Here is a 144,179-nt window from a genome sequence, read left to right on the forward strand (position 1 = left end):
AAACAAAGATTGTTAAAAGGAGCCGAGGGCGCCGCGTTTCGCAAGCCAGTAGAGCCGATAGAACAGGGGGGGGGGCGCTTAAAGAGGCAGCGGTCACAGCAAGCAAGCCGACCACCCAGCTTCGTCCAGCGCCGTTTCAAATCACCTACCGCCTCCCCAGAATTAGAGTTACAGCTGCCAAGCACCTTCCAAGGCTCCTCACAGTCGACGGAGGGAACGAGGCCAAGAATGTAAGAAGAAGCCTCCAAAGACGGCGCCGCCAGCGCGCCGCCGCCACGATCCTGGTTTATGCCGCCGAACGTTGTCAGAAATGCTGCGGGCAATTTCCTTGTCAGAAATGCTGCGGGCAGTCTCCTGGCCCCAAGGCTGCTCAGTCGCGACGACTCTCCAAATAGACGATGGTTCAGGTACCCCAAATGTCGCTCTCCCGCTGGGGCTCCCTCCTGCATAATTTCGAGCCAGGTCGTTAGTGTTTTTTGGGTGTTTTCCGCTCACCCAGACAGGAGAGAAGAAGATAGCGGCCATTCGCCTCGCACATGCGCAGATTTTATTCATGTAGATTCAGATCTACATCAAGCCGCTGGGTGAGATCATACGCCGGCATGGGATTAAATATCATCAATATGCGGATGATACACAATTGTATCTGTCCACCCCGTGCCAACTCAGTGAAGCGGTAGAAGTGATGTGCCAGTGCCTGGAGGCTGTTAGCGTCTGGATGGGAACGAACAAGCTTGCGCTCAATCCCGACAAGACCGAGTGGCTATTGATGCTCCCTCCCAAAGATGGTCCAGCTATTCCATCTTTCAGCCTGGGGGGTTCACAATTTGGGAGTCCGCCTGGATCCGCAGCTGACTCTAGAACATCATCTGTCAGCTGTGACCAGGGGGGCCTTTGCCCAGGTTCACCTGGTGCACCAATTGAGACCCTACCTGGACCAGGAGGCCCTTCGGATAGTCACTCACGCCCTTGTCACCTTAAGACTGGACTACTGTAACGTGCTCTACATGGGGCTGCCCTTGAAGAGTGTTCAAAGACTTCAGCTTGTCCAGAATGCAGCCGCACGAGCGATTGTGGGTGCACCTCGGTACACCCATGTTACACCTATCCTCCGCGAGCTGCACTGGCTGCCCATTGGTCTCCGGACACGCTTCAAGGTGCTAGTCATTACTTTTAAAGCCCTACATGGTATCGGACCTGGTTACTTGAGAGACCGCCTCCTCCCAATCACCTCCCAAAGACCTATTAGATCCCACAGACTAGGCCTCCTCCGAATTCCATCTGCTGGCCAATGTCGGCTGGCAACTCCCCGTGGGAGGGCCTTCTCTGTAGCTGCTCCGGCCCTCTGGAATGATCTCCCCATTGAGATCCGGACCCTTACCACCCTTCCGGCCTTCCGCAAAGCAACTAAGACCTGGCTGTTCCGGCAGGCCTGGGGCTATTGAATTTTCCAGCCCCATCTGAGGTTACGACTGTTGTTGTATTTTAAATTGTTGTCTTTTATTTTTATTTTTGTACCCCTTCCCCTTCTGATTGTTAGCCACCCTGAGTCTTCTGGGAATAGGGCGGCATACAAACCAAATAAAACCTTTAAAACCTTCTAATCCAACCCCCTGCTTAGGAAGGAAACCCTTCAGACAAATAGTTATCCAACATCTTCTTAAAATTTGCAGTATTTGAGCACTCACAACTTCTGGAGGCAAGTTGAAATGGGATCCAACTGAAAAAGTGCCAATGTAACTCAATGTAGTGGATTCCTAGAAAGCACCCAAAACCAAATTGTTCTGTGGGAATTTCCGGCACCAATCATTCTGCTGGGTTGATTTCCAATTGTTTTTCTTTCATGCTATTATATGTGACTGGTTTATTTTATAAAGTTGTACTTTTGATGTGACGAAGTTACTGTTTCCTTCCTTACTGTGGACTTTTGAACATTATGATGCTGATGTTGCATTCCTTATTAGTCAGATCTTTAAATTTTAGAGTGGATTCTTTATTTTTATTGTGAGTTGCTGTGAATCTGTCTGGAATTGAATGCTTACAAATCAAATGGATGGCCAGATGTCTATCCATCCATCCATGTGACACATCCCTTTTTTAACTGGAAGAGTCAAAGAAAATGAGTTTCTAAGAAACTTCTCCCCTGATATATAACCTTAGATATCCCTGGTTCTTTCACACTGATCCAACAGTAGAAAAATCTATCTGTACCTCTCTGCTAAAATAAAAATCTGATGAGTAGCAGTTCACCCTTAGTGTTAAATATTTTGCTTTCATAAATATCTACTGACATCAAATAGAGGGTCATGAGGAAATGAAATGGGCATCATGATGTCACCATACAACTCCAGCCTTTTATAGGTACATCTCGAGATAAGTCCAGGGTTTTGCATAATGATATCATGAGAAACATTTTGTCAGTCTGCCCAATTGCTTCTCCCTCATATACTGTATCTCCAGGGGCAAAAGACAGAAGCAAGTGATGAAAGATACATCCTATGGATATAACACAAATGCCTCCCATATATTTTCATGGTGTTGACCTCTGTTCATTGCATGTTTTGTCATGCTGACATTATTGTGGATGGGAATGAACACCTTTGTCCTTATGGGATTCCAGAAATCTTGGGTGTGGTGCTCTATGAATGATGGATTATGGAGCAAATAGATAGACAATATGGATTTTGTGACCATATCAAGGAAAATAGAAATAGAAGAGGCACTGAAAAATGAAAAAAAAAAATAGACACTGGAAATATTTTAGACATTTGCAGGGCTCTTGGTGTCCAAGGAAACCCAAAATTATGAATTTTGACTGTCCCTAGAAATGGTTTCACCCAGGAAGGGAGATTCCAAGAAAACCTCATCCTTTACAAATACCATATATATCTACACATTTGGCATGAAAGGGTTACTTGGTGTATCTAAAGAAATGGAGAATTTCCTTTCCTTCCCTTCCCTGTCCTTCCCTTCTTTCCTGTAACTTTATCCTCTTTCATTCACTCCATCCAAAGTTTCACTCTAACAGTGAATCTGATGGAAGAAGGATCTGCTTTATGGTAAATACTATCTTGCTCTTTTGAAATACTGAAAAATGCACCAAATTTTCTGTGGATCACCATTCAAACATCAACTGAAGTGACAGTATAGCTAAGATTTAATCTCTGCTATCAAAAAACTGTGGGGATCATTCTAGTTTCCCTTGCCTTGTTTCTATTTTTGGGAACAGACTTAATCTTGGGAATCGTTTAATTCCCAGAACCTCACTTACTGAAATCCAACAGGCAGGATCTCTCCTACTTTATCTATTTATGTATGTATTTATCCATCAAATTTATACGCTGCTCAGCTCATGATGCGAGGTGATACTGAACAGTTTACACATACATCCGCTTCCCTCCTGCTTTCCTTCTTGACCTCATTTCTACTCATTTCACAGCCATGGGGAGTCACTTGCCTTCTCCAACCAACAGCATTTAGCCAACATCTTCTCAGTAGCTATTCCTATTGCCATGGCTAAAATGGTTCTGGTGTTTTAGCATTGTTGGCTGAAAAACCAAGGAATAGTGTAGACAGGGAGGAGTTTGGCCAATTGTATCATCCTTTCTTATTCTGTTGTCTTATTCTGTTATTCTATTCTGCAACATCTGCGTAGGCACTTCTCTCCTGTTCTTTAAGTAAGACAGGTACTCACAATCTAGAGATATTATGCTAGAATGTAATGAAGGCTCTATTGCTGGGATGGCAAACCTATGGCACGCTTGCCACAGGTGGTCCGTGAAGCCATCTCTGTGGGCACATGAGCCATTGCCCTATGCCAGTTACAGCCTGCATTCCTGCACTGGCCAGCTGATTTTTGGGCTCTTCAGAGGACTGGGGAAGACCGTTTTCGCCCTTCCCAGGCTCCAGGAAAGCCTCTTGGGAAGGCAAAAAAACTGGGCCCACTGGGCCTACTAGAAGTTCAGAAATGGATCATTTCCAGCTTCCCAGTCTCTGGAGCCTGGGGAGGGCAAAAAACGGGCCTACTGGAAATTCAGAAATGGATTGTTTCCAGCTTCCTGAGAGCTTCTGGGGGGCTGGGGAGGGCAAATAGGCCTTCCTCCACCTCCCAGACTAAATATCATGCTCAGATTGGCAGTGAGCAGTGCACCGGCAGTGTGGTGCATGGGTGTGTGTGTGATGTGGTGGTGGTTGTGCGCATATGCGTCATGTGGGGGGGCATTGAATTAGGGGTGCCAGCACACATTTTTGGCACCCAACAACAAAAAGGTTAGCCATGACTGCTCTATTGGCATATTCTATCTTTGCCTTGATTACATGGGCTTCCTGGTTCTTTCTCTGGCCAGAAATCTACCTAAAAACCTTTCAACAAATTCTCTTAGGGGAAAAAAAGCCAAACCAAATCCATTTTAAATATGCCAGTATTAACGATCCTTCTAAACATCACCCTTGATTCTTGTTTTTCTAAAAAAAAATTGTTGGAAAGCTTTGGGGCCAAATTCTCCCTTTTCCCTCATTGTCCCACCTTCAAAGTTTGGAATGGCATCGCAGAGTTCTCCCTTTGGTCACCTGCTCGTGGAGGATTCAGAAAAGTGAAGGTTCTCTTCCTTTCAATTATTCAAATCACAGTCATTTATTTGCTGACTTTATGTTAATTCCCTTGGGATGTTTCAGAAAACTTTCAGAAAACATGTCTTGATGTCAGTATCAGGCTTGGCGTCAATGTTAGGTGGAATCTGGATTCAGAAGTGCTGGATTCATCAGCGATTCTACAGACAGAAAGAGAATTGGGGAAGGTGATTTTAAGACAAGCAGGGGCTCTATTTGTTTCAGATGGGTAGACTATGTATGAATCTGAAGCTCCTGTCTTAGAAGAGATTTTGAATTCTGATACCTCTTCATGTAATGAAGTACCTAAAAAGCAGGTACCGAAGAGAAGGCTCAGACAGAAGCACAAATCACATTGCTGAATTGTTTAAGAAAAGCAGCAGCTGAGTTTTTCTCCCATAGATGTTCTGTGTGAAACTATTGACATCTCATTGTTGAAGAGATGTAAGATTTTTTGATCCTGGTTCAAAAGCAGATGTCACAGAGGAGCTTCTATTTGGAGCACAAGTCATGTTTCTGAGGATCCTATTTATGCTTCTTTTGTTGCCACAGAGAGTCTATGGGATGCCCAAAGCCAAATGCCTCCTGGCTCTGGGACAGGGGGAAGTAGACCCACAGGTTCATTACAAGCCAGGAGATTATTCCATTAGTGGCATAGTCTCTGCGATGAAGGCAAGATGGGAATCACTGAGCTTTGATAGAAGCCCTTCAACAAAATTCACACGGTAAAACAATTTCCCTGCATTGAATTTGACCCCCTCTCTTTCCAATGAATGTCTACGGTTCCACCCCCCTGAGAAAACAAGGAGCTCTCCCCTTGATCTGCTTCTATTCTTAATTTACTTTCTGATTCTAGTTTAAGGTCCCTATTTACATCCAGAATAAACAAATGCTGGTAGTAAACAGCTTTTCTTTAACTATCTGATAATCACCCACCCTTATTAAGACAGAGGGAATAGTCTAGCAGAAGAAGGATGAAATAGTTTTAGTGCTGTAATATTTTTTTACCATTTTTATTTTCAAATTTCAAATTTAAATTGTAATTTATGCTTAATTGTTAGCGCCCAGAGATGTGTGGCTATAGAAATTGAATAAACAATTAAACAAAGAAACAAATAATTATTTCAAGATCAATGCATGAAATAGAAGCCATGTTAGTGTAAAAAACTAGAAGCGTACCTTTTAAAAATGAAATATCCAAATTTTCCTATTTTTTATTTTTTTAAATAATTTGGAATGTTCTAAACTGTTTGGAAGAATAATTTTGATCAATGATTAAAATTATTATTGTGGAAGAAAAGATAAATATTATATACACTGATATGTTTCTACTTGCAGCAAAGCATCCAAATTTTATTGGAAATTCGTACCCTTCATTTTTACCATGAAGGACATCAACCAGAACAGCTATCTCTTACCCAACATCACCCTGGGTTATAATATCTATGAAAACTTCTTCAAGTCAGAAATGACTTCAGAGATTTTACTGGACTTGCTTTCAAACGGAGAGGCCAATGTTCCCAACTACAGGTGTGGAAGGCAGAGAAACACAGTGGCTGTTCTGGAAGAGGCTGAGACTGGCATCTCCATCCAGATTTCAACCATGTTGGGCACCTACAAAATCCCACAGGTATGTCCCTTTCTTGGGGAGACATTTTTCATATATATCATGCCTCTGTGTGTGTGTGTGTGTGTGTGTGTGTGTGTGTGTGTGTGTGTGCGCGCGCGCATGCACGCACACACATTCCACCATAACTCTGGAATGCCTTGAGCAATGTCAACCAAACTTGGTACACAGATGACTTACTCTCTGGAAACAAATATTGTGGGGGTAAGACATGCCTAACACCCCTAAACATATGTGTTCTGTTACGATACCTTCGTACATATGTTGTGCCTTCAAATGGCTTCTACTGCACTGCCCTAAAATGGATTCTACAGTGCAGCGCAGTGGAGTTGCTATGGTAAAGGTTTCTCCCTCTGGTAAGGGGGAAAATCCAACATTAGAAGTTATGTTTGGTCTGGATATTTCCCCCTATAAATAAATACCTGGGTAACTCCATGTTATCAGCACTAATTAAAAATAAAATCCACCATCTCCCATTCCTTTCAGATCAGTCATAGTTTTGCTTCTAAGATCCTGAGAGACAAAACTCAGTTTCCTTTCTTCAACCCAATGCTCCCGGCTGAAGGATTCCAGTATCCAGGAATGGTCAAGCTGCTCCTCCATTTCAGGTGGACCTTCGTTGCTTTGGTTGCTCCCGACAGTGACCAGGGGGAGAGGTTCATGAGGACAATGTCTTCTTTGATGTTAAGGGATGGCATTTTTGCAATTCAATATCCACGTTTTTCACTGAGTCCATATCACGTGATTTCAAAATTCAAACTGTATTACAAGTGGAGAAAAATCAATGTCTGTGTTTATGGTTCAGAGACTAGTTCGTTCCAGTTAGGAATCAAGATTGTACAAGCACTACTTCAACAAATTCAGGGACCTATTATTGAAAAGGTCTGGATTACCACAGCTCAATGGGATCTCAGTCTTGAATTCATGCATAGTTTAATTTCCACTAAATACATTGGGACCATTTTTTCATTTCTGATACAAAAATGGAAATGGGCAAAATGTGATGCATTTAATCACTTTTATTCAGTCTTACATACTTTTGTAGAGAAAACCTTTACATGTTCATCCACTAAGGATGATATTTCAGTGAAAGTCTGGAGAAGGTGCAGACAGAGAGAAGAACTGATGCCTCTGAAGAAAGAGGAGATTGACTGGAGCCTGGCTATGAACAGTTATCTCATTGACAGCATCATCTGGGCTCTGGCAAGGGCCTTAAATTCAGCTTATAAAAACACACACAAGAGATCAGCAAGGGGCAGAGTTATGAAGATGGAAGCTCCAAAGCTGAATGCTTGGCAGGTATTTCTTTTCTATGAAACATACTTCCACTGCCAATTAGAATCAGTTTCATAAGGTGATAAGTTGGTTACTTCTTCTGAAAAATTAAATTATCCTGTAACTTAAACCCAATGTAATTTAATTCCGCTCATTTTCATTCCCATTCTCTCTGATCCTTATTTTCTTTTATTAGTTGGAAATTTAAAATGTAATTTGTTTTTTGAGCACAGAGAGAAAAATGTTCACATCCCGCCAGGACAGACCAAGGAGTCTTTTCAAAGAATGTCTGATGTCCTTATTAATTCTTCCTTTCCTTCCTAGCTTCACCCTTTCCTTCAAAGTTCTCAGTTTCATAATAATTCCGTAGAAGGAATATATTTGGATGAGAAAGGAGATTTGACAGCTGATCTGGACATCGTGAATTGGGTCCTTTTCCCCAACAAATCGTTCAAGATGCTGAAATCTGGGAGTCTAGGAAAACGGGCATTCCAAGATTTTAAAATTACCATTAACCAAAAGACTATCACCCAGCTGGAAATGCTGAAAAAGGTGATATTCATATTTATCTTAATTCCACTGATGGTGTCAAAATGAGACTGGGTAGTCGTTTGCTTTCAATGCCTTTAAGTTTTCATATCAGTTTATTAGGCTCTCAAAAGAGTGTAAATTCTTTATTTCCTGTTCAGATGGCCTTGAAAACTATCATCTTCAATGTTCATAAACAGTATTCATGGAGTCAATGCAAAGTGAGGTAGACAGAGGCAATCATGCAAATAATGTGGTTTATTTATTCAAAGGGAAGAGTCCATCCTTTTCCCTGATAAATTTAAGTATTTAAATGAATTCTGTATAAAATGAAAAAGAAATACAATATCCAAATGTAAAAGGAAAGTTAAAACTGTAATGTATTTTAAACCTAAAAAGGGAAGAGAAATAGAGATAAGCACTTCAATCTGTTTGATGAACTTCACATTTCATATCACAGATCTTGAATTGAGATAGCAATAGAACTTCGACTTATATACCGCTCCATAGTGCATTACAGCCCTCTCTAAGTGGTTTACAGAGTCAGCATATTGCCCCCCAACAATCTGGGTCCTCGTTTCATTGACTTTGGAAGGATAAAAAGTTGAGTCAACTTTGAGATGATCAGGCTTGAATCCCTGGCTGTGGAGCCTGCAATATTGCATTCTAACCACTGTGTCACCTTGGCTCCTAAAATCTTTTCTTTCCCATTTTTTGAAGATGAATTCATTTTTTAAAAATAAAATAAATTCATGTTCTGGGCATTTTCTCCTCAGCCCCTGCCTCCTTCCAGGTGTGTGGAAAGCTGCCACCCTGGATTCATGAAGGTAGCTCAGGAAGGGGAGGCTGTCTGCTGCTACGACTGTCGTCCTTGTGCAGAAGGAACCATCTCAACCATGGAAGGTGGGTGGCAGTAGAGAAAACTGGCAGACTTTTGGAAAGACCACAGAGGCTGACAATTTTAATAAAATAGCATTTTGATGGGCATTTTTAAGATTTGGTTTAAAAAAAAATACAATACTTTTTAATAGGGTTAATTGATTTCCAGGGAGTGATAGTAATTTTGAAGGTTTAATGGGGACCAGTATATCAAACCACAGAGAGTCAATGATAACTTGGCTTTCAAAAGCAGATGGAATTTTTTTATTCTTCACCTTTACTGTTGAATATCTGGCTTATTTCTTGATGTCCCTATATGAATTGAAAACTTCTGATGCTTCCTGTCCCTTCCACTTCCTTGACTAATACATGACTGGAATTCTTCATTTACAGATAAAGCAACACCATTGGAGATTCCCTCCCTCCATCCCTTCCTCCCTTCCTTCCACCCTTCCTTCCTTCCTTCCTTCCTTCCTTCCTTCCTTCCTTCCTTATGATAAAAGAGGGAGTTTGCTTTTATTAAGAGGATGAGACTGAGAAGCATTTTATCTTCTAGATGGAATAATAGAAAGGACTGTAAAACTGAACCTTTGGTTTCCCCCTCTACATCCTTAAAAATGATGCCCAAGGAAATACTTGGTGCCTGTTGCATAGGTGGGAAGATTAAAAAAGGGGAATCCACCAGCCAGGGAAACATCTGCCCAGAAAGACCTCACTATTTATTTGGTGCAGGTTAAGATGGTGCATTGATAATTGCAAAGAGGATTTTAATAATAAAACTTCCCTAAAAGCCAATTTAAAGACCAAAATCTATATCTTCCTTCCATAATATAACTAGTGCAGTAAAGGGTCACTGAGTCCTCCAATCCAACCTTCTATCCCTTCCTGTTCTTGAAATAATCCAGTACAAGAGGTCATACCTTCATGGGTCATTAATGGAAGAGCTGCAGAGTCATCTCAATTTCATCCCTAAAACATGGTTCCTGCAATTTGGGATACAAATAATACAACCTATAAAGCCAGACAGAGCTCTCCTGGGAAGTTGTTGCAGAGATTCACACTTTCCTTTAGTACTCTCTCTGTTACACTGCTTAAAATTAGTGACTGTTACTGCATATTACCTTTCTCCAAACATATTCATCCAGATCACCACTTTTGTCACTCCAACTATGCATCTGATGGAAGATCATGCATTCTGGTAGATGTTAATCTTGTTTTTCAGATGCTGAAAAATGTACCAAATGTCCAGAGGATCAACATCCAAACTTCAAAAGAGATGAATGTATATCAAAGATTGAAACTTTCCTATCCTATCCAGAAAATCTGGGGATCATCCTAGCTTCCCTTGCCTTGTTTCTGTCATTAGTAACAGGCTTTGTCTTGGGAATCTTCATTAAATTCCGAGAAACTCCCATAGTCAAAGCAAACAATCGGGATCTCTCCTATATCCTCCTCATCTCCCTTCTGTTCTCCTTCTTGACCTCCTTCCTATTCATTGGCCAGCCAAGGAGAGTCACTTGCCTTCTCCGACAAACAGCCTTCAGCATCATCTTCTCAGTTGCCATTTCTACTGTCTTGGCCAAAACATTCATGGTGGTGTTAGCCTTCTTAGCCACAAAACCAGGGAATAAATTTCAGAGATGGCTAGGAAATAGCTTGTCCAATTCTGTCATCCTTTCTTGCTCTGGTGTCCAAATTGTTCTCTGCAGCATCTGGTTGGGCACTTCTCCCCCATTCCCTGACTCTGATATGCACTCACAATCTGGAGTGATTATTCTGCAATGCAATGAAGGCAGTGTCACCATGTTTTACATTGCCCTGGGCTACATGGGCTTCCTAGCTGCCATCTGCTTCACGGTGGCTTTCTTGGCCAGGAATCTGCCTGCAGCCTTCAATGAAGCCAAGCTCATCACCTTCAGCATGCTGGTCTTCTGCAGCGTTTGGGTGTCCTTTGTTCCTGCCTACCTGAGTACTAAGGGGAAGTACATGGTGGCCGTGCAGGTCTTCTCCATTTTGGCTTCCAGTACTAGCCTATTGGGATTCATTTTCTTCTCCAAATGTTACATTATTTTCCTAAGGCCAGACCTGAATACAAAAAAACATTTGTTGTCAAAGTGAATTTTGAAATGACTTTTGGTAGATGTTTCTCCAAAATTCCATTTAACAATATCAAAATTATATATTCTATTTTTATTTCTTTTTTGTTTCCAATTTGAGAATAGAGAAATGTGTGCAATATGGGCGATGTGTTTATGAATGTAGGACAATTTTGCCACTGGTATACTTGAATCAAACCAAATCACATTAAAAAGCAAATTGGTTCATAGGGTGAGACAAAGTTTCAACTAAGAGTTTCAGGGGCTGAGCACAGTGGCAATATACATTCCCTCTTTAAATAGTTATGTAGACTCCATATTTTTCAAACCTCCTACTGGTACTACAGCTTTATAATGTTTGTGTCAAGCTTCAAAGGGCGCTTTTGCTGTTGCAATTATTATTGCTTCTCAGCTTGCCAATGAGGGGGGAGGGAAGGGATAAACAGAATATAGGTTCCAGACATGAAGATGCCAGCTTGATGTCATCTGTGAGTTCAAGTCCATTCTTTGTCATGAGGGTCAGCTGGTTGACCATGGGTCAGTCAATCTCTCTCAGTCCAATCCACTTCAAAGGGTTGTTGTTTTGGGGAAAATAGGTGTAAATAGGACCATTCGACATGATCACTGCTTTGATTTGTTTCTAAAAATAATAAAGACAGGAGAAGCCGGAAGCATTCAGACAAAACCAGTTGGAAAATAGTGGAGCTCTGATGAGTTCTGTGAAAACTCAGCTGGACAAACCACTGCCTGGGGACCTTTACATTCATTACCATTCTGAAGGAATGGGGTAAAAGGAGGAACATCTTGTATAGCCAAGAAGAACCACAGTTCCTTCACAGGTTGGTGATAAAGTCCTCCAAACTGACTGTGGGGGCAGGAGCCATATTTAAATGACCACTTCAAAGTTGGGGCAACTGGACCAAGCTGTTTGAATAGGAGCAGTGTTCGAGCAGAGCGTTGGACTTGGGTGAGAGAGTGACCAACCCAAAGGTAAAGAAATTTTAAATTTGAACTCAAAAAGAGACCCGGAGTGTAGCTAGCAGCTAATTAGTAAGCCTGAAATTCAAATGGAAGAAAAAGGACAAAGTGGAGACTAAAACAGAAAGCCCTAAAAGATTTTCGTTCCCAAAATTGGAATTGGAAACATTTAAAACAACCAGAAAATTTGGGAGGAGAATTCCTTTTCTTCTTTTTCTACCTTTTTTCCTATTTTTTGAGAATTGAAGTTGACTTTGACAGCTTCTGACAGCCACCTGATCAGACTGTACTCTGGAGAGGGGGACATTTAGCAGTGAGTGGAGAATACTACAAGACTTAATAGAGGAATAACAGAGAAAAGAACAGCTGCAGATTTTGACCTTGGTTATAGTAACCGATAACTGGAAGATCCTTTGAATCAGTGGGAACCATCAAGGAGGATTTGTTTTTGCAACAGTGTTGTGAATTTGACTTACTATTGGAAAATACTGAAAAGTGGACTGGGTTGGACTAAAATTGGAACTGTACTTTTTAAGTTGGAAGTAAAAAAGGCAAAAAAAGTTAATGGATTTAAAGTTTAAATAAAGGTGATATAACAGAAAAATCTTTAACAATTTGTTAAATGAGCCAAGCAGGCATTATGGAATGGTGAGTGTATGATGAATTACTTGACATGTCAAAAATGCACTGGAAACACTAAAGGGTAAAGAAAAAATAGAAATTCAGAAGGAGCACCTAGATCAGTGTGGAGGAGAAAAGGAGATAGAACAAATGAAGAACAAGAAGATACTACAGAAGAAAGAGGGGCTGAAAAAGAAATATATATAGATGATTGCACTGAGATGTATAGTGGCACACTAAAAGTTGATGAGGGGGAAATGGCCCTCCAAAAAAGAAAATTAAACAGTAAAGGTGGTAATAGTGGGGAAAGATTGGGAAAAAAATCCTGGGAAAAGTTATCAGAACAATAAAACTAAAAGGGAGAAAAAAGAGCGGGAAGAAAAAAATTTAGAAATCATAAAAAGAAGAAAAAGAAAAAGCTAGGTGAATAGGTGGAATCAAGATAATATAAAAGAAGTGACATTTCAGAGAAATCAAAAGACAATGGTTAGGAAAGGAGGAAAGAAGGGAAAGGATTTACCAGTAGAATAAAATGAAATATGTTAATATTGTTAATGGCATACAGTTAATATGATGTGAGGGAAATAGATTAATACTGTTAATTGTGGATAATTAACTAAGTGAAATGTTTATAACAAAATTAAATCTAAAGATATATGTTATCTATAGTGAAGCAGAATTAAAGATGGAAATGGTATATTAAATTTGTTTAATTTAAAGAGGCAAATAATGTTATTGTTTATTAAGAAGAAATTAAACCTAAGATGGAAAATATGGAAAGAAAATTACTGGCTGAAATTGGAAATAGAAATATGATGTAAAATGAATTATGCATAAGGGGGAAAACCCGGGCAACACTCTGTTTGTAAAAGAAGTTAAATATGTAACAAAAAATATAAAAAAACTTTGTTTCACAAAATAAAATAAAGACAGGACACTAAATAAATAAATAAATAAATAAATAAATAAATAAATAAATAAATAAATAAATAAATAAATAAATAAGTAAGTAAGTAAGTAAGTAAGTAAGTAAGTAAGTAAGTAAGTAAGTAAGTAAGTAAATAAATAAATAAATAAATAAATAAATAAATAAATAAATAAATAAATAAAATGTTTCCTCTATCTGCTCAGACTGTCCACACTGTCTCCCTGACAGTGTATGAAAAACTCTTGCCTAGGATTTGGGAAGGGGGCTCAGAAGGGGAAAAGTATCTGCTGATGTGGCTACCTTCCTTGTGCAGAAAGGACCATTTTCACCATGGATGACTCCAAGGGGAACAGACATTGAGAAATATAATATACCTTGACACTTTCTACAAAAAGGGTGTTTTGGTAGGCATAGCATGGCCTTTCCTTAACCCACTATTGCCAATCTGGGCATTTTATAATCCAAGGACCACATTTGACTGTTTGATTCTCCTGTTCCATCCCACGGTGGCAGTGGCAATAGTGATAGTGGACAGTGCAGAGGTGGCATTCAGCAGGTTCTGACCAGTTCTTGAAAACCCACAGTGGAAATTTTGAGTAGTTTAAAGAATTGGTAAATACTACCTTTGACTGGCCCCGCCCCCATCTATTCTCTGCCTCCCGAGTCCCAGCAGATCAGGAGGAAATGGGGATTTTGTAGTATCCTTCCCCTGGAGTGGAGGGAATGGAGATTTTACAGTATCCTTCCCCTGCCACACCCACCAAGCCACACCCACCAAGCCATGCCCACAGAACCAGTAGTAAAATATTTTGAATCCCACCACTGGGACAGTGGCAGAGGCATCAGCCTCAATAACAGTTCCAGCTTCCAATGTAGTCCCTTGGAAAAATAAATTGCCCACCCCTACACTAATGTTTGTGTAAAAGGTTGGTGTTGTTTGGCTTACAACCTACATCCTCCCCCTATCTCTCCTGCTTTTTTTCTTGTCCTCATTCCTCATTGGACCACCATGGAAAGTAACCTGTCTTCTTCAACAAACAGCATTCAGCAACACCTTCTCAGTTGTCATTCCTACTGTTTTGACTAAAGCAGTTAAGGTATGTTAGCCCTGTTGGCAAGAAGAAGAAAAAAGGGAATAAAGTCTAGGAATGGTTAAGGAAGAGCCTGCTCAATTCTGCTATTCTTTCTTGTTCTTATGTCCAGGTTATCTTCTACAGCATCTGGTTAGGGACTTCTTCCCCATTCCCTGAGTTGGACATGTACTCACAATATGGAGATGTCATGCTAGAACATAATGAAGGCTCTATTCATATGTTTTATATTGCCCTTGGCAACATGGGCTTGCTGGCTCTCCTCTATATCATGGTAGCTTTCCTAGCCAGAAATCAACCTAAACCCTATCAGCAAATTCCTCTAAAAAGCCTAGCAAAAACTGTCTTAAATATGCCACTATTCATGGCCTTTCAAACAATTGAGTTTTTAAAAAGAAATATTGAAAAGATTTGTGGCTAAATTCTCCAGGGGTCCCATTGAACCTTCTTCAAAGTTTCGAACCATATCTGCAAATTTTCTTGATTCAATGTCATGAAGGTTATCTTTTTTGCAGTTATTCAAATCATAGTAATTTATTTCCTGCTTTTAAACATCCCTTGAGATGTTTCTGAAAACTTTCAGAAAACATGGCAGAAACTATTTTGATGTCAAGATCTACCCCCCCCCCCCCAAAAAAAATAACCAGATTGGGTGGAGTTTGATTCAGAAATGCTAGGTGCATAAATGGCTCTAGAGACCAAAAAAACCTATTTGGGGGTAATTTTAGAACAAGCAGGGACTGGGTTGTGGTCCTGTGGCTGAACAATATCTGGACCAGAAGCTTCTATCTTGGAAGATGCTTTGGTTTCTCCTCGTCTAATTCTTCATGCCACACAGAAGATTCAACCAGGGGCACAAGTCATGTTATTGGTGCTTCTGTTAGTTCTGCTTTTATGGCAAGTCTGTGGGATGCCCAAAGCCAAATGCCTCCTGAATCTGGAACAGGGGGAAGTAGACCCACAGATTCGTTACAAGCCAGGAGATTATTCCATTAGTGGCATAGTCTCTTCAATGAAGGCAACGTGGCAATCATTGGGCTTTGACAGAAGTCCTTCAACAAAAATAACACGGTAAGTCAATCTTTCTGCATTGAATTAGAGTCCCTCTTTTTCCAATGAATGTCTATGGTTAGGGTTCGGTTAAGGAACTCTCCCCTTGATTTGCTTCCTTTCCTAACTTACTTTCTGATTCTACCTTGGGGTCCCTATTGCACATCTAGGATAAACATATGCCAATAATCCATAGTTTCTTAAGCTATATGGGTAAATCACCCACCCTTATTAAGACAGAGGAAACAGTCCAGCAGATGTGGGACACAATTGTTTTAATGCTCTAATGCTTTTACAGTTTGTATTGTTTTTTAATTTTTAATTGGAATATATTTTAAATTGTGAGATGCCCAGGACTGTTTGCTGAGATGTGTGATTATAGAAATGGTATAGATAAAAAAAAATGTGCACCTCACTACACTTTGCACAACACCATCTCTAGGGCATACAAGCAGTTCAGCAGAGACTAAAATCCAGGAAAAAGCTTCCTTTGGTCAATGGAAGACTAGGAAGAATTTGAAAGTATATTTTACTCATGTACATTTACTTCTAATTCTTATATTTATTATCTAACCATCGATAAAATGATTCCCATATAGGATAATATTCAGTTTGTTCTTTCTTTTTAATTGCCGGTGTCAATCTATTCATTTCTGCACATTCTAATATTTCCCTAAATCATGTTCTCCTCTGTAGGAATATTTTCACTTCTCCAGTTTTGTGAAAATACATTTCTAGCTGCTGTTATTACATGGATATATATATATATATATATATATATATATATATATATATATATATATATATATATATATATATATATATATATATATATATATATATATATATATATATATATATATATATATATATATATATATATATATATATATATATATATATATATATATATATATATATATATATATATATATATATATATATATATATATATATATATATATATATATTGCTATAAGTTTCTGGTAAAATCCCCAACAGGAATATTTCAGGTTTCAAGTCAATATGTTGTTATATCATTTTTCCCAGCCAATATAGAAAATGCATTAACAGAGTCCATAGAGTTAATAGAGTTAAATAAATCAAGAAGAGGAGTTTTATAGTATTAAGCATTTAAGGTATTGGTATTAAGCTAGGAATAGACTAAATAATGAATATGACTGTAAATTTTAACTGTTATTAAGACTGTTATTGCACAAAATATTTCTACCCACATGGCACATTGTTTAATGAAAGACAGATTGTTTACATTAAGATAAAATAAAAATTAAAAAAAATAATTTGAAAGTAGAGTGGATTTATGGAAAGCTACAGAGAACCAACACCTCGGTTTGACAAAAGCTGGAAACTATGGAAATTATTCAATAAATCTAGAGATTTAAGTTTGGATGCTATTTGGAACCCTGACAATTTTTATGCCATATAGTATGCCTTATTTTAATTGTGATGCTTCTGACCTAAAGAAATGCTTTGAAGACCAAAACATGAAGCAGAAGCAATGTTTGTGTAACCAACTAGGACAGTGACTTTTAAAAAGTGAATGGTCCAAATTTTCCTATTGTTTTTCTTATTTTTTTACAGTAATATTTTAGAGTACTGTAATCTGTCTGAAAGAATAATTGTGATTGAGTTGATTAGAAGTATAATGGTAGAAGAAAAACTGAACATTATAGTCACTGATATGTTTATACCTGCAGCAAAGCATCCAAATTTTATTGGAAATTCGTACCCTTCATTTTTACCATGAAGGACATCAACCAGAACAGCTATCTCTTACCCAACATCACTCTGGGATATAATATCTATGAAAACTTCTTCAAGGTAGAAATGACTTCAGAATCTCTACTGGACTTGCTTTCAGATGGGGAAGCCAATGTCCCCAATTACAGGTGTGGAAGGCAGAGAAACACAGTGGCTGTTCTGGAAGAGGCTGAGACGGGCATCTCCATCCAGATATCAACGATGTTGAGCACCTACAAAATCCCACAGGTGTGTTCCTTTCTTGGGGAGACATTTTTCAGTCATGCAAGCTTGAAACAGTGGTTCCCTGCTGCAAATAAAAAGCAGAGTTTCATCATAGAAATTAGAGCAAATGCATTTTGCTTGTTAAAAATAAAATTCCACCATCTCCCATTCCTTTCAGATCAGTCACAGTTTTGGTTCTATGATCGTGAGAGATAAAACTCAGTTTCCTTTCTTCAACCCGATGCTCCCGGCTGAAGGACTCCAGTATCCAGGAATGGTTAAGCTGCTCCTCCATTTCAGGTGGACCTTGGTTGCTTTAGTTGCTCCCGACAGTGACCAGGGGGAGAGGTTCATCAGGACAATGTCTTCTTTGATGTTAAGGAGTGACATTTGTGCCATTGAACTTCCACGTTTTTCACTAAGTTCATATCGCATGGGTTTAAAGTTGAAATCAAATTCCAAGTGGAGAAAAATCAATGTCTATGTTTACGGTTCAGAGATTAGTTCGTTCCAGGTAGGAATGAAGGTTATACAAGCATTCCACCAACATATTCGGGGACCTATTGTTGAAAAGGTCTGGATCACCACAGCTCAATGGGATCTCAGTCTTGAATTCATGCATAGTTTAATTTCCTCTAAATACATTGGGACCATTTTTTCATTTCTGATACAAAAATGGAAATGGGCAAAATGTGATGCATTTAATCACTTTTATTCAGTCTTACATACTTTTGTAGAGAAAACCTTTACATGTTCATCTACTAAGGATGATATTTCAGTGAAAGTCTGGAGAAGGTTTAGACAGCGAGAAGAACTGATGCCTCTGAAGAAAGAGGAGATTGACTGGAGCCTGGCTATGAACAGTTATCTCATTGACAGCACCATCTGGGCTCTGGCAAGGGCCTTAAATTCAGCTTATAAAAACACACACAAGAGATCAGCAAGGGGCAGAGTTATGAAGATGGAAGCTCCAAAGCTGAATGCTTGGCAGGTATTTCTTTTCTATGAAACATACTTTCAATGCCAGTTAGAATCAGTTTCGTAAGGGGATGCCTTGGTTACTTCTGAAAAATTAAATTATCTTGTAATTCAAATCCAATGCAATTTCATTCCCTTAATTCAATGTAGAGAAAAGTAAAGTCTTACACTTAGGCAAGAAAAAAACAAAAGTACAGATATAGACTGGGTGAAACCAGGCTTAATATTTCTATTTCTATTTCTTAAATTTATAGGCCGCCCAATCCCGAAGGACTCCGGGCGGCTTACAGAAATAAAAATATTAAGAAAAGATTAAAAGCAAATAAAATGCAGCAGATTAAAAGAAACACAACATGCACCCAATCTAAGTGGGGCTGGACCTCAATCAAGAGGTCAACAGCCCCAGGCCTGCCGGAATAGCCAGGTTTTGATAGCTTTTCCAAAGTGGTTTCGGTGGAGTAACCAGGCCTGAAACCAGACTGAAAAGGGTCTAGATAATCTGCTTCATCCAAGGTCCGTCGGAGTTGAGGGCCACCACCTTCTCTACAACCTTCCCTAAAAAAGGGAGGTTGGAGACTGGACGATAGTTTTTAAGAATAGCTGGGTCCAGAGAAGGCTTCTTGAGGAGGGGTCTTACCACTGCCACCTTCAGAGGCTGTGGAAAAGATCCCTCCCGCAAGGAAGCGTTCGTAATTCTCTGGAGCCAGCCTTGTGTTACCTCTCTGCTGGTCGAAACCAGCCAGGAGGAACACGGATCCAGTAAACAGGTGAATATCAGTGACTGTAGTGGGGATCTTGGATTCTTAGTGGACAACCAATTCAATATGTGCCAAAAGTGTCCAGTGGCAGCCAAAAAAGCCAATGCAATGCTAAATTACATTAACAAAGGGATATAATCAAGAGGCTTTCAGGAAGAAATTGGACTACCATAAATGGTGCAGGGTCTCCTGCTTGGGTGGGGTTTGGACTAGATGACCTACAAGGTCCTGTCCAACCCTATTTCATCTGTTAATCTGTTAATCTGATCCTTTTTCTTTTATTATTTTTTCAGACAGTTCTTTTACTGTATTGTTCAGCCATCCTTTGATCTCATTCTTTCCAATATCTACTAATAACTGCTTTCTTGACAAGACATTATACTGTGTACGTGTCTCCTTCTTGGACTCTTTTCAATGCAGCCCCTTTGCCCAGAGCTTCTCTCCAATTCTTGGCTATCACCACCATTATTCTTTTGGCAAAACTCTCATATCGCAGTAGGGTGGGAGAGATTGACTCTTTGCAACAAGAACAACATGGCTAGCCTTCTCTGGGCTGGGGAGCTAAGAAGCTTGAAGCTTGTATGTTAATTAAAATTGTATTTTAATAATAAACCTGCTGACCAGATACTGTGTAGTTGGCAGTTTGGAGGCAAGGCATCCTAAAGAATATTTGTTGCTGCTAAGGAAAAAAAGAAAGGAAAAGTCTTAATTGTCTATGAGAATTTGATATGTGGCTCAGGAAGGACAGGAAGAGGAAAACCAACAACAGCATCAATACTTTGGAGCCTTCCTATAAAAGCAAAGAGAGAGAGAGAAATTCCCATGAAGCAGCATTCATACAGACACACATCACACATCTATAATGACTCTCCCAATATTTAAGGGAGTTGGTAGGACCTTAGAAGAGCCCTCTTCTCTGCTATCAGCTTTATGACTGGTGGACTTGAGAAGAGGGTTAAAGTGGGGCTAACAACCCAGGAAATCAACTTGGGTGACACATTAGGCTGTGACGGACATGGAAGTAACATGCTCAACCAAAGAAAGGAATAAGTATTAGGAAAGAGAGAGCTTTTGTGGACTAATATTAGATCATGGATGTCAAACTCACCTCATCACGTTGCCATCATATGACATTTCATGATGCTTTTCCCATTCAGTGAGCTGGTGTGGGTGTGGCCTGCATGTGACACATTCGGCCTATAGGCCGCCAGTTTGACACCCCTGGTTTGGATCAGAAGGATTACTTCCTGTACTAAGTCACTAGTCTTTGCCACTGGAGAATAACGTAGGAAAGTAAGAAGTATAAAGCTAGTTACCTCAATAGAGCAATAAATGATGCAACAAGGAATGAAAGAATGAACAAAGAATGAAAGAAAAACTAAAAGGCTGAAATTTGGTTTTTTTTTAAAGTTTAATATATTTAATGTGAATAAAACATCAATGGAAAAATAATTGCTTGTTTGCTTTTGCAGAAGTTATATAATAGCATTGCTGAGAGAAACCAGTGGGAAGTAGTACATGACCAGCTGTTCCAATTCCTTTACAATCATTGTTTTAATCTACAGCTGTTATTATTCATTTCTTTATCAATACCTTCCTATCCAAGTTAGAAATTTAAAACAGAAGATGTTTTATGAGCACACACAGACCAAGGAGTCTTTTCAAAGAATGTCTGAAGTACTTTCCGAACTCTTCTTTTCCTTTCATTTCTAGCTTCACCCTTTTCTTCAAAGCTCTCAGTTTCACAATAATTCCATAGAAGGGGTATATTTGGATGAGAAAGGAGATTTGACAGCTGATCTGGACATCGTGAATTGGGTCCTTTTCCCCAACAAATCTTTCAAGAGACTGAAATCTGGGAGTCTAGAAAAACTGACATCCAAGGATTTGAAAATTGCCATTGACCCAAAGAGTATCACCCAGCTGGAAATGCTGAAAATGCTGAAAAAGGTGAGACTAATATTTATTTTAGTTTCACCGAAGGTGCCAAAATGAGACTGGGTGGGGGTTTGTTTTCAATGCCTTTAAGGTTTCATATCAGTTTATTAGGCTCTCAAGAATGTAAACTTCTTTATTTCCTGTTCAGATGGTCTTGAAAACTATCAGCTTCAAAGTTTATACACACTATTCAATGCAATGTGAGGTAGACCGAGGCAGTCATGCAAATAATGTGGTTTATTTATTCAAAGGAAAGAATCCAGAGGTGCTATTCAGCAGGTTCTGACCAGTTCTGGAGAATGAGTAGTGGAAATTTTGTGTAGTTCAGAGAACCAGTAAATACCACCTCCGACTGGCCCTGCCCCCATCTATTGTCTGCCTCCCGAGTCCCAGCTCTTTGGGAGGGAATGGAGATTTTACAGTATCCTTCCCCTGCTACGTCTACCAAGCCACACCCACAGAACTGGTACTAAAAATTTTTGAATCCCACCACTGGAAGAATCCATCCCTTTCCCTGATAAATTTAAGTTCCGTATGTTTCGGTTTATAAGACGCACCCCCCCCCCCCAAAAAAAGTGGGTGGAAATGTCTGTGTGTCCTATAGAGCAAATGTTGCCAAAGTCCCACCCAACTGGCAGCCCCCACTCTTCAGCTTCTGCCTTCCAGCAATTTGCCTCCTTGCAGCAAAAAGAAAACAGCCTGGTCAGCTTCAGCACAGCTTGATTTAGCACAAGAGCTGATTGGTGGTTGGATTGGCCTCCTGGAATACCACTGATCAGCTTCTCCAAGCTGTGGGGATTGCTCCGCCCATTGCCCCTACCCCCGATCACTGCCTCCACACACCCCAAACAGCAAGGGCAGCAATAGGCATTCTCTGCCACCTGGAACAGGCCAAAAACAGGATGCAAGGAGGCAAAAATGGTGCATGTGGAGGCCAAAAAATAGGGCACCCGGAGGCAGCAATAGGCGTCGATGGGAGGCAATAGTGGCAATGGATGCAGTGATCCTCGCAGCCTGGAACAGCTGAATGGCGGTATTCTGATCTAACTGCCAAGTAGCTGCTTGTGCTAAATCAGGCTGTGCTGAAGTTGACCAGGCTTTGCTGTTTGCTGTAAGGAGGCAAATTGCTGGGAGGCAGACACAGATTTCCTTGTTTTCCTCCCCAAAAGCTAGGTGCGTCTTATAGACCAGAGCATCTTATAGTGCAGAAAATAGGTATTTAAATGAATTCTGTATTAAATTAAAAAGAAATACAATATCCAAATGTAAAAGAAATGCTAAAACTGTAATGTGTTTTAAACCTAAAAAGGGAGGAGGAAATAGAGATAAGCAGTTCAATGTGTTTGATGAACTTCAAATTTTACATCACAGATCTTAAAGATAGCAATAGCAATAGAACTTAAATTTATATACTGCTCCATAGTGCTATACAGCCCTTTCTAAGCGGTTCACAGAGTCAGCGTATTGCGCTAAAACAACCTGGGTCCTTATTTCATTGACCTTGGAAGGATAAAAGTCTGTCAACTTTGAGCTGGTCAGGATCAAATTCCTGGCTATGGAACCTGCAATATTGCATTCTAATCACTGTGCCACCTTGCCTCCTAAAATCCTTCTTTCTTCCCCATTAAAAAAAAAGATAAATTCATTTTTATAAAAAATATATATTTTCTGGGCATTTTTTCTTCAGCCCCTGCCTCCTTCCAGGTGTGTGGAAAGCTGCCGCCCTGGATTCATGAAGGTAGCTCAGGAAGGGGAGGCTGTCTGCTGCTATGGCTGTCGTCCTTGTGCAGAAGGAACCATCTCGACCATGGAAGGTGGGTGGTAATAGAGAAAACTGGCAGACTTTTGGAAAGGCCACAGAGGCTGACAATTTTAATAAAATAGCATTTTGATGGGCATTTTTAAGCTTTGCTTTTTAAAAAATGTAATAGTTTTTAATAGGGTTAATTGATTTCCAGGGAGTGATAGTAATTTTGGAGGTTGAATGGGGACCAGTATATCAAACCACAGAGAGTCAATGATGACTTGGCTTTAGAATGCAGGTGGAATTATTTACTCTTCACCTTTACTGTTGAATATCTGGCTTATTTCTTGATGTCTCTATACAAATTGAAAACTTCTGATGCTTTCCTTCTCTTCCATTTCCTTGACAAATACATGACTGGAATTCTTCATTTAGAGATAAAGCAACACCACTGGAAACTCACTCCCTCACTCCCTCACTCCCTCCCTCCCTCCCATCCATCCATCCATCCTTCCAGTGACATGCAGTGAGGTTTATGACTGGTGAGGCACTGGCACAGGGGTTTCAAATTTTTTTAGACTTGTGGACTTCAACTCCCAGAATTCCACAGCCAGGCATGCTCAGTTCCGATTTAAAGCGACAGCATTTGTTTTTCTCCTTTGTGAAAAAGTTTTCCTTCATTCTTTTTCTTCTCCCTCCCCCTCCTTCCTCCCTCTCTCCCTTCCTCCCCCCTCTCTCAAACAGACACAGGCACACAGAGAAGTTGGATCCCTCTCTCACTCACTCACTCTCAAACAAAAACAAAAACAGAAGTTGGATTGGATATATTTTCCAAAGGCTTGAAAGCAGCTCCTCTGCCACACACCCACATTCCCCTGCTGCCTTCTGATCCGAGCCTTTGATTGCAGGTGGAGCCACGTTGCCTTTTCAAACTTGTAATCAGTGAAGCTGGGCTTATATACTTTTATTCAGCTGTGTGTGTGTGTGTGTGTGTGTGTGTGTGTGTGTGTGTGTGTGTGTGTGAGAGAGAGAGAGAGAGAGAGAGAGAGAAGGCAACATAGCTCTGCATGCAATCAAACTACACATGAGAAGGGATCTATACTTGAGGATGAAGTTTGAATTCCTCTCCCTCCCTCCGACCCACACACGTACCTTTTCCAGCTGTTTCAGGGAGGATTTCAACTCTGCTCTTGCCTGCCATCATGAAAAGAAAAAAAATGTAACAGGAAAAAGGCAAGAGCTGAGGTCAGGCTGAGCTAGTTGCTGTCAGAGTCACCGTGTGGATGACTCTGCTTAACTGTTTAAAAAAGCCTCTAAAAAAGCACCTTCTACAGGAGGAGGCGGGAGAACAACGTGCCTCATCTACGTCAGGAATTTTTCGGCTTTTAACCCTTGCTTAACTCTGCTCGAGTGATCATAACACACCACACTAGATGAGGCACGTCGTTCTCCCGCCTCCTCCTATAGAGGGCACGTTTTTAAGAGGCTTTTTTAAACAGTTAAGCACTAAGCAGAGTCATCCACTGTGACTCTGGCAGCAACTAGCTCAGCCTTTTTCCTTCTACATTTTTTTCTTTTCATGATGACAGTGGTGAGGCCCTGCCTCCCCTGCCTCCCTTGCCTCCCCTGACTGCATGTCCTTCCTTCCTTCCTTCCTTCCTTCCTTCCTTCCTTCCTTCCTCATGATAAACATGGGAGTTTGCGTTTATTAAGAGGATGAGACTGAGAAGCATTTTGCTTTCCAGATGGAATAACAGAAAGGACTGTAAAACTGAAGTTTCATTTTTTTCATACATCCTTAAAAATCATCCCCAAGGAAGTACTTAGTGCCTGTTACATGGGTAGAATATTAAAAACAGGGGAATCCACCAGCCAGGGGAACATCTGCCCAGAAAGATCTCACTTATATGGTCCAGGTTAAGAATTGATATTTGCAAAGAAGATTTTAATAATAAAACCTCCCTAAAAGCCAATTTACATATGAAGACCAGCACTTATAATATATCTTCCTTCCACAAAATAACTAAATAAAACCAGTGCTGTAAAGAGTCACTGAGTCTTCCAATCCAACCTTCTACCCCTATCTGTTCTTGAACTAATCCAGTATAGGAGGTTGTATCTCCATGGGTCATTAATGAAAGAGCTGCAGAGTCATTTGGATTTTATTCCTAAAACATGGTTCCAGAAATCTGGGATGCAAATAATACAACCTATAAGGCCAGACAGAGCTGTCCTGGGAAGTTACACTGCTTAAAATTACTGACTGTTACTGCATATTACCTTTCTCCAAACATATTCATTCAGATCACTGCTTTTTTCACTCCAACTATGCATCTGATGGAAGATCATGCATTCTGGTAGATGTTAATCTTGTTTTTCAGATGCTGAAAAATGTACCAAATGTCCAGAGGATCAACATCCAAACTTCAAAAGAGATGAATGTATATCAAAGATTGAAACTTTCCTATCCTATCCAGAAAATCTGGGGATCATCCTAGCTTCCCTTGCCTTGTTCCTGTCTTTAGTAACAGGCTTTGTCTTGGGAATCTTCATTAAATTCCGAGAAACTCCCATAGTCAAAGCAAACAATCGGAATCTCTCCTATATCCTCCTCATCTCCCTTCTGTTCTCCTTCTTGACCTCCTTCCTATTCATTGGCCAGCCAAGGAGAGTCACTTGCCTTCTCCGACAAACAGCCTTCAGCATCATCTTCTCAGTTGCCATTTCTACTGTCTTGGCCAAAACATTCATGGTGGTGTTAGCCTTCTTAGCCACAAAACCAGGGAATAAATTTCAGAGATGGCTAGGGAATAGCCTGTCCAATTCTGTCATCCTTTCTTGCTCTGGTGTCCAAATTGTTCTCTGCAGCATCTGGTTGGGCACTTCTCCCCCATTCCCTGACTCTGATATGCACTCACAATCTGGAGTGATCATTCTGCAATGCAATGAAGGTAGTGTCACCATGTTTTACATTGCCCTGGGCTACATGGGCTTCCTAGCTGCCATCTGCTTCACAGTGGCTTTCTTGGCCAGGAATCTGCCTGCAGCCTTCAATGAAGCCAAGCTCATCACCTTCAGCATGCTGGTTTTCTGCAGCGTTTGGGTGTCCTTTGTGCCCACCTACCTGAGTACTAAGGGGAAGTACATGGTGGCCGTGCAGCTCTTCTCCATTTTGGCTTCCTGTGTTAGTCTGCTGGCATTCATTTTCTTCTCCAAATGTTATATTATTTTCCTAAGGCCAGACCTGAATACAAAAGAACATGTGATGTCAAAATAAAATATAAAGTGATTTTTTGTAGGTTTTATTCTTACATTCCACTTATTTCAATATACTGTTTTATATTTTAATGTTTCTAAAATAGCAAACAGGCCTATCCTGTTTTTATTTTTCCCTTTTGGGGTCCTATTTCAGAATACAGGAAAGTGTGAATTGGTAATTTGTAGTATCCATCAAAACACTTTCCTAGTGCCTTCCTAGTACAACCACACGCAAAGACCCCATTAACTCTTTCTTTTAATCCCTCCTGCTCCCATCAAATACTCCATTCCATAAACATTCCATAAACATTCCATAAAAACTAAATTAGTACAACTTAATGGAGAGCTGAGTAGCAATAGGGTTGGTGGGCTGCCATCTCCTCCCCCAGAATTCCACATAACATTCTGGAGTAAAATATTTTCTTTGTGTGTGTGTGTGTCAAAATTCATCATAGTTAACACAGACAGCACAATTAGACTGGTGAATATAAGCCATTCTGGTTAAAATTTTTGTCCCTTCAGGGAGATCATTTGTCCAGAGTGGTATAGGGTATCCTGCTTGAAAAGACGGGTGGACTAGAAGACCTCCAAGGTATTTTCCAATTCTGTTACTCTATTTTGTTATTCTCTTTTAAAAAAACCAGGGAGGAAAACACTTCCAATAAATCAAGAGAAGGGGGCAATTTGAGAACGCCAGACACCAAAAAGAAAAATAATTCCCATTGCAAATATTTGTCCTGCCACTTCCATGTGATAAGGGGAATTGAGGTTCATGAGCATGCTTCTTCATTGTGGGGCCCTGCACTTTGAAATGCAACCAACAGTGGATGCTTTCCTGTGTTTCAGTTGTTGTAAGAAAACTGCTTACTGTCAGCGTTCCAAATATCATGCAGAATTAAATCAGAGTCCAAGGCAAAACTATCCTTAAAGTTTCAATTTAATAAGTCAGACATGTTGGCAACGACTGTGGAATCCCAAATCTGAAAACTTCCTGGGATTCCACCCAGTTGAAAGTTCATGATCTTATCCCCACAGTCATAAATCCATCACATGGTCCAATCTTCTTCTTCCATGCTGGCATCTCCACCCAGCTGCTTCCAGTCAGGTGCAGAGGTGCGGAGACAAAAGATGACCTTGGCTTCTAGAAAGGAATGACAACAACACATTCCACCATTCCACTCCTTTCTATTCCCCCCTCCCAATTACTACACTAATGAAACAGCATAGTGAAATAATAGAAAGTGTGGCAGGCCAAAGATCCTAAAAGAACTTAACTACAGGCCTGACACTTACTTAATTTAGAAACCAAAGCATTTGGATAATGGCAACAAAGGACAGTTTATTGAAATACATTTCCAACAATTATTAGGTTCTTCTCAGCATGGGAGAGAATCTGAGTGCAATATTTCAACACCTTCTATGTTTGGTCAATTACCGTATTTCTCAGAGTATAAGATGCACCTTTTTTCCTCAAAAAAGAGGCTGAAAATCTGGGTGCCTCTTATACGTACATCAAATACAGCATCTACCCCTTTATTTACCTACCTACTTTTTTTAAAAAAATTGCCTTGCCACCAAAAACCTTGGTGCGTCTTATACTCCAGTGTGTCTTATACTCCAAAAATACGGTATATTTAAAATAACTTAAAGAACTCCTCTGAAACATATTTAAAATGCTGAAAGCTACTGTGGTTAAATCAACCAACAAATCAATATGTCCCTTCACTAAGCTAGTTATTTTCTTTCTTTTTGCTGGTCAACAGATATTTTATTTACTTTCAATAAATTTGCCAAAGTTAGTTAGGAAAAAAATCAAAGGAATATATGTTTGAAATTGATCAAAGTTCAAAATAAAGCCTAATACCCATGAAGGTTTCTTTGTTTGTTGGACACATCATAGCGAAAGAAATCTGTACATGCTTCATTGCAACACCCATCTTTCCTAACAACAGGCTATTTTGCTGAGTCAACTCATTCTTCTAGAGCAGGGCTGTCAAACTTCCAACCCGCAGCCGGATGCATCATGTGTTGGTCACGCCCATGCCTGGTTTAGCAAAGGGGTAAAAATCTTGATAAGTCACGTGATGCCACCGTGACATGAGTTTGACACTCCTGTTCTAGAGCTTTTAAGTTGCCATTGTAATGCAAATACCATATTTTTTGGAATATAAGATGCACCAAGATTTTGAAGAGGCAAATTTTAAAAAAAAGTTTTGCACTCTGCAGACCTCCCTTTTTTTTGTCAAAAAAGCCTTTAGGAGGATTATAGAGTGCTTCTGGGATCTGGAGGGCAAAATGAGCAAGAAACAGACCATTATTCGCTCATTTCTGATCTCCCCAGCCTCCAGGAGCACTCTGGAAGCCTCCTAAAGGCTACGCATGACCATTTTTGCAAAGGGGGCAAGGTTTCAGGAGGCTGCAAATGCTGTATTCAGTGTATAGGGCACACCCAGATTTTCACTCTCTTTTTTGAAGGAAAAAGGTGCATCTTATACTCCGAAAAATATGGTACATCTTTTCAACTTTTATTGTCAGGCTTGAACGCTCAGTTCAAATATGGTGCACTTAAAGGAAAGAAATGCTGATGTCTGAATATTGTTTGTTGACTTTAGTTTGGCATTTAATACAATTATCTGCATTTATTAGGCACACTTTTAGGCTTTAATACTTCTTTGTGCAACTGGTTTCTTGATTTTCTCACTGATAAGCCCTAGTATGTGTGAGCTGGTGAGTAATATTTCTATCACTTTTTTCTTGAGCACAGGTTCTCCTCAGTGCCATGTCCTAAGTCCAATGTTGTTCAACCTGTTGACCCATGGTTATTGTGCAAGGTTTGCTACCAACAATACTATGAAGTATGTAGATGATACAAAAGTGGTGGGCCTCATTCAGGATGACAGTGCTGAGATAGAGCAGTCAAACAGTCCTTCTGTCATTACAACTTTCTATAGAAGGACAATTGAGATCATCCTGTCATATTGTACTACTGTTTGGTTTGAAAATATTATTGCTTCGGACAGAAGGGAAATATAGAGATTGGTGAAGATGGTGGAAAAGATTACTGGAAGTTTACTTCCATCAATTCAGGACATGGCATATGAGTGCTGCTTGACTGGGGGTGAGTAGTAGTGTCAAGGTCTTTATACATCATCTCCATTATCAGTTTTCATTGTTGCCTTCTGAATCAGTTTTTGTGGCATATGAAGCAGAACACCTAGATCAGGGGTGTCAAACTGGCAGCTCGCAGGCCAGATGCATCACGCACAGGGCATGCCCACCACAGCTGCGTGAATGGGAAAAAGGTCATGAAACATCATGTGACAGCAATGTAATGCTGTGGTTTGCCACCCATAAATTGGATTGTATAACAGCTTTATTCCATATAGCACCAACCTTGTTACCTTTCAGAACTTTTTTCCACTATGTATTCAAAATGGATTGTGATTAATATACACTTTTGTGTAATTTTTGTATAAGTTAAAATTTTTGGTGTTCCTGCTATTTCTATATTATTATTGTTATCCTCGGGATGGTGACATTGTTCAGTTGGTGACATTCCTTCCTTCAAGAGTGGAGCATCAGAATTTCATTTTAACATATGCCATTGTGCATACAGGAGCATACCAGTAAATGACAATAAAGGTTATCTTAACTTATAACAAATGTGTTAATGTCTATGAGAGAAAAAGGTAAAAATCTGGATTATTTGGGTAAATTAGATGAGGTTATTTGAGGAACCTGATAGACTCCATCTTGAATATCTGATCAGCAAGTAAGCTTTTCTGGAAAATCACAAGTTGGAGCAGAATCGGAAAGTTATGGTGACCTGATCAGAAAATAGGCTGATCCCTCCCTTTGTAACAGGGAGTAACAGGACATGTTCTTCAGGAAGCCGGTAATGACCTTATTGTTTAGTTCTGGGAAAGCGAGGTCCTTTGGGGCTTTTGGACACGTATGCTTTCAGAACATTTGAGGAATTTCCATGTACTTTGCACTTGTGTTTTTTGCACGCAATTGTATTTTTTGTATCCAAGTTATAATGCATATGATATGACATTTTGTGTATTTAAGGTGTACCTTGTAGGGATTCTCATTTGCTTGGGATTCTACCTGCAGGTGTAATAAATTAGCTGCTTTCTGTTGCCATAGCCTCTTTGCCTTTTTGGGGGTATGAAGAAATTATAACAGTCATGTTATCAGAAAAACTTAAGTTTTAGGATTCATTTCCACTGCATAGCCCCACAGTTTCATTTCTTAGGTCTCAACTAGGGCAAAGGGCTTGAGGCTTCTGCAGGAAAACCAGTAGAGACAACCTCAAAAGATTTTCAAAAGAGGCAAAGATTGACTTACACTGGAGTTTATCCTTCATTGGTGAGCATAATTCATAATTCAAAAGAAAGGAAGGAAAATTCCACAGAACACAAAATAAGTTTACTTCTATGCTATTTTGTCATATTTAAAATAAACTAGTTACAAAAGTAGAGAAAAAAACTAGGAGGCCTCTTTAATTTTCATCATTAGTTGCTCCTTTGTGTTCAGGTCAGATCTCAGCATAATAATATAGCATTTGGGGATAAATATGCAGCCCAGCAAACCCAAGCTGGAAGCCAGGATGGAGAAAATCTGCACAGCCACCATGTATTTCCCTTTGGTGCTCAGGTATGTGGGGACAAATGAGACCCAAACACTGCAGAAGACTAACATGCTGAAGGTGATCCACTTGGCTTCATTGAAAGTCCCTGGCAGCTTTCTGGCCAAGAAAGCCACCAAGAAACAAATGCCAGCCAGGAAGCCCATGTAGCCAAGGGCAATGTAGAACATGGTGACTGAGCCTTCATTGCATTGCAAAAGGATCTGTCCTGGTTGGGAATGCAGGTCAGAATCTGGAAATGGGGGAGAGATTCCAAGCCACATGAAGCAGATGCCCACCTGAACACCAGAGCAGGAAAATACAATAAAGTTGGTCAGACTCTTCCCGAGCCACTTCCTCATCCTGCTCCCTGGCTTTGTAGCCAAGAAAGCCACCACCACCATAACAGTCTTGGCCAGCAAGGAGGACACAGCAACAGAAAAAACAATGCTGAATGTGGCTTGTCGAAGAAAACAGGTCACTTGGTTGGGCTGACCGATGAATAGAAGGGAGGTCAAAAAGGAAAGGAGGAGGGAAACCAGGAGAATGTAGGTGAGGTCCCGGTTGTTGGCTTTGACTATGGGAGTTTCTCGGTATTTAATGAAGATTCCCAGAACAAAGGCAGTGGTTAGGGACAAAGCAAAGACAAAGGAAGCCAGGAGGAGTCCCAACATTTCTTTGTAAGACAAGAAGCTTATAGTTTTGAGGACACACTGATCTCGCTTTTTATTTGAATACTGGTCATCTGGACACCTGCTGCAATGCGCTGCATCTGAAAAACAGTGGTTAGCATGTATCCGTTTCTGCAGTCTAGGATCATGACAAATGCAACTCAAATATATTACTATTACAATATACAGCTTTAAGACTTTAAGGTTTAGATAGGATTCTTATAGGTGGGCGGTGAGCCAGCCAATCAGTGAGCGATGGGTGGGGCAAGTATGGTGTGGACGGGCAAGGGGAGGGAGCTGGAACCAGTTCTAAATGGCACAGTAGATTTGTGGAACCTCTTCTATAGAAGAGGTTAGAACTGGCAGGAACCCACCCCTGTCCTGAAGGTATGGGTTGAAGTTCTATTAATTTGAATTATTCACATGTAATGCAAGTTAAAAAATGTTTGTCAGTTGCCCACCATGGGGACTCACATAATGACGATGCTCGCATGCCCAAGGAATAGTTCAATATTTCTACCCAGAGATATTCATAAGATCCAGCATTAATTAGGAATAATGATAATTTGTTTAAATCCTGAAAACCAATGAGCTCATGAACTCTCACAAGACTTGCTTCTTGTGGAGCCCTGGTGGCACAGTGGTTATAATGCAGTATTGCAAGCTGAGGCTGCCTACTGCCAGGAGGTTGATTCTGACCGGTTCAAGGTTGATTCAGATTTCCATCTTTCCGAGGTTAGTAAAATGAGGAGCCAGATTGTTTGGGGTAATATGCTTACTCTGAAAACCCTTTGTGCTGTAAAGCACGATGAAGCCATATATAAATCTAAGTGCTATTGCTTCCTTCCTGAAACCAGTCAATGATATAATGATTCAAGAGATTTCCACAACTTTAATTATTCATTTTAAGGGCCATATCATCATGTATCATTAGTTGATTGAACCCAATCATTGCATTTTTTGTGGAACCCTTCAAGAAATTCAGTGTTCCTGTTTTACGGCACTATGAAGAAATTACTAGCATGAAAGAAAACATCTATAACAAATATTTGCCAGAAAAGCAGGAGTTGATTGCATCCTGAATTCTTTTCTTTTCCAGAGATGCCCACCTTCTTGCATAGAGATTGTTCCTTCCATGCACAGAGAACAGTCGTAGCAGCAAACAGGTGCTCCCTCTCTTATGAGCTTGACATATCCTGGGGGACAACTTTTTGTACATCTAGATGAAGGCACTGTCTATGCATAAAAATAAAGATCAGCTAGAGTGACACATGAATTGAACATTTATTTTCAATGAACTAAATATTGCAGATACAACCAAGAAGTAATGTCATAGTAGTTACTGATGCGGACTGCCATCTTCCTTTCTAACTTCTGGAAGTCTAACATGGACCATTATGAAAAATGACTTTGCTCACCAGTGGGAAATTAAAGGAGTTCTCTTTATCAATCTCTAACGTCAGTCCCAAAACATTCCCTTGGTTTTATTCTGCATCCTAAAGTAAAGTGATTCCGTTGCAAAAGGTGTTTCTCCTTAGGGCATGGACAGGTATGCTATATTTGGTATTATTATCTCCTCCTTAGCTTGGGCAGGGAACCTCCAAAACCTGTTTTTTTTGTGTGTGGCTGCTAAGGTCCCTAAATTTCTGTTTGATATATCAAGTAAGTGACATCTTTTAATCACTCTATTTTCCCTATCCTCGACCAGGATGCTACCAACCTAGCAGTTTGAAAATATGGAAACGTGAGTAGGTAAATATGTAGTTACCACATTGCTGGGAAGGTAACAGCACTCAGTGACATGCTGGCCACATGACTGAAGAAATGTCTTTGGATAGTGTTGGCTCAATGACCTCTAAACAGAGATGAGTATCACTCTCTGTAGAGGGCAGGGACTAGCAGAGTAAAATCTGCAGGGACTTCTTTACTCCCTTCCCTCACATTCTCAAGTTGACACCTATTCCAGTAACATATTTCTGTTTTATAATGTAGGTTGCACAAGATGCAACACAATTGGCAGTGTAGCAAGTCTAAAGAAACATGACATCAAATGAATAAATGAGTCTTTGGGTTCTCTTATTTGGAGGTTATATTAATTGTCTTCAATTATCATTATTATTTTTATTTATATAATAATGTTAGTAACCTGTTGTGGCCCAGTAGGAACAGTTGGAGCTGCAAACAGACTCCGATGGACCCTATGAGTCGGCTCTGGAACATGTGGAGGACCCTGGACAGGGTTCAGACTCCGAGCATGGACCAGAGAGACTGGTTGGCCACCAGGAGGTGCCTGAGGCATGGAGCAGCGGTGAAAGCCAAAGGGAGTTGGTCCCTGATGTCAGGCCCTGGAGCAGTGGGGAGGAGCTAAGGGAGTTGGTCCTGGACGCCAGGCAAAGATGGGCAGATAAGCACCACCAACAACTATGGAGCAATGTTCCCTCTAATTTTTTTTCAGTGTGAGCAGAAAAGTATAGTGTTTGAGCGGTGCACATTTTCATGCCTGAGCACCTGAATTTTTTTCACAGATGTCACCTAAGACAACAACGAAATCAGTATTATTTGAAACTCAAAGTTATGTTTATTCAAGGTACCCACTTAATTAAAAGTGTTATATAATATCAGTATCACTTAACAACGCTCCTGCTTAGCAACCAAAATGTTGGCTCAGAAAGTCTGGCATTTGAAGCACGCAAGTCTTAAAGCATTGTTACAAGATCCTTGCACCCCTAAACCTTTAGAAAAAAAACCCAGGGGTCTTCAAACCTGACAGCTTTAAGACTTGTGGACTTCAACTCCCAGAATTCCTCCTCCAGTCATGTTGGCTCAGAAACTCTGGCAGTGAAGCATGCACGTCTTAAAGCTGTCAAGTTACAAGAACCTTGCACCCATAACCCTTTAGGGAAAAAAAACCCAGGGGTCTTCAAACCTGACAGATTTAAGATTTGTGGACTTCAACTCCCAGAATTCCTCCTCCAGTCATGTTGCGGTGACATCATCTGCATGGATCTGCTCCATCTTTGGGTTTTTTCACAGGGGGCAGGGCTGCCGCTGAAGATGCCAATGAACCCCCGCCACCACTAGAATAACTGCTGCCGCCGCCGCCTCCTCCTCCTCCAACAGCACCACCACATTTGCTGCCCGGCGCTGCAGCTGAGGTGAAGCCACCAAAGCTCCCGCTGGTGCCCCCGTCCATGGCAGCAGCGGTGGTGCCTCCCCCTCTGCTCGGAGCACCTGAGCTGGGCTCCACGTTACCCCTGCCGCCGCCTTCACATCTGCTGTGCTTTTGAGAAGCCATGAGGCCTTTTTTCCTGCTCCTGCCCCCTCCGCCGCCTTCCTACTGGCTCCCACGGCCTCATGGCTCTTCAAAAGCATGGCGGAGGAGGAAGGGGGAGGGATAATGCAGGGCCCAGCTCAGGTGCTCCGCGTGGAGGGGGAGGCACCACTGCCATGGGCGGGGGTGCCGGCGGGAGCTTTGGCGGCTTCACCTCAGCTGCAGCATCGGGCGGCAAATCCGGCAGTGCTGTTGGAGGAGGAGGAGGCGGCAGCAGATATTCTGGTGGCAGCGGGGGCTTTGGGGGTTCATTTCAGCTGCAGCGCTGGGCACAAGCGTCTAGGATTGGCCGCCCACAAAGGACCTCCCTGGGCTTGCTTTGCTGAACACGGGGTGACTGATGCTAGTTTGAGCGGCTGCGGCCAGCACAAACTACCATCAGTCGCTCCGTGCTCATCAAGACTTGCTTTGCTGAACATGGGGCGACTGATGGTAATGAGCGGCACAGCCAGCGCCTAACAGGTCCTATGAGACCGGCTGTGCTGTGTAAACTCCTGCCACCATCCCCGCGCCCGTGCTAACCCTAGATTTTCTGAGGCCCCTCAGCTTCCGGAGCCTGTGACAGAAATCACTGCGTGGCAGTTAGAAACTGCTGCGTGGTGTTTTCTTGCCACGTGCGCGGCCGCGCAGCCGCGCACCTTAGAGGAAACAGTGCTACGGAGATATAGAAAATAATTGGGGCCAGGTAGTTCTGATTAGGCTCCTCCCAAGAGAGTATATAAGAAGCGACTTTGGGAAGAGGCTGTTTGCAGGACTCAACTATTATACTAAAGCTGGGGAAGCTCTGGTGTGTATTTTTTATTTGTGGAAGTCTGGGTTGCTGCCAAAATCTTGTTGGTGTGTTAATTTACTGTGAATAAATTGTCTAGCAGTAATCTTGTGTCGGCGTGACTCACTGTACGGAGGCGGGTCAGAACAGTAACCTTCCCAGGATACTAAACAAAAAAAAAGTGAAAACACAGAAAATATGAGAAAGAAAAAAGAGAGAAGGAAGAGTAGGCTAGGCTAACAGGGAAAAAAATAAAAGATATTGACTTCCGACTCTTCACAACACAGTAAATAAGCCACATTTCCCCCTTTTACATACTAATATAAACTAGCCATTTCTATAAGAACAATCTTATCTGATTAGCGAATAATTAAATAATAATTATTTCTGAGCACAGATGTTTGCATAAGTAGAGGTAAATAAAAGAGCAAAACCAAAAAAGCATCAGCTACCTTGTTAAATGATCTTGGCCATATGATGCCACTCGGACTGATGGAGACCTTGACTTTGGAGATGACTTGTCTTTCTGCACTCCCAACTCTCACCCCAGTGGAGGACTTGTTGGGAAACATTCTCCAGTGCATGATATCAAAGTCAGCAAAGGGAACCCCATTTTCATCCAAATAAACTCCATCCCTGGAAAGATTTTGAAGCTGGAAGTTTCTCATGAACTGGTGAAGCTGCAAACATATAGAACACTATACATGCAGCTTACACATTACCATTTGAGTCTTGATTTTACTTTTTATTGGTTATTATTCTCATTGGAAGTGCTCTGAATAATTCAGCCTCTTCAGCTCAGCACTTCTGTTTGATAGATGACGATTTAATATTTATGGGAAGCTTCTCTCCCTCCTTCTCTAGAAAACATCAGATATTCTTCAGATATGCTTTCCACTTCCTTGAATGAATCACTATGTTGTCCTACCAATCCTTAGTTCAGCATTATGATTTTGAAAAATGAAAATAAAGCTGAAATTTCAAATGCAAGTTTTTCCCTGTGATAACTGAATGAGACTTTCTTAATTTCTAATGTCTTTCTTAAAAGAAAAATCCTGGTTTTGTACGTACTATTCAGAAAACATGAACTCATACTCCTTTTCCAAGTGCCTGAAAAGGTTCTTTTCTGGGTAATCCAACCCAACTGTGAAAGGGTTAGTGGGTTGCAAATACCCCATTGTTGCTGTCCTTTAGATAGCATAGCTATTAACACCAGAGCACCACCATCTGGATGTGCAGGGTGAAGAGAGAATAATTACATGGAAGCTATAGAATGTGGACATTGTAACCAGTAGACTAGTCACGACACTCAAGAGAAGAGACCCATAGAATTGCTAGTGGTTGAGGTCAGATATCTCTGCATCACCTTCAAGTGGTCTGACCAACTAGAGTCCAACTCTGAGTGAAGCTAACTGACTTTATCTGACAGCTGCCAAGAATATCTCACAGCAACCCTGCTATGTGTCTACCAATTCCTCTTTTTCCAGGGAAGACCCGGTTACTCAAAACAGAGCAGAGAAGTAATTATCATTCACCACTTTTATCACCACAAGGAAGGGCCTAATGTAGGCTCTTACTAGCGTTTATTGGCTTTGTTCGTTGTCTTTCTCCAGTGTCCCTCTAAGCATCTCTTATGTTGCTCTATGCGATCCACACACAGAGAGTCTACAAAGGTGCTATTTGGTCCATGGCCCTCATTGCCTGCTCATTCCAAGCTGCAACAAGAGCCTCTGTGTAACAGCATTTTGGAAAAACTCCAAAATGGAAAAGATCAAGTTAGAAAGGCTTAGCTTTGGACTACGAATGGGAGAAAGGTTGCATTATAAAGTTCAAAGATTATCTCCCGAGGTATCAGAACGAGTTCAGGAGATGCATGGATGAGCTGTTTATTAGCCCAGAAGGTGCTTTGGATAGAACAGAATGTCAAGACTAACTCCTTAGGTTGAAAACAAGGCAAAACCAACGTTTCATCATAAAATGTGTGATCGACAAATCCGCGCCAATGAAACCGCGCCGACGAAACCGCGCCTGCCATCAACAAACAACATAATGGGACGCGAAAACAACGTTATAACCTTAACCCTAACCTTAACCCTTTATAATGTTGTTTTCATGTCCCACTAAGTTGTTTGTTGATGGCGGGCGCAGTTTTGTCGGCGCGGATTTGTCGATCGCGCATTTGACGGGTCACGAAAATGAACATGTGTTACTACAGGGGAGGACTGAGAATGGCTGGAGAATGATGCTTATTTAATTTACAAATGGGGAAAATCCCGTTGTCACTATACAGCTGTTTATAGTGAGCACTCCAATCCAGTATAAACATGGGAGGTTTATCCTCATAATCTCTCACACACTCACTCTCAAACACTACAGACTGTGTAGGAGATAACCAAGATGAGCCTGAGGGATGGGTCAAATGCATCATCAGTCTCAAGTCCATTCATGCCCACAAGAAACCTAAGTCCAGCCCATCTTGAATTCCTTTGACTCTTGTCTACCACCAATTTACTTAGACTATTTGCCGTAGTTCATTTTCTTATACAGAGCATAAGCTTGCAATAAATCTTTATACCCATTTGAGTTGCCTTGATTTTTAGAGTTCTCTTCAGCTTGACAAATTGAGCTGTTTGGAATATCTCAAACAGATATGGTAAGGAATTCTCCTTACAACTAACTTAATGTTGAGGAATCAAAAGGGGACCATCCGTGGAACCCAGAAGGAGAAGCCTCACCTGCCATAGTTGTACAACCTGAGGTGACTGATGGCCTCTAACCTGCTTCCATCTCTTACTCACTTGGGGGGAAGAAGCAGCACTGAGGATCCAGGCCACAGCTTGGATTACTTCAGAAATACCGGAGCCATCATTCAACAGGTATCTTTTAACCATAGCATGGGGCAGGTTTTCCTGGATCTCATTTTCTGTGCATCTTTCCCAAACTTTCTTAGACAACACAGGCCTTGAAAGGGAACACTCGAATGCTTTCTTTACAAACTGTTTGTCAGTAGAAGAATATAAATTAAAATAATAGTACTGTGTCCTTCTCTTTGTCTTGGTGAGGAAGGAAAACAAAGCATGTTTATTTTGGAGATCAAGCACGCGGTAAAAGAGCCTGATACTGAAATCAGAGAAGATTGTTGCAATCCACACTTTCCCCCCAATGAAGTTGTTATTCTTTTCATTAATATATATTAGTGAAAATAGTATGGTTGTGGCATGAAAATCCAGTTGACAAACTATAATTTTCACTTGATTATTCATTAAAAAAACGACTATTTTGCTTTCATCTTGCTTAGACATTTGTCCAAGATTTAAATCTATATTCGATGCAGAGATGCTCTCTGAGAGGACAATGCAAACCTCACTTTTTACAGCGAGTGTTTCCAAGCTTCTTTTAAAGATTTCTCCTCTGTCATTGTGTTGAGAAAGGAGGCCGATCCAGGTCCATTGGAAGTGCACGAGCAGCTTGACAATTGCTGAATAAGGTGGATCTTGGGTTGGGGTCATCCGGTAGAAAAAAGGGAAATGATTATTTTGCCGAGAAATGTGGCTGAGAACACCATAGCTGATCTAAGAAGAAAGAGAGAGGCAGTTTGTGACACTTTTAATGATAAAAAGTCAGTGCCTTTCCACACTACATAGCCTTTTACTGAGGCATTTGAGCAGAATACCGAATAACAGAATTGGAAGGGACCTTGGAGGTCTTCTAGTCCATCCCCCACAATCAGGAGACCATATACCTGTCAGATCCATGTATCTGCCATTCTTTGGTGGACAAAGAGGGGGAAGGTTAGATATGATGCAGAGGTGGGTTTCAGAGGGTACGGTCTGGTTCATGAGAACCATTACTGGGCAACGTGTGGGGAGAGGAGGCTGGAACAGCTCCACTCTGAATGGAGGGAGAGGAATGGTGGTGGGAATCCACATTGGGAGGGGTTCCTAAGTACCTTTATCATGGATTGTATCAGTGACGTGCAGTCAGCTTCATGGCCGGTGAGGCAAGCGCAAAAGCCCCGCCGAAGCCCCGGCGCCGTGTCCGCCATAGAGCGGGACTCTCACCGGCCATGAAGCTCACCGCACGTCACTCGTCAGTTCAAACTCTGCTCTGCAGCCCAAACTTTCTCCTCCCAGCAACTTGGCCTATTGGACACAGTGGTGGCGGGGGGAGGAATGGGCTGGGTAGGCTGGCTGGCTGGGGAGGGGGGAGCCCTTTAAAGCCCTGCTGCCGCATCTTCCCAGCAAGACTTCCTTTCGGCTCACGGTTTCCCTTGCCTGCCTTAACCAAAACTTGGCGCCCTGCCTCTGCTTTCGCGCTCTCCGTCCCTCAGCTGTGCAGCAGCGTTGGTGGCAGCTCTTGGCCTATGGCGCCAGCGTCGCACAGGCTATGGAAGGAGGAGGGAACCAAGAGAGGCTTTTACCGGGCGTGCGCCCCACAGCCAGGACCGTCATTGTGCCTCAAGCCGCGTTTCTTCCTGCAAAGCCCTTCGGGCATCAGGCGGAGCTCTCGGGTTGCCCGAAGGGCTTTCCAGGAAGAAACGCGGCTTGAGGCGCAATTACGGTCCTGGCTGTGGGGCGCACGCCCGGTAAAAGCCTCCCTTGGTTCCCTCCTCCTCCTCCTCCTTCCACAGCTTGTGCGACGCTGCCGCCGTAGGCCGAGAGTTGCCGCCGACGCTGCTGCACAGCTGAGGGATGGAGAGCGTGAAAGCAGAGGCAGGGCGCCAAGCTTTGGTTAAGGCAGGCAAGGGAAACCGCGAGCCAAAAGGAAGTCTTGCTGGGAAGGTGTGGCAGCAGGGCTTTAAAGGGCTCCCCCCTCCCCAGCCAGCCAGCCCACCCAGCCCATTCCTCCCTGCCACCACTGTGTCCAACAGGCCAGGCGTCTCGCGTTTATGGCGGACATAAACACGAGCCACCTGGCCTGTTGGGACACAGCGGCGAGAACGTCCCTGCCGCCTCCACGCTCCGCCGCCTCGCCCTCCTCCGACCCCACCGCTGTGAAGAAAGAAAAACTCTCTCTCTCTCACACACACACACACACACACACACACACACACACACCTCACAATAAAAAAATTACAAATTAAATTACAATAAATTTGAATCCCCCCCTCCCTCTGTCCGATCCACCTTTTCCAGCTGTGGAAACTCTCTCAACTCTCCTCTTATCCACCCAACGTAAGCGTGCTCAACATAAGCGTGCTCATAAGGCATGATTCGCTGCTCCCCGATCAGGAGGCGGGAGAATCAGTGCCTCTTTTGCATATGAAAGTTTTTGGTTTTTAACTCCTCCTTAACTTTTAAAAGGCGAAAAATTCCTTAAGCAAAAGAGGCCCAGAGTTCTCTGGCCTCCTCCCATAGTTAACACTGAGAGCAGACACGAAGCCACTGTGACTTTGAATCTGGTAGCAACTACCCTGGCTTTAATTATTAAAAAAAAATATTTAAAATTCTTCCTTTCCCTCAGGAGACTGGTGAGGCCCTGCCTCCCCTGCCTCTAGTGACTGCACGTCCCTGGATTGTATAGCCTGAGGGTCCCAGAGCCTGCTTTGAATGTTGATTTGCTTTCACCCCATTTTAAATAGAAAAGATTCCTTTTGAAATACGAGGTTTTCAAGAGTCTACACTTTTTTGAAAGGGGGGGGGGGGCGAGGCAGGTCCTTACAATACCATTCTGAATAAATGTCTGTTCAATCTCTTCTTACAAATTTCCAGCATTGAAGCACCCACAATTTCCGAAGGTGTCTTCTAATAGCATGGGAGAGAAATTTTGGCTATGAGATTGAGGTGGGATTATTAAACTCACGATATCTACAGCGTTTAAAGAAAATATATACAAGATGGTTTATAGATGGCACTTTCCCCCAACAAGGTTAGCCAGAATGTTTCCTGGGTTATCCCCACTGTGTTGGAAATGTGGAAGAAGGGATGGCACATTCTACCATATTTGGTGGTCCTGTATTGAGGCCATAAAATACGGAGAAGGATTCAAAACTGGCTAAAAGAGGTTACCGTGGCAAGCATGGAATGGAAACCCGAGACTTTTTTACTAAGCATAAAACCAGAAAACATGAGTAAATTTATATGGCATTTGAGCCTACATGTAATTGTGGCCACAAGAATAACCTATGCGCAATTTTGGAAATCTACTACTATACCATTGGAAGATGCCATAATTAAAAAGATTTATGAGTGTGCAGAAATGGACAGAATGACGGGTTGGCTGAGGGAGAAAGGAGAAATGGAACATTATCTTAGCTGGAACCTATGGTATATGTGGGCGACAAGGAGAACAGCAGGGACTTAAAAAAGGGAAAGTTAAATAGCAGTTGTTAACAATGGGAACTAAAAGTGAACATGGGTATTGTAATAGATCCCTGAATTTTGTAACGAGAAGATGCTGGTTAGAGACTAAACAATGAGGAAGAAAAAAAATGTTGGGCTGTGAATGACTGTCACCGGGGAGTGGGGAGGGTTTGTATGTTTAAAGCTGTATTTGTATGTCTTATTTAAAAAAAACGTATAACCAATAAAGATTATTTTAAAAAAAAATTCTGAAGGTGTGTCATTCCACTAATTAATTGTTCTCACATGATTTACATTCAGATTCTTGACAACTGACTCACATTTATGATGGTTGCAGTGTCCTGGGGTCATGGAATCACCTTTTGCAACCTTGTGACAAGTAAAGTCAATGAGGAGACCAGGTTCACTTAACAAATGTGGCAAGAAAATTTGGAAAATGGGGCAAAACTCACTTAACAAAGTTGTCATTTGACAACATAAAATTTGGGCTCAATTGTTGCCGTAAGTTGAGGACTACCTGTACTTTACAGAAAGTAAATTACTTCAGGTCTTTTAATATCAAAACTCTGTGTCCAGATTTATTTGGAGAGATTTATAGCATGGAAATAAAAAATGATTTTAACTTTATACCTGTGGAATTTTGTAGATGCCCAGGAAAGTTGAAATATGATCAAAAAGTTCAGATTCTGTCTCTTCAAGAACTGCCAGCAGGTTCTTTTGCCTTCCACATCTGTAGTTTGGCACATTCTCCTGGCCTGTAGACAGGAAGTCCATCATGGCCTCATAGGTTATTCTTGCATTGAAGAAGTTCTCATAGATGTTGTAGCCCAGCGTGATGTTGGGTAAGAGTCTTGGGCTCTGGTTGATCTCACGAACAGCCAAGAAGAAGGGCAGGATATGGCAAAACATTGTCACAGAACTGCAAATTTGTTCAATGATTCTAGGTGGCTCATAAGCACTCAGAAAGCACACTATATTATTTCTCCCCACTGCAAGATCAACCACTTTGACAGATCAACCACCCAGCCTAGACCAATGCATGTGGGCCATATGGGCCATATGGGTATTCACAGCCCTCGAGAATGCTAAAAAAATAGCATGTTACCAGGTGTGCATGCAGTATGTATTGCAATTATATCATATTATTTCTTGCTATTAGTCCCCTCAGGTAGTGACAAATGGCTTTACTCAAGTGCAAGATTCACTCTTGACCAGGTGGAGATGATCCACTCCTCAAAAATCCATCAGTAGACCCAGAGATTATTTTGCTGCAGACTATTGGTGGCTTTGGAGTGAGTGCCCTATATTCAAAAATCTTTAATGTGATCGTGTCTGTCTGTCTGTCTGTCTGTCTGTCTGTCTGTCTGTCTGTCTGTCTGTCTGTCTGTCTATCTATCTATCTATCTATCTATCTATCTATCTATCTATCTATCTATCTATCTATCTATCTATCTATCTATCTATCTATCTATCTATCTATCTAGTCAAACATGTATAAGATAACATAGATAAGTATAAACATGATTATGAATACAGGAAATGGATAAGAATAAGTGGGGACAGTTGGGTTAGGGTTAGGGTTGGTGCACTTATGCACGTCCCTTACAGACCTCTTATGAATGGGGTGAGGTTAACAGTAGACAGTTTAAGGTTGAAGTTTTGGGGATTTGGGGATGAAACCACAGTGTCTGGTGGAGCATTTGAGGCAGTGAACACTCTGTTGCTGAAGTTGTATTTTCTGCAATCGAGTTTGGAGCGAATGACCTTAAGTTTGTATCTATTGTGTGCTCAAGTATTGTTGCGGTTGAAGCTGAAGTAGTCATTGACAGGTAGGACATTGTAGCAGATAATTTTGTGTACTACGCCCAGATCAGACCGAAGGTGGCATAGTTTAAATTGTCTAAGGTCAAAATTTCAAGCCTGACGGCATAAGGTGTTCTGTTGCGAGCAGAGGAGTGGAGGACTCTTGTCGTGAAATATCTTTGGACTCGCTCAATTGTATTAATGTCCAATATGCAGTGCAGGTTCCAGACAGATGAGCTGTATTCAAGAATTGGTCTAGCAAATGATTACACCATTAACTTATCACATAAGGCCTTTATTCTCTTTGGATTTGTTTTTTTTAAAAAGGATTTCCTTTTATTTAAACCACAAGTAACATGGAAGCCTAAAAAGTATACAAACTAGATCAAAGACATTGGTTGGAAAGAAAGTAAAGAGAGGGGGGAAGAAAGGAAGGATACAGTGCAATGTTGGAAAGGAGAAGAGAAGGTAGAAGCTAACTCAAGAAGTTCCAGTTTGCTCAAAAAGTATTGAGTCACTTGATTGTGAGATGGGGCTAAATATAAAAGTAGTTTCACAACCACATCACAATTGAACCAAAATTGTTGATTGCTAACCAAGAGAGTTGTTAAATTTAATTTTGCCCTGTTTTATGACCTTCCTTGCCAAAATTGCTAAATGAATCACTGCAGAAAGTGACACAGATGTTCAGTGAATCTGCCTTCCCCCTTGACTTGCTTGTCAGAAGGTCGCAAAAGGTAATTGCATGACCCCAGGACACTGGAGCCATCATGGTTACATGCCAGTTGTCAATTTTGGTCACTTGACCACAGGGATTCTGCAACAGTCACAGGTGTGAAAACCAGCCAAAAGTAACTTTTTTTTCAGTTGTCAATTACTTTTGTAACTTCAAACAGTCATTAAATGATGTTATCTAGTTTGTGTCAGTGTTCCAAGAACCATGTAGAATTAAATCAGAGTCCAAGGCAACACTTTCCTTAAAGTTCCAATTTAATAAATCAGACATCTTAGCACATTGCTATGGACTCTGATTTAATTCTACATGATACTTGGAATGCTAACATTCTGGAAATTACATCAGAATCCGACCCAGTTAAAAGTTAATGATTTTGTCCCCACACCCACAGTCCATCACATGGTCCAATCTTCTTCTTCCATGCTAGCACCTACGCTCAGCTGCTTCCAGTCAGGTGCAAAGGTGCGGAGACAAAAGATGACCTTGAGCTTCTAGAAAGGATTTTTTTATTTTGAAAACAACACATTCTGCCCCTTGCTATTCCCCACCCCGCTTAAATGAGAGTGTGGCAGGCCAAAGATTCTTAAAGGAACCGCTGCAGGCCTGACAGTTTGGATAATGAAATGTCTGCAAGAAAACTAGCAAGCTCAAAGACCACCCAAGCACCCCTCAGTCCCTATTAAACTGTAGTAAGTCAAGGAATATCTGTAACTATAACTTAAAAGGTAAAGATTCCCCTCACACATATGTGCCAGTTGTTCCCAACTCTAGGGGGTGGTGCTCATCTTTGTTACAAAGCTGAAGAGCCAGCAGAATTTGGAACAAGTAATGGGGAGCTCACTCCATTATGCAGTGCTAGGGATTCAAATCATCCAACTGCTGACTTTTCTGATTGACAAGCTCCGTGTCTTAGCCACTGAGCCATCATGTCCCTTTTAACTATAACTTATAAGTAAATAAATAAAAATAAATCTTTGCGGACCGAGCCAAAGGAATCATTTTGAGAACAGCAGAATCCCACCCTGCAGGAGTCCGTCTTACAAGAGTGCTGCCGAATCTGCCCAGTGTTGAGGCTGACCCTTGAGGGAGAACTTTAAAAAAAACTTTGCATGTTGGGCTTTTCCTGAAGAAAATTGGTTGAAGCAATTATGACCTCCTTGTCTACAAGGTGAGGAATTGGAAAGAAGAAATCTGTCCTAGGGAGAAAACATTGAGGCAGGTAAAAACCAATCATGAGAATCGTGTATAGGACAATAGTTACCTTCTCAGTCTATGAGTTGGAGGCTTGGAAAGAACATAGGGATAACTTCGAGAAAATATTCTAGACGTTATTCCAGTAATCAGGTAGTCTCCTGGCTTGTAATAATTAAACTCCTTCTCTTCTTCTATTGTCGCTTTCAACATTTCATTTGCACTGTGATGCAGGGAAACAGGGACAGAAGCAGAAGCAGAAAGAGCAGTTTTTGATGAAGCATCCGTCGTCATATATAGATGGAGATCCTTCCTATAGTTCTTCCTCTGGGAGAGAGCGTGCAGCTTCCAAAACACAACTGTAGTGAAGATGGGCCAGTTTGGCTCCAGATCTGGAAGACAAACCTGCAATGGCACAGCTAGCACAACCCTCATATGCTTCTACCCCTTCTGTCAGTAGTGCTGGAGGTTGTTACACTCAGATTTTCAGTTCTTGCAGATCCCATCTTGTTGTCTGATTGCACTAAAACTAATGGTGGTGGTGATGGTGGAAATATACCATTAGGCTTTGTTCAAAATAAAATAAGTCACCATCATTTGAATAATTAAAAAGGGAATTGGGAATCAATGGTGCCACAGAGGCATGCAACAGGGAAAATAGGTTGCATAACTCAGGGGCATAGTTCTAATTTAAGAGTAAGGAAGAGAACAATTCAGGGATGTTTGACTGCTTTTTACTCTAGAAAGTTTTTCTTGAGCTCCTAAAGACTGTCATGTGTTAAAACAGTTCAACACTTTTTTATTTTTTTTTATTTTTAGACAGACAAAGACAAACAATACATAGAACATAAAATCATCATCAATTACATATACATATAGCATGTCATTTGGTTACAAGTCATTTGTGCATCACCACTTTCAATTATATATAGGGTCACAAATTGTCCATCAGGTATACATAGATACATTATTGTCATTGTAAATCATGGTTCACCAAGAAATGCGTGCATAACAAAAGCATGCCGACAAAACCGCGGCGAGAAAACCGCGATGTCAAAATCGCGCCCACATAGGCGCGCTGACAAAAGAGCGCCGACAGAAGCACGGCATCAACAAACAACACAAAAACAATGTAAAAACCCTAACCCTAACCCTAACCCTAACCCCAACCCCAACCCCAACCCCAACCCCAACCCTAACCCTAACCCTAACCCTAACCCTAACCCTAACCCTAACTCTAACCCTAACCCTTACCCTTACCCTTACCCTTACCCTTACCCTAACCCTTACCTTAACCCTAATCGCATTTCTGTTGGCGCTCTTTTGTTGGTGCAGTTTTGTTGGCGCGCTGTTGTCGGGCGCGCATTTGTCGGGTCACGGTAAATTATATTCAATTACAATTGTTATGCCTTCATTTTAAAACGAATGTTCTAAAGATTAGATTCATGTATATACCAACATTCCATTGCATCATTATTAGTCTATTTAGTAATAATATGTCTTTCTAGAATCACCTATTTCATTCTATTCATATTCTAGAATATGAAAGAATACTTATGCATCACCATTTTCAGTTGTATATAAAATCGCAGATTGTCCATCAAGTATACATAGATACGTGTTCTGCCCCCCCCCACCGGGGTCCGGTAATGAACGCAGACACAGGCTTAGCTGTTTGCCACTCTTTATTCACAGCAATTATAATCCTGTTGACTGAAAGCCCACACACGACTCACTGGCAAGCAGCAACCCAGACTCCAACAGACATGGGAACACAAGGCAGATCAGACAAGGAGTTCTCCAGATTAGTACGAACGGTTGTGTCCTGCAAAAGGACTCCTCCCCAAGTCTCTTCTTATATACTCTTTTGGGAGGGGCCAAGCCACAACCACCTGGGCTTGATTATCTCTTATGAGTCTGTCTCCGTAACAGCTGCCTCCGTTTCTCCGCCCTCCATTGCCTGGCATCAGGGACAAACTCCCTTTGATCTTCCCCACTGCTCCATGCCTCAGGCGCCTCCTGGTGGCCAACCAGCCTCTCTGGTCCCTGCTCTGAGTCTGAACCCTGCCCAGGGTCCTCCATATCTTCCATAGCAGACTCATAGGGTTCCTCACTATTGGAGTCCATTGGCAGCTCCAACGGCTCCTGCTGGGCCACAACAGATACGTCGTTATCATTGTACATCATATGTTCAACTACAGTTGTTATTCCTTCATTTTAAGCAAAATATTCTAAATATTCGATTCATATATACCAATATTCCATTACATCATTATAAAGCTATTTAATAATAATTTGTCCTTATGATATCACCTTTCTCAACACTTTTTCACTACCCAGTGGGGACAATACAATTTCTTATTATTATGCTTGGTATGGTCACGGCCACCTCCTTCCATACAGATCAGATACTCCAGAATGGATACTTCCAGATAATGATGTATCCTGAACATTTTTTGAAAAAAAAAACTTTTCTGAATACTGCCCTTGTTGGGCATAGAAACTGATAGATTATAAGCTGTCACATGGCTATTAATATCTAGTGATGTCTTAAACCTTCTCGGTGATGATCTCTCTGCAATTTGGCCCTTCATGTAGTTCAAAACAAAACAAAACAAAACTCTTCCAATTGCTATCTGCTAAAGTTGTCACCTCACCTCTGTCCAAGTGCTTGCTGGCAGCATTAAAGGTAGGGGAGCAGGCAACAGAAGAATGGAATTGTGGTCTCATAAGAAGAGTCACTCTATTTAAACTGCAGTTCCTTCCATGAAAATCTGACCCATGCCTATTACAATGTCCATTAAAGTCAGAAGCTGTCAGACCTGGAAACCATCTTTTACTGTTTGGACTGCAGGTCTGCCACATTTTCTACTGTGGGAAAATGGGAGAGGGGATTATACAGGGTGTGGGTGATATGTAGCCATGATAACATTCTTTCTCAGAGAGTCAAGGCCACCGTGCTCTTCAGCTGCAATGATGTGAATGTGAGGCATCTCCTGTTTTAGATGGTGCCTGATTGGATCGTGTGTTGGTCATATGGGTGTTGGGCAGGTTCTTGAACTTTCTTTTGGATGGGGAAAACCTGGAAACTTTCAGATTCAGGTTTTCCCAGTTGTGCCAATATGGCATCTCTAATAAAATTAAACTTTGAGGAAACTCAAGCCTCAGAGCCTTCTTTTGTTGGGGGTGTTACTTGGAACCCTGACGTTAACCTGAATCTCGACAGAGGCAGGGCATTACCCCAATAACTGATTTATTGCTCAGACAAAAATGAATACTTATGGAGACCACCATCCCATTCAACACATCAATATTTCTCATCAAGAAGCCAGCAAGTAATGGACGTAAACTTGATCTTTAGTTCCTTTCCCTTGAAATACCTTGGTGTCTTTTTTTCTTTTCTAATACAGAAAATGAAATGGGAAAATTATGATACTTTTAATATATTCCTCAAATCAAATCTGGACAGAATTATAAACGTTAGAAAGAAAACATTTCCATGTTTATCCAGTAGGAATATGTTTTGGTGAAAGTGTGGAAGAACTGGTGGCTCTCAGGAAAGAAAACATTAATTGGATCTTGGCTTAGGATAACTATCTCATACAAGAGCACTGGTGGCACAGTGGTTAGAATGCAGTATCGCAGGCTAATTCTGCTGATTGCTGGTTGCCAGCAGTTCGATCCTGATGGGCTCAAGGTTTATTCATCCTTTCATCCTTCTGAGATCAGTAAAAGAGGACCCAGACTGTTGAGGGCAATATGTTGATTCTCAAAACCACTTCGAGAGTTCTGTAAAGCATTGTGAAGCAGTATATAAGTCCATGTGCTATTGCTACATATGAGCTTTAGGCATGAGCGCATAGCAGGAACGTGTGCAAAAGGAAGAGAGTATGCAGATCAAAACTGTGCCTTCTGTGCAAAGGATTAACAATGCACCTCAGCAAGAGCTCAGGAGGAAGTGATGTCAATGTGTAACTAAGCAACTGAAACTGAAAAAAGTGAGATGTCCAGATGCCTTTTTGTTTTTGTAGGCTCATGAAATTAGTGCAGGTATAGAACTAAAGGTACTGAGAATCTTGCAGTCTGCCAGCTGTATCACTTTATGGTTGAAGGATGTGCAATTTAAGATTGCTATGTATGTATGCATGTTGTATTATTTATTTATTTATTTATTTATTTATTTATTTTCAATACATCTATTTCTATAGTTACCCATCTCAGTCAGTGTTTCTGGGCAGCTTATCAAGTTTGTATCTTGTTGGAAAACGGTATCAAAACCCTGTTGATTCGAGAGCTGTTGTGCTTGAGGTAGAAAATATGTCCCCTATAAGGAAGAGAAGGATGAGGAAGACATGATAGTAGTCTTCCAAAATCTAAGGAAGAGTCACGGAGTAGTGTTCAACCTATTCCCCCAAGCACCTGAAAGCAGGACAATAAATGATAGATGGAAATTTATCAAGGAGAGCTTAGAATTAAGGATAAATTTTCCTGATATTGGGAACAGCTCATCAATGGTGCAACTTGCTTCCAAAATTCATAGGTGCTCCATCATTGAAGAGATTAGACAGCTATTTCTCTGGAAAGGTATAGGGTCTCTTGCTTGAGTAAGGGGTTGTTTCTAGAAGACCTCCAAGGTCGCGTCCAACACTGTTATTCTGTATTTAAAATAGCATACTACATAAGTGAACAAGTGACCCTTGGATTAATAAAAAAGAGATTACACCTTTTGTGCTGCAGTGCTTTTTCTCCTATTTTTGTTTGAAATTTAGGCAGCAGGATTTTGACATGGAGCTGTTAAAACCTTTCCCCCTGAATTTGCAAGAGAAAAATGCTTTCATGTTTTGCAAAAGTAGTATTTTTATTCTACCCAAGAAGGACCACAAACAAAGTGAAATGTATTTTTTTTGAGGGGTGAGTGGGTGTCATTTATTTTGATAAAGTACAAAACAAATGGTACAAACATTTGGTATATGTTATACATCAGAAAGCAACTAATAAAAGAATAAAATACATTGACTACATGTAAGAATTGAACAATAGAAAATATTCAAGAAGGGGAAAATTAATGCATCACATCACACCCTTTCCTAGCTGGGTAAGTGTCTTACTTAAAATTTGCAATTGTACTGAAGAACTTTCAAAATACACTGTCTTTGGTTTAGTGACTGAAAAGGTTAGTTCTCATATATGAAAAGAAATGGTCTTGGCTCAGAAGAAAAATGTCCTTTCCTAAAATAAGAAAAGAGACCTACACTGCTGTGCTAAATTGTTAAAATATCCTTACTTAAAGACTAATAAGGAATCCTAAAATGCCAAGTAATAGTTATCAGACATAGAAAGATAAAAAAAGATTGGAATTGGGCATAAACAGAAGATCACTTTAAAAAGAAAAGCCAAAAATAGAGTTTTCCACTGAAAAGTACCTAATGATGAATTAAAATGTTGGGTGGAAACATCCCAAATTATCTGGGGTAACTCCAGAACATCTATCAGAACCACTTTTCTACTTCACTTTTCAACACTAGTTGCTGCTTTGTATTTATATCTGGCCTCAGAACAATGCTGTAACACTTTTTGTGTATGCACTTTTTAAGGAACATTAAGATAGCATATAACAATCCTGATCTTTGGGAGATAGACATACCCCCAAAAAAGTTTCTAGTTTATTTTGACATCACATGTTCTTTAGTATTTAGATCAGGTCTTAAAAAAATAATGTAGCACTTGGGGATGAAGATGCAGCCCAGAAGCCCAGTACTAGATGCCAAGATGGAGAAGACTTGCACAGCCACCATGTACTTCCCCCTGGTGCTCAGGTAGGTGGGCACAAAAGTGACCCAGACACTGCAGAAGACCAGCATGCTGAAAGTAATCAGCTTGGCTTCATTGAAGGCCCCAGGTAGATTCCTGGCCAGGAAAGCCAGCGTGAAGCAAATGGTAGCCAGAAAGCCCATATAACCAAGGCCAGAGTAAAACATGGTGACAGACCCTTCATTGCATTGCAAAATAATATTTCCATACTGGGAATGCATGTCAGAGTCAGGGAATGGGGGAGAAGTACCCAACCAGATGCTGCAGAGGACAACTTGGACAGCAGAGCAAGAAAAGATGATAGAATTGGTCAAACTTTTACCCAGCCACCTCTGAATATTATTCCCTGGTTTAGTGGCCAAGAAGGCTAACACTACTGTGATCGTTTTGGCCAAGATTGAAGAAATGGCAACTGAGAAGATGATGCTGAAGGCTGTTTGTCGGAGAAGGCAGGTTTGTTTGTTTGGCCGACCAATGAAGAGGAGGGAGGTCAAAAAGGAAAGTAGGAGGGAGATGAGGAGGATGAAGGAGAGGTCCCGATTGTTGGCTTTGATGATTGGAGTTTCCAGGAATTTAATGAAGATTCCCACAACAAAGCCTGTGATTAAAAACATGAATAAGGCAATAGAAGCCAGGATGATTGCCAGAGTTTCTTTATAAGAAAGGTAGCTACTGGTCTTGGGAATACAGTGAACTTGTTTAATATTGGGATATTGATCTTCTTGACATATGGTGCATTTTTGTGCATCTGAAAAGAACAAGAGTAAAATTTCCCCATTAAGTATGTATGTCAATGAAATCCATTGATTGAGTCAAATTATTGATGTTGCTGATTGTGTGTGGATGAAATTAATATACTTCATTTCACTCCACTGAGAAGAGAAACATTAATTTCCTCTTCATTTTTTAATTTAACTCAATTTTTCTCTTTTTCTTTTTTAATTTCACCCTTTTATTAATGAACTTGTAGGGAGGAAGGAGGGAAGGGAGGAAGAAAGGAAAGAAGGAAGGAAGGGAGGGAGGGATGGAGGCATCATGTTATCATTCCACTGCTGAACCTTTCAAAAGTAAATAAAAAATCATACTGTAAGACACTCATAGTTGCCTTGAATTGCAAGATGGGTGGCAAATAAATCTGATAATTAAAAAAAGGTCCATTTATGATTATTACAGGGAACCAATGAAGCTGTGTCTACAAAGAAATGAATACAATTGAAGAACCACAATACATTATGTACTAATCATAGCATACAAATGCTATGCTGAGAGTATCTCCATGTAGAGCACATTGCAATATTCAAAAAATGAGATAACCAGAGCATGACTGATTGTGCACTGGATTGAAGACGTCTTGCATTTTCAGCAATAGCAAAAGGGCCATCTTCCCATGGATGCAAGGAGAAAGTTTGGTTTACCATTGATTCATTTTTTTTCTCTCCTCTCCTCTCCCCTCCCCCTATCCGATGCCACCCACCTTCCATGCTAGAGATGGTTCCTTCTGCACAAGGATGACAGTCATAACAGCAGATGGGTTTCCCTTCCTGAGCCACCTTCATGAATCCAGGATGGCAGCTTTCCACACACCTGGAAGGAGGCAGGGGCTAAACAGACACAACATCCAGAAAACAAGTTATGAATTAAGATTAAGAATGGGGGGGAAAGAGCAAGGCGTTTGAAATGTCTAGTTTTAATTTTACCAAATTTTGGGGGGCTCATCAAATGATTTGGCTGAATGTTGCTTCTGTCTTTATCTCCCTTTTCAGTATTTATGCACTGATTTGGTTTAAGATCTAAATTTAATTACTAAATTATTGAAAAGAAGGTCAGATGGATTCTCTAGTTGGAGAAATGAATTATGTTGCTCCCATGGATCAAGTCTATATCACTTTGTATGGGGGTAGTTTTCTCTCTCCCTCCCTTCAGATTTGTACAGCCTCTCAGCTTATTATCCACAAAATGGATGGCTCACAACAACAGTAAAAACAAGGGATGGGGGAGATCAGCTGTGTCTTCCTTGAATAATGAAGGACACAATTCTTTTTGAACATCTATCTAACCAAATAAGCTTCTGCCTATCTTAGAAGATTGAAGTGACATCTCAAACCTATCCCTGCCTCAACACTGCAATTCTCTTGGTAAGAGCTTCAGGAAGAATGAAATGTTGTCTTTTCCCCACCTTGTTCAATACTTCCATCTCTTCAATAGATTTCTGGTTGATTATAAAATTGAAATCCAGGGATCCCTGTTTTTCTAGATGCCCACATTTCACTTTGCTTACAGATATATTGGAGAAAATTGCCCAGTTCACAATGTCCAGGTCTGCTATCAGCTCTCCATTTTCATTCAGGTGCACCCCTTCTATGGAATCATTGTAGAACTGAGGGTTTTGAAGGGAAGAATGAATCTGGATGGAAAACAAAGTAAGTTTAAATGGGACTTTAAAAACTCTACAGTAAGATCCCTTAGTTTGTGCTGTGGACTGTGAACTGGCATACAAAGTGAAAGTTTCAGATTTATTTCTGAAGGAGCCCTTGTGGCACAGTGGTTAGAATGCAGTATTGCAAGCAAACTCTGCCCTCATCCTGGAGTTCAATCCTGATGGGGCTCAAGGTTGACTCAGCCTTCCTTTTAAGAAGAAATTGGACATCCATTTGTCTAAAATGTTATAGATTTTTCTACTTGCACAGGGGGGTGGAGTAGAAGACATCCAAGGTCCCTTCCAACTATGTTATTCTTAATTCTGTTCTTCTGTTATTTCATCTTTCTGAGGTCAGTAAAAGGAGGATCCGAATTTTTGGGAGTGATACACTGACATTGTAAACTGCCCCGAGAGTGTTGTAAAGCACTTTGGGGTGATATATAAGTCTAAGTGCTATTGCTATTGCTATTTCCCAAGTCATTTGTAGACAATCTATAAACATTTACATTCTAATATTTAGCAATGTCCAGTGCAGTTGACTATGGAGATTCTCAGTCATCCAGGTCATGGTTGTCCCAAAGGTGCTTTTTCAAGAGGCAACTGGACTTTCTGGTTTTTCTTTTGAAGACATTTCACTTCTCATTTAAGAAGCTTCTTCAGCTCTGACTGGATGGTGGAGAATGGAAGGATTTATAATCCTTGCAAACAGCTTGACATTTACATTTTACAAAAAAATATTTACAAAATATTTTTTAAACACAAATAATAAAAATAGTACACATCCAATTGAATAAAAAAAAGACAAAAGAAAAAGGGAAAAACACATATTATAGTGCACTCCCACCACTTGGAGACTCCCCCCCTCTATATTTCTTAGATACACAATATATTCCAATTGTGCCCTTATCCCAGTGGTGGGTTTCAAATTTTTTAGAACCTCTTCTGTAGGTGTGGCTTGCTTTGTGGGAGTGGCTTGTTGGCCATGTGACTGGGTGGGAGTGGCTAACTTATAAAATGTGGTGTAACTCACTTAACAATGCTCTTGCTTAGCAACCAAAATGTTGGTTCAGAAACTCTGGCATTTGAAGCACGCAAGTCTTAAAGTTGTCAAGTTACAAGACCCTTGCACCCCTAACCCTTTAGAAAAAAACCCCCAGGGCTGTTCAAACTGGACAGCTTTAAGACTTGTGGACTTCAACTCCCAGAATTTGTCCTCTCACTCTTCATCTTGATGATGTACGGACAGGCAGGGGGAGAGAGCTGGAACCGGTTCTAAATGGCACAGTAGATTTGTGGAACCTCTTCTATAGAAGAGGTTAGAACTGGAAGGAACCCACCCCTGCCTTATCCCTTCCAAAACAACATATATTCTTGAGTAGGTTTATTCCATTTGCCTTCCACCAACACTGATTTTATACAAAAAACCGTATTTCATTATAATTATTAACTTTAATCATCCCTTTTTAAAGTTTCTTTTCTGTTGTTAATTTATCATTTGTTTCCATACTCCAAATTTCATTTCTCTCATTTCTTTGAATATCCCAATTTCATCCCCAATGTTAGCCATCACTAATCTAGCTGCCATTATCAAATTTACAACCAATTCTTTTTTTGTTTCATTTATATATCATTTTTCCACCAGTAACAATAATGCAATCCGTGACATATTTAGATTTACATTCAACAGTGCTCTAATTTCTCTAAACACCATATCCCATATTTTTTGTGTACTATCATAATCCCACCACATGTTTATATGATCCAACCTCTTTCTTGCACCTCCAACAAATATTTCTATATTTACCATCTATTTGATTTCATTTAGATAGTATTAAACATTTACATTCTTTTAGTGAGAATTTGTGTTATGTTTTTCTAAAAGAATGCAAATGTCCAGCTATCTGCAAGGAGTATAAATCCTTTCATTCTCCACCATCCAGTCAGAGCTGAAGAAGCCTCTTGGATGAGAAGGGAAACATCTTCAAAAGAAAGATCAGAAAGTCCAGTTGCCTCTTGAAAAAACACCTTTGGGATGTATAGTATAGTTACATGTGAACTGAAGAAAGATCAAGAAAGAGAGACTCATTTGGTCAACCTTTCAAGATGCTGTTCATATGCTTTATAAAGTAGTATTTCTGGAATCACTGCTGATTCTTGCCTGTCTTCCCTCTAAAGGGTTAGCTGCACTCTTGAAAGCTTCTCCAAGTTTTGCTCTCCCCTAACATGCTAAAAGAAAATCAAGAGTAAAGATATTAAAATATTTTATTTGAAAAGCAATTTAAACAGAAAACAAGTTGCCAGTTAAGGGGAAGAAGTGGTGGTAATGCAAAGGGGGGGAAAAGAACAGAACATTTGTATTCAATTTTCCTTTTGTATCAAGAATGGTTAGAATATTCATGACCGGGAGAGACATGGCAACAAGGTCAGCTAATGAATAGGCACAGCAACTAAATCAGCCAATGGGAGCTTAAACAGGCCGGAGTCTGGGCTGAGAATTGAAACTGAAACAAGACTGATCTCTGTCTGTGCTGAACTCTGAAATGAAACTAACTGTTCTCTCCTGCTTGTGTTCCAGAGGTGGGTTCCTACCGGTTTGGACCAGTAGGTAGTAACTTGGCCTGCCAAGCCCCCGAACTACTTTCCTCGATGGTCCCCATGGCACCGCCATCTTGTTTTTTTCTTCTACGCATCAAGTGTGCATCAAGCGCGCATGCACAATGCATCCCTAAGCGAACCGGCAGAAGCAGCAGCCGGAACCCACCCGGATTGTGTTCTGCTTGTAACTTTTATCATGTTGAAATAATCTCCTATTGGTATTGTACATTTATTCATCTCTTATTATGTATGTAAAGAAGTTAATGAATCCAGCTGAATCAGTTATCTGTGTGTGCTTTCTGGATTTTTGATTTTTCTGCAACAAACTCTGATAAGAATCAGCTAACTTTTCAGAATAGTTTTCAGTTCTGACAATTATGAAACGGATTCATATCTGCAAGGCAGCCATGCACAAAGTAAATTAAAAAATAAATACCTGCCAAGCCTTCAGCCTTGGAGATTCCCTGTTCTTATCATCTTTATTCCTTGTCCTCTTAGAGCTGGATATCATGACTGTATGTAAAGCCTTCGCCACAGCCCAGATTGTGTTGTAAGTGAAATAGTTGTCTATTGACAAGATATGATCCATTGCCTCTTGGGGCAGAGTCTCCAGTTCTTCTTTTTGTCTGCATCGTTTCCAGAGTTTCATTGAAAAAGGATCCTTGGGGTAAGAACATGTAAAGGATCTTTCTGAGAAATGTTGCATTGCAGAATAAAAATGACGAGACATCACATAGTTTGCTGTTTGCCTTGTTTTCATAAGAAAGGAAAACATGCTATGGAGGTTGTCAGTCTTGTCCAGACTTAGTTCAGTGAGAGTAGCAACCTCCATTAAATATAGTTGTAAGTCCCACAGGACAGTTGTCATCAGGACCTTGCCTGTAACAGGTTTCTTAAAACACTCAACAGCTTTGTGTATAATTAACATCCCAATGGCTATTGTATCCATGTCAGCTGCATAGAGGAAGACATTAACCTGTCTCCAATTGCTGTAAGTATCAGAAAGACTGAACAGTTTGTGGCCAGCTCTGGAAAAGGTTTGTGATAAAACTGGACAGATGCCATTCTTTATCAACATGGAGGTCATCGTCCTCACATATTTCTGCCCCTGATCAGTGTCTGGAGCAAGCAGCCCAACCAAAATCCACTTGAAATGGAGGAGTAACTTGACCATCCCTGAATACTGGAATCCTTCAGAGGGGAGCATCGGGTAGAAGAAAGGAAAATAGCTTTTATCATTCAGAACCTGCAAAACAAAACTGTAACTGATCTGAAAAGAAAAAAAAGGTGGCACTTTAGTTGACAGTCCAAATATTCAGAATTCAAAATAACCATACTAGCCTTAATAAAGACATTGTCCACTCTCTAAAATGAAAGTGTCAGCGTTCCAAGTATCATGTAGAATTAAATCAGAGTTCAAGGCAAAACGATCCTTAAAGTTCCAATTTAATAAATCAGACATCTTAGCACATCTGTGAAATCCCAATTCTGGAAGTTACATCGGCTTCCCACCCAGTTGAAAGTTCATGATCTTGTCCCCACACCCACAAATCCATCACAGAAGGCTCATTTCACATATTGTTTCTCCATTTGCTTCTTTAGTGAAGAATCTATCAAACTCCCAAAATTAGAAGATCTCACACTCTGGGTTAGAACGTTGATGAGAGAGATTTATGGTGTAATCTCTATTCCATTCCTTCTCTCCCATTGGATATCCTGAACTATTTTTTGAACTATTAGCCTCTGGCAGCCGGTACAGGACATTAAAGACGAGGACAAATAGGCTGAACAATAGCTTCTATCCCAGCAGTAACTATATTGAATATCAAGGGTTTTCAATTCAATTGCATAGAATGTGAAGGATGTGTGCTTGTGTTTTATTTTTATAGTTTTCTTATGTATAATGTACACTGAAGATGGCATTTAATTTATTTGTATGAGGTGCAATGACAATAAAGTATTACTACTGAAATTTCATTTTTAGTGCCTATCCTGTCCATGATCAAACTTTGCTCTCCATTTACAGGAGAAGACCTCTGAAAAAGTTGTGCATAACTACAACTTTTCTCGCTGGCAGACCTGTGGGATTTTGTAGGTGCCCAACATGGTTGAAATCTGGATGGAGATGCCAGTCTCAGATCCTTCCAGAACAGCCACTGTGTTTCTCTGCCTTCCACAGCTGTAGTTGGGAACATTGGCCTCCCCATCAGAAAGCAGATCCAGCAAAGCATCTGAAGTCATTCGTGGATGGAAATAATTTTCATAGACATTGTAGCCCAGGGTGATGTTGGGTAAGAGATGAGAATCTTGGTTGATCTCCTGGATGGCAAAAAGATAGGACAGCACTTTCCAGTATTCTGGCTTTGCTTTCCTAGAAATATACGTAAATGTATTAGAATGCAATCAATTTAAATAGTATTTTATTTAACCTCTGTTTACAAAAATACTTCTAATCCGACTAGGCTCGAGTGAGCCTCTGAATGGATTGTCACATTGGTAAAAATATTAAAATAAAACAAAACAGTAAACCATACCAGTAAATATTTTTTCAGATTGGTTCTGAAGGGACACAGCTCCAGTTTGTGGCAAAAAATAATTTTCTGCAGTTCTTAATATTTAGAAATTTGGCTTATTCTTCTATATGAAGACAAAATCATTTAATCATAAAGTTGGAAAGGGCCACCAAGTTCACTAACCTACTGTATATACAAATATAACATACAATGAACATCTGGGACTATTAATGAATCCCATACAGTATGTTACTCATGTCTGTTATGTTTAGAATAGATTTAGAAGCCTTCTGAGTGGAGATTTAGCTTACATTAAAATAATTATAAGATGATTTTCTTCTTCTTTGCAATTGTGTCCAATTTTTCAAAAGTGATTTCCCTTTATTTCCTTCATTAGGTTCAGTGAAAGTGACTTGCTCAAGGTCATCCAGCTAGCTTTGTGCCATGGTATCACAGTGGTTAGAATGCAGTATTGCAGGCTAACTCTGCCCATTGTCAGGAGTTCGACCCTGATCAGCTCAAAGTTGAATCAGCATTCCATCCTTCTGAGTAAAATGAGAAGCCAGATTGCTGAGGGCAATATGATGACTCTGTAAACTGTTTAGAGATGGCTGTAAAGCACTGTGAGGAGGTATATAAGTCTAGGTACTATTGCTAGTGGCAAGGTAGGACTAGAATCACTACCTCCTGGCTTCTATCTGATGCCTTTCTTACCACTATTGTAAACTGGCTCTCAGGTTTATGAGAACTGCCATCAATTCAAAATGGGACTGAAAGACATACAGAAAGTAAGTGTCTAAACAAATCCCTGTATACAATTCCTTCATATTATAGTGGATTTGAGTCCTGAATAAAGAATTATTTTCAAACATTTATTGTCAGTACAGCATGTGTACAATGAGATTGGCTGAGCCTCAGTTCGTGAACACTCCCTCCCCAACATAATACAACTCTCAGTGAAAGACAAAAAATCCCTAGCCCACTGAATCCTACTAACAAACACCCAGTCCTATTGCATCCTGTGAACTTATTGCATGTCACGTCGGCCCAGCAAGTCAATCGTACTATGTTTTGATATTTTTCAGTCTTTAGGAGCTCAAGAAAAACTTTCTAGAATAAAAGTTATTTTTCATTCAGGAGTCAGACAGCCCACAGATAAAAACTGTTCTTCTTCTACACTTTCTATGTAGAGAAAAAATATACCACTCCTGCAGGAGCAGATAAGAGTCACTTCCTTCCTTTTTCCCATCCATACTCTAGCTCTACTCAAAGGATGTTAAGGAAATTGAGAAGTGAACAATATATAGCAAAAGTTGGCAGCTGAAATGCATTCCTGGAAATGTCACTCACCGGGATGGCTCAGTTGAAGGAGTTGTGTTGAAGCTTAACAATTGAAACTTAGCCCTGGTTGCAGAGATTATGCCGCCAATAAAAAGCTCTCCTGGCCTGTAATGATTGTGTGGGTTCATCCCCTCCCTAGACTGAGTTAGGAGACATTTGATTTGGAGTGTCCCACAAACACCCTGGGGCCAAAAGAGCAGCACAAGAAGGAGCGAACACAGCAGCATGATTTGTATTTCCAACTGAGCTTCCTCCATTGTGCTCACCTTGAACAACAGTCTAGAGGAAGAGATGGGGGAAAAAACCAAAGGCTTTTTCTGAGAACAAAACCTTTAACACAAACATGGTCCCGGCATGTTTCACATCTCAAAGAGAGGGTACTAAACACAGCTCCTGTGTGCTCTAAAAGACCCCCAAGCTCTCTCTTTCTCTAGACCCATTTATGCACCATGTTGTTCCAATGCCACAAGTGCAGTCCATGAACCTTTAGTGTATGGTATTGAGATGAAAACATGTTATTGACATCTCGCTGTCAAATCTTCTGAAAGTGTACAGAAAAATCTCTGGAGATTTTTTTCAGCAAGACAACAAGTAAATCACTATGATTTGAAGAAGGGCAAATCGACTTCAGTTTGAAAGCATTATATTTGAACTCAGCCCTGGCTTGTGATTAAATGGGAGATCTTAACTTGGTTGATTGTGGTTTACTCAAAAACTATGGTTTAACAAACCACTGTTTAATATGATATATAGCCTGGAGCCCAGGAATTTCAGGACTATTTTCTCTTGACTTATTTTTCACCCACACACACACACACAAACCCAGAGGTTGGGAGAGATAGAATGCAAAGCCCTTTTGCATGACCAGATTAGTGAACCAGATAAATACTGTTGCTATCATTTACTTGGACTTCACAGTAAGGCATTTGATAAAGTAGACATAACCTACTACTAGATAAAGTAGAAAAATGTGGGTTAGTCAGCATCACCACCAGTTGGATTCATAACTGGCTGACCAGCTTCACTCAACGTGTAGTCCTCAATGGAACTGCATTTACATGGAGGGAAGTGGAGTAGCCAAGGCTCTGTTTTAGGCCCAGTACTCTTCAACATCTTCATCAATGAATTGGATGAGGGAATAAATGGGGATGCATGAAAGTTTTTTTTGTAACCAACTGATACACTTTCTGTAGCATGTAAAGAAGGATGATGCATTTGTTTTAAATTAATTTTTTTTTTTTTAAAAAAAAGATGATTAGGGGACTGGAGGCTAAAACATATAAAGAACGATTGCTGGAACTGGGTATGTAGTTTAAGGAAAGAAGAACTGGGGTGATATGATAACTGTGTTAAAGAGGGAGTAGAACTATTTTCCAAAGCACCTGGGGGTAGGACAAGAAGCAATGGGTGGAAACTAATCAAGGAGAGAAACAACTTAGAACTAAGGAGAGATTTCCTGAGAGTTAGAACAATTAACCAGTGGAACAACTTGCCTCCAGAAGTTGTGAATGCTCCAACAATGAATGTTTTTAAGAAGATGCTGGATAACCATTTGTCTGAAGTGGTATAGGGTTTCCTGCCTAAGCAGGGGGTTGGACTAGAAGACTTCCAAGGTCCCTTCCAACTCTGTTTATCTATTCTAAATATGATCCCAGCCTGTTTTAAAGAGGCACTCATCAATAATCCATTACAGGACCCTACTGGACAATTTTCATCCAGTCTCTCCAAATAACTCGCCAACCTCACCACTAAAATATCTGACCTGTCTCACAAATAAAATTGTTTTGTAATTATTAAGATCCACCAGATGGCTAGAAGAAAGTAAATTTTACACACAGACACACAGACACACACACTTGGGTATTCAAAGTTTTAAAGAGTTTATTGGTGAATAAATGATCCTTTTAAAATGCCTCTTTTGCATTGCAGCCATTTTTCTCCTATTGTTACCTGAAAATCAGGCACCCTGAATTTGGCATGGAGCTAATTAAATCTATTACAATGAATTTGAGAGGCAAAATAGCACTATTTGCCTTTGCAAAAGTAACTTTTTACTCCAACCAACAATAATACAAATCACAGCAAAGTTTTTAAAAAACCATTTATTAAATGAGGGAGGTGGTGTCAAGTCTTTTGATTGTGTACAGAAAGAAATGATACATATATTTAATTTGTGTGATACATCAGAAATCAACTAATCAGAAATAAAAAAATGACTACATGTAAGAATTGAATAGAAAACATTGATTACAGATTTCTCAAATGGTATATTTACAGGTTACATCATGCCCCTTCCCAGGTGGGTAGGTATGCTACTTAAAACTTGCAACTTTATTTAAGAACTTTCAAAATATTCTCTCTATAGTTTAGTGACTGAAAAAGTTAGTTCACACAAAGTATAAAAATGCCCTTGATTCAGAAGAAAAATGTGATTTCCTAATGGAAAAAAATTGCCATATTAAAATGCTAATATGTCCTTACTTAAAAGCTGATAATGAAACTCAAAATGCCAGGTAATATGGCCTGACATAGAAAGATAAAAACATGGAAATTGGGCTTAAGCAGGAGATCACTTTAAAAAGCAGTCTGAGAAATCAGGTTTTCCCATGAGAAGTACCTAATTATGAATTAAAATATTAGGTCCCCGGATATAATATATCCCCAGAACATCCATGAGAATCAGTTTTCTATTTCACTTCTCAACATCAGTTGTTGCTTTGTATTCAAATCTGGCCTCAGCACAATGATGTAACATTTAGGGATGAAGATGCAACCCAGCAGCCCAGCACTGGAAGCCAAGATGGAGAAGACCTGCACAGCCACCATGTATTTCCCTTTGGTGCTCAGATAGGAAGGCACAAAGGACAGCCAGACACTGCAGAAGACCAGCATGCTGAAAGTGATCAGCTTAGCTTCATTGAAGGACCCAGGCAAATTCCTGGCCAAGAAAGCCACTGTGAAGCAGACAGTGGCCAGAAAGCTCATATAGCCAAGGGCAATATAAAACATAGCAGCAGAGCCTTCATGGCACTGCAAAACAATCTCTCTAGCCTGGGAGTTCATGTCAGAATCAGGAAATGAAGGATAGACTCCTAACCAGGTGAAACAAATGACAACTTGGACAATGGAACAAGAAATGATGATGGTGTTGGCCAGACTCTTGCCCAGATATTTCCTCACTCCATTTCCTGGCTTTGTGGCCAGGAAGGCCAGCACCACCGTGATTGTTTTGGCCAAGACAGAAGATACCGCAATTGAGAAGATGATGTTGAAGACTGTTTGTCGGAGAAGGCAGGTGGTTCTCCTTGGCTGACCAATGAAGAGGAATGCGGTCAAGAAGGAAATCAGAAGGGAGACCAGTAGAACGTAGGAGAGGTCTCGGTTGTTGGCTTTTACTATGGGAGTTTCTTGGAATTTAATGAAGATTCCCAAGACAAAGATTGCAGTTAAGATGAGGAATAGGGCAAAGGTAGTAAGTATGATTCCCAAATTCTCTTGATGGGACAAAAACGTGACATTTTTGGCAATACATTGATCTCGCTTCTCATTCTGATACTGATTTTCTGGACATCTGATGCAGTATATGGCATCTGCAAAGGACAAATGTAACATCTGCCATGAATTTATAGGATAGACGTTACATTAATGAACATGTGTGTGGGTGTGCTTGCATTAGTAAATGTCCAAAGTGAAAAAATGTAGCTATATTAAGAAGGGAGAGAATCTGAGGGGCGTGTTGGTTGACTTGACAAGTACCTCCATTTTTCTCCTATTTTTTCCATTTCTGGGACTATAGGAAACAAAAGGGGTGAAGGACAACCATCTTTCTCATGCAGTAAAGTTTCTAATAAGGGCACATGATGGCTCAGTGGCTAAGATGCTGAGCTTGTCGATCAGAAAGGTTGGCAGTTTGGCGGTTGAAATCCCTACTTCTGCGTAATGGAGTGAGCTGCTGTTACTTGTCCCTGTTTCTGCCAACCTAGAAGTTCAAAAGCATGTAAAAATGCAAGTAGAAAAATAGAAACCACCTTTGGTGAGGAAAGTAACAGTGTTCTATGCATCTTCACTGTTCAGCCACATGATCATGGAGATGTCTTTGGACAGTGCTGGCTCTTCGGCTTTGAAACAGAGATGAGCACCTCCCCCTAGAGTTGGGAATGACTAGCACGCATGTGCAAGGGGAGCCTTTACCTTTAAGGCCTCTAATGGACTAGAACTGGCCAACCTGTAAGGGTTGGAATATTTCTGTTCCATTTATCCACCAAAACTCAATAGTTAATGGTTTAAAAAGGCATGATAAAGATATTTGATTTGACTTTTCCCTGTCATAACTACAATATGGAACAGTTCCTCACCAATAGTAATGCATTCACCCAAACAGCTATTCCACAGCTGTTTGCCTACTTCTTGGATGTCTTGGAGGCAGATCTTGGAGGTTAGGCAGAAATGAAGCCATTCTGGAAATAACTCAAAATGACGGAGTAGAGTTTATGGGAGTTGGCTTTCATTGTAGTTACATAAATACTGTATGCCTTGGGCCCAAATCATCATCATCTTTTAATGACCCCATAATCCCTTGAGGGGTGGAGTCTGGGCAACTGAATAGAGCTAGCAGAGTGTTTAATGGCCAGATGCCCGTCCTGTCGCCAGAATTTTGTTCAGCATTGTGCTCAGACACAGAAACATCTGCCTCTACCAGGGGTGGATTGCTGCCAGCATTACTGCTGGTTTGGTGCATGCAAAAATATATATGCGTGTGCGCATTTGCACATAAATAGGCCTGTGCATGTGCAAAATGTTAAAAAATGAAAAAAACCCTAAATTTGTGCAATGAAAATTGTTCTGCATGCACAGAACCGAAAATCAAGATGGTGCTCCATAGGAGAACCAGTTTGCGGTGTGTCGCAGGCCTAGGTCACTGATGGTTCCAGTGACCCAGGCCACCAAATGACAACCGGTTCAGCTGAACTGGTAGGAAGCCACCACTGGCCTCTACCTAGGATCGAACACACAGTTTCCAGCTTGTGGGGTGAGAGCTCCATCTCCAGGCCACCATATCATGCTTTTGGCCCAAATACCCAGATTCAAAACATCTTCATCGAAAGGACTGCATTGATTTCCACTCACTCACCTTCTTGGGTAGAAATCCTCCCTTCTGCACAGGGGGCACAGCTGTAGCAGCAATTTGGTTTCCCTTCCTAGACCACCTTGAAATATCCATGCTGACAAGATTCCACACATTGAGAGTGAGGCAATGTCTGAAAGTGAACAGAACTGGTATTCAGAAGCATCTGCAATTATCAGCTAGGAAATGAGACGTAGAGTTGGAAGGGGTCAATAAACTAGGCATCTGCTAAACAGATTAGAAATGGAACATTCTGTTTTTTCCTGCAGGCCAAACTATGGCGGTGGTGTTAGATAAGCTCCCCGTTGGGAGAGCAAGTACCTTCAGTAAAGTGTTGTGAGTGTTGCGTTGGAGAATACACAAACCAGCATCCAGAGACTCTGCAGTTTAAATAGGTTTTTACTTTTGTAGAAATAGAGGTATCAGAGTCCATCAAACAGTCCAAGTCATAGACGGATAATTCAGTCAGTCATCAATGTCTTTCAGTTAAGGGATAATCCAAATAACATAGTCCAGTAACATATAATCAATCTTGTAATCAAGGTTTGCTAACAGTTGCAAAACTTACAATAGCTCACGGCACTCAGATCAGATTAGCCCAGCATCTAACAAACAGAGAGAGAGCTAACAGACATTCTGGCTCCCTCTTATGGCCGATTGAGGAAAACAGCACCCAATCACATTTTACAGTATGCTTTAAAGAAACAGATACAACATTGTTACATGATTTGTATATTGCCAACCCAACCGTTAGAATTATATTCCTAACAGGTGGCCATTCCAGGCATGTCCAACAATTGTCAGGAAAGTTATTCTTGAAACTGGCAGTGGATTGTGACAATCAAACATGCTTCCATTTTAGAAACTGACATGGAAGAAACAGGAATCCTGGAATTTTGCATGATAAATTTTGCACACATTTTCCACCAAATATAGCAGTGGTGGGTTCCTACCTGTTCGACCCAGTTTGGTCAAACCAGTAGTGGCATGTCAGCCTGGATTGCAGAACCAGCAGCAACCCAGACTGGCCACACCTCCGAACCAGTTCCCCGGTTGCCACAGTCACCGTCGGCACCTTGTTTTTGAGTTTTGCGCATGCACAGAATAATTGCTATTGAACTGTGCATGCATGTGCACAGCGTGTGCACAGAAAGCATGCCCACCCTGTGAACTGGCAGTAATGCCAGCAAGAACCCACCCCTGAGCTACAGCAGCAACTTCTTGAATGTCAAAATGAACATGGACTCAAGTGATTTTGCTTCTCTCTCCTCTTAAATCTTGCCTGCTTTTTCCTACACCCCCATGTCACATCCTCCAATATTCTTGGAACAGAACCCTTCTATACTTCACAAAACTCCTCCATTGCTATTGCTGAATTAAAAAGACCACATCTCTGAAGCCTGTCTCTGAAGGCACTTAGCCTGATGCAGAGTTTGCAAGGGAGGGGATACATAAGGAGTAAATGATAAAAAGATGGGAGATTTTCCCCACCTGGTTCTGCCCATGGTGCCTCATGATGGCTTCCTTGTTGATGCTGAATTTCAATCCTGCAGATCCTTCTCTTGCTAGACTCCCAAGTTTCACATGGGTGCCTGACCTATTATGGAAACCCACCCAACTCACAAGGTCAAAATCAGCCATCAAATCTCCATTCCCATCCAAATACATTCCTTGCATGGTGTTGTTGTAGATCTGGGGATTCTTCAGGAAATGGTGGAGCTACAGAGTGTGAGGAAAGGAAGGTTTTAGATGAATGGAATCTGCGACATCAAGTTGGTATACAGAGACAGAGGGAATTTGATTTTTTGAACTGCAGCAGAGGTGGTATTCAGCAGGTTCTGACCAGTTCTGGAGAACCAGTAGTGGAAATTTTGAGTAGTTCGGAGAACCAGTAAATACCACCCCTGACTGGCCCCACCCCTATTTATTCTTTGCCTCCCGAGTCCCAGCTGTTGGGGAGAAAATGGGGATTTTGCAGTAACCTTCCCCTGGAGTGGGGTGGGAATGGAGATTTTACAGTATCCTTCCGCTGCCATGCCCAACAAGCCACACCCACCATTCCATGGTATGCCCACCAAGCCACGCCCACACAACTGGTAGTAATTTTTTTTAAATCCCAGCACTGAACTGCAGCTTGTATTCTTATCAGGACAATTCCCATAGATTTTTCCTTAAGGTGCTAATAGGGAATATATTCTTCACAGAATCTGGCATCCCAACTCCCCTTTATCCCTGTTTTATTGTTTATTTCTCCCTTTGGTCCTCTCGAAGGTAAATAGACAGAAGAAGGGCCAAAGGTCACCTGTAAAGGATCACCTATGAATATGCTTACTTACATTCCCTGTTGCCTATGCATTAGTTTCCCCATCTTCTCTGTGAAGTATCAATAGGGTCATATCCTTTTGTCTGTAGGGATGTATCTCAATATTAGGGAGCCCCTATTTGCTCATCAAGCCCCTATTGGTGGTGCAGTGGTTAGAATGCAGTACTGCAGATTACTTCTGCTGACTGCTGGCTGCCTGCAATTCAGCAATTCGAATCTCACCAGGCTCAGTCTCCCATCTTTCCCAGGTTGATAAAATGAGGACCCAGATTGTTGGGGGAAATATGCTGACTCTGCAAACTACTCTATAGGGCTATAAAGCACCATGAAGTAGCATGTAAGTCTAAGTGCTATTGCTATCAAACAGCAAACACTGCAATGTGCCTTGATTATTTATTTTGGATCCTGTGTTTTGCTTCCACAAGAGAGAAGATGTAGAAAATACAGTATCAGTTCGGATATTTCAGTGCTGGAAATATTGATTGGTATTCGAAATTTGGGAAGCAAAGCATCAATGGTTGTAATCAACTGTTCCATGTACTATTATCTGAAGGAAAGCTTAAAATATCAAGTAAGGAGTGACTAATATATTGGTTTGGGCACTTTTTGGGTGCCCCTACAAGGATGTACACTAACAATCATACAGTGCTGCAATGGATTGTAATATACTGTGAGAGAATCTAAATCCTTTTTCTAAGTGGAAATTCTAGAATCTGAAAAAAGAAAAAAATGTGGAAATGTTGTAGTGGTGTGTGTGACAATATCAGCAAGGAACAATTTGTTGTTTGGCACCGTGGGAGATCAAATGGTAAAAGAAAGATGAACCAAGGGATTTCATGAAAAAATATGATCCATTAAAGCCATTTCTCTCAATATATTTCACATTTCTCAGAGACGGTGTCACGCCTGGAGGCCATCTTTAGCTTTTTGTGAAGGCAGATAGGCTAGTCAAGCAATTCCATGACAAATACCCTGATAAGCCAAAGGGTCCCCCCACCGGGGGCAAGGTGGTTAGGCTCTTGATTTTAACCCCCTGTGTTATTCACATTACAGGGCATAATCTTCTGATGGGGGTGGGGGTGCTGCCTATCAGGCCTGGCAGTCATCTTTAGCATTGGGCTGTCAGATTTAATGCTGCCACATTTAATGCTGTGGGAAATTTGGAGGGGGGATTATATAGAGTGGGATAGATATAGTCAAAACAACACCTCTTTCTCAGAGAGTCAAGGACATCTTGCCCTGCATCTGGAGGGGTGTAGTTGGGAGGCATATCCAGTTGGGACAGTGCCTGATTGGGCCTGTGATGGACATGTGGGTGCTGGGCAGGGACTTGGACTTTCATTTAGGTGGAGAAAACTTGGAAACTTTCAGATTTGGGTTTTCCCAGATGTGCCAATATGACATCTCTAATAAAATGGAACTTTGAGGAACCTCAAACCTCGGAGTCTTCTTTCATAAGGTTGTCACTTGGAACCCTGACATTGGGTTTTGTGATTTTCACCATCTATACGGCACACTTAGCAATAAACATGAAACCTGTAGGAATACAAATAGGTATTTCTATTCCATGGGAATACCTGCCATGGTTGGATCTTTTCAACTTCCAGCCTGGTTTTTCTCTTCATTATGGTCCTTTGGGATTCGGATGAATAGGCCGCATTTAAGGCATGTGCCACAATCTGGATGGCATTGTAAGTTAAGGAGCTATCTAGAGAAAAGATCTTGTCAACCTTCTCTTGAGGTAGACTCCCCATGCTCTTTCCTTCTATACACCTCGTCCAGCCTTTCAAAGACAAGGCAGTCTTCCCATATGAACAGTGAAAATTTTTAATGATAAATGCTTTGATTAAAAAATAGAAATCTCTGAAATCTTCAGATTTGCTCCTTTGGCTGGTCTGGATACGAAAAGAAAAAATACTACGGGTGTATTTTAAAGAGAAAGTGTTGTATGATAATTCAATGGAGAGATCCCACAAAGCGGTTGTGATCCAAACTTTTCCTATGACAGGTTTTTTCACAAAGTTCAGTACGATTTCTACAAACACTTCTCCCTCTACAAATGTAAATTCTGCATAGTAAACAAAGACATTGATTTGGTGCCATGTTTTGAAAATAGAAATCATATTACTGAAGTTCTCAGTATCTAGCAATGTGATTTGTGAAAAAGCAGCACAAATGCCATTCTGGGCCAGCACAGAATTGAAGGTCCTAATGAAATGTTCTCCATTATCGGTGTCTGCAGCAAGGAGGCCAATAAACGTCCATTGAAAATATAGCAGCAGTTTAACAATTCCCAAGTTCTGAGCACCTTCTTTGGGGACGGTCCGATAAAAGAAAGGTAATTGAGTTTTATCACTAAGGAACGGTGAAATAAAAGTGTAGCTGATCTGGGAAAAAAAAGATGGTTTGTGTTTGATTTTAGGATTTTACAAAGTCAAAGTGATGGATTATAGGGGAAAAAAGGAGTCAGAGCATAGACAGTGACTAAAAACGAGCTACATTCAAAGGAACTACATTGTACTGATCCAATAATATCTGATTGCATATAAAGAAGATCAGTGTTTCCCAGGTATTTTATCAGGCAAGGTGTTATGAGGAGGAAGCATGAGTCTTTATAGAAGATACAGTACAGTAGGATGTGATATTTGAGGGATTGCCACAAAGAAGTGGGTGGATGGGGGGAGTGTCAACCTATTTTCCAAAACAAATTTCCAAATTTAAGAAGCAATGGAAGGAAACTAATCAAGGAGAGAAGCAACCTAGGAGAAGATTCCTGACAGAACCATTAATCAGTGGAACAGCTTGCCTTCAAAAGTTGTGGGTGCTCCAACACTGTAGGTTTTTAAGAGACTGGATATCCATTTGTCTAAAATGGTACAGGGTCTCCTGTTTGAGCAGGGGGTGGACTAGAAGACATCCAAGATCCATTCCAACTCCGTTATTCTGTCAAAATGAGAGCTGTAGTTTTGATGGCCCCTTTGTCCACAGGGGCACAATCTCAGCTCGTGAAAGATGAAATAAAGAAGGACTGCTCATCTTAACTCATGCTTAAGATTTTTAAGATGGAAAACTCCTTGAAAAGCTCTGGAGTAAATATGGAGAGGCATTTGTCTGCTTTATACCTGTGGGATTTTGTAGATGCCCAACATGGCAGCCATGATGATGGCTATGTCAGAATTGGTCTCTTCCAGGAGAACCAGCATGTTTCTCTTCATTCCGCAGCTGTAGTTAGGAACATTGGCTTCCCCGGTCGAAAGCAAATCCAGCAGACCATCCAATGTCAATCTTCTGTCTCGAAAGTTGTCATGGAGGTTGTAGCCCAGGGTGAGGTTGGGTAAGAGGAGTGGGTCTTTGTTGATTTCCTGAATGGCAAAAAGGAAGGACAGAATTTTCCAGTACATCACAACTGCTTTCCTGAAAAGATATGTACATTATGCTATGATGTTATATTCAACAAAAATAATACATTTCTTCTGTCCTAATATAACTGTACAAGTCTTTGACCCAATTCTTCATCTCAGCATCTACTTTTTAAAAGCCAAAGCAGAAGCCCCCTAGAAAATCTGTGCATTGTTGTCACTTGCTCTCTCTCACTCTCCTTCTCAACCTCAAACTGTGAAGTCAAAAAATATCCCAGGAAAAGTAAACTGGTTCTGAAAATGTAGCTGCAAAACCTGCATGGATCTCTCCATGTATGGACCTCTCCAAGCTCAGACTGCCCAAGGAGCTGCCGATTCTGTTTTTCAGAGGAATTATTGAGTCTGTCATGTGTACCTCCATAACTGTCTGGTTTGGCTCTGCAACCCAACAAGACAGACACAGACTTTAGAGGAGAATTAGAACTGCAGAAAAAAACAATTGCTACCAACCTGCCTTCCATGGAGGACCTGTGTATTGCACGAGTCAAAAAGAGAGCTGTGAAAATATCTACACACCCTTCATGTCCTGGACATAAATTATTTCAACTTCTACCCTCAAAACTATGCTATAGAGCACTGCACACCAATACAGCTAGATACAAGGACAGTTTTTCCCCCCAAATATCTCACTCTGCTAAACAACTAATTTCCACAACATTGTCAAATTATTTACTAAACTGTATTACTATTCTTCTTCTCATACTTCCTATTACCTATCTCCTCTCACTTATGATTATAACCTTGTTGCTTGCATCGCTATGATTTAAATTGTTTTATTTGTCTCCTAGTATGATTTGATTGCTTATTTAGTAACCTATGACTATCACTAAGTGTTGTATCTAATGATTCTCAATGAATGTATTTTTTTATGTACACTGAGAGCATATGCACCAAAGACAAATTCCTTGCGTGTCCAATCACACTTGGCCAATAAAGAATAAAGAAAGAAGAATGTAGGAACTAGAATGTAGGAATTCACTCAAAAGACTGTAATACACATGTTATATGAGCATAGTGTGCATGTTTTTATATGTAGGAATGAGTGTGCAGGTGACTGAGATAGGGCAGAAAATAAAACATTTAAGAACTGAACAGAAGCACCAGGTTGTCCATTTTCTCTTGAGTAAATAGTCTTCATCCCTGATTGCTTGAGAGAGAGGACAGAGGAACTGCTCAAAACACTTTGGTATCAGTGGGACCAGAGGTGAGTCAAGATGGAGCATCTTAGGATGACCATTCCCACATTGAGGAAACAATAAATGGATGCTGATCTGGCAGTGGTGAGTTTAAAAAAATCCATAGACCTTTGAGGAAAGCCATGCTGGAGCATCTGGGAGAATGTCTGGAGGTACCTGAGCTGATGGCTGATGCCTCTGAACGTCTTCCAGAACTGTCGTTCTGGAAGATACAGAACTGTCTTCTAGGAAAGATTCAGAAAAAGTCAGACATTTCTCTCAGTTGGGATTGACCAGGACTGACCAGTGAGAGCTTCCTATCCTTTTATTTGATAGACAAGCTGAAACCATGATTGTGAACTCCCAAGCCTTGAAAGATCAAAGCACATAGTCTACATAGAGATCAGTTTGACATAAGGACGCTGAACATTAAAGCTTGTTTTTGTGTTATCTGCTGCATGTATTGCACTTCATATGGTTTGTATACAAATGGACTGAAATCTAACATTCTCCCTCCCCCCATTTTTTCTCAAAGGCAATATAAGAACATTCAACATTTTGTGACTTACTCATTAACCTCTGTAGAAGGACTTAAACTGAAATTGTGCAGCTGTAATTGTCGAATATTTGTTGCAGAGAAGAGCCCACCAATGAGATGGTCTCCTGGCCTGTAATAATTGAGTGGATCTCTTGCATCCCTTCCCAAAGTCAAGAAACACTGGGTGCCCAGCATCACACATACTGCCTGGGGCAACCAAAGCTCCACCAGAAGCAGAGACAGTGGGTTCATTTCTGGTTTAGCTGAAGGAATCCCTTGCCTTGCATCTGATCTCAGAATCAGCAGAGCAGAAGAGTTTGGAGATGTTGAAAGCAGATTGCAACAAGACTGACTTATCTAATACAGTATGAAGTCCAGAGAGGAGTTCCCAAATGAGGGAAACATGGGCCAATACAACAGCAGACCTCCTGGGATCCATGAAGTGCAGTCCAGCTTCTCAGGGTCATAAGAAAATTTATGCACTTACTTTTATGATATCAAACACTACTATGTGTTGCTCCCGTCTGTTGATCTTCTCCAGAGATCCAGGGGAATAAGGAAACTCTTGACATTTAGCTTGAAGGCAAGGAAGAAATCACTGTCATTCTAATAATTATCTGAGAAGGAGGAGCTTCTTGGTCCTCCCTGCAGGGTGAGCTGGGATCCAGCTGGAGAAGTCCTGATGTAATTCAATGTAATGGATTCCCAGAAAGCATCCAAGGCCAAATTGCCCTGGGAGCATTTGGGACACCTATCATTCTGCTTAGTTGATTTCCAATTGGTTTTCTTTCATGATATCATATGTGACAGATTTATTGTATGATGTTGTAGTTTTGATATGATGAAGTTGATTCTGTTACCTTTTAATTGTGGATTTTTGAACTAAATGATGTTGATGCTGCCTTAGACTTACTGTGCATTCTTTAATGTTCAGACCTTTATGTTATAGGATGGATGCTTTATTTATATAGTGGGTTGTCATACACCTGTCTGGAGTTGACAACATAAATAAAATAAATACCCTTCTATTCGCCTACACATCAATTACACCTCTTTTTCCCTGGAAGAGTCAAAGTGTCAAAGTAATGATTTAAGAGCTGACCAGCTGCTATGATGATGTAATACTGGGAATGAGTTGGCAAGGTGTTTTGGCTGATATCACTTTAAGAGCTGGTAATAAGAAGAGGCCCTGTTGAGATGTATCTCTCTCTCCATGTGTGCTTCTGTGCTGTAATTGCTGATTGCTGTTTGTTTGAGGTCTGATTAAAGTATGTGTATGTATATATTCTTTGTAGATAAAACAACTATTTCAATACAACCTCTGTTTACTGTATTTGCTCCTGGGTTGTCTCACATAGTCACACTGTGAGCACTCTGACACAAAGAAAAAAGGATTCCAAGAATCTTCTCCCGTGCAATAAAATCTCAGAGATGTTCAACTTAAGACATCTCTGGTTCTCGTATGGATCCAATGGATGGAGGACTCTCTCTGAACCCCTCTGCCAAAATGAAATCTGATGTGTAGCATTGTTCTCTGGGTCTTAAGGACTTTGTTTCCATAATTGTCCATTGCAAACCACAGTGATAAAGTAATGGCATGGGCATCATGGTGTCACCATACAACTTTGGCCTTTTGTACTTGTATCTTGAGATCAGACCAGAGGTTTGCATGATGATACCACGAGGAACTTTTTCTCAGTCTGACCCTTTGCCTTTTCCCCATATATCTGCAGAGGTCAAAGGCAGAAGCAAGTGGTAAAAGGTGAATCCTAATTGTGTGATACAAACTTCTCTTCTTATATATTTTCAGGCGATGGTAAGATCCAAACATGTTTTGTCATGCTGGTCATATTGTGGTTAGAATTGAAGACCTTAGTTTTTATGGGATTCCAAAATCCTGTGTATTCTAGATATGGGAAGCTGTGGAATTATCACCTGCTAAATTAAGAGAAGAAACCATTGTTTTGTCTTCCGTGTTTGGTGCATTCTGTACCTTGAGCACTTCAGCCCCTTCAGTAGGCTGCTGAATGATAACTTCTAGGATTTCTCAACACTGGTCAGGCTGCCTGGGAGCAATGAAAGCTGTGATTCAGCAGCCCATGGAAGGCCAGAGACTTTCTGTCAGTATATTGAATTTAGTAGCTTGAACAGTAACATGTACAACAGACCAGAACACATAGTTATAGTTGATTAGTTAGAGCAGGGGCATTAAACTGGTTCCCATGGGTCAGATGCATCATGTGCAGGCCACACCCAGCCCAGCCCTGCAAATGGGGAAAATGTCATGAAATGCCACCTGATGGCAACGTGACGCAGCAAATTTGACACCCATGAGTTAGATTCCTGACTCATGCATGGAGCAGCTGTTTTTAGTGGTTTTGTCTTAAATCACCCTCGACTCTGCTCCAACTGACTAGTCTTTATTCCCACAATCCTCAATTTTACTTGGTGCTTGAGAATAGATTCAATGGCTAATTCTCAGGCTTAACTTATGCCTTCTCTTCATGCCCAGAGAGCACTCAATATATGATTAGCCAAGAATCCCTGTGTATCCTTCATATTGGCCTAGCCGATACACTTGATGATGTCCAGATGCAGGATGAGAATGCAGTTGTGCTGTCCTGATTCCATTATTAGTGGAGACCATGGTGGTCAGCAGGGGTGGGTTTCTGCTCGCAATACTGCTGGTTCGGTGTGCGCACAATTTGCACACATGCACAATTGCATGTAAATAGGTCTGAACGTTAAAAATGTGGGTGGGGAAATTCCGCAGTGACCAGGGAACCGGTTCGGAGGCATGGCGAGCCTGCCGTCCCTACTGGTTTGACAACCCAGTTGCCATTTCCACTACCGGTTCACCCGAACTGGTGCGAACCAGGAGCAACCCATCTCTGGTAGCCCAGAAAGACTCACATACTTAGAGAATGATTCAGAAGAAGGGGTTTGGATGTGAATGAGCTCAGCACTTCTCTGCTTGTTCATTAATGCAGCCCTTTTCTCAGTCTTTCCATGAGCTCTCCACCTCAAGAAGCGAGCTCATGATGCAGGGTGATATTCAGATGGTTTGGATTGGTTTTGGCAAACCGGTAGTGGCAACCTGCAAGCGGGCCAGCCCACCTGCCTTGGCACTATGCTGTTAAATTTATCATGTTTTCTAAGCCATGCACATGTGTGCAAGCCATGCATGCAAGTGAAGCACATGCTTGGAAAGCCCGCTTGCACTTGTGTGCATGCTCACAATTTTGATGTGCCGTGAACTGGTGGTCACATTATGTGAAACCCATCTCTGATCAAATGGCTTTTCTATGTGAATGAATGCAAGCGGAGCTTATGTTACTTAGCTGAGAGGTGGCTATAGAAATTGGAAGAATGGATGAAGAGTAGCAATTCACAACTAACACATTCATTGGAGCCAACTTTAGCTCAATGAAACACACATGTCCAATATTTACCTTTTAAGGGAAGGAAGAGCTTACAGGCTCTTTACAGGCTATTTCTCAATAGAAAAACTGTCTTCTTTCCTTCTGGATTGGGTGGAAAACCAAGCTTCCAAATATATGCGAGAGAGAGAGAGAGAGAGAGAGAGAGAGAGAGAGAGAGAGAGAGAGAGAGAGAGAGAGAGAGAGAGAGAGAGAGAGAGAGAGAGAGAGAGAGAGAGAGAGAGAGAGAGAGAGAGAGAGAGAGAGAGAGAGAGAGAGAGACTGAGGCCCAGAAAGATCATTCTTATCTGCGATTTTGGGAACTGTTTGCTAAATCCATTGGATTTTATTGGAGTTGAGCAGCTGTAATAAATTTAAATAAATAAAATACTCAACCAGACCAAATAGGTTTGAGTAAATGTGTCTTCTGACCTCACAGAACTAACTGAGATAATCTTCTATGCTCATGTTCTGGATAGAATTGCCTTACTTCTGTGTTACATCAGTAACAAACCATTTTGGCAGAGGAATTGTGGGAGAGTTCCAGATCTGGAGCCAAATTCTACTTTCTTAATAGCTCATCTCACTGAGCCATGGTGGCACAGTGGTTAAAATGCAGTATTGCGGGCTAATTCTGCCAAATGGCAGGAGTCTGATTCTCACCAGTTCAAGGTTTATTCAGCCTTCCATTCTTCCGAGGTTGATAAAATGAAGACCCATACTATTGGAGTGGGGGGGGGGGATATGCTGATTCTATAAACCACTTAGAGAGGGCTATAAAACACTGTGAAGTGGTATATATGTCTAAGTGCAATTGTTATTGCTATCTCCAAGGTTTGGACTCCAAACGGTGCCTGCAGTGGTGGGTTTCAAATTTTTTTAGAACCTCTTCTGTAGGTGTGGCCTGCTTTGTAGGAGTGGCTTGCCAGCCATGTGACTGGGTAGGAGTGGCTTGCCAGCCATGTGACTGAGTGGGAGTGGCTTGGCAGTTATGTGACTGGGTGGGTGTGGCCAACTTGTAAAATGTGGTGAAACTCACTTTAACAATGCTCTTGCTTAGCAACCAAAATGTTGGCTCAGGAACTCTGGCATTTGAAGCACACGAGTCTTAAAGCTGTCAAGTTACGACCCTTGCACCCCTAACCCTTTGGAAAAAAAAAACCAGGGGTGTTCAAACTTGACAACTTTAAGACTTGCAGACTTCAACTCCCAGAATTCCTCCTCTCGCTCTTCATCTTGATGATGTGCGGACGGGCGGGAGGAGGGAGCTGGAACCGGTTCTAAATGGCACTGAAGATTTGTGGAACCTCTTCTATAGAAGAGGTTAGAACTGGCAGGAACCCACCCCTGGTCTAAGCATAATTGTTATTGCTATCTCAAAGGTTTGGACTCCATTTGTGACTTCTACTTCATTGACATTATCCAAATTATAGTGATTTAGCTGTAGTCTTAAAGCTAATTCCCTAAAGACTTTTCTACACTCTTTCAGAAGAGTTGATTTAAAAAAATATTAGCAATATATTTTCACCATGACACCAAAAGCCTTGTAGGCTGATCCACTGAAAATCCATGGGTGCATACATGAGTCTGGAGAGACGGAGATTCTTTTTCAGGCAGGAGGTTCTTTCTTCTCCCTGCTTCAGAAATAAACCCTAGGCTGAATTATTTCTGAAAACAAGAGAAAAGCTCTCTTGCAATTGTTCTTCTTAATCTTTGTTGGAATCACCTACAGGGTTGGAGGCTCCATCAGAAGCATATCATGTTGCTGTTTCTGCTGCTTCTGTGCCCCCAGAAAGTCTGGGGGATGCTTAAAGCCAGCTGTTCCCTGACGCTGCAGAGGGACGAGATAGACCCAAAGCATCATTACAGGCCAGGAGAACTTTCCATCGGTGGTATCATTTCTGCAACTCAGGCTACGTTTGAAACAAAAGATTTCAGAAAATCTCCCGTGACGCCAGTATTCATGTAAGTCAGTCTTCCATTACTGCATTAGAGCAACTTTATTTCTGAATTATTGAAACAATTCCAGCCATTGCATTGTGGCATTTCATCTTTGGGAATCTGTTTTGGATTCTACAACTGATAAGCCTCCTTTGAAATTCTCAAGTAGTATCATTTAGCACAGAGCTTCTATTTTTCCTGACTTTAGCAATGCCACTTAGACCTATATACTACTTTACAGTGCTTTACCTGCCCTCGGTAAGCTCTTTACAAAATCAGCATGTTAGCAATAGCACTTAAACCTATATACCACTTAACAGCCCCCCTCTAAGCGGTTTACAGAGTCAGCATATTGCCCCCAACAATTTGGGTCCTCATTTTACCCACTCGGAAGGATGGGAGGCTGAGTCAACCCTGAGTCTGGTGAGATTTGAACTGCCAAATTGCAGGCACCCTGAAATCAGCAGAAGTATCCTGCAGTACTGCACTCTAACCATTGCACCACCATGGCTCATCACTTTGAAGAAGAAACAACCACTATCCTTGTCATCGTGGTCCAAAGCAAGCTGGACCACGGATAGAGACGAGGTGCATCCTCCCTTCCTCTTTATCCCCATAAAGGCTGAACATGGACACACAATGTAGGAATACTATATTTGCCCTACACTCACACTATCTGGATAGTGAGAAAAGGATATTTCCCCCCTTCTCCTCCTCCATTTCCCCATTAAGAGATGAAAGTTGACAAAAAATAGCAGGAATGCTATATTTTTTTCCTACACTGAAAATGCAACAATCTCCCCCTTTTAGTTCTTGTGTTCACTGATCATATATCAATCAATGAATCAATTATTTATTATTTTATACTAGAATTTTTAGTTTTATATACTGAGTGTTTTTATTTGTTCTGGTCTCTGGTCTAAGACTGTAATAAACTGATTGATGGATTGATCAGATCAAAGAATCCCAGATCAGACTTTATAATTTCATTGAATTTCCATCTCTATGATTCCCATTCGAATTGATTCCAAATCCTATAATGATTTAAACTTAAATTAAACTTCTCTAGTCAAAGATGTTTGACAGTGGACGTTCAAAATACAAATGTGCAGGAATTGATAATTTATTGGCTTTGTTAAGGAGCATAGCTCCTTCTTCTCTGGGTGTGTGTCTGAATGTACACTTAATGATTCTATATTTAATATCAAGAACAATTCCAATATTAAATACTGCAGAACCTAAATAGAAAAACAGAGAATATTTAAAGTCAGTCTGAAATCTTAGACTAACTACAAGGATATCTATGACTTCAGGAATAAGCCAATGCTAATAATAGATTCCTTTAGACCTAAGTTGCTCCTAGTATATGAAAATGTAATATAAATTGAACAAATCCCAGAGTTTCATTAAAATATGTGAGATACCACAGGGCATCTCTTAGCTTTCTTAGAATAGATGAACTAATCCATCTAAATAAGTCATCAACTGCTGAAAACCTGTTTAGTTGTCACATATGTGGCTGGTGCTTTTGAAATAACACATATTTTTAATTGATATAGGTTACTGCTTTTTATTATATATAATGTTAATTTTTCAGCATTGCTGTAGTCCATTGTGAGGATTTTTTAAAGACAGATTAGGTATTTTGTAAACAGAGTTTACATAAAATGTTATTTCATTGATTACAGTATGTTTAATGCATTATCTTCTCAGGGTAAAAGCAACACAATATTGGAAAATCCTATCCTTCCTTTTTGCCATCCAGGAGATCAACCAGGATCCCTATATCTTACCCAACATCACTCTGGGCTACAATGTCTATGAAAATTATTTCCAGCCAAGAAAGACTTCAGATGCTTTGCTGGACCTGCTCTCAGAGGGGGAAGCCAATGTCCCCAACTACAGTTGTGGGAGACAGAGAAACACAGTGGCTGTTCTGGAAGGGGCTGAAACTGGTTTCTCCATCCAGATATCATCCATGTTGGGCACCTACAAAATCCCACAGGTGAGTCTTTGCTGGGAAGACCATTTTTAATCATGCAGCTTCCAGTCAGAGTATCCTTTGTAAATAAAACCAAGTCTTATTATGGAAATGATTCACCTTTAGAATGATGGTTTGATTATTCAAAGGAAAGGTGGTGTTGTGGTCTGCCAGCTTCCAGTGGAGCTGGCGGCAGACTCAGATGATGACAAGGTTGGGAAAGAACTTGGGCCAGTTCTGGAGCCTGGAAGGTTCTGATGGATGCTCAGCGTCAGACACAGAGATAGAGCCAGGGCTGTTAAGTCTATCCCCGTTAGGAGACTAGAGTTGTGCAGCAGAAGTTAGTAACAAATGTGTCGCTGAACAGTCATTCACAACCACCCAAGGTAAAACAAATAATAGCTTTACTTGCATAACAAAAATAGGATAAATAGTCTCCAAACAGACTATAAGCAGTCTTGAAGTGTATACACAGTCTATTTACAATACGTTGAATTTACAGTTGCTCGGCTCACAATTCACCATGTAGACAGTTAACTACTATGCAGAGTAGCCACCATCCAATACACAGTCTTCTCTCCAAATACTAAGCACATACAGTAACAGTCAGTAACACTCAGGAACAACAGTAGAACCAGTAGAATCAGTAAAACCCAGGAAACTTCAGGAGCCTCAAGGAGCATCAGGGAGAACTCCGTACTAGTTCCTACTTCCTTATATGGCTGCTTAAAGCAAGAGCATCCAATTACCTTTCTCCTACATTCAAAGTAACAGATACATTTGTTACAATCATGGCTTATATACATTGTCAAGCCAAGACTAGGGTTACATCCCTAACAAGGGCCGTCCAGCATTTCTCAGCCAGAGAGACAGCTGCCTTTGGAGTCAGAGATGAGTGAGGAGGAGGTACAGCTGGGGCCTGTTCCAGATGTGCATATGTGCAGAGCAGTGACGTGCAGTCAGGGGAGGCAGGGGAGGCACAGCCTCACCACTGTCAATCATGAGAAGGAAAAAAAATGTAAACGGGAAAAGGCGAGTGCTGAGGTTAGGCTAGCTAGCTACTGCCACACTGTGAATGACTGCCTGTTTAAAAAAGCCTCTAAAAAGCATCCTCTACTATGAGGCAGGAGAACTGCATGCCTCATCTAGTCTGGCTCGAGCAGAATTAAGAGAGGGTTAAAAGCCTTAAAAATCCCGAGGTAGTTGAGGCATGCAGTTCTTCTGCCTCATAGTAGAGGGCGCATTTTTTAGAGGCTTCAACTCTGTCATTCTGTTTAAAGCTGGAGCATCATGCTCACTCTTCCTCCTCTCTTTCTCCATTTCTGATGCCACCACCTCCACCCCACGCTCCCTCTTTTCCTTCAAATTTCCTTTTTTTCTTTTTTCTTTAATAAATGCAATGCTCAGGCATTCTCTCCTCTCCTGCAACACACCACTGACTAAAGCACTTTCTTTCGCCTGCCTGAGCTTGCAGCAGAGCTCAGGCGAGCTGCCGCGAGCTCAGGTAGGCGAAAGAAAGCACTTTAGTCAGTGGGGTGTCGTGGGAGAGGACTGCCTCACCAGCCATAAACCTCACCGCACATCACTGGTGCAGAGCAGATAGGAGAGTTGAACAACGGAGGACAATGAGCTGGCTCGGAAAGCAAAACAAACATGGACGCTGACTGGTCCCTCCTGGAATGGGGAATAGATAGGAGGAAAAGGGAGTTTGGTTTGGTTGTCACAGACAACCGTTTGCATTTCTGCAACGTTTGTTCCTTGTGTGTTTCAATGGACAAGGGCTGCCTTGCCAGAACTTTGTCTATTTCTCTGTTCAAACTGAACTTAATTTTCAGCCTCCTGTCTGGGAGCTCACGGCCTTGCATTTATCATAACAAGATGATAAGGACTGTTGTTTCAGTTAACTCCTTGCAGGACTCTTGCCTGGATTTTTGGTTGGTGAATGCAGTTCATTCCCAATGTGTAAATAAAGAGGGGGGGGGTTCTTTGCGGGGAGTCTATTTCTTGCTTCTGCGAAGGCTGGGTCAGAACAAATGGGTGTAAAGCAAACATATTCCCCACTGGCATAATCCCAGTGCTGACTAGGGAAACTTTTCTTGGGAGAAAAAAAATCTCCTCTAGAGAACATGGGGCAACAACAATGCATGAAGCAATAGGTGATTATAGAAGTTTTCAATGCAAGGAGCGGACCTAACCAGGGGCGGGATCCTACCCGGTTGAACAACCAGTTCACTGAGTGCATGATACACATGTGCATGTGCCTGATGCGTGCTGTGTGCATGTGCACAGTTTACAGAAAATTCACCTACTGCATTGACACTGGTGAGCTGAGCCGCACCAATCAGCTGTGCTTCAGAAAAGGAAATATAGGTGAGTATAAGGCAGGGTTGGTTGGGCAGATGGGCCCACTCCCAAGATAGAGCGAATTGGTTCACTCCCAGCTGATAGTCGGAGCTACCGGTTCACACGAACTGATCCAAACCAATAGAATCCCACCAGGGGTGGGTTCCTGCCAGTTCTAACCTCTTCTATAGAAGAGGTTCCACAAATCTACAGTGCTGTTTAGAACCAGTTCCAGCTCCCTCCCCCCGCCCGTCCGCACATCATCAAGATGAAGAGCGAGAGGAGGAATTCTGGGAGTTGAAGTCCACAAGTCTTAAAGCTGTCAAGTTTGAACAAGGGTCTTGTAACTTGACAGCTTTAAGACTTTCGTGCTTCAAATGCCATTTTCTGAGCCAACATTTTTGTTGCTAAGCAAGAGTGTTGTTAAGTGAGTTTCACCACATTTTACAAGGTGGTCACTCCCACCCGGTCACATGACTGGCAAGCCACTCCCACCCAGTCACATGGCTGGCAAGCCACTCCCACAAAGAAGGCCACACCTACAGAAGAGGTTTTAAAATTGTTTGAAACCCACCACTGAATCCCACCCTTCGAACTAACCCTTCATTAGGGGTAAGTGGTTCTCGTGGTTTACTTCCCCTTTACTTCCTTTTCAGATAAATTACAATTTTGTTTCCCAGATTCTGAGGGATAAAACTGGGTTTCCTTTCTTCTACCCAATGCTCCCTGCTGAAGGGTTCCAGTATTCAGGGATGGTGAAGCTTCTCCTCCATTTCAGGTGGACTTTGGTTGGTCTGCTTGCTCCGGACACTTACCAGGGGCAGAAATTCATAACAACTATGACTTCCATGCTGATAAGTGGTGGCATTTGTCCAGTTATAACACAGGACTTTTCACCAGCTCTACAAAATGTCTTCATAGATTATCAGGCATATCATCAATGGAGACAAGTGACTGTCTTTCTTTATGCTGCAGAGATCAATTCGATCAGTGCAGGATTAGCAATTCTATATCTGGTACATAAAAGAATTCAGGATTCTGCTGCAGGAAAAGTCATGGTGACACCAGTGCTCTGGGATTTTAAACTGGTAATCAAAGAGCAAGGATTTCCCATGGAATTCATTCAAAACATTGTTTCCTTTGTTCTGAAGACAAATCAAATGTCAAAATGTGACGTCCCTAAGCAGTTTCATTCTTACATGAGACGTTTTTCCAAAAGATTTTTTATGTGTTCCTACATCAAAACATCTTTTTCTGTGAAAGTCTGGAGGCGCTGCAGAGAAAGACAAGAACTGAAAGCAGTGCCTCAAAAGGAGAAGGACCAGGTCCTTTGTACAGACAATTATTTCATTTACAATACCATCTGGGCTGTGGCCTGGGCCTTACATGCAGCCCATTTGTCACGATCCAAGAGGAGAAAGGAGGGAGGCAACAAGAGCTTGGAAAGTCCAAGGCTGAAGGCTTGGCAGGTATTTCTTTACAGTTTCATCCATCTCTCCTGCAGTCAAGAATTTCTTTTTTAATTATAAGGATTGGGCAGCCATTGGAAAAAAGTCATTTATTCTAAGAGAAAACAATTCCAACTTTCCATTCCTCTCGCTTTTGCATTCCAGTCACTCCTTTCCCCATCTTTTGCAGCATATTCTCCTTGTCAGCGTTCCAAGTATCATGTAGAATTAAATCAGAGTCCAAGGCAAAACGATCCTTAAAGTTCCAATTTAATAAATCAGACATCTTGGCATTATGCTATGAAATTCCAACACTGGAAATTACATCAGAATCCCTACCAGTTAAAAGTTCATGATCTTGTCCCCACACCCATAATCCACCACATGGTCCAATCCTCTTCTTCCATGCTAGCACCCACGCCCAGCTGCTTCCGGTCAGGTGCAAAGGTGTGGAGACAAAAGATGATCTTGAGCTTCTAGAAAGGATTTTTTTATTTTGAAAACAACACATTTGTATTTGTATTTATTTGTCTTGTATGCCGCCCATTCCCGAAGGACTCCAGGCGGCTCACAATAGACAAGGGAAGGGGAAAACTGGACAAAGACAACACTTTAAAACAAAGACCGCAACATTCACAATTTCCCTGGGACTGGATGTTTCACAAGCCCCCCGGCCTGCTGGAGCAGCCAGGACTTGGTGGCTTTGCGGAAGGCCGGGAGGGTAGTAAGGGTCCGGATCTCGATGGGGAGATCATTACAGAGGGCTGGAGCTGCAACAGAGAAGGCTCTCCCCTGGGGGGTCGCCAGCCGACATTGGCTGGTGGATGGAATCCAGAGGAGACCTAACCTGTGAGATCTAATCAGTCTATGGGAGGTAATCGGCAGGAGGCGGTCTCTCAGGTACCCAGGTCCGATGCCATGTAGGGCTTTATAGGTAGCGACCAGCACCTTGAAGCGGATTCGGAGACTAATGGGTAGCCAGTGCAGCTCGCGGAGGATAGGTGTGACGTGGGTGTACCTAGGTGCACCCACAATCGCTCGCGCGGCTGCATTCTGGACTAACTGAAGTCTTCGAACACTCTTTAAGGGCAGCCCCATGTACAGTGCATTACAATAATCCAGTCTTGAGGTCACAAGGGCGTGAGTGACTATCTGAAGGGCCTCCCGATCCAGGTTGGGTCGCAATTGGTGCACCAGGTGAACCTGGGCAAAGGTCCCCCTGGTCACAGCCGACAAATGGTGTTTTAAAGTCAGCTGGGGATCCAGGAGGACTCCCAAATTGCGAACCCTCTCTGAGGGGCGTATAATTTCACCCCCCAGCCTGAGAGATGGAATAATTGGCCAATCTTTGGGAGGGAACATCAGAAGCCACTCGGTCTTGTCTGGATTGAGTGCCAACTTGTTTGCTCCCATCCAGACCCTAACAGCCTCCAGGCACTGGCACATCACTTCTACTGCTTCGCTGAGTTGGCACGGGGCAGACAGATACAACTGTGTGTCATCTGCATATTGGTGGTACTTAATCCCGTGCTGGCGTATGATCTCACCCAGTGGCTTCATGTAGATATTAAATAGGAGGGGGGACAGGACCGAACCCTGTGGCACCCCATAATTGAGGGGCCTTGGGGTTGATCTCTGCCCTCTGACCAACACCGACTGCAACCTGTCCGAGAGGTAGGAGGAGAACCACCAAAGAATGGTGCCTCCCACTCCCACCTCTCGCAACCGTCGCAGAAGGATACCATGGTTGATGGTATCGAAGGCCGCTGAGAGGTCAAGGAGCACAAGGATAGAGGGGTGACCCCTATCCCTGGCCCGCCAGAGATCATCGATCAGCGCGACCAAAGCAGTTTCCGTGCTGTAGCCAGGCCTGAAGCCCGACTGAAAGGAGTCTAGGTAATCGGCTTCATCCAAGGACCGCCGGAGTTGAGAGGCCATTCTATCCCTTGCTATCCCCCCTCCCTTTAATGAGAGTGTGGCAAGCCAAAGATTCTTAAAGGAACTGCTGCAGGCCTGACACTCCTTTTAAATTGGTTTTCAAAAACAATATATCAAGGTTCGAAAAAAAACAGCCCCAACAACAACAAAAAAAACCCCGAGACTAGTGTTTCCTCAAAGTTCCACTTTATTAGAGATGTCATATTGGTACAAACCTGAATCTGAGGGTTCTGGGTTTTCCCCACCCAAAAGAAAGTCAATGTTCCATCCCCTGCACCCACAAGTCCCTCACATGGTCCAATCATTTCTTCAATGCAACTGAAGACAATCTCCAGCCACTCCCATACAGGTGCAGCGTAGTTGTCCTTGACTCCCAGAGACAGGGATGTTGTTGTGACTAATCTTCCACCACTCCTTGCAACCCCCCCCCCCCCCCGGTTGGTGCTGGGCAGGGATTTAATCTTTCACTTGGTTTTAGAAAACCTGGAAGCTTTCAGATTTGGGTTTTCCCAGATCTGGGGAAAAATTGAACTTTGAGGAAACTCAAGCTTCAGAGTCTTCTTTCATTAGGAGTGTTACTTGAAACACTGACATTAACCTGAATCCCCTTTAACAACTCTACCAGCTCCCCCAAATTCTGGGGTGCTGTTCCAAGCATCAAACTGAATCAGGGGAGATGAGGGGGGAGGATTGACAGCATCATCTTGAGGGCACTGCTGTCCAAAGGCTTTGCACTCATGTCAGATACATCAAGGTGTTTCCTGGTTGAAAGGGTTAGCTGATGACAACACTGTTGCCCCTGGGACGTCCAATTGGGGATGCATTTCATGGCTCTTGCAGGAGCTGATGCGAAGGACAAGAGCCCAATCCCATCCCACGGCAGCTCTTAGTGTCAAATGTGGACTTGCTAACCTCCTGCCCAGTATTCCAATCACTCGAGCCACCTTGTTCCTTTGTCCAATGGCTAGGTGATCTAGATATCTAGCTATAGGTTTAGTCACTCCAGTGACTGCTCAAATATCATTTAATTACACTCACAATTTTATTCATCACTTGTATGGCATCTTTTTAAAGTAATTCCCTGGTTGGGTGTTTTATATTTGATACATATTTCATATGTTGTTTCTGTGACTTTTGTATGGCTATGCCATACAAAATAAATAAATTGAACTAATCCAGTCAGGAAGTGACTAAGGAGTGAGTAACCATGAGTTTCGTGTCCCAATCCAAGAGGTGAAACAATTGGAATTCAACACAAAGCTATGCAATGGCCTTCCTGTGTAAGTCCTACAAGGAAAATGTGTAGTGTTATGACTTGCCTTCAAAAGTTGTGGGTGCTCCAACACTGGAGAGTTTAAAGAAGAAATTGGACTGCCATTTGTCTGAAATGGTATAGGGTTCCCTGCTTGAGCAGAGGATTGGACAAGAAAACCTTCAAGGTCCATTTCAACTCTGTTATTCTATGCAGATGTTATGTATATATGTATGTTTGTATGTTTGTATGTATGTTTACACCTATGTCTGTGCCTATTCCTATGTATGTATATCTATCCATCCATCCATCCATCCATCCATCCATCCATCCATCCATCCATCCATCCATCCATCCATCTATCTATCTATCTATCTATCTATCTATCTATCTATCTATCTGTAGTTATGATTCAAATGTTGCTAGATTATCTCCTGAATAGTGAATGTGAAATTTTCATTTCTCTTTCACCAGATAAAAGGGTCTTGAAACAGAATATCCTATATAAAGATTCCAATTTTCTGTTCCATTCCAGGTTCATCTCTTCCTTGAAAAATCTAAATTTTACAATAAATCCATAGATGGAGTATCACTGGATGAGAAGGGAGACCTCACAGCAGATCTGGACATTGTCAACTGGCTGCAGCACAACAGATCAATTACTAAAGTGATGATGGGAAGTCTAGAAAAACAGGGATCCCTGATTTTTAAATTTATGGTTAATTCAAAGGGTATGACAGAGATGGATAAAATGAACAAGGTGGGGAAAATCTTCATTTCAGTCTTGGTGAATCTCCTACTAGCAGAATTGCTTCCTTGGAACTATCATCTGTAGGAGAGACAGTAAATTTTTTGGTTAGATATCAAGCTGTCTATGAGAAATATATACTCAGCCATTTATGGAAATTATTCAGTAGTCTTCTGTGAAGGGAGATTTCAGCCAGGATAGGTTTGAGTTCATTTCCACAAGGACAAAAAGGATTAAATTTTACCTTGATTTCAACATGTAAATTTAGAACCTAGCCTAAAAATGGACGGGATTACTGAAATTGATTACTGTGGAAAGAAAGAAGAAAAAGAAAGCAGCATGCAAGCAAGCAGATTGTTGAGGTCTTTAAACAGCCATGGTGGTGCGCGGTTAGAATGCAATATTTCAGCCTATTCTGTCAACTTCCAGCAGTTTGATCCTGACCGACTCAAGGTTGAGTCAGCCTTCTATCCTTCTGAGGTCAGTAAAATGAGGACCCAGATTGTTGAGAGGCAATATGCTGACTCTCTAAACTGCTCAGAGTGTGCTGTAAAGCACAATGGAGCGGTATATAGTCTAAGAGCTATTGCTATTGCTTTATATAGGCTTAAAATTTAGCAAAACGAAGCCTTAAATTGGGATGTTCAACCCATTTCTCTTTTGTCATTTCATTTTCTGGATGGATCTCTTTTTTCCCAGCCCCTGCTTTCTTCCAGATGTGTGAAAAGCTGCAGTCCCGGGTTCATGAAAGTAACTCAGGAAGGGAAGCCCATCTGCTGCTATGACTGTCTTCCCTGTGCAGAAGGAACTATCTCCACCATGGAAGGTGGGTGGCACCAAAGGAAAAGGAAGACCCGAATACAACAAGACCAGCATACATACATACATACATACATACATACATACATACATACATACATATATATTTAAAGTCACAACCCCTGGTATGCCCAAATATGGGAGGAAGTTCACTGCTTCCATTCTCTGTCCATCGGCTCGTCATAAGAGACCATCCAGACAGAAACCCAATATTTTTACTGTTGCCTTTGTTACATTTGTGTTGTATTTGTGCTGATAAATAAATAAAGGGAGACTAGTATAGATCTATTTCAAGCTAGCTGATGAGAGCTAAATAGCTTGAAATAAATCTATACTAGTCTCCCTTTATTTATTTATCAGCACAAATACAACATATATATATACACACACACATATATATACACACGTACACACACACACACACACACACACACACACACACACACACACATGTCTTTGGTTATTCGGGTTTTCTCCTGCATAAAATTGGAAGTGTCTTGATGGGAGAAAACCCGAATAACCAAAGACCTACATACAAACACAATTGTGCTGATAAATAAATATAGGGAGATTAGTATAGATCTATTTCAAGCTATTTAGCTGTCATCAGCTAGCCATAGCCTTACTGGGAATCGAACCTGAGCTGTATTACATATTAGGCAGTTATATTAGCCACTAAGCCACAGGCTCTCCTCCTTTATCAGCTAAGCCAGGGAAATAGGTATGTATTGTGCCACAGCCCCTGGTATGCCCAAATATGGGAGGGAGCATACTGCTTCCCTTTTCTGTCTATTGGCTTACTCTGGGAGCCATCCAGGCAGAAAGCCATTTTTTTATGTTGCCTTGTTACATTTGTGTTGCAATTGTGCTCATAAATAAGGGTATGGCTAGCTGATGAGAGCTAAATAGCTTGAAATAGATCTATACTAGTTTCCCTTTATTTATTTATCAGCACAGTTGCAACACAAATGTAACAAGGCAACATAAAAAAAAATGGCTTTCTGCCTGGATGGTTCCCAGAGTGAGCCGATAGATAGAAACACAACCCATGGTATTCATGTTCTAAATTTATATTTGCCTCATTTCCTTTAAAAATCAAATATTCAAGGGCACAGTGACATGGATGATTGCCTGAAAATGGAGTGAAAAGTTGTGCGTAATAAGGAAATTATGAGTGAAAGCTGAACTTTCTTGTCCTAGCGCAGCAATGATGAACCTTTTCATCACTGAGTGCTGAAAAGGGAGCACATGTGCATACTTGTCAGGGCAACAACCCAAAAGACGAGCTTACCAGAGGGCATGTGTATGCTGAAAAATGAACATCCAGTTTCCGCCATGCATATATGTACTGGCAAGCTAGTCTTCTGGTTAGTGATGTGCATGCATGTGTGAAAATCAGATGGATAGCGTGCATGTGCACTTCCCCAACAACAGGTAACCAAAACAACACTTGAAGAGAGAATTTTAGCATTATACAAAAGGATAAACTTTAAAGTAGATGTTACTCTTGTCCTTTTTCAGACACAGAGGAATGCAGTAAATGTCCAGCAGATCAACATCCAAACAACAACCGAACTCAATGTATCCCTAAGATTAAGACTTTCTTATCCTATCAAGAAAAATTGGGGTTCATCTTGATTTCAGTTGCCCTGTTTCTGTCTTTAATCACATGCTTTGTCTTGGGAACCTTCATTAAATTCCAAGAAACTCCCATAGTCAAAGCCAACAATCGGGACCTCTCTTATATCCTTCTTGTTTGTCTCCTGCTTTCCTTCTTCACCCCATTGTTGTTCATTGGCCAACCAAGGAGAGTCACCTGCCTTCTACGTCAAACAACCTTCAGCATTATCTTCTCTGCTGCCGTTTCTGCTATCTTGGCCAAAACAATCACAGTGGTGCTGGCCTTCTGGGCCACAAAACCAGGGAATAAAGTGCAGAATTTCCTGGGAAAGATTTTTGCCAACTCCATTATCCTTTCTTGCTCTAGTCCCCAAATTGTCCTCTGCAGTATCTGGTTGAGCACTTTCCCTCCCTTCCCTGAGACTGACATGCACTCGCAATCTGGAGAAATCATTCTACAGTGCAATGAAGGCTCTGTCACTATGTTCTATGGTGCTCTTGGCTATATGGGCTTTCTGGCTGCCATCTGCTTCACAGTGGCTTTCCTGGCCAGGAATCTGCCTGGAGCCTTCAATGAAGCCAAGCTGATCACCTTCAGCATGCTGGTCTTCTGCAGTGTCTGGGTGTCCTTCCTGCCCACCTACCTGAGCACCAAAGGGAAGTACATGGTGGCTGTGCAGGTCTTCTCCATCTTGGCCTCCAATGCAGGACTCCTAGGCTGCATCTTCATTGCCAAGTGTTTCATTATTTTCTTCAGACCGGATCTCAATACAAAAGAACATTTGATGTCCAAATAAAATATAAATATGACTTTTGGGTAGGTATGTTCCAAAATAACAATTAATAATTATGAAAAACAACCTTGTGACATTTTAATGAGGTACCTCCTCTCCCACCCACCCCAAAAGTCCACATTTTTCAAGTCAAGGTAAAAAAAGAGCATTGCTATATAACATATTGTCAGCGTTCCCAGTATCATGCAGAATTAAATCAGAGTCCAAGGCAAAATGATCATTAAACTTTTATAAATCAGACATCTTAGCACATCTGTGGAATCCCAATTCTGGAAGTTACATCGGATTCCCACCCAGTTGAAAGTTCATGATCTTGTCCCCACACCCACAAATCCATCACATTGTCTAATCTTTTTCCACGCTGGCATCTCCACCCAGCTGCTTCCAGTCAGGTGCAAAGGTGTGGAGACAAAATATGACCTTGGGCTTCTAGAAAAGAATGACAACAAAACATTCCACAATTCTACTCCTTTCTATTCCCCCCTCCCAACTACTACACTAATGAAACAGCATAATGAAATAAGAGAGAGTGTGGCAGGCCAAAGATCCTAAAAAGGATATAACTGCAGGCCTGACACATATATGGTTTCCTTTTTTCTTTTCCAATCAAGTCTCTAGAAAAGGATGTGAATAAATAATAATGCTTCTAAATAACTCTGAGCCAGGTTGCAAAAGACAAATGAATTGAGTCCCAGCCTAGTGCTTTGCCTTTACCTTCAGCAGACTGTGAATAAAACACTGATGCCCTATCTAGTTACCTCTAATTCCACTTTTGTCGACTTTGGTTTAAAGGACATCCCAGTCTGAGAGTCCTGCACTCCATCAAAATGGTTCAAATGTAAATGGGAAGAGTCTGGTCCAAGGTGCTTTGTACTTGCAAATCAAGGTGTGATCTCCCCATAGGAATATGGTGGTGGAAATCCCTTTGAACTCTGGATTGTGACATCTGCTTTGCAATAAAGAAAAGGTCTAATATATGATCGTTTGCCTGAGTCTGGCCTGATAGAGGAGAATAGAATAGAATTCTCTATCGGCCAAGTATGATTGGGCACACAAGGAATTTGTCTTTGGTGCAAATGCTCTCAGTGTACATAAAAGAAAAGATACATTCGTCATGAATCATATGGTACAATACTTAATGATAGTCATAGAGTACAATCAAATCATACTAGGAAACAATCAATATAAATTGTAAGGATACAGAAAACATAGTCATACAGTCATAAGTGAGAGGAGATGGGTGATAGGAATGATGAGAAGATTAATAGTAATGCAGATTTAGTAAATAGCTTGACAGTGTTGAGGGAATTATTTGTTTAGCAGAGTGATGGCATTCAGGAGAAAAACTGTTCTTGTGTCTAGTTGTCTTGGTGTGCATCGTTTTGAGGATAGGAGATGAAACAATTTATGTCTAGGATTTGAGGGGTCTGTACATTTTTTCACAGTCCTCTTGACTCAGGCTGTGTACAGGTCCTCTATGGAAGGCAGGTTGGTAGCAATTGTTTTTTCTGCAGTTCTAATTCTCCTCTGAAGTCTGTGTATGTCTTGTTGGGCTGCAGAACCAAACCAGACAGTTATGGCAGTGCAGATGACAGATTCAATAATTTCTCTGTAGAACTGTATCAGCAGCTCCTTGGGCAGTTTGAGCTTCCTGAGTTGGCGCAGAAAGAACATTCTTTGTTCTGCTTTTTTGATGACGTTTTTGATGTTAGGTGTCCAATTAAGGTCTTGAGATATGATAGAACCTAGAAATATTCCCTGAGAGAAACCCATGATTGCTAAGGAATCCATGAACTCCTGTCCTTATCAAATATTTCATGAAGGTCCAGCAATCTGAGAAAGGATACCACCAGGCAGCCAGGCAGCTTTTATATCAGTATGATCCTCAATTTGTATTTATAGCACAGACTAACATGTTGATACAGACATCTGGATCTCAGGAGATGTACTGGTAGTGATGGCAGTCAGATAATAGGCAGTAAACAAAAATAAAGGTTTAGAAGGGACCCTATCTGGATTTTGAGGTTGTAAAAACAATGGCAGGAAAATTATTTTATCAGACTTGAAAGAAACTGCTAATGTAGTTTTTTACAATGAAGGTGAATTCATTTATCTGGCCATGTTTTCCAACAGGTCTCCTTGTTAAGATAAGCCAATGGGTCTTATGATTAAAGCCACTCTTATCCAGTTTGTAGATAAAGTAACAATGCCATCTTTGCCCACCCTGATTTCAGTAACCTATGCTTGGTCCATTGTATCAACCATACCAAGATCTAGAGCAACACAGCCTGTTTGCAACCAAACCTGGCAATAAGCATTGACATCTTGAGGCCAAGATCTCCAGCAATTCAGCCATCTGGACACATGATGCAATTCAGGATCACCATTAGATTAGAGGCACACTTTGGCCTATAACAAGCCAACCAATACTCCCCACTTTACCTCCCTTGGCCCAACACTAAAGGGATATAACTATCCCTGCCCCCATCTGCCTGGGTTGATCAACCACCTCTGGTTTTCAGCCAGCATGGAACCTTCATATCCTCAAAACATCATTCCATTGGACCTTTGACATCCAACCTTATATACCTTTTCTGACCCCCCTCCATCCAGTGATTAATGCCGACACAGACTTAGTAGTTTGCCACTCTTTATTTACAGAAATTACAATCCTGTTGGCTGAAAGCCCAAACACGACTCACTGGCAAGAGGTTGGAAGCAACCCAGACTCCAACAGACAATGCAGAGAAGAGCTTCTCTGGATTGTTACAAATGGTTGTGTCCTGCAAAAGGACTCCTCCCAAAGTCTCTTCTTATATACTCTCTTGGAAGGGGCCAAGCCACAACCACCTGGGTGTGATTATTTCTTATGGGTCTTTCTCCATAGCTGCTGTTTCCGTTTCTCCACCCATCTCTGTCTGGCGTCAGGGACAAACTCTCTTTGACCCTTCCCACTGCTCCATGCCTCAGGCACCTCCTGGTGGCCAACCAGCCTCTCTGGTCTCTGCTCTGAGTCTGAACCCTGCCGAGGGTCCTCCACATCTTCCATAGCAGACTCATAGGGTTCCTCACTATCCGAGTCCATCAGCAGCTCAAAGGGATCCTGCTGGGCCACAACATATACCTTACATACACCAATGCATACAACTGTCCTATGTCACAATGGTAGAGCCCCAATCCACCAACCACCATCTTACTAATGTCTAATTGGATGGATTTCACCCTCCAGTTGGCCTCTCATCACAAAGGAACTGTCCCATTCCTTTTCTCGTCTCTCACCCTGGTAGTCCCCAGAAAGAAGTAGCCAAAGGGATTTGAACTGGAATATTTCAGTGAATATTATTAATAATTCCCAATGTCTTTCTGTTTTGGTTCTACCCTTGATACTACAGCAGAAGGATAGCTTCAAGACCACAAGAAGTGATAATACCACTTTATATTATACTAGTGAGGTCACACTTGCAATGCTGTTCATGACAATTAAAAAAAACATGTCAAGACTCTAGAAAGTGTGCAGAGAAGAGCAACGAAGATGATAAAGGCTAAATTATGGAAGCTAAATTGCATGGATAGTTAGAGTGATTGGTATGTCTAATGTACCACAGAGAAAGATTTGGAGGGACATGATAACTATCTGCTGTTACTTAAGAGGCCATCACACAGAAGAGACAATTATTCTCCAAAGCTCTAAAGGACAGGACAAGAAGTAATGGGTGGAAGCTGAGAGATTCAAGTAAGAAATCAGTGAGAACAATTGATCAACGGAATAGCTTGCCTCCTAAGGTTGTGGGTGCTCCATCACCAGAGATTTTCAAAAGTAGACCGAACAACCATTTGATTGGATGTTGTAAGATGTCCTGCTTTGACCAAAGGGTTTAACTAGAAGAACTTAGAAGTCCTCTTCCAGCTCTATGATTCTATGTTTTGTGTTATAATTGACAGCCACCTAATTAAAGATAGCTTTTCTTTCCAAGACTCAACCTCAAGTCTTCTACCCCAAGTGGACTTGAGGTAGAAAGCACATCAAAATATTAGTTACTATTCCAGGAAACAACATTTAATACATTAATGCTAATAAATTAATAAAAGGGATGAACAATACTACTACTTCCATAGTCAATGGCTTATTATATATAAACATTACAAAGAACTGCAAGAATTAGGTGTTCAGCAGAGAAATAACATGAAAAAAAAACCCCTGGCCTTATGTCTAATTTTCTTGGCATTCAATATCCTATTTGTCTTTTATGCAACAATAGGCATTGGTCTTCATGGATAAACTTTTGAAAACTATTTTTTATTTCTCAACCAAAGTTAATGTAAACAATTAGGGTTATAATGACTGAAATCTGTTATATAAACTAAACTAAGGATGAATGCATGATACTCTTGGAGAGAATCCACATACTACTGGGAAGATCTCTAATTTCCTTAGGCCATCTAAAATCAATCAAGATCTCCAAGTTTTCTCAACCTTTACCTGGCGTTAGGGTTCCAAGTGATACACCCATAGCAAACAGAACCCTGAAGCAGATAGATTTTTCAAGGAACAATTTATTTGGATATATCATATTGGCACAGACTGGTGAAAACCAATGTAAAGGTCCCCACAGTTTTCACCTAATTAAAAGTAAAAGTTTCCCCCTTTTCCCAAATAATCAGTCACATGGTCCAATCAAGGTGCTGTCTGATTGCTTGGTAACTTCATTCCTTCTCTCTTCAGCCACCTGTGAGAATGTGCTTGGTTCTTGTTTCAGCTACAATACTCCAGCTATCTCTACTTCCCCCTCCCTAACCATCATCGCCATTGTGGCAACGCTGAAGCTTCAATGACAATCTCAATGAGGTTCAGGCACTTTCCGCTTCTATTATACAATTGGTAGACAAAGCATTTCTTAACTCAAATGCCATTTTTTTTAGCATATCAACAAAACTTCCTATTGCACAAGTGTCATGTTTAAAAAAATCTGGATGTGGCATCTTGAGTCTCAATAGACTAAGAGAAATAGACAGATATGCTGCCCTGAGAATTCAAAAACTAAGTGGACATTTTGGAATTTTAAAAGTAAAAGATTGGGATCATTATCTTCCAAACACCCTTTAATTATTTCAAGCAAAATCATTGGCCTTCATCTGTTTGGAGAGGAGTTTGGATCATCTTCTCAGTGTCGAATGATACAAACTATTGAGTCTTAAAATTCCTCTGTCTCAAATTTCTACATTTCTTCTGGTTGCAAGATGCTCCTTTGTATTCAGGGCTGGTCTCAGGATGATAATATAGCACTTGGGGATGAAGATACAGCCCAGCAACCCAGCACTAGAGGACAAGATGGAGAAGACCTGAACAGCCACCATATATTTCCCTTTGGTGCTCAGGTAGGTGGGGACAAAACTCACCCAGACACTGCAGAAGACCAGAATGCTGAAGGTGATCAACTTGGCTTCATTGAAGGTCCCAGGGAGATTCCTGGCCAGGAAAGCCAATGTGAAGCAAATGGAAGCCAAGATACCCATGTAGCTGAGGGTGATGTAGAACATGACAACAGCCCCTTCATTACATTGCAGAATGATCTCTCCAAACTGGGAGTGGAGGTCAGAGTCAGGAAATGGGGGAGAAAACCCCAGCCAGATGGAGCAGATGATAATTTGGACAGCAGAGCAAGAAAGGATTATGGAGTTGGCCAAGCTTTTCCCCAGCAATTTCTTCACTTTGTTTCCTGGCTTTGTTGCTAGGAAAGCCAACACAACTGTGATGGTTTTGGCCAAGAGAGAAGAAATGGCAATTGAGAAGACAGTGCTGAACACTGCTTGACGGAGAAGACAGGTGGCTTTCCTTGGTTGACCAATGAAGAGAAAAGGAGACAAGAAGCAAAGCAGGAGGGAGACCAGGAGGATGTAAGAAATGTCCCGGTTGTTGGCTTTGACAATGGGTGTTTCTCGGTATTTAATGAATATAATTAAAATAAGGGCCGTGGTTAAGAACAACAACAGGGCAAAAGATACTAGGATGATGCCCAGATTTTCTTCATAAGACAGGAAAATTATAATTTTGGGGATACATTGGACTCGTTCCTCATTTGGATATTGATCAGAGGGACACTTGGTGCATTTTTCGGTATCTGAGAATACCAAAAGATTCATTTTTTTTAATAATCCCTCCATTCACATCTTAAGAAGTAGCTTCTTGGGACAACATCTGGTACCAGAAACATTTCCCCAATTTCACATTTTAATATCTTATCAGAAGACAGTTAGTAATACCATTTTCCAATATAGAAATATATAGCTAAGATATATGGAATTTGGACAAATCTTCGGAACTGAAATATTTCATGTTTAATGTGCAGAACCTCCATAGCAACCTACAGGATTAGATCTTAAGAATGAATCAGTTAATCTTTCTAGATACACTTCCTGAATCCTGCAGGATGACCACTCTAAATATATTGATATCAGAAGATAGCAATAGCAATATCACTTACATACTGCTTTACAGCCCTCTCTAAGCAGTTTACAGAGTTAGCCTATTGCCCCCAACAAACTGGGTCCTCATTTACCTACCTCAGAAGGATGGAAGGTTGAATCAACCTTGAGACTTGTGAGAATCTATCTGCCAAATTGCCAATGGTCGGAAGTAACCACTGCACCACTGAGGCTCCAATATATCTATCTTGTAAAATCTAACAACCTAGCAGCGAAAGCTACTCCTGCAAATAACCTGGAATGGCTAATGGAAGCATAGTGAGATCAATTAACTAGTGGAATGGCTTCCCTTCAGACATTGTGGGTACTTCATCACTGGAGACCTTTAAAAAGAGATTGGATAGCCACTTGTCTGGAATGGTATAGGGCCATGATGGCAGACCTATCACACATGCACACTCGCGTTTTGGCACCCAACATCAAAAAGATTGCCCATCACTTGGATATGGTCTCCTATTTGAGCAGGGGGTTGGACTAGAAGACCTCCAAATCCCTTCCAACTCTGTTATTTTGTTCTGTTCATCAGATAAACACAAATGTGAAAACTGGCAATAGCAAAGCTTTTTCAATCTCCCAAACCCTACTATCTTTAACTAGGTCATAGTAGTTAAAAGATGAACAAGAAAACAATTGAACTTCAATCTGTCTTTTAACCAGCACTTTCATGAAAATACTGCAGAAGAATCCAGTTCCACAAGGCTTGCTCTTTTATTTGATGTGACCTACCTTCCTGAGTGGAGATAGTCCCCTCTGGACAAGGAACACAATCATAGCAGCAAATTGGCTCCCCTTCTCGCTTCTGCTTGACAAATCCAGGCTGACAATTTTCCACACACTGGGACAGAGGCAGAGACTAACCAGAAAAAACAAGGTATGCCAAAGAAAATGTGTTAGAACTCACCCATAGAAAATAAAGGTAAAAATGAATATTAGCCAAAGATTGTCTGTTCTGAAGTCTCTAATTATTTCTAAATAGTTGCAGGAAATATAACGACTGACAGGTTCTTCATTTAGTTCATCCCTTTTGCTTTTCAAATATCTCATTGAAAAAAGGACTTTTGTAGATAATAAAGTTAGGAGGAATGGAATTAAGAAGAAATTTAAGCATTAAGTGACAACCAGTGTCCTCCCTCCTCATTGCAGTATTAAAATTTATTCCTCCATTCTTCATATATCAGTGGTGGGATTCAATTTTTTTTAATGACTGGTTCAGTGGGCATGGCTTGGTGAGCATGGTTTGGTGGGCGTGGCAGGAGAAAGTTGCTGCAAAATCCCCATGTCCTCCCGATCAGCTGGGACTGGGGAGGCAGAGAATAGATGGGGGTGGGGGCCAGTCACTTCCGCTACTGGTTCTCCAGAACAGGTCAGAACCTGCTGAATACCAGCTCTGTCATATATCCATTTAATTTGTGTTAAATTTGGTAGAATCAAATTTATTCTAAAAGATTTACTAAAGTTTTATTTTACTAGATTTATGAAAATAGAATCAAACTGTGATGAAGAAAGAAGCTTATTACTATGCAAAGGTTTTTTTAAGGCCACTTAAAAAATTGTAAAGCTGCTCCCCTTTAAAAACGGTCTAAAATATTCTCCAGGTTAAGATAAGAGGAAGAGGTTCTTACAATTAGAGGTGTCAACCTTAAAACAGAGGGTCTTTGTTTATTCAAATAGTTTAATTTATTTGACAGCCCTCTTAGTTATATGAGACTAAAACCAAGTGCCTAGTGTCTAAAGTATAGTTAGATGACATAGAGATAAGATCATGAGAACATGTCCCTCAAAATATCTAGTATCCTTTCCCGCAGGAGATGAACATGAATATGAGTCCTTTGTTGGAAAAAAGTTATTTCTAAGACCCAGTTATTTCTAAGACCCAGACCCAAGACAAGGTCCTTTGTTGAAGAATTACAATGAGGTGATGCCAACTTTTAAAATCGTCCGTTCTTACTTCCAATATTAGGAAGGGCTTTTCTTTCAATCAAAGTCCAGTTTTCTGGATCAGGGTATTATCTCACATCAGACCAGTCATTATGATTTCAGTTGAACTGAATGCCTTGAATTTCTTTCCAGAAGGCCTTTTGCTCTATCCCACTGGAGTGAAAGGAATTAATGGATAATTATGGCCATATCTGGCCTGCTTAAAAACTTTGGACCATCCCTTTCAAGGGACACTGAGTCCAGCCAAGACAATCTGAATCCCAACACACATTTGCCACAAGGATCAAGGAGCTATCTTGTTTCCACTTCTTTTGATTCAGTCCAGAGGTGGGCTGCACTTATGTTCACAAGCAGTTCGCTGGTTGTGAGCGTGTGCTCACCCCCCCCCCTTTGGGAGTGAAACAGAGCTTTAAAGAAGCAGGTAATCAACTCAGCTCCGGTGAGTAAAGCAGGGGCATCGTGAAACTCAACTGGGCAGGGAGGGTAGAGGGAACAAGCCAGAAAGTTAGTTATAAATAGATAGCTTAGCACAAGGGCTGGTCGGTGGGCCCAGCCAGCAATCAAAGCTAAAGGTTAGCCTGAACTCCTGCAACCAGCAGGAGCAGCCCACCACTGATTCAGTTCCATCCCAAGTTTGGGAACCCTTTAACAGAATTGCCCTCTCCTTTGCTATTTTAGAACAAGGAACAAGCAAAATATATCAGTACCACAATCATCAGCACTTGAGGGCCTCACTCATCAGTTTCATAGAAATACAGTCCTCAACTCACATCCACAATTGAGCCCAACATTTAGGTTGCTAATTGAGAAATTTGCTAAGTGAGTTTTTCCCCATTCTACAACTTTTCTCACATTTATCAAATTTTTCAGCACTGCTGTAACTTTGAATCACCACTAAAGGAACTGTTGTAAGTTCAAGGACTAGCTGTACCAGATTGTACAGGATGCACAAAAAACATGATCTGTGTCCCAAAAATTTGTCACCCAACATCCTATGTTGGACAGTGCAGAATCAGCTTAAAACAATATTCCATATTTTAGCATGGAAAGGACACCTGCTTTCCAAGCAGTCTAAAAAAAAACATGTGAGATTTCTACTCCCCACGGTGAATTCTCAGTGAAGGTCAACTACCTTGTGGATTAGGCTAAGCCAAGTTGAAATGGGTGCTCAGGCTTTGGATAGATAGAGAATGGATACCAATATTTCTCCCACCTTGTTGAGTGTGTTTAGCAATGACAGAGTATCTTTATTGACTGTAAATCTCTGCCTTTCAAAACTTCCCAGTTGCTCATCAAGAGGATCGAACCAAGGAATAAACACCCAGTTTATGACATTCAGATCTGCTGTTATATGTCCATTTTGGTCCACGTACAATTTCCGATGGGAAATATTGCAAAACTCATTCTTCTCCAGAAATGGGTGGAACTAGAACAGAGACATCCAGGAATTTTAAAAGCAGAAAACGTAGTGTGTTTAAAAAAAAAAAAAATCTCAGGTGGTATTTTCACTTTTGAAACTTTCATCTACAGTTATCAAAGTTGCAGTTATACTAAGCTGGAAGAACAAGTGTTACCATTTTCTTCAAAAGTGAAAAAGGTTCAGACCAGATGGGAAATAGGACCACATAAGGTAATTCTATATTAATATAAGGGTACATTAAGAGTACTTATAGTCTTATAGTACAAATCTCCTACCAACATATTTGCATTTTTCTCATACTATTTCTTAAAGGTTTACCAAAATGGTCTGGGGAAAAAAAGATTTGAATGGAATGTAAGAGAGAGACTCGTGCAAAGTTCTACACTTGGAAGAAGTAAAATGAGATGCAAGAAAAGTGGGATGAGGGATGCCAAACATGGTAAGAATACTTGTGAGAATAAACTCACAATAGTAGTTGATTGCAAGATGAATGTAGGTCAGCAGTTGATGCACATGGAAAGAAGGAAATACACCCATAAAAAATCTCAGGCAAGTGAATGAAAGAGACCCCTACTCAAGTACTAGGTCCTTCAAAGTGATGAATATAAAATTCTACACTACTCATAATATCCTACATGCAGCAATTCATTTAAAAATGTATACATTGTTTTAAAATGAGCAGTTTTAAAATCGATATATAAGTCATAGTTCCCTCTGTTTTGAACTTTCCTTCTTTCTTTTCCTTTCTTTCTTCCTTCCTTTTTCCTCTCTCCTTCCTTCCTCCTGCCCTCCTTTTCTTTCCTTCTTCCCTTCCTTCCTTCTCTCTCTCTTTCCTTCTCTTCTTTCTTTCTTTCTTTCTTTCTTTCTTTCTTTCTTTCTTTCTTTCTTTCTGTATTTTTCCTTCCTTCCTTCCTTTATCAGATTTGTTTGCCACACATCTCGCTTCAAGGTAACTCTGGCTGTTATACATTAAAACCAATAAAAGATAAATAATAAATGTTTCTAATCACGATAAAAATACAATTAAAAGGATGAGGAGGAAGGGAGCAAGTTGTGCAGTGGGAGGGATAGGATCTGCTCTTAAGCTATCAACTACTTCTAGTGTGACACATCCGCATAAGGGCTGCAAACCCTGTGGCAAAACCAGGTCCTCAGGCCATTAGAATATGTCTAAAGAGTGGATGCTGATCTCATCTCAGTGGGAGCAGGAGCCATGGAGAGAAAATGACCTTTTCCTGGACCCCACCAGCCAAAATCCCAAGACTGATGGGGCCCACAGGATACCCCTTCTGATGTCATGGGTGAGCTGGGCCAGTGCCATCAGGGTGAGAGGATTCTTTGGACAGCCTGGACTGCACTATATAGAGCTTTAAAGTGGATAACTAACACCATGGTGAAACAGCCAAACTGCCTTTTGTAGCACAAAGAGGTTGAGAAGGTTCCTCTCCCTCTCAGTTGTTTCATGGATCCTGGTAGGGACTCCATACCTGCCATGGCTGCAGCCTTGGAGTCCACAAACTCTCTTCACCCTTCTTGCTTCTCCTCCTGGATCTGGAAGAATATGCAGCTTTCAAGGCATAAGCCAACGTCTTAATAACACTGTGCAAATGGAGGTGAAATGGGATCCATATCGTCCTCCATTCCTCTTCAGGCTCCAAAGGGGCTTTCTGTGTGCATCTTTTCCAACCTTTCACAGAAAAAATGTGCTTTGAAAAAGAACAATGGAAATACCGATCTTCCAATTTCACATAAAGTTTCATTTCAACATCATCCTCTTTTGCCCTTGTTTTCTTCTGAAAAGCAAAGCTCCAAATACTATGGACATATTTGTAAAGGCTCTCCCGTCTCAATACCAAATGTTCTACGCTTTCTAATATCCAGACTTTCCCTTCAACAGGTCCTGGAACATCTTCAAATGTTAACTGCAAAGTCTGAATTCTGTCCCAAATGTTAACAGTTTCTATGTAGTTCACAAAGACGTTGACTTGTCTCCAGTTAGAGACGGCATCCTTGATGGGTGTTGTATGTCCAGTTGCTGAGAATCGTCGTGATATAACAACACAAATTCCATTCCTGACAAGCATAGGAGTAAAAGTCCTCATGAAATTCTCTCCCTCCTCTGTGTCTGAAGTGAAGAGCCCAATCAAAGTCCACCTGAAGTGGAGGAGCAGTTGGACAATTCCTGGGTACTGGATCCCTTTTTGGGGAAGAATCCGGTGGAAAAAAGGGAACTCAATTTTATCATTCAGAGCCTCTGAAACAATTCCATCACTGATCTGAAAAAGCAATGAAGAATACTGTGATACAAGATATAGTGTGCAGAACACTAACAAGACCATACATAAAAATAAAAAACAGCTTATGTTAAAAAGAATAAGAATAAAGAATGCAAATCGTATTTCTGTTACGTTCCACCAGTTTACCACAATAAGAGCCACTTATGCACATTTCAACTGATCTTTATTATCCAAATAAATTCTCTATTTTTAAAAATTCTGACAAGATGTGTGTGTGTGTGTGTGCATGTGCATGTGTGTCTGTACACACACACACAGTATATGGATGTGGTGGCTCAGTGGCTAAGATGCTGAGCTTGTTGATTAGAAGATTGGCAGTTCAGCAGTTTAAATCCCTAGCGCCGTGTAATGGAGTGAGCTCCCATTACTCGTCCAAGTTTTTGGACAGTGCTGGCTCTTTGGCTTTGAAATGGAGATGAGCACTGCCCCCTAGAGTCGAGAATGACTAGCAGTTATGTGGGAGGGGAATCTTTACTTATATACACAAACATACACAAACATACACACTCCTCTCTCTCTCTCTCTCTCTCTCTCTCTCTCTCTCTCTCTCTCTCTCTCTCTCTCTCTCTCTCTCTCTCTCTCTCTGTGGGGGGGTGTAGTGGATTTATCACTTATCCAACACAGTCTTACTCACTTCGCCAGATACAGAAACAGCCAAACCAACCTGTGGGACTTTGTAGGGGCCTATTAATGTTGACATCTGACTGGATGTTTCCCTCTTAGCTCCATCAACAACAGCCAAAAGGTTTTCCTTCTTTCCACAGCTGTAGTTGGGAACATTGGCTTGTCCAGTAGAGAGTATGTCCAGCAAGGCTTCTGAAGTGCCAAGGGTGTTGGCATAGTTGTCATGGATGTTGTAGCCAAGTGTGAGATTGGGCAGGAGCTGTTGATTCTCGTTGACCATTTGAATGGCAAAAACCATGATTAGCAGTTTAAAATAATATCCTGTACTGTAAAATATGTTCATATTGTTACCATCATAATCAACAGAAACAACAAAATTATTTTTTTCAATTTTATCTTCTTTGTTTCCATAAGTCTACTGGGTCATAAGCCAATATAGATTCAAATCCAAAATGAAATGAGAGCTACCGATCAGCAGGCGATTTTTATGAGCATTGGGAAGTTGGGATGGAGCTAAGAATCACAAATACCCAAATGCAAATACATGTAGAAGTCCTAATTTTCATCTGCTCTGTAACTTGTATTCAAAACTCAATCATTAAAGTATAATCATATAAGCCTAACTATATAAACACCACTATTAAAAGAAGAAAATGTTCCATAAATGACCTAGAAAAGCAACTGGGAAAAGAAGTTATTCTTCTAAGGCACTGAATATCAATGTGTTTAAATATGGAAATGTGTCGAACAGAGGCATTTACTACCCTTTCAACCACTGCTTTAAACCAAACTCATTATCCAAGTGATGAACATAGTATTAGACAGGAATGTATAAATAATCTAGACTTGTTTCAGGTTTTATTTGCCATAAGGTTGGATTTGAGTCAAAAGAGGAAAGCAAATGAATTGCCAATGGTGTGAATGCAACTCCATCACATTGAATAACTTACGAGCGAGATGGACTAGAAGGAGCCATGTTGAAAGGCAGCATTCTAGGTGATGATGTTGTTTCAGTGGTGACTATGCCAATGAAATGGTCTCCTGGTGTGTAATAGTTCCATGGTTTTTCTCCATCCTGTTTCTCAAAATTCAGTGGACATTTCATTCTAAGCTTCACAGAAACTGCCTGAGACACAAGCAACATTAGAAACAGAAGATCCATAATTTCAAGGACTAAATCAATCCCTTTTCCATTTCTAAATGAGAACAAGAACAATTCAAAGCACTCTTGCTTTCCTGATTCTGCAGAAACAAACCAAGGAGAGAAATGTACATTCTCTCCTGGAAAGGAGAGAAATGTACATTCAAGAGCACGTCCTCTGCTTGTCCCAAAACTTGCATGGCACAGATTCTGATCTGTGGCATTTATCCTTTTCTGAGGCAAGATTCCTTTCTCATTGTTTCAGTCTGATGTTAATAACAAAGGCAGTCACTGTGGCAGAAGATGTCTCAAAGACCAGGATGGTGATCATTACAGTGAGAAACAACTTTTCCTCTGGGGATCCTTCCCAAGGGCAGAATAGCAAGTAAGTGAAAAGTCACAAATGCATCCCTGAGGTTGTTCAGGTTCATGTCCAGAAAGGGATGCTGGAGGAAAATAGCTCAACACCCAGTCAATTCACTTTTGTTGTCCTTCATTGTGTTGTCCCTTCCCCAGAGATTGCTGAGGAAGGTCACTCAGAGGTATGGAGTTTGGTTACATGCTATGTTGATGACACAATTCTAATCCTGCCTATCTTCAAAGGAGGCAAAAGGTATCTTTCAACCAATGGTGGGATTCAATTAATTTAACAATTGGTTCTCTGCCCTAATGATTTCTTTCAACTACCAGTTCACCTAACTGCTCAGAAAGTTAACAACCAATTTTCCCAAAGTGGTGCAAACTGGCTAAATCCCACCACTGCTTTCAATCCTCTCTAATGTTAGGGGTAGGATCTTTTTGTGATTTTCTTTTCAATTATCCAATCGGAAATTGGAACTGATTTTAAAATTCCTTGTGCCTGAAGTGAAATTTCATTTCTTATCAGTTTTTATCCATGACATATTTGTGTTTTTTTTTTTAAAAAAAAATAAAAGTTCTGTTAAAAAAGACATACTGTAGCTTTACACTAGAAATGGTCAGAATGGCACTGGAATTCTTTTAAAATGAAAATATTGGTAAGGAATATTAGGACTGGGTTCAGGTAATTTGTTTGATTTTGTCTTTGCACATTATCTGAATTGAGGCGCATAGATATGGCATAGCTTGTACATCTTCAGGAGACTGAATTCAGTTATGTTTGTGGTTATTGGCAATAAACTGGATTGAACACAAAAAAATAAAAAAAATAAAAAGTTTTTATCCAATATTGAATAAGAACCAACTAAGAGGTAGGAAAGTGACAGCCTATGGACCATATCATTCAGTAGATCATAGATGAATAGGGTTTGAAGGGGATCATTGAGGTCTTCTAGTCCAATCCCTTACCCATAGCATTTGATCCTAAACCATTCAGACTTTCTTGATGGGATGGATACATGTAATCAGAGAAAGAACAACAAAATTGGAACAGAATAATAGTGCCAGGCTCAGAAGCCATCTTTTACAGTGGGCCTCTAGCCTGCCACATATTCTACTGTGGGAAACTGGGAGGTGGGGGTAGTATGCAGCATGGGAGGTATGCAGTCAAAATAACATTCTTTCTAAGTTAGTCAAAGTCAACTTGCCTCTGCACCAGGAATGGCATGACTGGGAAGAATCTTCCCTGGACAATGACTGATTGGACCTTGTGATAGACATGTGGATGCTGGGGCATGTGATGTGATGTGATGGAGATGTGGGTGCTGAATCAGGGTGGGGAAAACCTGGAAGCTGCCAACATGGCTTCTCTAATAAATTGGAACTTTGAGAAACTTCTAGCCTTGGATTCTTAATTCATTGAGGATGCTATTTGGAACTCTGACCCAAATCCCTACTAAAACAAATTCACCAGCTCCCCAGATCCCTGGGTGCTGTCTGGAGTCCTGAGCCCCGGCTACTCCCTGGTCAACCAGTGAGTAGGAAGATTCAGGGAAGATGGACAACAAGAGAGTACTGGGTCAGTGATGGGGCCTACTGAGTTAAGCAGTGAAACTCCAGGAGTGCCTAGTGATGGGCTGGATGCATCCAGTGTCCCCCGATCCAGTGTCCCCCGATCCAGTGGAATCATTGTAAAACCAAAAAGAAGCACACAAATTCAATAACTGCAATCAGAGGTGGGTTTCTACTGGTTCGAACTGGTTCAACAAGTAGGTAGTGACTTGGCTGGCCATGCCCCTAAACTGGTTCTATCAGTGATGCATAGGCGCCTCATCTTGTTTTTTATTACTGCGCATGTGCACATAGTGCACATCAACCACACATACACGTGAAGCATATCTCTGTAACAGAAGCCAGAACCCACCCCTGACTGCAATCAGTAAAAAAAAATGTTATCTAAGAAACAGTGTCACTATCAGTTCCCTACTTTTATCGTTAAATGTTCCTTAGTGTTTAGATCAGGTCTCAGAGTGATAATGTAGCACTCGGGGAAGAAGGTGCAGTACAGCAGTCCAGCATTGGAGGCCAAAATGGAGAGAATGTGCACAGCTACCATATATTTCCCTTTGGTGCTCAGGTAGGTGGGCACAATGGATATCCACACACCGCAGAAGCCCAGCATGCTGAAGGTGATCAGTTTTGCTTCATTGAAGATCCCAGGTAGATTCCCAGCCAAAAAAAGCTATTGTGAAGCAAATGGCAACAAGGAAACCCATGTAACCGAGGATGGCATAAAACACGATGACAGAGCCTTCATTGCATTGCAGGATGATCTCCCCAGGCTGGGAATGAAGGCCATAGTCAGGAAATGGGGAAGCAACTGCTAGCCACAGGGCACAGATGAACTTTTGAACACCAGAATAAGAAAGGATGATGGAGTTAGCCAAGCTCTTCCCCAATCATCTTTTCATCTTATTCCCTGGTTTCGAGGCCAGAAAGGCCACCACTACTATAAATGCTTTGGCTAACACGGAAGACACAGCTATTGAGAAGAAAATGCTAAACACCCTTTATCAGAGAAGGCTTTTCCTCACAATTCAGCTTCCCTTTCCAAATCCAGGAGATCAATGAGAAAGAAGGATATGAAGGTTGAAGCTCCAACACGGAAGGCTTGGCAGGTATTTCTCTTCTGTTAGACATGCTCAACCTACAGATGGGAATCAGTTTTGTAAGTGGATCCCTTGGTTTCTGATTCTGAAAAATAAATTATTGTGAAACTCAAATCCATCAAATTCCATTTTCAGTTCTTTTATACTTGTATTTGCAATATTGTCCCTCTTTATTTTTAAGTGAAGTCTTTGTTATCTTGGTTGCTCAGTTATATTGTTTATTAAACTATCTTCTAATGAAAGTTTTCATGGCCAAAATATTACACTGCATCCTTTTTGCTTCTTTTTTCACATTTCAATCAAGGAGTATTGCTGTGTCACGGAGAACCTTATTCCATTTCTCCTAATGGGATGAGTCAGTTTCTAACTGCTAATCCATTCAAGGCCTCCTTTTGCTCCGAGTTTCTCTCCATTCCTTGGCTTCCATTAGCCTTAATCTTTTGCCAAAATTATCAGACCCCAGAAGGGTGGGAGAGGCCAAACAATGGAGGAAATAAGCATTAACAGACATGGCCAACATTCTCTGGGGTGTGGAGATAAGGAGTCTGAAGCTTTTTTGTTAATAGTGTGCTAATTAAAATTGGTGATTAATGAGAAACCCAGTAGCCAAATATTAAGCAGCTAGCTAGAGGGAAACGAGACTAAACAATATTGGTTGATGCTGCGCTACACAAATCAAATAAAAAAGGAAAATTCTTAACTATCTATGTGAATTTCATCTTTTGTCAGCTGAGAAGAAGAAAACAATGAGAAATGGGAGGCTGAAGAAATAATTAACTTTGTACATTGGTCCACGGTAAAAAAAAAGAAAAGAAAAACAATAGGAAAAAAATAAGACTTGGGCCAATCGAAAAAAGGCAGATAATCGAATAACATAATATCAGAGTTGGAAGGAACATCGGAGGTTTTCAAAACCCACCACATGCTCAAGCAAGAGACTCTATACAATATCTTTTAGCTTCTGCGCAAGTCCACCACGTATGGTAATATGAACCCTGTATGATGACATTTCCAACACTTTTCTGATTTATTCATGAACATTCTTGCAATTCTCATCAGGGGTAGATGCCACCTGTAAAACATCTTATACAAATTTTCTTTATATGCTGTTTACATTGTCATTTTTTAATTTTGGGGCCATAATTTCTGCCACTTCTCTAATTCAATCTCATGCCCCAAATCCCCCCCACAAGCTATCATAGTTCCTTTAACTTGTTCTTCTTCTAACTTAACCTCTAGTAAGTGTCCATAAAGTTTTTAAATTACTTTTTCATCAGTACCCATCAAAATTTTATATAACTCAGTCATTTTATCATAAAAACCTTCCTCTTTACAATCCTTGTCATATCTAGATTGTATTTGCACATACGAAAGCCAGTTCATCTTTATACCTTCCTTTTTCAGTTCTTGCATAAATTTAACTTCACCCTCTGCATTCAATATTTCATCATATCTAACTGTTTTCTCCTTTTTGTATATTATTGCATATGAAAAGGCTTCAATAGTTGATAGCCAGACTGGAATTTTTAAATAATATTGTCTTTTAATCTTCTGCCAATTTAGTAGCAAAGCCTCCCGTAGGTAATGTCTAAAATACCCCTGTATTTTAGTTCCCTTGTACCATAAAAAGGCATGCTATCCCAACAATAGATCATGTCCTTCAAGGGTCAATAATCTGGTATTCCTTAGTGTTATCCATTCTTTAAGCCACATCAAACTTGCTGCCTGGTGACATAATTCCCAATTGGGCAGGCCTAATCCTCCTCTTGTTCTTGCATCTTGTAGCAATTTTAGTTTTATTCTTGCTTCCCCCCCCCCATATGTACTTCAACGCTATTTTATGTAAGTCATCAAAATATTCCTTCCCTAGTCTAATTGGAATCGTCTGGAACAGATATAAAATTCTAGGTAGGGAAGAAGGTGGGGCTTAGCAGTGAGAAGACGGAGTTTCAGGCCATTCCTGAAATTCCCCTATTCCAGAAGAATTGGACAGGTTGTTTATGATCCTAGCTGTCCCAGAGAGACAGTGAAGGTTTGGGGATATCCAGTGACCTCAGAGACGTTCGCAGGTCTCGGGGGGGAGGGGGCTCGGATTTCAACCCCTTTTGCCAACCCTTTCTGGATTAGCTGTATGCTAACCGAAACTGCAGGTATCCCCTAAGAATGGTAGAAGTGTTTTCAACTGGTAAGCTGATTTTATTACTCAAAGAGAGACAGTCCGCATTAAAATCTAAGCTAATTGAAACCAAAGAACAGAAGAATCTAGTGGCGAATTGTTTTTTTTTAAATGGATTTATGGCTGGTGGTTACCCTATTTCTTAAATGTTTTGAATGCTGTTTACGTGGATAAAGGAAAGTTTAACTTATTTCAACACTTCCTCAGGCTCTCTTTAAGTGGGCTGTAAACCAATTTACTATAATTTGGCTTCTTATAACTTGACACTTTTACTGCTTGGCTCTGTTGGTCTAAGATCAGATAAGATTGCATAGCTCCCAGCGTGTCCTTACTTGCAAATATCTTCTGCGTCACATCATGGCGTCTGTACTTGCTTCAAGTGATTCCTTTCAAATGATTTTTTCCGCTTTTCAGAAGTTGTTTGATTCATATGAAAAATCTGAAATAAAACTGGACTATCTATTGTTTTTAACATTAAAATATGAAAGAAAGAGTGAGAGCATTGAATGTTTGAGTGCTCCTGAAATTCAAATGAAGAATGTCAGAAAGGAAGTCTCTCAACTTGCTGACACGTCGGGCAGCTGGTCTACTTCAGAGGCAGAAAGAGAAAGAGATGCGGCCATACAAAAAATTTATCTTAAAAGACAGATTGCAGGAGGAATGAGAAGCATTAAAGAATCTATACTTTATGAAACATTATTTGCAGAATTTTCGATACCACCCTTGAAAATCAAAAACAAATTGAAAAGTGGAACAAGCCAAGGACAGCGTTATTACACCAGAGGCACCCTAAGCAAAAAGGTGCGAAGATATTTCTGTTTGGACTTGCTTATAAAAACGTTTGGGGAACTTGTTTTAAGAATGGCAGTAGGACTAAGGAAGTTTTGCTATTGGAGAGACATAGGCTGATATATTGAAGAATACAATTGAAAATTAGCTAAATCTAATTACTCTTATTTGTAATAGATATCGCTGAATAATAATTGATATTGATAGTAATGTATATAATGTGGAGTTGATATGATAAATAATAATTGGATATGAGAAAGGAAGGTTGGAAATATTTTTGGATTATATACAAAGGTTATTAACCATAACAATTATCACTATTAAAAAATAAAATAGAATATATACAGTTAAATGTTAATTAATATGGGGAAAATGTTATGATATATGATATAACTACATAAAGAAGGGAGAATGATAATAAACTATACTGCATGGAAGATGGACTTCTTGGTATTAAATATTATGGATGTTCAGCTAAAATAGGATATGAGGATTTGATGTTAATAGAGGATTTTACAAACAAGTAAATGAAATGTCAGCAGGTGTTATGGATTAATTCTTTGGCATAGTTAAGGATGAAGGATGTTTAAACAACTGTAGTCAACTAAAAGTGGAGGTATAATGATGTTAATATGGTAAACATTTGAGTTAAGATATTTGAATTAATATGAATTAATGGAAGAGATGCACCAAAACATGTTGTAACCAGCAGATATACTTTTTTTATTATATATATAATATATGCCTGTGTTCTTTTTTTGTTTTGTTTTGTTTTTGTTTTTTGTTCTTTGCTTTGTTTTTTCTTCCCTGCCTTGTCTTTTGTTCCTTTTGTCTTTTTTTTCTTTTCCCACTGATGTGGGCATGTATTGTTTAAGATTATTATTTTTATTATTATTTTTAAATAATAATTACAGTCAAATGAAAATGGATATATGATGATGGTGATATGTATGAATATTTGAGTTAAAATGCTCGAGTTAACATGAGTTATGTTTGTTGACTGGGGAGGAGATACACGAAAGTTTATTTGTGACCGACTGACACATTTTCTATAGCATGTAAAGAAAGATGTACTTGTTTTAAATTAAAAATTTAAAAAAAAATTAATTAAAAAAAAATTCTAGGTAGAATGTTCATTTTAATTGTAGATATTCTTTCTATCATCGAAAGTTGTAGATTTTCTCATTTCTTCAGGTCCATTGTGATCTGTTGTTTGAGTTTATAGTAGTTGTTGTCTTTAAGAGCGCTGCATCTTGCTGTTAAAAATATCGCCAAATATTTAACCTTGTTTGTAGCTTGCATCTCCAATGTTTCTGCCAACTCTTCTTTTTGTCTTGTTGACATATTCTTTGTCAAGATCTTCGTTTTCTCTTTATTTATTTTTAATCCTGCTACTTTTCCATATTGGGGTGGTCCAAGGTAAAAAAAAAAGTTAAAAGGTAAAAGAAAACAAAAACAAAAAGGCTGAAGAAAAAGGGAGGAAAATTATGTGGAAAAAAAGCCAAAAGTAAAACAAGAAAGCAAAATGGAGACAGTAGGTAAATCTACTATCAAAAATGTGAAAAGGAAAAAGAAAAAAGAAAAACCCATAAAAGAGAATAAAAATCTTCAATCTTTTCTATGCCATAATCCAACTGAAAAAAAACAAAAATTGAAAACAACTATATATGGGACCCAACTTCACAGCAAAAAGAAGTAAACGCTGCCACCAGCAAAAAAGAAAAGAAAAAGAAAAAGAAATAGTTTCAAGACTTCTGGTAAAGTAAAAGCTCTCTAAACAAAAGAAAAATAAATTCAAAACTTTTATAAAATGGAGGCCTTTCAAGATGACTCCAGGCTTACTCTTACAGTTATTATCTATTCTCTCCAGGCAGAATTTCAAGGACTGAGAATTTCAGAGTGAGCACCTGTGTAAATAACTCTTCTCCTATCAGTCCTGGCTGAGCCAGTAATCCTTAAGAGCAACCTTTTCTAAACATTCATTCAAACAAAAAAACAGAAACAAAGTTTCAAAGCCTCTACGTGGCAGTGTTACTTCTCCAAAACCTTCCCTCTCTGTATTGCGTTCTCTGCCTTATTAAGAGAAAATAAAAAGTAAAAAGCCAAATGAAAAAAAGGAGAATAGTATAATGAACTTTAAACTGCTGTATGTATGTATGTATGTATGTATGTATGTATATATATGAATCTTAAACAATGGAACAGTAGAACTTAGTTCTACTCCAAAAAGTAAAAACCAGAAAAATGGAAAAGAAAAAAGCCAGCTCCATTTAACACGATGCTGAATAGAAAGTCCAGTCAAGCTTCAGACAATAAAGAGGAGAAAAAAACTTTCACTTTGACTGTAGTCTTATATTCGCCACTTACTCTCTTTAATAAGTCTTTATTTTAGATTAGTTCTCTTCATTTAGGATGTTCTCATAAACTCTGGCCGAAGGCATGCATGGAATTTCCCCTTCCATGCCAGCCTGATAATAGTCATGGCAATGCTTTAGAAGTTAACATTCGGCTCCCCTAACTCCCCAAAAGCGACCTGTGTGACACAAAGAGAATTTGAGTACAGGTATATAACTTAGCGATGTGTCCCTCCCCCAGGCTTGCTTGGATTTTCTGCATGGAATTTTGCTATGAGGCAATGAGCCTGGATATTTCTACTTTTCATCCAAGATGCCTCCGATAATGGGTAGCCCTTCCACTTGATTAAGTATTGGAGTTGTCTCCTGTGCCACCTTGAATTGAGGATTCATTGAACTTCATAATGGGTTTGGCCCCTATGACCATAGGGCCTCGGAGTGGATCTGATCACAGGTTTTAAGAGGTTACTATGAAACACTGGATGTATCTTCCCCAACAATCGATATAGTTTCAGTTGCACTGTGACTGGGTTGATGATCTTTACTACGGGGAATGGTCCCATAAACTTCGGCCCCAGTTTCTTGCTAGGCAGTTTTAATCTCAAATATTTTGTGGAGACCTCTTGAAGGGTTGTTTAAGCTGAAAATTAGCTAATCTTGTGTTGCGAAAAAGGAGGACTCCCAACAGTTTTACAAATAGAATATTAATTATTATTTTATTTGCTGTATTGTCTGATGATTATTTTGTATTTTAATTTGACAAGTCTAACTTTCTTCATATTTCTATTAGCTTTGGTTTTAAATAACCTAAATTATTAAAAACACTAATGAAGAATATACACCAATAATAATTATTAATTAAATCTTATCAGCATAAGACACAATAAGTTCCCTCATTTCTTCTTTAGATGTTCTTTAGTGTTTAGATCTGGTCTGAGGATGATAATGTAGCACATGGGGATGAAGATGCACCCCAGAAGCCCAGCACCGGAGGCCAAGATGGAGAAGACCTGCACAACCACCATGGACTTTCCTTTGGTGCTCTGGTAGGTGGGCATGAAGGAGACCCAGACACTGCAGAAGACAAGCATGCTGAAGGTGATCAACTTTGCTTCATTGAAGGCCCCAGGCAAATTCCTGGCCAGGAAAGCCACTATGAAGCAAATGGCAGCAAGGAAACCCATGTAACTAAGGACAATATAAAACATGGCAACAGAGCCTTCGTTGCATTGAAGGATGATCTCTCCTGGCTGGGAGTGCATGTCAGAGTCAGGGAATGGGGGAGAAACTCCCAGCCATGTGGTGCAGATGAACATCTGGACAGCAGAACAAGAAAGGATGATGCAGTTGGCCAAGCTCTTCCCCAACCATCTCTTCACTTGGTTTCTTGGTTTTGTGGCCAGGAAAGCCAGCACCACTGTGATGGTTTTGGCCAAGAGAGAAGAAATGGCAAGTGAGAAGACACTGCTGAACATGATTTGTCGGAGAAGACAGGTGGCTTTCCTTGGCTGGCCAATGAAGAGAAAGGAGGACAAAAAACAAAGCAGGAGGGAGATCAGGAGGATGAAGGAGACATCCCGGTTGTTGGCTTTGACAATGGGAGTTTGTAGATATTTAAGGAATATCATTAAAACAAGGTCTGTGGTTAGAAATAAGAGGAGAGCAAAAGAGACAAGGACAATACCCAGATGTTCTTCATAGGACAGGAAGATTATTCTTTTGGGGATGCATTTGGTTCGATTCTCATTTGGATAATGATCATCTGGGCACTTGGTACATTTTTCGGTATCTGAGAAAATAAAGTAACATTTATTTTATAATCTTTCAAATTTCAAGAAAAGCTTTGGATGATATGTGATATTGAGAGACAGGAAAGTCACCAAAATTGTATATTCTTACACTACAGCACCTCCCCCCTATGTATAACTGTTAAAAACAAGGATAGCAACCTATTTTTTTTAAAAAAAATCTGTAGCTACTACTTCCCTTCTCTGAGGTAATCCACCAGATTCTTATCTTGCACTGACCTTAACTTATCCCAAATGACTGGGAGAAATAGCAGGTCTCCAGACGTTTAAGATGATGGGGCCTATTGAATTTCATGGGGGAGTGGGTCCAATGGGGAAGGAGCTGCACCAGAAAAGGTAGGCTTCTGAGGACCCATAAAGTGGCAATGTTTTAGGGAAGAAGATCTTTTGCATGCCAATTAAATCTGCTCTAGTGGGACAAGCAGATATTCTCAAGGAATGGAAGTGCTGCAGATACCCTGGTTCTGTCTCACACAGTGTTTGAAAGGTGAATTTAATTGCACTTGGAAAGAAACTGGGATTCTGTGGAGCCTGCATAATAGGTGGTACTATGCAAGAACATAGAGAAACACAACACTGTGCAGGCCTTTGCATTCTGGACCATCTGGGAATTTCAGGTGTTTTTCAAGAACAACCCATTGAGTATGAGATAGAAACATAGAAACAGAAAACTGATGGCAGAAATATACCTAATGCTCTTTCGAGTCTGCCAATGTATGTATGTATGTATGCATGCATGTTTGCATGTATGTGTATGTGTGCATATTGTTCTATTTTTGTCAGATAATTGACATATGTTTATCCCAAGTATGTTCAACTCATTTACCGGTGATTGACCCAATAGCCTTACTGTCAATAAACTCCTCTAAAAGAATTGGATACAGGATAAAAGTTATCTAACATGGTTAGATCCATGGAGATCCTTTTTAGAAGGGGTGCACCATTGTCTACTTCAGGGCAGGTGGGACACCCCCCTCCACAGTGGTGGGATCCTGCTAGTTTAACAACCAGTTTGGTGATTGCGTGCTTTGTGCACGTCCGTGCCTGACACACAGGTTCTCTTTTCCTTTTAAGCCCAACACTGTTTGTTAGACTCCTTTCCTCCTTTCAGAAGCAGGACTATATTCCCTTTTTGTTGATGTTTTAATTGTTTGTATCTCACTATTTGACAGTGGTATTATGGTGAGTTCTCTGTTTGATTTTCATTTGCTCCTTGAATCCAACATCTCTCCCTCCATGGTTCCTTTCAATTGGATATTTCAGTTTATGAGGATTTATTATCTTCATAAATATTGACTGATTAATTGAGGAATTGATTGGTGTTTCTTTTGGCTTTTCATGCACGGTACAAGGGCTGCCACAAAGAAGAGGTGGTCAAATTATTCTCCAGAGCACCAGAGGATTAGGACAAAAAATAATGGTTGGAAACTGATCAAAGATTGAAGCAACCAGGAATTAAGTACAAACTTCCTGACAATTAATCATTGGGATAGCTCGCCTCCAGAAATCATGGGCGCTCCATCACTGGAGGTTTTTAAGCAGAGATTGGACAGCCACTTGTTTGAAATGGTATAGGTTCTCCTGCTTGAGGAAGAGGCTGGTCTAGAAGACCTTCAAGGTCACTTCCAGCTCTATTCTAATCAAAATTGGGTTGAGTGAGCAAAACCCATTGATCTAAAATCATTCCTCAAGTTACAAAGAATTCAGATGTTCCTAAGAAAGATAAAGAGGGAAGAAAACATTCAAACTGGCAAATAAATGAGAGATTTCCTATGCAACCCACAACATCCTTTTTCCTACTTATCTTTCTAGATAGTTTTCTTATACCTCCCATTATGGAAGAAATTTGACATCATTAAAATTAAATGAGCAAACTTTAACATGTGTCTTTAACATGCATATAAATCCATGTTTCCTTATGTGTCACCAACCTTCCTGAGTGGAGATGGTCCCCTCAGGACAAGGAAAGCAGTCGTAGGAGCAAGCTGGCTCTCCTTCTCGAGCCTTCTTGACAAATCCAGGCTGACATTTTTCCACACATTTGGACTGAGGCAGAGACTGAGAAGAGAAAGAAGAAAAGTCAAAGAAAATACGTTGAGGTTCATCATTCATGAAAGATGGAGGTAGACATGAATGTTAACCAAGTAGTCTCTGGGCTTCACTTAGGCCAATATGAAATCTCTGAATACTTCCAAATGGTTGAAAGAGATACACTTATGGGCAAATGCCTCATTTACTTCCTTCCTTTTTCTACTGATTTATAAGATGCACACCTTTCTTGTCTAGTGAAGAGGAGGAGAGGAGGACCAGGGGAGACATGATAGCAGTGTTCCAATATTTGAGGGACTGTCATAGAGAGGAATGGGTCAAGCTATTTTTCAAAGAACCCGAAGGCCAGACAAGGAATAAGGGATAGAAACTGATCAAGGAGAGATTCAACTTAGAAATAAGGAGAAATATTTTGACAGTGAAAACAATCAACCAGTTGCTTCAGAGTTGTGGGAAGCTCATCATTGGAAGCTTTCAAGAAGACACTGGACTGCCATTTGTCAGAAATGGAGTATGGTCTCCTGCTTGTGCAGTGTGTGTGTGTTTGTGTGCATGTGTATATAAAAACTAAAACTTTCTAGATTCTAAAACTATAGTGAGGTGAGATGGAGGTGAGGTCATGAGAACGTGTCCCTCAAAAAGAATGAGTTTGATGCACCACAAGGATCACGAGTGTGAGTCCTATGTGCAGAAGGGTTTTTCAACACAAGTTATCCATCATAAGGTCCTTTCTGTTGAAATAATACAATTAGGTGGCACACTGACAGAGAATGTTATACTCATATTTATTATTCGTTTGATTTGGAGCCTCTCATTTTGTTTTAAGGTAGATAACAATCACGATAAACAATTGCATTTGAGGGATTTTCAGATGAAGTGCACTCTTAAAAAATCTAAGTAACATATCCCTCAAAATTGTCCCTTGTTATTACTGATATTAGGGATTTTTTTGTACCAAAGTCATGCTTCATTACTTCAGTTTTCAAGCCATTATCATAGTGAGATTGACAGCAAATAAATTTAATCAATCAATAAGATCTCATCAGACTAGTCTTTATGATTTCATGTGAACTGACAGCCTTGGACCTCCTTCCTAAATTCTTCTACCCCAGTGAGGTTAAAGAAAAGTGTATGTTGCTATGGTCTCGGGTAATTCAAAACATCTTAGACTCTGGATCTGCGTTTTTAGGAAAACCTGATTCCAAACAGGAGAAGATGAAGGTTAATTCACAATTGGACCATCAGGACCTCCCTACAGTCTTGATTCCATTTCATCGGATTCAATCCAAATCTGAAGTCAGGAACTGGTCAACACAATTGCCTTCATATTTGATCAGGAACACGTGAACGCGAAGCTATGGACACCACAATCCCCAACATATGAGGTCCTCTCTCTCCCCAGCTTCACTAGTTTGCAAACTAAATTGCAGACTAGATACTAAAAGGCAATGATTTGTGTCCTACACAAAAATTTCCTCAAATCTCTTTTTAGATGTAGCTGAATCAGCTTATGACTGTATTTGACATTATATCATCCGAAGGATAACATGGTCAATAGAACTGAAGCCTCTTTATTCGTCTAAGAAAATTATAAAAAGTTTACACATTCAGTTTCTAGTGAAGATTATCTATCTCTTTGACTTGGTTGAGTCCACTCAAAATGGATCCTAAGGCTTTTGAAAAAAGAGAAAAGACACCAATATTTCCCCTACCTTGTTGAGCAACTTTAGGTGTAACAAAGTATCTTGATTTATTATAAGTCTCTGTCTTTCAATACTCCCCAGTTGCTTCTCAGTGGGATCCTTCTTTGGGAAAAGCACCCTACTGATGATATCCAGATCTGCTGCTACATCTCCATTTTGATCCAAGTACACTTTCATCAGAGAAAGATTGAACAATTCACTCTTCTCCAGAAAAGGATGGAACTAGAATGGAAACATACAGGAAAGTAAGAAATTGGTGATGGCGGAGGTGGGGTGGGGATGGTTGTTAATCGCTTATGTTATTTTTATATTTCAATCTTTCTTCTATAGTTGTTTAACTTGCAGATATTATCAGTTGAGAGAACAAGTCTTAGCACTATCTTCAAAACTCAAGTACAAAGATTCATCAATATTTCTCAATCATGCAGTATACTGGCAACATGCCATCTAATCTTCAATTAGGTTGGCATGCTTTTTTATGGCATGGGAAGAATAAGATACACAGCTACTTTCAAAGACATTCTGTTAGAAATGCATTGCTATCAATATGGGTTAAAATTAAAGCACAGCATTATTTGAAAATACCAATCTGGCTTTCCACAATGGAAGCACTGCTACATACTAATGTTATTGATATGGAAAAATATTATAAGATATAAATATATTCTGAATGAAAAAGGGGAATTAAAAACCAAACAGGGACTTAGTAGTCAAGGGATATATATCACATGGTGGCCATGAATGCAGATACAATCTCGATATGAGAAAGATGCTAAAATGTATGGTTTTAATAAAGAATTAACAGAATTGGATCAGTTATTAACTGAACTGGGTGAAAAATTGATAAAGAAAATATATTATTACTTATTAAGTATTAAAATTTAAAATGAGCAGGTAAAGGAAACAATGATATTTTGGGCTAAAAAATTTGGCTATATGATAGAACTGGATAAATGTCAAAAATTTTGCGATAGAAGTATTAGATTGAGTATGTCAACAGCATGTTAAGAAAACTTGCACAGATGGCATTTTGCACCAAAATTGGAAAAAATGTATAAAGATACATCCGCTATGTGGTGGACATGTTCAAAAGCTAGAAAATATTGGACGAAAATACATACTTGGTTGGAAAAAAATGATAAAGCAGCATATAGATCTGAAACCAGAAATATTTTTATTGGGCATTCTGCCAGAAAAATATGATAATCCACTTGGACACATTTTTAGCATCTAGGATTTGCTACATGATTGTATGATTGTAATGAATGGCAGCTATTTTAAGATTTCATTCATTTCATTTGTCACATTATTCTGTAAAATGGCTACCGATTATAATAAAGTATCGTTAATGTTTTAATGCTATGATAATAATCATATTAGTCATTTGATTATAATGTCATTAATGATCCAGTAGAATCATACCAGATCCCCTTACAGGTAGCACCCTTGGAGAAAAGCTTGCACAAAATTTTCATCAGCTTTAGGCAAGGAGAAAGAAGGCAAGGAAGAGAGCAAAGGGTTTACTTTGAGCCTTGAGGAAAGGTTATAAGGAGAAGAGCCATGTTGGTTTACAGAAGGAAGGAATCTGGGACATTTTTTTCTAATATACAAAACATCGTGATTGTAGAAGGGGGGATGCAGGGCTCTTCCAATAAGCACAAGACATTATACAGTCACTTAAGATCTTAAACAACCAAGCTGAGAGACCACCAAAGATCTTGAAAAGGAATTTAGTTTGATGGATCCTTGATGGGATCCCTTACCTTCCATGGCTGCAGCCTTTGAGTCCCCAACCATTCTTCTCCCTTCTCTCTTCTCCTCTTGGAATTGGATGCAGCATGTAAGGCATGGGACAGAATCTTAATGACACTGTAAGTAATGACTACATTCGCGATCTCCATACTATTCTGTTTCTCTTGGGTTTCCAGTGGGGCTTTCTGGGTGCATCTTCTCTGGCCTTTGACAGAAAAGATGTGTTTTGAAACAGAACAGTGAAAGTACCCAGCTTGAAATTCCTTTTCCACAAAGAAAGGATCTTTATAGGCATCATCCTTGTTCCAACTCTTTTTCCACTGAAGAGGGAAGGTCCAAACACTATGGACATATTTAAAAAGTCTGCTTTCTCCCATGTCATATACTCCAGCCATTGTCATGATCCAGACTTTCCCTTCAATGGGTCCTGGCAAAGTCCTAAGCATTAAATGGAGAGGAACAAGTCTGCCTATAATGGAAGTAAACTCTATGAGGTGAACAAAAACATTGACTTGTTTCCACTTAGAGAGGGCATCCCTGAGGGGTGCTGTGTGTCCATTCAGTGAGAATTGTTGTGATATAACAACACAAATTCTATTCCTCAGAAGCATAGGTATAAAAGTCCTCAAAAAATGCTCTCCCTTCTCTGTGTCCGGAGCAAAGAGACCAATTAGGGTCTATCCAAAATGGAGGAGTAGTTTGACAATTCCTGGGTGCTGGATCCCATCTTTGGGGAACATCGGATGGAAAAAAGGGAAATGACTTTTATCACTCAGAGCCCCAGAAACAACTTTATCACTGACCTCAAAGAAGCAACGAAGAACTCTGTTACATTTGGGGTCCCACCAATCCCCGATTTGTATCTTTTAATGAATCCAACTTTTTTTTCCTCATGCACATATCATTTCTTGCTGACTAATCTTTAGGCCATATCAAAATATAGGCTATAAAATATAGAACATTAACAAGTCACTATGTAAAAACAGAATTTAGAAAAATAAGTACAATAGAATAAGCACTTAGAATGAAAATGAAGATTTCAGCTGAATGAATTTCCTCCTAAGAAAAGCACTGCATTATATGCTGAATTGTTTTAATATTAGGATCTCAATAGGTTATTGGTCTAATATGCAGTCCAAGATGTTGATCCCCTCTTTCATATCAAATTGACATTCAAAATAATAGATGTATTACATCTTCTACAAATAAAATTGTGTTTCCTGTATGGAATTTGGAAGATTTAACAGGTAAGGAAAAGTGTGAACTTGTTCTATTGGCTCCTCATCGAATAGCCATTTATGACAATGCAGTCATTTTCCAAAGACCATAACTTTGACTTTCACTTATCCATAATCAGATAATTCTTATGGGAATAGGAGCCAAGTCCTCTTAACAGCATATGCAATGCAAATATCATATTGGCAACACCTTTCTTTGATGTTTTGATAGGTATCAGTCTTACTTCTCAATTTCATTGTACAAGGTGCAATGACAATAAAGTAAACTTCACTTCACTTGAGACTCTAGAAAGAGTTCAGAGAAGAGCAACCAAGATGATTAGGGGACTTGAGGCTAAAACATATGAAGAATGGTTGCAGGAAGTGGGTATGTCTAGTTTAAGGACAAGAAAGACTAGTAGCAGTCTTCCAATAGCTCATGAGTTGCCACAAAGAAGAGGGTGCAAACTAATCAAGGAGAAAAGCAACTTAGAACAGAGGAGAAATTTCCTGATAGAACAATTGATCAGTGGAAGTTGTGAATGCTCCAAAACTGGAAATTTTAAGGAAGATGTTGGATAACCATTTGTCTGGTGTAGGATTTCCTACCTAGGCAGGGGGTTGGACTATAAGACCTCCAAGTCCCTTCCAACTCTGTTATTCTGCTCTGCTCTGCTCTGCTCTGCTCTGCTCTGCTCTGCTCTGCTCTATTCTATTCTACTCTATTCTATTCTTTGTTTACTGTATCAAATGCTGTAAAGCATTTCTGCTTTTTATATTTGGGAACTACAATTGTCATCTTAAATCTAATTGGATACAGCAGGTATTATTATTTATATTTGTAAATGAACCTGTTAATGGAGGATCCCACCAGTTGGATATTTCTTGAATTGTTCAGCTGGTAGACAATCCTCTTTGGAGCAATATTGTTTTTCAAACCTTTTATTATGAATTTGATCATTAGCATTTTAGGGCAAAAATAGTTAAGATGTTGGATAATTTACACATATGCATGTACCCACACACGCACGCACACACACACACACACACACACTTTTCTGTTTTGATCCTTGCTCATTCCCTCCCACTGTTATATCAATCTCCAGTCATAAAACCTACAGTAGCCACAGTTAAAAGTAGTTTTTGAATGCTATAGAGAAGATATGACTGGATCTATTGTCAGACATGACCACTCCTCTCACTTTGCCACATAGGGAAACACAAACACAAACCTGAGCAATTTTGTAGGGGCCGGCTAATTGTGACATCTGGATAGAGACATCCCTGTCAGCTCCATCAACAAGAGCCAACAGGTTCTCACCTCGCAAGGATGGAAGGCTTAATCAAAATTGAGCCTGGTGAGATTTGAAGTGCCAAACTTCTGGTAGCAGTCATTCAGCAGAAATAGCCTGCAGTACAGTACCCCACTCACTGGAGAAGTAGGAGAAGAGGTCTCAGAGAAAGGGGTTGGTGATAATTGCAATGAGAAGGAACTTCTCCTCTTGGGACCCTGAATTTCTTCCGTGTAAGGAAGGGTAGCTGAAGAAAAGCATGTTTGTAAAAAAAAATCACATATACACCCCTTGAGTCACTCTTCTGTAGTGGTCTTAGTCCTTCCTGTTAGGACATGTCCGGAAAGTGGTGCTGGAGCAAGAGATTTCAACAGCATTTCTTAATCCCTAAGGGTGTTTGCAAATAGATTGGCCCAGTCTTTCTTAAGGGCCCCAAATATCTATTTCCAAAGACTTCTTGTAAGAAAAATTGTGGGCTACTTCCTGCCTTTAAGAACATGTTTTCTCCAGTTCTACTTTGGGAAAATATAATATTGCTCTACATGGGACCCTTCATGCCCTTGAAGAGTGTTTGAAGACTTCAGTTAGTCCAGAACACAGCCGTGCGAGCGATTGTGGGTGCACCCAGGTACACCCACGTCACACCTATCCTCCGCGAGCTGCACTGGCTACCCATTAGTCTCTGAATCCGCTTCAAGGTGCTGGTCACTACCTATAAAGCCCTACATGGCATCGGACCTGGGTACCTGAGAGACCGCCTCCTGCCGATTACCTCCCATAGACTGATTAGATCTCACAGGTTAGGTCTCCTCCGGATTCCATCCGCCAGCCAATGTCAGCTGGAGACTCCCTGGGGGAGAGCCTTCTCTGTTGCAGCTCCAGCCCTCTGGAATGATCTCCCTGTCAAGATCCGGACCCTTACTATCCTCCCGGCTTTCCGCAAAGCCACCAAGTCCTGGCTGCTCCAGCAGGCCAGGGGGCCTGTGAATCATCCAGCCCCACGGAAATTGTGAATGTTGTGGTTTTTGTTTTAAAAATGTTGTCTTTGTCTAGTTTTCCCCCTTCCCTTGTCTATTGTGAGCCGCCCAGAGTCCTTCGGGAGTGGGCGGCATACAAGACAAATAAATACAAATACAAATTCTGCCTCTTTTAATATAATCAAATATATTTCATTATTTTGGGAGGAGGGTAGGATTCTCACAAGACTAACATAGTTTATGGACTTTGGAATTGCATTTTAAGGGAATGCAGCTAATGGGGATTTGTGAAGCTTTGGTTTCCCTCCATATGTTTCCAGTTTCTGGGGGAAGCCAAGCAGGGCATTTGTCCCCAAAGCGGATCCAGCATTGCTGGGGAGGGGAAGGCGATGGGGGGGTGTCTCCCTGGGGGGACCTTCTGGGGCTCTGTGGAAGGGGCATCCTGGGGGTCCCTCGTAGCCCCTGAAGACCCTCCGGCCAGGCTCTCCTGGGCAGCCGCTGCTCCCACTTGCCTAAGTGCCATTTTGCAAAAAATGGGCCATTTTTGAGAGGTCTGCAGAGTGCAAAAACTTTTTTTTAATTTGCCTCTTCAAATCTTGGTGCATCTTATAGTCAGGTGCGTCTTATACTCCAAAAATATGGTATATTGATCAAAGTGCTCGCAATGAATTCAGAATGTTTCCTTATGGTGTCACCCACCTTCCTGAGTGGAGATGGTCCCCTCTGGACAAGGAACACAGTCATAGTAGCAAACTGGGTCTCCTTCTCGAGCCTTCCTGACAAATCCAAGTTTACATTTTTCCACACATTTGGACTGAGGCAGAGACTGAGAAGAGAAAGAAGAAATGCCAAAGAAAATAAGTTAGAGTCACCATCCATGTAAGATGAAGGTAGATATTAATATTAGCCATGGAGCCTCTGGGCTTCACTTAGGCAAATATGAAATCTCTGACTACTTCCAAATGGTTGCAGGAGATAAATTGGAGGCAGATACCTCATTTAGTTTCTTCTTTTTTCTTCGGCATATCAGATTGCAAAAAAGTACCTTTCTACTTAATAAAGTCTGTGGAGAAGAAATGGAGAATATATTCAATTATTAAGTGACATCCAGTGTTTTCCTTATAGTGGAATTAACATACATTCTTCTATTATTCATGTATGCATGATTTTAAAATAAGTGGATAACTTCTTTTAAATTTTTGACTAAACTTTATTGAAAAAAGTTAATAAATTTCGATTCAATTTTTGAGCTTTATAAAGATTAACTGATTAATTAAATGATTGATGTATTAAATATTCCATTTATGATCTTTTTAAAGATTAACTAATTATTTGAAGGATTGATGCATCTTTTATACATCAAATTTAGCAGACAAAGTTCAAAAGAAATCCAATCATTTATTAGGATGGACATTCTGGCGTCAACTCCTGTGGAGCCAAAACTGCTTTCCCTTAATTGCATTTGAACTTTGCCCCTGTATCCTCTCCCTTCTGTCCTGCGTCATAATTCATATTCTCCAACTAGGCTGTAGACATGAGATCTGGCTCCGGCCGAAGGCATACATGGAATTTTCCCTTCCATGCCAGCCTGATAATAGTCATGGCAACACTTTAGAAGTTGACACCCGAGATTGACCATCGTGTCGCCGTGATACCAGCTTCCAGTCTCCCCAAGTGCTACATTATTTTTATAAGACCTGATCTGAATACAAAAGAACATTTGATATCAAAGTGAAATAAATTTAACTTTTGGTATGTCTTTCCCCAAAAGTTTATGATTATTATTTTACATTAATCTTCCTTAAAAGTGTGTTTTCCAAGTGCAGGCTATCAGTGACTGACCAGCAGGGAGATAAATAGTTGTGTGCCACACCTATTAGTTTTCACCCTTGCCTTTTATTGCCAGAGCTAGGGCGGGGCTTCACTAGCAGTGGTGGCGCTTCTGTCTTGAGGACCGGCCCTTAGATTCTTGCTGCTCTCCTTTTCTCTGCCTTCTGAGCATCCATGTGTCAGGCACTGGACCCAGCTATTCTCCAGACCTGGGGGCTGTTGGCTCTCCTTCTGAAGACTGATGGATGGCCCAGCCACCACCTCTATCAGCTCCATTCCCTCTTTCCCCTCAGAGCTCTCAGATTGCAGATGCTTGCCCTGACTCCCACCAGCTCCTCATCTGAAGGGCTGGAAGGGCTGGAAGCCAACAGGTCACAACAGGACTCCTCCAAAAACAATTATTCCCTTTCCCCTCAATCCTATTTCTACAAGACTAATTAGTCACTCTTTCAACTTATTATCATGCCATGTCAATGATCTCACCCACTCTATGTTATGCATAGCTGAGCTTTTCCAATGAGCTAAAGAGACACAGAGGCCTTGACATAAGTCTTGATCAGTTGCTGCCTAAGAACATCAACCTGTGCTCTGTTCCTGACATTTCTCCATAAGCAGAGTAAGATGATAATTTACTAAAGGGGGCAGGCAAAGCAGACATATGATAGAAACTGAGAAATGCTCAGAGTTTTTGGAATCATGTGTGAGTGGACTGGCCTTAATTCCTCCAGCAGAGGGGTGACTTATCCATTTCTGTAGATGGACACTGGTCAAAATAATGTGATTTTAAGATAGGCATTGTTGCAAAAAGGATCCAACCACTGAGATGACCTTCTAGCTTGCAATGGTTCTACTCCATCCCACTCCAAAGAACATTTGGTAAATTGGACATAGTAGAAGCATCCCTAGCAATGATTGGACAGTATATGTAAGAATAACAACATCTGCTACAAACTGGAAGTCCATGAAGTTAGCTCCAGAATCAAACATAGTTGGGCTTTTCAGAATAGGTTTCCCTGGTATCTGCAATGGCACTGAAACCTCTCGGTGTTTTCATGGAGTGGGAGATGATCTTTGGGCTTTGTTTGCTGGTTCTTGCCCTCAGTTTAGTGGCCCACCTAAAAAATCATTTCCCAAAAGGATTTCTTGGCAAGGTAGTTTGCTGCCATATGTCCCTGAATACAAGCCCTCAATACAAGCAAAGCCCCCTATCTGCTTTAGTGTCTTATCAGCATTTTCAAGCCTTCCTGAACTTCTGGTAGGCCCATTTTTCATCCTTCCGGAGCCTCTGTGCATGCCCTGAACTTACCTGCATCCCAAATGGACCACGTGGGACTCATGGGAGAGGCAGTCAGGGCCAGCTAGTTGTGGGATTTGGGGGTTCCCTGAGCTGTACAGAATCTTAGCTAGAGGTTCTCCCGAACCCCTGCAAACCCCCAGCAGCCAATCCCTGCTAACACCCAATCTGCCTGGGTTCCTCAATGGAAGGCTGATATGTTGCCAGCATGACAACAGATTTGGTACTATGGACTCTTTAGGTGCCAATCTATTTTCAACTGAATTAATTCTTGCACTGTTCCCGGACGTTCAGTTTCTGCTGACTTGTGAAAAAATCTCATCAGCCAACCTTTCTTAAAATTGGTCATTCAGAGCAACTTCATTCTGAAAAGTGCATTTTTGAAGGAGGACCATGGAAAGGAGTCATGGAAAGTTGATGCAAGGCTCAAGAGCAGGGTCAGCGTTGTCAGCCAGTCAAAGTTGTCTAAGGTTCAAGAGTGAAATTCATTGACACAGGGATCACACCTGGGCTAAATATTCTTTCCATCAAAGAGAAAAGAAGGAATTCAGTCTTATATATAGACTGTCACTCCTTGGAATGTTGCTGAAACCATTGTTACTTATTGGAATATTGACTCAGTCGCTAGGCAACTAACTTAACAGAACCTCCCTTCTACTCCCCTTTCTCTTGGGCTATGACAAGCCAACACTTAGTTAAAATATTCATGACTGGGAGAGGCATGGGAACAAGGTCAGCCAATGAATAGGCATAGCAACTAAGCCAGACAATGGGAGTTTAAACAGATCTGAGTCTGTGCAGAGAATTGAAACAGAAACTTAAGCTTGGAGTCTGGGCATTGCTTAGCTGAGAACAGAAACTTGAGCAGTCTGCTGCTCTGAGAAGTAAATTAGCAGTCTGTCTGGGCTTGTCTCCTGAAATGAAGCTGTTTGGGTTTGCCTGTAACTTTTCAGCCTGTGTTTACTAGGAAGAACCACCTGTTGGTATTGTACGTTCATGTCAGCCTCTGCTTTGGTGTTTGCTTTTCGGCTGCCATTGAAATGGGGAGGGAGTGCATGGTATTTGGGATGGGAATCATTCTGTGCTGGAGGACTGTTTATTGGGGGTTGTTCTCACCATCTCTTTGCTCATGTGGAAGTAGGGGAGTTTCCCGTTGAGGCCAACTGTCCAGCATTCCAACCTGATGATGATTTTTGAAGATGTCTCCCACCTGACAGTAGGGTGAATTATGATTGGACTATGGACTGGGGTACCAAGGGGAGGGGAATGAATCATGTATTGATATTTATTGCTTTCGCACTCTTTTATTCAGATTCAGCTTTGCTTTGCTTTTCCTCATTTATAATCAATAAAAGTACACTTAATTCTGAAACATGGAGTTGAGTGGTTTCTTTCTTGATTATTAAATGAAGGGGCAGTGAAAGTTTATTCCTCTATTCTTATGTATATAAAGAAGTTAATGAATCCAGCTGAATCAGTTATCTCTGTGTGCTTTCTGGATTTGAATTTATGCAACAACCTCTGACACACTTCAAGAGTAAAAGGAAAAAAAAAAGTAGGGGACAAAGGGAAACTTTGCCTTGTCCCTTTCTGAATATTATGTAATTTAGTTAGATATATCATTAACCATAATTTGAAGTCTGAGGTGTACTGTATATATTGGCTTAATTCCTTGAATTAAACTCTTGTGAAAGTCACTATCGTGGATAAACTCTTAAAACTATTTTTTATCTCTCAACCAAAGTTAATGTAAACAATTTATAATGACTGAAATCTGTTATATAAATTAAACGAAGGATGAATGCATGATACTCCTGGAGAGAATCCACCTAATACTGGAAAGATCTCTAATTTCTTTAGGCCATCTGAGATCAATCAAGATCTCCAAGTTTTCTCAACCTTTACCTGGCGTTAGGGTTCCAAGTGATACACCCATAGCAAACAGAACTCTGAAGCAGATAGATTTTTCAAGGAACAATTTATTTGGATATATCATATTGGCACAGATTGGTGAAAACCAACTCTAAAGGTCCCCACAGTTTTCACCTAATTAAAAGTAAAAGATTTCCCGCTTTTCCCAAACAGTCAGTCACATGGTCCAATCAAGGTGCTGTCTGGTTGCTTGGTAACTTCATTCCTCCTCTCTCCTCTGTTTAGAGAGGAGCTTGGATCATCTTCTCAGTATCTAATGATACAAACTATTAAGTCTTAAAATTCCTCTGTCTCAAATTTCTACATTTCTTCTGGTTGCAAGATGCTCCTTTGTATTCAGGGCTGGTCTCAGGATGATAATATAGCACTTGGGGATGAAGATACAACCCAGCAGCCCAGCACTAGAGGACAAGATGGAGAAGACCTGAACAGCCACCATATATTTCCCTTTGGTGCTCAGGTAGGTGGGGACAAAAGACACCCAGACACTGCAGAAGACCAGCATGCTGAAGGTGATCAACTTGGCTTCATTGAAGGCCCCAGGGAGATTCCTCGCCAGGAAAGCCAATGTGAAACAAATGGCAGCCAAGATACCCATGTAGCTGAGGGTGATATAGAACATGACAACAGCCCCTTCATTACATTGCAGAATGATCTCTCCAGACTGGGAGTGGAGGTCAGAGTCGGGAAATGGGGGAGAAAATCCCAGCCAGAAGGAGCAGATGATAATTTGGACAGCAGAGCAAGAAAGGATGATGGAGTTGGCCAAGCTTTTCCGCATCAATTTCTTCACTTGGTTTCCTGGTTTTGTTGCTAGGAAAGCCAACACCACTGTGATGGTTTTGGCCAAGAGAGAAGAAATGGCAATTGAGAAGACAGTGCTGAACACTGCTTGACGGAGAAGACAGGTGGCTTTCCTTGGTTGACCAATGAAGAGAAAAGGAGACAAGAAGCAAAGCAGGAGGGAGACCAGAAGAATGTAAGAAATGTTCCGGTTGTTGGCTTTGACAATGGGTGTTTCTCGGTATTTAATGAATATAATTAAAATAACGGCTGTGGTTAAGAACAACAAGAGGGCAAAAGATACTAGGATGATGCCCAGATTTTCTTCATAAGACAGGAAAATTATAATTTTGGGGATACATTGGACTCGCTCCTCATTTGGATATTGATCAGATGGACACTTGGTGCATTTTTCGGTATCTGAGAATAGCAAAAGATTTATTTTTTTAATAATCCCTCCATTCACATCTTAAGAAGTAGCTTCTTGGAACAACATCTGGTACCAGAAACATTTCCCCAAATTCACATTTTAATATCTCATAAGAAGATAATTAGTAATACCATTTTCCAATATATAAATTTATAGCTAAGATATATGGAATTTGGGCAAATCTTAGGAACTGAAATATTTCATGTTTAATGTGCAGAACCTCCATAGGAAACTACAGGATTAGATCTTAAGAATGAATCAGTTAATCTTTCTAGATACACTTCCTGAATCCTGCAGGATGACCACTCTTAATATATTGATATCAGAAGATAGCAATAGCACTTACATACTGCTTCACATTGCTTTACAGCCCTATCTAAGCAGTTTACAGAGTCAGCATATTGCCCCCAACAAACTGGGTCCTCATTTTACCCACCTCAGAAGGATGGAAGGCTGAATCAACCTTGAGACTTGTGAGAATCGATGTTCCAAATTGCCGGTGGCTGGAAGTCAGCAGAAGTAGTCTGCAGTACTGCATTTTAACCACTGCACCACTGAGGCTCCAATATATCTATCTTGTAAAACCTAACAACTTAGCAGAGAAAGCTACTCCTGCAAATAATCTGGAATGGCTAATGGAGGCATTGGTAATATGGATGGAATGAGGTAGTGGTGAAATTCATTTTTTTTAAAATACTGGTTCTGTGGGCATTGCTTGGTGGGTGTGGCAGGGGAAGGATACTGCAAAATCCCCATTCCCTGCCCCCTCCGGGGTGAAGGATATTGCAAAATTTCCATTCCTACCCCACTCTGGGGCCATCCAGAGGGGCATATACAGTTCTCCGAACTTCTCAAAATTTCCGCAACTGGTTCTCCAGAACCTGTGAGAACCTGCTAAATTTCACCCCCAGAATGAGGGCTCCCCATAACTTAATTCAACACCAAATTGTGGATCAGTGGTACATTCCCATTGAACCCAAAATGAATATATTGCAATAATCCTTCCAATAATCATCCTAAAATAATTTATCAAGTTTTGAAAATATCTGATGTTCCTAGATGTCAAAATATAGAAAGAAACTATAACTGCATGAGAAACCACTCTCAGTGTGTAGTACTTAAAATTCCAATATTCAAGGGGCTGCCACAAAAAAGATGGGGTCAACCTATTTTCTAATAGGTTGGAAAAGCAAGGCAAGAAACGATAGTTGGAAACTACTCAAGGAAAGAAATAACGTAGAACTAAGAAGAAATTTCCTAACAGTGAGATCAATTAACTAGTGGAATGGCTTCCCTTCAGACATTGTGGGTACTCCATCACTGGAGACCTTTAAAAAGAGATTGGATAGCCACTTGTCTGGAATGGTATAGGGCCATGATGGCAAACCTATCACACATGCACGCTCACATTTTTGGCACCGAACATCAAAAAGATTGCCCATCACTTGGATATGGTCCCCTATTTGAGCAGGAGGTTGGACTAGAAGACCTCCAAATTCCTTCCAACTCTGTTATTTTGTTCTGTTCATCAGATAAACACAAATGTAAAAACTTCCAATAGCAAAGCTTGTTCAATCTCCCAAACCCTACTATCTTTAACTAGGTCATAGTAGTTAGAAGATGAACAAGAAAACAGTTGAACTTCAATCTGTCTTTTAACCAGCACTTTCATGAAAATGCTGCAGAAGAATCCAGTTGCACAAGGCTTGCCCTTTTATTTGATGTGACCTACCTTCCTGAGTGGAGATAGTCCCCTCTGGACAAGGAACACAATCATAGCAGCAAATTGGCTCCCCTTCTCGCTTCTGCTTGAGAAATCCAGGCTGACAATTTTCCACACACTGGGACAGAGGCAGAGACTAACCAGAAAAAACAAGGAATGCCGAAGAATATGTGTTAGAACTCACCATCCATAGAAAATAAAGGTAAAAATGAATATTAGCCAAATACTCTCTGTTCTGAAGTCTCTAATTATTTCTAAATAGTTGCAGGAAATATAACGACTGACAGGTTCTTCATTTAGTTCATCCCTTTTGCTTTTCAAATATCTCATTGAAAAAAGGACTTTTCTACGTAATAAAGTTAAGAGGGATGGAATTAAGAAGAGATTAAAGCATTAAGTGACAACCAGTGTCCCCCCTCATTGCAGTATTAAAATTTATTCCTCCATTCTTCATATATCCGTGGTGGGATTCAAATTTTTTTAATGACTGGTTCAGTGGGCATGGCTTGGGGACCATGGTTTGGTGGGCGTGGCAGGAGAAGGTTGCTGCAAAATCCCCATTTCCTCCCGATCAGCTGGGACTGGGGAGGCAGAGAATAGATGGGGGTGGGGCCAGTCACTTCCGCTACTGGTTCTCCAGAACAGCTCAGAACCTGCTGAATACCACTTCTGTCATATATCCATTTAATTTGTGTTAAATTTGGTAGAATCAAATTTATGTTAAAATATTTACTACAGTTTTATTTTATTAGATTTATGAAAGTAGAATCAAACTGTGATGAAGAAAGAAGCTTATTACTGTGCAAAGGTTTCTTTAAGGCTACTTAAAAATTGTAAAGCTGTTCCCCTTTAGAAGCAGTCTAAAATATTCTCCAGGTTAAGATACTAGGAAGAGGTTCTTACAATTAGAGGTGTCAACCTTAAAACAGAGGGTCGTTGTTTATTCGCATATTTTAATTTATATGACTGCCCTCTTAGTTATATGAGACTGAAACCAAGTGCCTCGTGTCTAAAGTATAGTTAGATGACATAGAGATAAGATCATGAGAACATGTCCCTCAAAATATCTAGTATCCTTTGCCGCAGGAGATGAACATGAATATGAGCCCTTTGCTGGAAAAAGTTATTTCTAAGAGCCAGCTAGGTATCCAAGACAAGGTCCTTTGTTGAAGAACTACAATGAGGTGAGGCCAACTGGCATGGAAGGATAGACTCACATTTATTATCTCTTGCTCACGCTTGCCGGTTCCCAGGACAATCTAGAGCCAGCAGGTAACGAGTGACGGTTGTTGGCTGCCATTCGGATTGGATTGCGCCCACCCCTCCTGGCAGAGGCTTCACTTGACTGAAGCGGGGAAGCTCATTAACCGACCGCTTTTGGGGGGGGGTTCCAGCTGGCTTTCAGTGCACAGTGGTATGGGGCACCGGGTGGAGAAGGCGCCATTTTCCCTGTTCCTTTGGTGTTGGCAGGGGAATCTTTGGGAGGGAGGAGGAATCGCGGCTGCAGAAAGAGATAATGCCCTTATGCACTGAGGCGAGAGGGGAAAATTTTAGTGGGTGTGAGATCATGCTTTTTGCAAGATGGAGGGTGATGGTCTGAAGCCCCCAGTAAAGTAGTAAACAATAAACACCCCCTGCCCCCTCCCTCCTTAGCAATGAATTAAGAACATTTATCTTGAGTTTTCACATTTCAGTAAAACGGTAAAAAAAAATGGGTATTTGCAACGGCTCCTTTAAGAGGTTAATGCATGCAATTATTGTGAACTTTCCAGTTGAAACATTTTTAGGAGAGGGGGAGGGAAAGTTATCTTTTTTGTTCCTGCTGTGATTTGGGGAATGTCTCCCCCAGTATGGAATACTCAGTTTTTGTGCACAACATGCAAAATACAAATTACTATCAATTACTTAAATGTCTTTAAAAAGCATAATCACCGTATTTATTTGCCAACTGCAAATAGTTGCAAGATGTACCGAGTATCAAGAAAAATACTGAAATTCGGAGATACAAGCAGCAATAATAGCTTTAGAATAATTGGTCATCCTCTGCTGAAGCTAGCAGATATAAATATGAACTATTATTCATAAATACTAGGAAAATGTCCCTTCATGAAAAATTACTTTTTCAGTCAACTCTGCCTGGCATTAGTTGCGGGAACAGAAATATTAGCTGGCCAATTCTAAAAAAGAGCACCACAAAGAATTTAAAAGATTTTTAAGAGAGCTGGGTTTTTCATTTATATTATATGTATGAACAGAATTAACACAAATTGCAGATACCAATCAAAAATAAAGAAAAAAGGATGAAATAATGCTCATTTAAAAAACTCAATGAAAATAAAAGCAATATACCAAGAAGGTGGCATATTGGTTGTGATTTGATCTCTTCGGGGGATCCCGGGGATCCCCTATACAAGTATTTTAATATTGCAGACTTGCAGTGATACTGATATTATATACTGATAAGTGATACTGATATTATATAACATTTTTAAATTAAGTGGGTCCCTTGAATAAACATAACTTTGAGTTTCAAATAATACTAATTTCATTGTTGTCTTGGGTGACATCTATGAAAAAAATTCAGGTGCTCAGGCATGAAAATGTGCCGCTCAAACACTATACTTTTCCGCTCACACTGAAAAAAAAAATAGAGGGAACATTGACCACAATCATCAGCACTCATCAGTTTCATAGAAATACAGGTAGTCCTCAACTCACATCCACAATTGAGCCCTACATTTATGTTGCTAATTGAGAAATTTGCTAAGTGAGTTTTTCCCCATTTTACAACTCTCACATTTGTTAAGTTTTTCAGTGCTGCTGTAACTTTGAATCACCACGAAATGAACTGTTGTAAGTTCATTGACTAGCTGTACCAGATTGCACAGGGTGCACAAAAACCATGATCTGTGTCCCAAAAAATTGTCACCCAACATAGCAATAGCAATAGCAATAGCAGTTAGACTTATATACCGCTTCATAGGGCTTTCAGCCCTTTCTAAGCGGTTTACAGAGTCAGCATATTGCCCCCACAGTCTGGGTCTTCATTTCACCCACCTCGGAAAGATGGAAAGCTGAGTCAACCTTGAGCCGGTGAGATTAGAACCGCTGAACTGCAGATAACAGTCAGCTGAAGTGGCCTGCAGTACTGCACCCTAACCACTGCGCCACCTCGGCTCTTATGTTGGACAGTGCAGAATCAGCTTAAAACAATATTCCATATTTTAGCATGGAAAGGACACCTGCTTTCCAAGCAGTCTAAAAAAAAGAAACACATGTGAGATTTCTACTCCCCATGTTCAATTCTCAGTGAAGGTCAACTACCTTGTGGATTAGGCTAATCCAAGTTGAAATGGGTGCTCAGGCTTTGGATAGATAGAGAATGGACACCAATATTTCTCCCACCTTGTTGAGTGTGTTTAGCAATGACAGAGTATCTTTATTGACTGTAAATCTCTGCCTTTCAAAACTTCCCAGTTGCTCATCAAGAGGATCGAACCAAGGAATAAACACCCAATTTATGACATTCAGATCTGCTGTTATATCTCCATTTTGGTCCACGTACAATTTCCGATGGGAAATATTGCAAAACTCATTCTGCTCCAGAAATGGGTGGAACTAGAACAGAAACATCCAGGAATTTTAAAAGCAGAAAACTTAGGGGTTTTTTTAAAAAAAATCTCAGGTGGTATTTTCACTTTTGAAACTTTCATCTACAGTTGTCAAAGTTGCAGTTATAGTAAGCTGGAAGAACAAGTGTTGCCACTTTCTTCAAAAGTGAAAAAGGTTCAGATAAAATGGAGTTCTCAAGAAGAAAATTGCCAGGCTAATCTTCTCCCAAGTAGATCAGATGGGAAATAGGACCACATAAGCTAATTCTATATTAATGTAAGCGTACATTAAGAGTACTTATAGTCTTATAGTACAAATCTCTTACCAACATATTTGTATTTTTCTCATACCATTTCTTAAAGGTTTAAAAAATGGTTTGGGGAAAAATCTGAATGGAATGTAAGAGAGAGACTCGTGCAAAGTTCTACACTCGGAAGAAATAAAAGGAGATGTAAGAAAAGTTGGATGAGGGATGCCAAACATGGTAAGAATACTTGTGAGAATAAACTCAAAATAGTAGTTGATTGCAAGATGAATTGGGTCAGCAGTTGATGCACATGGAAAGAAGGAAATACACCCATAAAAAATCTCAGGCAAATGAATGAAAGAGACCCCTAGTCAAGTACTAGGTCCTTCAAAGTGATGTATATAAAATTCTACAATACCCATAATATCCTATGTGCAGAAATTCATTTAAAAATGTATACATTGTTTTAAAATGAGCAGTTTTAACATCAATATATGTCATAGTTCCCTCTGTTTTGAACTTTCTTTTTTTCTTTTCCTTTCTTTCTTCCTTCCTTTTTCTCTCTCCTTCCTCCCTCCTGCCCTTTTTTCTTTCCTTCCTTCCTTCCTTCCTTCCTTCCTTCCTCCCTCCCTCCTTTCTTTCTTTCTTTCTTTCTTTCCTCTCTCTCCTTCCTTCCTTCCTTTCTTTCTTCCATCTTTCTTTCTGTATCTTTCATTCCTTCCTTCCTTTATCAGATTTGTTTGCCACACATCTTGCTTCGAGGTAACTCTGGCCATTATACATTAAAGCCAATAAAAGATAAATAATAAATGTTTCTAATCACGATAAAAATACAATTAAAAGGATGAGGAGGAAGGGAGCAAGGTGTGTGGTGGGAGGGCTAGGATCTGCTCTTAAGCTATCAACCACTTCTAATGTGACACATCTGCATAAAGGCTGCAAACCCTGTGGCAAAACCAGGTCCTCAGGCCATTAGAATATGTCTAAAGAGTGGGTGCTGATTTCATCTCAGTGGAAGCAGGAGCCATGGCAGAAAATGACCTTTCCCTGGACCCCACCAGCCAAAATCCCAAGACTGATGGGCCCACATGATACCCCTTCTGATGGCATGGGTGAGCTGGGCCAGTCCCATTAGGGTGAGAGGATTCTTTGGACAGCCAGGACCATGCTATATAGAGCTTTAAAAATGATAACTAACAGCCTGAATTTTCTCCAGAAGCAAACCAGTAGCCAGTGCAGCTTGTAGAGTGGGGATGTAACTAGGGCCATACTAGGTACACCAAGAACTGCCTGCCCTGCTGCTTTCTGAAGTGGGAATGCTCTTTAAGCCCCATGTTTAGAGTGCCTTGCAGTAGCCTAAGCAAGACTAGGGCTTGAGTGACTGAGCACAGGGATTCTTGATCCAGAAAAGTGTGCAACTGATACCCAACACAAAGTTGTGCACAGTCAATCATAACTGTGACTGCCACCTGCTCTTTGAATAGGAGTTGAGAACCCCAAAGTTGTGGACGAGGCCTTTCAGGGGTAGTGCAACCCCATCTAGAACTAAAGATGTTAAATTTCCAGATCCTGAAGATCCATGCAGCAGAAGCCATTTGCTCTCGCCAGAGTTCAGCCAAAACCTCTTGTCCCCCATTCCCACAATATTATTCCCTGCATGATTAAATCAGCCAAACTGCTTCTTGTAGCAGAAAGAGGTTGAGAAGGTTCCTCTCCCTCTCCTTAGTTGTTTCATGGATCCTGGTAGGGACTCCATACCTGCCATGGCTGCAGCCTTGGAGTCCACAAACTCTCTTCACCCTTCTTGCTTCTCCTCCTGGATCTGGAAGAATATGCAGCTTTCAAGGCATAAGCCAACGTCTTAATAACACTGTGCAAATGGAGGTGAAATGGGACCCATATCTTCCTCCATTCCTCTTCAGGCTCCAAAGGGGCTTTCTGGATGCATCTTTTCCGACCTTTCACAGAAGAAATGTGCTTTGAAAAAGAACAATGGAAATACCGCTCTTCCAATTGCACATGGAGTTTGGTTTCAACATCATCATCTTTGGCCCTTGTTTTCTCCTGAAAAGCAAAGCTCCAAATACTATGGACATATTTGTAAAGGCTCTCCCTTCCCAATACCAAATGATCAATGCTTTCTAATATCCAGACTTTCCCTTCAACAGGTCCTGGAACACCTTCAAATGTTAACTGCAAAGTATGAATTCTGTCCCAAACGTTAACAGTTTCTATGTAGTTCACAAAGACGTTGACTTGTCTCCAGTTAGAGATGGCATCCTTGATGGGTGTTGTATGTCCAGTTGCTGAGAATCGTCGTGATATAACAACACAAATTCCGTTCCTGACAAGCATAGGAGTAAAAGTCCTCATGAAATGCTCTCCCTCCTCTGTGTCTGAAGTGAAGAGCCCAATCAAGGTCCATCTGAAGTGGAGGAGCAGTTGGACAATTCCTGGGTACTGGATCCCTTTTTGGGGAAGAATCCGGTGGAAAAAAGGGAACTCAATTTTATCATTCAGAGCCTCTGAAACAATTTCATCACTGATCTGAAAAAGCAATGAAGAATATGATGATACAAGATATAACGTACAGAACATTAACAAGACAGTACATAGAAATAAATAAACGTTAAAAAGAATAAGAATAAAGAATGCAAATCATATTTCTGTTACGCTCCACCAGTTTACCACAATAAGAGCCACTTATGCACATTTCAACTGATCTTTATTATCCAAATAAATTCTCTATTTTTTAAAATTCTGACAGGATATATACATGTCTACACACACAAACACACAAACACACACACACACACACACACACACACAGAGTATATGGATGTGGTGGCTCAGTGTCTAAAGTGCTGAGCTTGTTGATCAGAAGATTGGCAGTTCAGCAGTTCAAATCCCTAGTGCCATGTAATGTAGTGAGCTCCCCTTACTTGTCCCAGTCTTCAGACAGTGCTGGATCTTTGGCTTTGAATTGGAGATGAGTACTGCCCCCTAGAGTCGAGAACAACTAGCACTTTTGTGCAAGGGGTATCTTTACATACATACACACACGTACACATACATACATTCTCTCTCTCCCCCCCTCTCTCCCTCCCTCCCTCCCTCCCCCACTCTCTCTCTTTGTGTGTGTGTGCATGTTTGTGTGTGTAATGGATTTATCACTCATATACCATAGTCTCACTCACTTTGCTAGATACAGAAACAGCCAAACCAACCTGTGGGACTTTGTAGGGGCCTATTAATGTTGACATCTGAATGGAAGTTTCCCTCTTAGCTCCATCAACAACAGCCAAAAGGTTTTCCTTCCTTCCACAGCTGTAGTTGGGAACATTGGCTTGTCCGGTAGAGAGTATGTCCAGCAAGGCTTCTGAAGTGCCAAGGGTGTTGGCATAGTTGTCATGGATGTTGTAGCCAAGAGTGAGATTTCCCAGAAAATGGGGAGACTTGTTGACCATTTGAATGGCAAAAATCAGGGTTAGTTGTTTAAAATAATTTGTCTTCCTGTAAAAAAAAATCATGTTATTACCATCAGCAGCGATAGAAACATCAAAATTATTTTTTTCAATTTAATAAACTTTGCGTCCACAAAGTGTACTAGGTTGTAAGCCAATATAGATTCAAATCCAAAAGCAAATGATAGCTAACGATCAGCAGGCAATTTTTATGAGCATTGGGAAGTTGGGATGGAGGTAGTCCTCCACCACAGTTAAAATCACAAATACACCATGATTTGTAGAAGTCCTAATTTTCATCTGCTCTGTAACTTGTATTCAAAACTCAATCATTAAAGTATAATCGTATAAGCCTAACTATATAAACACCACTATTAAAAGAAGAGAATGTTCCATAAGTGACCTAGAAAAGCAATTGGGAAAAGAAGTTATTCTTCTAAGGCACTGAATATCAATGTGTTTAAATATGGAAATGTGTCGAACAGAGGCATCTACAACCCTTTCAATCACTGCTTTAAACCAAACTCAGGGTTTTATTTGCCATAAGATTGGATTTGAGTCAAAACAGGAAAGCAAATGAACTGCCAATGGTGGGAATGCAACTCCATCACATTGAATAACTTACGAGCGAGATGGACTAGAAGGAGCCATGTTGAAAGGCAACATTCTAGGTGATGATGTTGTTTCAGTGGTGACTATGCCAATGAAATGGTCTCCTGGTGTGTAATAGTTCCATGGTTTTTCCCCATCCTGTTTCTCAAAATTCAGTGGACATTTCATTCTAAGCTTCACAGAAACTGCCTGAGACACAAGAAACATTAGAAACAGAAGATCCATAATTTCAAGGACTAAATCAATCCCTTTTCTATTTCTAAATGAGAACAAGAACAATTCAAAGCACTCTCGCTTTCCTGATTCTGCAGAAACAAACCAAGCTTCACCTGGAAAGGAGAGAAATGTACATTCAAGAGCACGTCCTCTGCTTGTCCCAAAACTTGCATAGCACAGACTGTGATCTGTGGCATTTATCCTTTTCTGAGGCAAGATTCCTTTCTCATTGTTTCAGGCTGATGTTAATAACAAAGGCAGTCACTGTGACAGAAGATGTCTCAAAGACCAGGATGGTGATCATTACAGTGAAAAACAAATTTTCCTCTAGGGATCCTTCCCAAGGGCAGAATAGCAAGTAAGTGAAAAGTCACAAATGCACCCCTGAGGTTGTTCAGGTTCATGTCCAGAAAGGGATGCTGGAGGAAAATAGCTCAACACCCAGGTAATTCACTTTTTTTTTTTTTGTAAACAGAACTTTTTTATTTTTCTTTAAAAAATAAACACAAATATGTCATCATTTGTCAATCATTAAGACATTGAAGTACAATTTTTTTTTGTTGTGTGTGCCCCTCCCTCCCTCCACCCCCCACCCCCCCTCCTCCTTCCCCCCCCCGACTTCCCAGAACCCGTACACGGTATGGATTTTTAACTAACACAGTCTAAAATCTGTTGAGAAACAAGAAATAAAGAAATTAATGACATTCTAGATTGACCTTAGCTTCTTCTTACTGAACTGACTTTTAACAGTTTAAATCATTTCTGATCTTAAGCATAGGCTAACTGGAATTTCTTAGTCCCGTATTTATTTTGTATATAGTCAATCCATTTTTTCCAGTCTCGTTTATATATCTCATTTGAATGATCTTTGAGATATGCCGATATTTTAGCCATCTCGGCTAAGTTTGTTACTTTCAATGTCCATTCTTGGATTGTAGGCAAGTCTTCCTTCTTCCAATATTGCGCCACCAACAGTCTTGCTGCAGTTATCAGGTGCAGAATCAAATTGGTATCTACCACTGTAAAGTCAGTACATATACCTAGTAAAAATAACTGAGGAATAAACTTTATCCTTCTTTTAAAAACATTTTGCATGACCCACCATATTTTTATCCAAAATGCCTTAACCTTTTGGCAGGTCCATCATATATGATAATATGTAGCATCGAGAGAACCACACCTCCAACATTTAGGCTGTACATTCGGATACATAGAAGCCAACTTTTTAGGATCTAAATGCCATCTATAGAACATCTTGTAAAAATTTTCTCTCAGATTTTGAGCTTGTGTAAATTTCACATTTCTTACCCAGATTCTTTCCCATGTATCCAACATTATTGGTTCCTCAATATTTTGAGCCCATTTTATCATACAATCTTTAACTAATTCTGTTTCCGAATCCATCTGTATTAATACATTATATATCCTCTTTATATGCATTAAGCTTTGATCTCTTATTTGTTTAAACAGATTATCCTCAACTTGGATAAAACCAATTTTTTGATCTATTTTCCACCTAGCCTGTAATTGCCCATACTGGAACCATGTTTGAACTACCTTCTCCTCTTTTAATACCTCTAAAGATTTTAATTGTAATACCCCCCTTTCCGAGGTAAGAAGCTGTCTGTAAGTAATTCTGTCCTGTTTTTGTGCTGTATTCATATTTTCAATTGCGTGTCTAGGAATTGCCCACATGGGTATCTTGTCATTTAATTTATATTGGTATTTCTTCCAAACCCGCAATAAAGCATTTCTTAAAATATGACTTTTAAAATTTTTATCCAATTTTTTGTTGAATAACAGGTAAGCATGCCAGCCAAATACCAGATCGTGTCCCTCAATATTCAATATTCTATCATTGGTTAAATGAGTCCAATCACTAATTACAGATAATGCCACTGCATCATAATATAGTTTTAAATTAGGTAGTTTCAATCCTCCTCTCTCACGTACATCTTGCATTATTTTCATCTTTACCCTCGGCTTCTTTCCTGCCCACACAAATTTATTGATACCCTTCTGCCATTCTAAAAGGTTCGTATCTTTTTTAAGTATAGGTAACATTTGGAAAAGAAATAAAAATTTTGGTAAAATGTTCATTTTCACTGCCGCTATCCTACCCAGCAAAGATAAGTGCAATTTCTCCCATTTTTTCATCTCTGTCTGTATGCTATGCCAAAGTGGTTCATAATTATGCTTATATAATTTCCCATTTGAAGTTAAAATGTTAACTCCAAGATATTTGACTTTTTTAACTACCTCACATCCTAGCATCACTCCTAATTCTTCCTTTTGTTTAATATTCATATTTATAGCTAATATTTTGGTTTTTCCTAAGTTTATTTTAAAGCCCGACACTTGACCATATTGATTAATCGTATTCATTAAAACCATACTGGATTCCTGCGGTTGTTCCAATATTATGACCAAATCATCCGCAAAAGCGCGGACTCTATATTCTTGCTGCCTAATCTTGATCCCTTTTAAACCATCCAAGCCCCGTATTTTATTCAACAATACTTCCAAAGTTATAATAAACAATAATGGGGACAAAGGACAGCCCTGTCTTGTACCTTTTCCAATTTGAAAAGAGTCTGTTAAACTTCCATTGACTATGATTTGTGCTGTTTGCTGTTGGTATATTGCTTTAATTGACTGTAAAAAATTATCTCCTATCTGCATTTTTTGCAGTATCTTCAGCAGAAATTGCCAGTTAACTCGATCGAAGGCCTTCTCAGCATCCAAAAATATAAACGCAGCAGGGATCTGGTTGTTCTTTCCCAAATATTCTAATGCATTAATAATTAATCTAACATTACTTTTCATCTGTCTCCCTTGTATAAAACCTGTTTGGTCCGTATGTATCAATTGTTGAATGACCAACATTAACCTATTTGCTAATATTTTAGTAAAAATTTTATAATCTACATTCAGTAATGAAATAGGTCTATAATTTTTGGGTTGAGTAGTATCTTGATCTTCTTTGGGTATCAAAGATATAAACACTGTCTTCCAAGATGGAGGGACTTTACCTTCCGTTTGAATCATATTAAATAATTCTCTAAGAGGTTCTACCATTTCTAACTGTAAGTTTTTATAGTAAACCGCTGTCAAGCCATCTGTACCTGGTGCTTTCCCTGACTTTAATTGCTTAATTACCTGCAGGATTTCCCCCGAGGTTATTGGTTGATTCAATTTTTGCCTGTGTTCTTCTCTAACTGAAGGTATTTTCTCTTTGTCTAAATATTTGTCTATGTCTAAACCATTGATTTTATCCCCTTTATACAGTTCTGTAAAAAATTCCCAGAAAGCCTTTTGTATCTCTTCCTGTTGAAACACCTCCTTCCCTCTGTAAATCAGTTTAGATATATTTCGAGTTTTCCTTTTTTTTCCTAATCTGATAAGCTAACCATCTGCCAGGTTTGTTTGCATTACAAAAAGTATTGTGTGTTGCATATAATAAATTAGTAGTTACCTGGTCAGAGATCAACATGTCAAATTGAGATTTTAATATGTTAATAGCTTCCTTAACCTTTGTATCGTCTGGGTTCATTGTTAACTCCAGCTCTTTTCTCTTAATTTCCTCTTCCAATTCTGTTCGTTTTAACCCTTGCTTATTTCTATGTGTTTTATTTATATTCATCAAAACTCC

At 40.5% G+C, this 144,179-nt stretch overlaps 4 protein-coding genes across 4 annotated transcripts; 2 read left to right on the forward strand and 2 right to left on the reverse strand.

Annotated features, from left to right (window-relative positions):
- The first annotated feature begins 4,844 nt into the window (after nt 1-4,844).
- LOC148047031 (vomeronasal type-2 receptor 26-like) lies at nt 4,845-11,035 on the forward strand. The gene is made up of 7 exons (XM_087707685.1): nt 4,845-4,925; nt 5,161-5,280; nt 5,999-6,238; nt 7,835-8,062; nt 8,200-8,259; nt 8,815-8,941; nt 10,140-11,035. Exons 1-7 carry the CDS (start codon nt 4,845-4,847, stop codon nt 11,033-11,035), a joined length of 1,752 nt encoding a protein of 583 aa, XP_087563811.1.
- Nucleotides 11,036-11,546: 511 nt separating this feature from the next.
- LOC106553215 (vomeronasal type-2 receptor 26-like) lies at nt 11,547-26,362 on the forward strand. The gene is made up of 8 exons (XM_087707686.1): nt 11,547-11,550; nt 14,582-14,637; nt 14,744-14,905; nt 17,452-17,691; nt 21,117-21,353; nt 21,490-21,546; nt 23,029-23,155; nt 25,467-26,362. Exons 1-8 carry the CDS (start codon nt 11,547-11,549, stop codon nt 26,360-26,362), a joined length of 1,779 nt encoding a protein of 592 aa, XP_087563812.1.
- Nucleotides 26,363-30,834: 4,472 nt separating this feature from the next.
- On the reverse strand, nt 30,835-42,955 carry LOC106553216 (vomeronasal type-2 receptor 26-like). The gene is made up of 3 exons (XM_087707687.1): nt 42,677-42,955; nt 32,754-32,880; nt 30,835-31,745 (listed from the first exon to the last, which is right to left on the reverse strand). Exons 1-3 carry the CDS (start codon nt 42,953-42,955, stop codon nt 30,835-30,837), a joined length of 1,317 nt encoding a protein of 438 aa, XP_087563813.1.
- An 8,484-nt stretch (nt 42,956-51,439) lies between these two features.
- Nucleotides 51,440-104,398, reverse strand: LOC106553217 (vomeronasal type-2 receptor 26-like). Its single transcript, XM_087707688.1, has 8 exons — nt 104,107-104,398; nt 73,523-73,611; nt 71,026-71,265; nt 67,204-67,299; nt 65,587-65,759; nt 58,681-58,972; nt 53,062-53,188; nt 51,440-52,335 (listed from the first exon to the last, which is right to left on the reverse strand). Exons 1-8 carry the CDS (start codon nt 104,396-104,398, stop codon nt 51,440-51,442), a joined length of 2,205 nt encoding a protein of 734 aa, XP_087563814.1.
- Between the last annotated feature and the right edge of the window lie 39,781 nt (nt 104,399-144,179).

The sequence above is a fragment of the Thamnophis sirtalis genome, unplaced genomic scaffold, assembly GCF_051295495.1.
Source record: "Thamnophis sirtalis isolate CommonGarterSnake01/CBP01778 unplaced genomic scaffold, rThaSir2_p1.2 scaffold_3, whole genome shotgun sequence".
In the NCBI taxonomy this organism is placed as follows: Eukaryota; Metazoa; Chordata; class Lepidosauria; order Squamata; family Natricidae; genus Thamnophis; species Thamnophis sirtalis.

Coding starts and splice junctions, on each gene's coding strand:
- LOC148047031 (XM_087707685.1), top strand. CDS start 4,845: ATGTATGAATCTGAAGCTCCTGTCTTAGAAGAGATTTTGAATTCTGAT. Junction 8,260..8,814: donor ATTCATGGAGTCAATGCAAA/GTGAGGTAGACA, acceptor TTTTCTCCTCAG/CCCCTGCCTCCTTCCAGGTG. Junction 8,942..10,139: donor AACCATCTCAACCATGGAAG/GTGGGTGGCAGT, acceptor CTTGTTTTTCAG/ATGCTGAAAAATGTACCAAA.
- LOC106553215 (XM_087707686.1), top strand. Junction 14,906..17,451: donor TGGCTCTCCTCTATATCATG/GTAGCTTTCCTA, acceptor TTTACCATGAAG/GACATCAACCAGAACAGCTA. Junction 17,692..21,116: donor GCACCTACAAAATCCCACAG/GTGTGTTCCTTT, acceptor TTTCATTTCTAG/CTTCACCCTTTTCTTCAAAG.
- LOC106553216 (XM_087707687.1), bottom strand. CDS start 42,955: ATGTTTTGCCATATCCTGCCCTTCTTCTTGGCTGTTCGTGAGATCAAC. Junction 32,881..42,676: donor GCATCTACAAAATTCCACAG/GTATAAAGTTAA, acceptor TTTTATGCATAG/ACAGTGCCTTCATCTAGATG. Junction 31,746..32,753: donor AACAATCTCTATGCAAGAAG/GTGGGCATCTCT, acceptor ACTGTTTTTCAG/ATGCAGCGCATTGCAGCAGG.
- LOC106553217 (XM_087707688.1), bottom strand. CDS start 104,398: ATGGTTTTTGCCATTCAAATGGTCAACGAGAATCAACAGCTCCTGCCC. Junction 58,973..65,586: donor GAGGATTTCTACCCAAGAAG/GTGAGTGAGTGG, acceptor GTATATTTCTAG/GAAAGCAAAGCCAGAATACT. Junction 52,336..53,061: donor AACCATCTCTAGCATGGAAG/GTGGGTGGCATC, acceptor TGTTCTTTTCAG/ATGCACAAAAATGCACCATA.